The 144,179-nt window shown below is 47.3% G+C and overlaps 1 protein-coding gene across 1 annotated transcript; it reads left to right on the forward strand.

The window, feature by feature from the left end:
• Positions 1-1,010: 1,010 nt before the first annotated feature.
• On the forward strand, positions 1,011-65,596 carry WNT9A (Wnt family member 9A). Its single transcript, XM_033165895.1, has 4 exons — positions 1,011-1,192; positions 56,266-56,525; positions 57,927-58,189; positions 64,616-65,596. Exons 1-4 carry the CDS (start codon positions 1,092-1,094, stop codon positions 65,087-65,089), a joined length of 1,098 nt encoding a protein of 365 aa, XP_033021786.1. The 5' UTR covers positions 1,011-1,091; the 3' UTR covers positions 65,090-65,596.
• The last annotated feature ends 78,583 nt before the right edge of the window (positions 65,597-144,179 follow it).

Genomic DNA, 144,179 nt, shown 5'->3' on the forward strand with positions numbered 1-144,179 from the left:
ATATATATATAGAGAGAGAGAGAGAGAGAGAGAGAGAGATACCTTCAGTAAAATAAATTGATGCTGTAAATAAATAAACAAATCTGCCATTGTAAAAAAATGGCAGGCTTTTAAAAACAGCTCACATATTAAAAGCATCAAAATAAAAAATATAAAAAATCATTGCAGTAGCACCTTAAAGACCAACTAAGTTTGTTATTGGTATGAGCTTTTGTGTGCATGCACACTTCTTCAGATACCATGCACAGAAAAGCATGCACATGAAAGCTCGTACCAAGAACAAGCTTAGTTGGTCTCTAAGGTGCTACTGGAATGAATTTTTTGATTTTTTATTTTGTTTTGACTATGGCAGACCAACACGGCTACCTACCTGTAACTAAAAGCATCAAGATACAGACAAAGTCAACTTTAAAAAAACAAAAAACAAAAACACCTCCAAATGCTTGTTAATAGAGAATTGCAGAATTGGAAGGGGACCCCTTAGCGTCATCCAGTCCAACCCCCTGCAATCCACTAGTCATTGTTGGAGAATCCCTGGCAAGTGGCCACTCGACCTCTGCTGGAAAACCTCCAACAATGGCAAGTGCATCACCTTGCGAGGTAAGTCCGTCCCGCTGTCGAGCAGCTGTTACCATCGGAAAGTTATTCCAGATGAGTAAGGGGAACAGGGGGAGGGGGGGGAGAAGAGTTTTTAGCAGGCGGCGAAGCCAGCAGGGCAACAGGCGGGGAGTTCCAGAGAGCAGTTGCTGTTGCCGCAGCCGAAGATCGACTTTCCCCTTCCCGGATCCGCCTCTCCGTCCTCAGCTCTCCTCTCCGCCTCGCTCTCGCCGAGCGCAGCGATGTCTCCTTTGCGCCGGGGAGGGGAGGGGGTGGAGGGAGGGAGGCGGAGCGGAGGGGGCGGGACTCCCCGCCTGGCCCCGCCCCCTGCCTTCGCCTCCCTGCTCGGGGCCCCGCCCCCGGCTCGCAGCTGGGCTCGGGCCGCCGCCGGCCTCCCTTCGGCTGCCTATAAAGCGGCCGCCTCCAGCCGCCCGGCTGCTGATCCGGCTCCGCGGGGGAAGGAACGAGATGGTCAGCCCGAGCGCCGCAGCAAAATGCTGGATGGACACCGCCTGCTCCGCTGGCTCTTCTTCTCCTGCGCGCTCCTAGTGCTGCTGCTCGCCGGCGCCCCGGGACCGTCCCTTGCCTACTTCGGGTAAGTCGGCGGCGGGCGCGGCTGCCTCACCTCGGGGGCTTCTTTTTATTTGACTTCTCCAGAGGTAACTCGGCGGGGTCGGACTCTGCCGCCGGCGATCGCGTGGCGCTGCGACGCTTTGCTCGCGAGGAAGCGACGCCCCCGGGCCGCTGGTTGCTCCGGGATCGGTTGCCTTTGGATCGCCCTGCGCTTCACCCGCGCGCAAGCGACGCTGCGCTTAGCGCCGGCGTGCTTAGTCGGAAGTAAAGCGCCGCTGGGTGTTTGGGGGGGCGGGTAGGAGCAAGGGGAGCGGGATCTGGTTGCGGCGGCTCGGGCTGCAGCGCTGTGCGCGCTCACTCCCTCGCGAGTAAAGCGCCCTCGACCTGGGAGGGGCCTGCTTTAGAGCAAACCCGCTGTCCACTTTTTATTTGTTCTTAAAATGCTTCCCTGGAAACGGGGCTTGTCTTTTGCAAATTCACCTTCGTGCCTTTCTCTGCCCCCCACACCCCACTACAACCTGCTAGCAGCGTTCCCCCTCGCAGCCCGTGGCGTGCGCCCATCACCGTACCGTCGAGCTTGCCCCTTCCTCTGGGTGCCCACCCTTTCTCCAACATGCTGCTTGCAAACCCTGAGGTTTTGCAACTTTTGCATTTAAGCCACAGCCTCGACGCCCTTCCCTATTCTCTCTCTCTCCTCGCTCGCTTCCATTTTCATATAGGGCGCCCGCTGTGCCCCCTCCCCACCCCCACCCTTGCGTGACTTGGCAGCAATCTGGCTGCCTCCGTCTCCCTTAGGTGTGCCCCATAATCCCGCTTCACCTTCCAGCAGAGAGCGGCAGGTTGCTTGCTTGCTCGCTCGCTCGCTCGCTCCGGCGGCGTCCCTGCCCGCTGTACGACCCGCGAGCGCTTCTCTCCGGCGCGTAAAACGCACCACTCCAAAATACTGTATAAGAAAATCTCGTGCAGGCTGTTTAACCCAGCCTCTATGCAGTCTGTATTTTCTCCTTACTAAAACCCCTTTTCAGTATCCCCCCCCCTCTCTCCACCAAAGCCCACCACATCTCCCGGCAAAGTTTTTGCAGACCCCCCCTCCCTGCCCAGTATGAATGCTCAGGGGTGAGGGGTGCACTTTACACGCATCTCTTACCTAACCCACCTGTCCTCGCTCTAGCTTCTCCACATTATATAGGTTGTTCAGGATGTTCTGCAGTATCCAGGGCTGTTTGCTATGTAGACCAATCCTCCCCTTCTTTATTACCCCCCTCCCCAAATTATTTGGGGTCAGGTGCATCCAACAAGCGGCAAACGATTCCTTGTTCCACGCAGTTACTTGGAGAGTCGCCCTTCTAAGAATCTGGTTGCATTGAATTGGAGGGGAGGGACTGGAAGTGGGAGAGGAGTAATTTGGGGTTGCCACTTTCTCTGCAGAACCAAGTGACTCTTGGGTGTGTGAGTGTGTGTGTGAAACACAAATGCACAATTTGATTGGTCTCTCCCCCCCCCCACAACTACCTGTGTAGCCCCTTGTGATGCTCTTTCCAAAGAAGACACATAGAATCTTCTTAAATGTGCGTTAGGAAATGCCCAAAGATCGTATTGTGTGTTCCTCACCCCGCAATGAAAATCTTTGGTAGATTGCATAAGAACAAGATGCTGTTCCGGTGTCAAAGTGGTGGGTGTTTTGGGAGAAGTGGCAAAGCTTAAGGGGGCTGGGTCTTTGCTTCTAACTTTGGCAGTCTAGCAATGACCCCTCCCTTCCTCCCTTGCGCTGCTTGGGTGGGTGACTCATGTGAGCCTTGTCCTGGGCAAAGATGGTTGGCGATGTCAACCTGTTTAAACCGTGTGGATTTGCTTTAAGTTGGCATTAGGCTGGTCTTGAGGAATTGGCCTGAGTCTGAATGCTGCTGCTGGTGGCGAGTTGGCCTTTCTGCACAAGGCATGGCTCCTGGCTTGCTTGAACTGCATCCCCTTTGCACGTTAACTTCATGTCTGAAGTTCCAGGCTGTCAGCTGGGAACAGTTTGCTGAGCTCTCTTTCCCCGCTCCGCTTTGCACTTTGGAAGAATATCCATTGCTTGGCTTGCCTTGGATTTCCCTGGAAGCTGAGCAGGCTTGGAAGAGTGAGGTGAGAGGTTTTTTTTTTTTTTGCTATAAAACATTGTGCTGATCCGGATGCCCTCTATTTATTTTTCTTTTCCGTGGCGTTTAGTGGTGGGCAACAGCCTGGGTTCTGCAAGCTGACATCAGTTTTAAATGTTTGTGGTCACTCTTCCTTTCTGTGTCTTGTGAGTTGTTGTTTTTTTTGCTGGCCGTGCAATTTACAGATGACTCTGTTAGGAAATGGCAAGATGCATTTTATTTATGGGATGGATCATGCTGGTTGCTCCTTATAGCAGTAGTTGGCTTGTGGAGCTGTGTTTCCCTTTGAGGCTGAATTGGCTCACTGTAGAACAAACTTAGAAGGCAACAGTCTACTTTGCCAGATGCGTGCTCCTTTGGCAACCCTGCAGGCCAATTAAGGATGTAGCCCTCTGATTCCATGCCTACCTGCCGCGGTTTACAAGAACAGGCTCCTGCAAGGAAAAACCAAAGTATTTCCTTTACATGTTGATCACCTGGAGTTCACAGGTGGGAGGCATTTTGCATCAGAGTGGATGGTGGAACCTAACCACTTAGTCTGCGAGATCTTACGCAGGATGCCAGCTGTTAGAATGAGCTTTAGTCATCAGGGGTGTACAATGATGTTGCAGGGCTGGTGTGTGAGGTTTCTGCTGTAAGGGGCATCGGGGCTCCCGTGAGAGCGTTTGTCGAGATGCAATTGCAGGGTCTGCAATGTGCGTTTCTGGTGCCCTGGTGTGTGTGTGTGGGTGTGTGTCTGTGGCTCCTTCTCTCCCCCACCCATCCTGCCCTCAGCTATAGTGATTACCGCTGCCATGTGTTTCTAAGCTCTGGCATTCGGTGGGCAGGCAATCAAAGAGAACAGCGAGAATAAGCTGTTTCTTTTCTTCTTCCTGTATTTCATAAGACTCTGTGTCTGGGAAAATGCCCCCCCCTTTTTTATTTTAAAAAAAACCCTCACCGGCTTGTCTTGGATGTAGGTCCCCCACCCTTCTGAGCTGGTATGTCTGACTCCCTCCCTCCCCCCCCCACCCTCCCTCCTGTGTGTGTCTGCTCTGATTTCTGCAGCTTCCTTTCTGGAAATGCAGAATGGGTGGGGAAGCTGTCATAGGTCGAAAGGCTGTTCTTCTGATCTCGGATCCTTCCCACTGGAGAGTGGGGAAAAAAAGGAGTAAAACTATTGCGTGTTGGGTGTCCTGTTGTGGCTGCTCCTTCTACTCCCCCATCCGCCAAAGACTCGCTACATCTTACCCTGTTTTAATGGAAGTTTGGAAGAGAAGCACAATCTACTCCTCTTTGATCAAAAGCATCCCTGTGGCTCTGTGTTTTGCTGCCCCTACTTCTAATTAAGCCTGATGGCCACTGGAGCGACCTCTCTGATGCTGTGCAAAAAGTTGACCTGCCTTACCACTTGTTAAAACACTCTAGTTTGAGGGGGTGGGGTGGGGAGCAGATGGTTTTTAGTGCAGTTCTGGCTCCCGCCAGCAGAGGGGTCCATTAATCCATGAATTAAGTTAAAAAAAAAACCACACACACACACCCCCAACTACCCTCTGGTGTTAAGACTCGCAGGTGTATCCTGTTCTCTAAGAAAATAAAATATTTTCATGGGAAAGTTTCTTTTTTGCACTCTCCCTCCCTCCTCTCGTCTTGTTCATTTCTATTTATTTTGTTTCTCTCTGGGAGGATCCATTCTCTGTAGGCTGGGATCGGAGGCAAATAGCCAGCCTCTTCCCAACCCCCCCCCCCAAACCACCATAGCAAGATGAGGTTTCTGTTTTAGTGCAGAAAGAATTAAATAAAATGCAAGGAGATTGCTTTAACCTGCTTCGCTCTGTAACTTCCACCTCTTCAACCTGCTGAGGTCCTCTCCTTGAAAGCATGGCCATTGCTTGCCTCTTCTTTAACCTCGGTTGTTAATGGTTGTTTTGGATTCCCGACAAGTATCATACCTGGAGAAGAAGCGCTCCTAAGTGTGTGTGTGCAGGCAGGCAGGCACATAACAATCACTCATGGATCTCTTTCTGCACGGACAAGAGGAGTCTGGGTGCCACATATGGTGGAATAGGTAAATAGGTGTCTGCTTATCATACAATTGCAGAGGCTGGGTGCTTTAGCTGAGATTCCTGCATTGCAGGCAGTTGGACTAGATCACCCTTGGGGGCCCTTCCAACTCCACGGTTCCACGAAGGAACACCAAGGGTCATCCAGTCCAACCCCCTGTAGTGAAGGAATCGGTGCATGGGTGCAGAGCATGGCACTTGTCCACAGAATCCTTTCCACGTGCAAGACTGTTGAAAAGGCCACTTATGGTAATTCATGTGTGTGATGGCCACCTAATGAAAAGAGAAGACTCCCTAGAAAAGACCCTGATGTTGGGAAAGATGGAGGGCACAAGAAGAAGGGGACGACAGAGGATGAGATGGTTGGACAGTGTTCTCGAAGCGACTAGCATGAGTTTGGCCAAACTGCAGGAGGCAGTGGAGGATAGGGGTGCCTGGCGTGCTCTGGTCCATGGGGTCACGAAGAGTCGGACACGACTGAACAAGATGCCTTTCAGGGGAGGCCAGGGCATTGCAGGGATTCCTGCAGTGTGGCTGATGTGCATTGCAACCCCACAGGGAAAGAGCATCACTTAATATGCCAGGCATGGGCATTAATGGGTGTTCAGAGCATGCCTTGATAGAGAGACTGTTTTGCAGAAATGTTAACGCCTATTAAGGTCTCCACTGCAGGCAGAAGGCTTGACTTGCCCAGTGTTTGTAACACAGTTGATGGCTGGCAAACGGAGGAGGCTGATGGTTTCATGTCCTGCTTGTGGGGTTCCCAAATACCTCTGGTGGTTAGGCAGAAGCAGGATATTAGACTAAGCCCATCCTTCCCCAGCCTGGTGCCCTCTGGAAGTCTTGGAGTATAGCACCCATTGGCCTCAGCCAGCACCAGGCTGGGGATGGATGGACCCGATGAACTATTAGTGTGGTCTAGCTGGGCTCTGATAGTGTCCTCATGCATCTGTGGCTGGAGCAGAAACCTGTGGGGTCCTGATCACCTTGCGATCAAGCCTTCTACTCTTTGCTTTGCCTCCTGCTGGGTTTTGTTCTTGGTCACAACATGGTGTGACGGAATGTCGCGCAAGAATGTTGTGAGCTGGCTGCAGCGTCAACTGTATGGGATGAATGTGAGTAAATGCTATTGCAATGCATCCTGCATCTGGTTGGCCACTGTGAGAACAGGGTGCTGGACTAGATGGGCCACTGGCCTGATCCATCAAACCGGACTCTACTTATGTTCTTCAGGCCTGGCTTTGCCATGGGATGAAGGCTGTGCAGTTAAGGCCGAGGCTACTTGCTGGAACGAGGTTGATTTTTCAGGAAGCCTTTGGAATAAATAACGGAGGCAGTTCTGGGCTGATGGCACGGCATGGGAGACTGGGCAGAGTACTGAAGGCAGGAGGTTTTTGGGTGATGGAGCTGGAACTGGGAAAGCCCTTGGCATGATGACTGTGTAGAATTCCTTGGGCAGAGCAGATCCTCATCACAATTTGGGGCAAGTTACATCCTCTGTGCTTGGGAAAGGTGGCGGCTATGGCAAAGTGTGTTTTTTAACGCGGACGTTGCCTCTTGGAAGATGCTTTTGTAAAGAAACAAGCAAGCTGTGAGGATGCTTGCAGTTTCCACCAAATCTGTTCTGGCTACAGCTGCTTGGAACACATTGCACGGAAATGTCCCTTGGAACCTGGTGGTAATTGTGTAGGGGACAGTCTGGCCAAACATCTGTAACTGTTGCCTCTTACGACTTTCCCAGTGTAAGCAGCTGAGGAAATCACCCTTTTCTGTCAATTGCCTTGCAAATATTTGACTGGACTCAACAGTCCTAGCTGGTTAGGAAGATGGTTTCTGGATTAGCCCCAGGCAAGGTCACCGGGGCCTCCAGTGTTGGCAGCAGTTCGTCTCTACCTACCTGATCATGGTAGAAAAGGAGGATGGCTATCGTTACTGTGTCTTATGCGTCTCATTTCCAGAGGCAACTGGTGCCAGATAGAAAGGGAATTCTGGGCTAAGACAAACCTCACTCTGATGTAGAAGGCATCTGTTCCAGAGGGCACAGCAATCTGGTGCCGTTGCTGAAGCTGGATGATACGCTTTACTGCGGATAGGAGAGCAGCAGACCGCAGTTTCTGGCTGTGATAGTTTTGCAAGAACACCTGTAGATGTTTCAGCCCACTGCTGATGTCCCAGGAGGTGCAATGGTGGAGGATATCCATGTGCCAGGAGTCACAGGGCTGTATCTGACAGCATACGAATCCAAAGCACTCCTGCATGGCTAACTTAGGTTTATTAATTTCAGTGGGTCTATTCTGAGTAAAATTCACTTGGCCACAATCCACAAAATCCTGACAGAAGGGGAACTTGTTCTTTGTACTAGGGTCCAGATGCAGGAAATGTGAAGTGTTCTGGAGCATGTTCCAAAATCTGTTTTCCATGCATTTCCCTTTGCCATTTATTACATATTTATATCCGTGCCTTTTCTTCCAAGGATCTCAAGGCAGTTTGAAGTAGGGCCATAGCTGAATGGTAGAACATCTGCTTTGCATGCAAAAGTTCCCCGTTTCAGTTCCTGGAATCTCCAGGGAGGGCTGGGGAGAAGACCCCAGTGTGAAACCTGGGAAGAACCTCTCCTAGCTAGTGTAGACACAGGAGGTAGATCCTGTGGTCCTTCCAGGCTGGTTCAACAATGGCTTCCATCACTCTGGACCACTGCCCTTGCTGGCAAAGGATAATGGGAGTACAAGCAAGAGTGGAGGGTCTCTAGGTCCTCATCTCTGGTGGAAACAATACTGAGCTCATTGGACTGAGTTTGTAGAAGTCATCTTCCTAGGTTACAGGTAGGTGAGGGCTCTCCTTTGCTCTCCCTAGCCTCCCAACGGGGCGAGTGGGTGGGTAGATAGGTAGAGAGGTCTTCAGGAGGAGAGAGGCAACTTTGACCTTTCTTGAAGGAAGATGGTTGAGGTCTGGTCAATAAAAGATATTGTCGAATTGGAAAAGCTTCAGAACGGACAACCAGCACGATCCCCCCTCTAGGAGGAAAGGTTGCAGCATTAGGGACTTTTTTTTAGTTTCGAGGAAAAGGTGAGCCAGAGGTGACGTGACAGAAGTTCTTAAAACTGTGGCGAAAGTGGGTAGAGAAGCTAGTCTCCCTCTCTCATCGTGACCCTAGAACTTGTGGACCTCCCTTGAAGCTGAATGCTGGAAGATTCAGGACGGATAAAATGAATGATTTTCTTCACGCGATGCATAGTTCAGCTATGGAACTCCCTCCCACATGATGGCTTAAAAAAAAAAAAGGATTGGACTAATTCATTATGGATGGCTGCTAGCCAGGATGGCTGCGCTGTGCCTCCTTAATTGGAGGCAGCAGTGCTTCTGAAGACCAGTAGCCTGAAACCACAGGAGGGGACAGGGCTCTTGTGCTTTTGTGCTGGTTTCCTACAGGCATCTGGTTGGCCTCTGTGTGAACAGGATGCTGGACTAGATGGGTCCAGCAGGTTCTTCTTATCATCTTAAGAGGGATGGTCATGGAGCTTGCCCCAGAATCTCCTGATAAAGCTTACAGCGAGTGGAATAGGCCATGCTCCTCTGTGCTGTGCAATGTGTGTGTGGTTTTGACGGCCATAATGCAGGAGCTGACTGCAGCACCTGCCTCTGTCTATGGCTTGGCCTGCAGCAGCAGCAGCTGTTGCAACGTGCTTAATGCTCTTTTCCAGTGAGTCTTGTTGGCATGTCATCTTCCCTTAAGCCTGTGTCTGCCTGTATAGGTTGCGCCAGCTGAATCGTCCTACTTTAGACCCTGCTCTGGAAGCTAAGCACCCTTTTGTTTCTTCAACTGGACACCCTGCTAGCGAAACCCTGGGCTACTTGTGGAGCAGTCATGGGCAGAAGGTAGATCAGGACCTGCTGGTAGATCTTCAGGGGTCTCTCCTCTCATGTTAGTTAGATGGTGAAATGGACAAAGCTAACCAGGAGCGGACGTCTGTGTGAAAGGACTGTGTCCGGTTTTGCAGCTGAAAACAAATTTTCATACAAAGTGCTATGGCTGCCAGTTAATACTGCAGAGAGCCAAGCTTGACCTGATGCAGAAGTCTTCTGCTTGGACCTTTTGATATCTCTCTCTCTCTCTCTCTCTCTCTCTCTCCCCCCCCCCCCCGTTTAATTGAAAGCAGCTGGTTTGGATTGGTGTTGTGCTGCTCGGAGATGCGGCGTGTGTCTGTTAATAAAAAATCAACAACTCAGAAGTGCCACAAAGATCATCTGATGGTAGCTAGAAAAGAGCAGGGCTGTCTCGGTGGTGGCCCCCCTTTGTTTAATGCAGGCACCCCCAAACTTCGGCCCTCCAGATGTTTTGGACTACAATTCCCATCATCCCTGACCACTGGTCCTGTTAGCTAGGGATCATGGGAGTCAAAACATCTGGAGGACCGCAGTTTGGGGGTGCCTGGTTTAATGCAAGCCTAGTAGCATCTATTTTGACTGGCAGCAGCTCGGCATTCCAGGATCTTGGGTAGGGATGTCTGGTCGTCCGTCCCCCCACCTCTCTTGTCACTTTCTGCCTGGTTCTTTTTCAATTAGAGATGCCAGGGACTGAACCCTCTGCGTGCAAAACACCTGCTCTAAGAGATGGGCTAAAAGAAGAGGAGGCAACCCATGTAAGCAGAGGCTGATAAAACGAAAAGCCAGTCCTGGTTCTTGGTAGATTGTAGTAGGAGGGGAGGAATCAGAGATGTGCTGGATTTCACCTGTCCCAGGGCGGGTATATGTGATCTGCTTGGGTGTAGCCCCGTGGTAAAATCATTCCAGATCCTACAGTGCCACTGGGATATATTCTTTGCAGATCCATCTTCTGCAGCTACCAAGAAAAGGAATTCTTTGTGAAAGTAGCACGACTCCATTCTTAGCAGAGGAAGCCGACTTGCCACATCAGATTCTTGTCGGCACCAGTTCTCCAGGGTTTTGGGCAGGGATTTCTCTTTTCTCAGCCCGACCTGGAGATTGAGCCAGCTGCTCTTCTGCTGAGCCACGCAGCCCTTCTCCAGACTAGCAACACAGAAAGCTGCCTTATACCAAGGCAGACTTTTGGCCCGTCTTGCACTGACTGGCAGGGGCTTGTCAGGCGGGGGACATTCCCAGACATTTGCGGAGATGCCATTGGGTATCGGATCTCTGCAAAGCAGGTGCTTTCCCCGCTGAGCTTTCAAGCCCTTATTAACCGTGAGATTAAACGAGAGGTGCTTCAGTTTGTTGGGGCTACATCTGTACTCGCACAGAATTCCTTAGACAAGAGGGGCAGTAGGGGGCCAGTCGGCCAGGGATGTAGCTTCGTGGAAGGGTATCTGCTTCTTAGAGTTTAACTTTCCTCTTCTCCCAGGCCTTTGGCTAAGCCAATGCAATTCTGAGCTGCATCAATAGGAGTATAGCATCTAGATCAAGGGAAGTAATAGTACCACTGTATTCCGCTCTGGTCAGACCTCACCTGGAATACTGTGTCCAGTTCTGGGCACCACAGTTCAAGAAGGATACTGACAAGCTGGAACATGTCCAGAAGAGGGCAACCAAAATGGTCCAAGGCCTGGAAACAATGCCTTATGAGGAACGACTTAGGGAGCTGGGTATGTTTAGTCTGGAGAAGAGAAGGTTAAGGGGTGATATGATAGCCATGTTCAAATATATACCGTATATACTCGAGTATAAGTCGACCCAAATATAAGCCGAGGCACCTAATTTCCCTACAAAAATGTGGGAAAGCTTATTGACTCAAGTATAAGCCGGTTCACCTTTGCCACTGTGGTAGAGGAGGAACGAGCAGCCCAAAGCAGCCCTTTGGGCTGCTCCTTCCTCTTCCTCCTTTGCTGATGTGGAGCTCACCCCGTCGCAGGGTTTCGAACCGCCATTCTTCTGATCAGCAAGCCCTAGGGCTCTGTGGTTTAACCCACAGCGCAATGTTCCCTTGTGTTATACAGAGAAGGCTGGGATCCTGTCCTGTTTAAGCAGGAGCCAGGGAAAGTGAGCACCTGTGGGGTTTTAATATTTCCTTAACTGATAGTCTTTCTGCCTTCTGGGGTCTAAATTTTGCATTTATGTGAGCAGTTCAGGAATGGAACAAGCTGCCTGGGGAGAGTAAAGAACCACCGTTCTTGTACACTTCTTAAGGAATGGTTGACATGAGTATAAGCCGAGGGCAGCTTTTAAAGCACAAAAAGTGTGCTGAAAAACTAGGCTTATACTCAAGTATATACGGTAAAAGGATGTCATATAGAGGAGGGAGAAAGGTTGTTTTCTGCTGCTCCAGAGAAGCGGACGCGGGGCAATGGATTCAAACTACAAGAAAGAAGATTCCACCTAAACATTAGGAAGAACTTCCTGACAGTGAGAGCTGTTGGACAGTGGAATTTGCTGCCAAGGAGTGTGGTGGAGTCTCCTTCTTTGGAGGTCTTTAAGCGGAGGCTTGACAGCCATCTGTCAGGAATGCTTTGGTGGTGTTTCCTGCTTGGCAGGGGGTTGGACTGGATGGCCCTTGGGGTCTCTTCCAACTCTATGATTCTAAACAATCTATGTGTAGGGGCGGGGGCATTGTTCTTGTCTGTTACTATGTTATGTGTTTCTGTGTTTTCATATTGTAAAACACCCTGTGATCCTCGGATGGAGGGTGGTATAGAAAATAGTCAAAATACTCATAATAGCAGGTACGTGTGGAAGTGGGGCCTGCATTCAGGACAAGGGAGTACCCTGGCTTGAGAAAGAGGTGTAGCTCAGTGGCGGAGAATCTGCCTGAGTGCAGAAGGTTCCAGGTTCGATCCCCGGCATCTCCAGGTAAAGATCCTGCCTGAAACCCTGAAGAGCCACGGCCAGGGAGTGTAGGCAACGATGCATCGATAGCCTGACATGGTAAATGGCAGCTCTCTAATAGATTTAACGTGTCAGAAGCAAAGCGATCTGTCTGTGTGTATATATACATGCCCTGGAGATCTCTGCTGTTTTAAGGCAAACCTCCCTGCTTGTTTCACAGCATCCTGATAAACGAGACTTCCTTCTACTGCCTAGGAGCAGCTATTAATGTTGTGGATCCAGGGCACCAGCAGCCGTGTTAAACAGATGTCACTTGGGTAAAGCGGCCTTTCTTGAACCACCGCTGCTCCGTTTCACGGTCTGCCGAAGCAATTGAGACAGCTGGGGCTAATCTCCAGCAACCCCAAACTTTTTTTTCCTTTTTTATTTCGAGCAAAGAATTTTTGGCCTTTCCAAATGTGTGGCCTATCCAGGAATTGGAGCAGCGGGACAAATCTTTCATGGTTGCCTGTTAATGAGATGGTGTCAGCCCGAAGCTATGCTGCATGTCTGGCAACTCGACTGTGTTGGCAACTGGGTGAGAAGCAGGCAGTGTCAGGTGGTCCTTTGTTTTTTGTTTTTTCCCCGTGATGCTTTTGAATTATGGTGCTGGAGGAGACTCTTGAGAGTCCCATGGACTGCAAGAAGATCAAACCTATCCATTCTCAAAGAAATCAGCCCTGAGTGCTCACTGGAAGGACAGATCCTGAAGTTGAGGCCCCAGTACTTTGGCCACCTCATGAGAAGGGAAGACTCCCTAGAAAAGACCCTGATGTTGGGAAAGATGGAGGGCACAAGGAGAAGGGGACGACAGAGGATGAGATGGTTGGACAGTCTTCTCGAAGCTACCAACATGAGTTTGGCCAAACTGCGAGAGGCAGTGAAGGATAGGCGTGCCTGGCGTGCTCTGGTCCATGGGGTCACGAAGAGTCGGACACGACTGAACGACTGAACAACAACAACAGGTTGGCGGGCCTGGATGGATAGGGTCTTCTCTAGATGATGTGCCCACTGGGATTTTCAAGGTTCTTAACCGTAAACAGTTGTGTGTTTTAAAGGAGAGTGATTATGTAGGTTCTTGGTATGAGCTTTCGTGTGCATGCACACTTCTTCAGATACTTATTGAGTGTGCATGCACACGAAAGCTCATACCAAGAACTAACTTAGTTGGTCTCTAAGGTGCTACTGGAAGGAATTTTATTTTATTTTTTTTTGTTTTGACTATGGCAGACCAACACGGCTACCTACCTGTAACTGATTATGTAGGGTTAGGTAGGTATATCGTGAGCGGAACTTGTCAATTCCATTTTTATTTTATTTTTCCAGTGTGAATGATTGGTATGCTCTATTTCCCCATCAGCTTGTCGTTTATTATTATTACTTAAAGAAAAACCCTGTGCATTTATTTAGACACATTTGTATAGGTGCCGTCTTGTCCTCAAACTTGGGCAGCAAAATGCTGGCCTGGCCTTGTAGGGATGCCCCACTTACTGGGCCTGGATGGTACTGCGTCTGGCCTGTGTTTAGCTATATTCCACACACAAACACACCCTCCTCTGACCTGAATGGGGAGGGTGCGGTGTGTTTGTGTGTTAGATGCAGAGATATCATGTTTTGACACCAATGTGTAGGCCTAGCTTTAAGCATGTAAGGTCCACACAACCTGTAAATCTGCCATAGCTGGAAGAGGATATGAGAATTTGCTTTCATTTTTGGAAGTAAGCGCTGAATGGCTTTGACTTGCGTTCTTCCTCCCCTCGAACCCCTGGTATTGGTAGTTACTCCAAAGGTGTTCAACAAACGCAAGCTGAAATAGCTTCCCAATCTGCTTGATTTTTCGCCCCATAGGGCGCACCGGACCATAGGGCGCACTTCGTTTTTAGTGGAGGAAACAAAAAATTAATAATAATATTTTTCTGGTTTTCCTCCTCTAAAAGCCCTGCTTTTCTGAGGATCAGCTAAAAGTTGTGCAGCTTTTTTTTGCAAAGGGGGAAAAGCAAAGCTCATTTTGCCAAGGGGGGAAAGGAAAGAGGAAAAGCCCCGTTTTTATGGGGTTCAACTCAAGGAACCCCGTTTTTATGGGGTTCAACTAAAGGAAGCCCGGGACTCTTATCTCTCTCCCGATCTCTTGCTGATCAGCTGCTGAGCGGGGTCCTTTCAACACCCCTTTTTCTCTTTCTAAAATAAAAAGCACTATCTGCTTTTGGCCCCTGGGCAATTCAGCTCCAGGGCCCACCATTCGTTCCATAAGACGCACAGATATTTCCCCTTAATTTTTAGGAGGAAAAAAGTGTGTCTTATTGAGCAAAAAATATGGTAAATCAAAGCACGGAATTTTGCATCGGCGAGTCGGTCGTCCTGGTGGTTTAGCCAACTCTTGGCAAGATGCTTGAACCACAGTATCCGTAATACTCAGCAATTTGCCCGATTGTTATGCTTGGCTGGGTGCGTGGATTTCCTTTGTGAGCTTAGAGCTGCTATCTTTATTAGCAAAATCCGGCTCTTTAAAGAGTCCCCAACCCCATGTTGAATTCAAGTCTGGAGGACGGTGTGATTCAGTGGATAGTGGGATGGAACTGGGAGAGCTTTTCATCTGCCTCTGCCCTGCGTGCAAAAAAAGGGAGGAATCCCACATTTTGACACCAGCATCTTCCCGGATTCTAAATGCACAAGATGTAGCTGAGCTTTATTAGATACTCTAGCTTGGGTTGGCCCCTGACCGTAAGTGCCTCTTAATTCTAAAAGCAAAGCCTTGCAAATGGGTTGCCCTGCCCATAAGCAACACAAGACCATTAAGTCCTGCAGCTGCCTCCACTTTTACTACAGCTGCCTCCACCCAGCATGATGTCATGCCGTTACATCAGCATGGATTTTTTTTGGAAGCTAGTGGGGTTACTCCAGTTGCTGACATAACCCTTCCATGTCCACGGCAAAGCCATGCTGAGTGGTGCAATGGTCACAATACAGGCAGGAAGGACTGGGGCAGGGTGGCCTGTGTCGAGATTTGCGCTGTGTCTACATTGCTTTAGATCAGGGTTGGGGAAATGTTTTTATTATTATTATTATTTTAAATAAAATAAATTTTATTGAGATAATTCAACATTAATACATTTATACATACATATTGCAAACAAACATACATTCATACAATCGTTATTCATACATTGTTGTTGTTGTTCAGTCGTTCAGTCGTGTCCGACTCTTCGTGACCCCATGGACCAGAGCACGCCAGGCACCCCTATCCTCCACTGCCTCCCGCAGTTTGGCCAAACTCATGCCAGTCGCTTCGAGAACACTGTCCAACCATCTTATCCTCTGTCGTCCCCTTCTCCTTGTGCCCTCCATCTTTCCCACCATCAGGGCCTTTTCCAGGGAGTCTTCTCTTCTCATGAGGTGGCCAAAGTACTGGAGCCTCAACTTCAGGATCTGTCCTTCTAGTGAGCACTCGGGGCCGATTTCCTTGAGAATGGATAGGTTTGATCTTCTTGCAGTCCATGGGACTCTCAAGAGTCTCCTCCAGCAACATAATTCAAAAGCATCAAACCTTCGGCGATCAGCCTTCTTTAGGGTCCAGCTCTCACTTCCATATATTACTACTGGGAAAACCATAGCTTTAACTATACGGACCTTTGTCGGCAAGGTGATGTCTCTGCTTTTTAAGATGCTGTCTAGGTTTGTCATTTCTTTCCTCCTTTCCATTCCTATTATTTTTCCCCACACACTATTAAACTAACTTTCTGCTTTTTCCTTTACACATTGTTATCCATATTATTTGGTATTCCAGTATTTATAACAGAACGGGAAATGTCCATCTTGTTTGTTTGTTTGTTAAATTCATACACCACCACCCTTCACCCGAAGACCACAGGGAGGATAAAATGAAACCGCAAAAGGAAAACACAAAAAACAGTGGAACCTCGGTTTCTGAACGTCTCGGAAGCCGAAAACGCGGAAGTAAATGCTTCCACTTTTGCATGCGTTTCTCCTTTTTTCTCAATGAGATTTGCCGACCGTCCATTGCTCCTCAGTTGTTGAACGTTTCAGAAGTCAAACAGTCTTCCAGAATGGATTACGTTCGACAACCGAGGTACCACCGCACATATTTAAATAAAAAGCGAACCGTCCCCCCTTCCATAGACACTCTGGCAGTGGGTGGGGCTCGGAAGGAAGAAGGCTGCAGTTGTTTGGGGAGGTTTTGTGATGATGGAGGGCGGTGGTGGGGGGCATACCGGCAATGAAACGAAGTTGTGCCTGTGCAAAGAGGCAGACAGCAAGGCCAATGATTAACTTAGCCTTGTAGATGCCACAGTGGCAGCAATGAAACTGAAGGGGTAGAGGGAAAATATGCAGACCTCCATGGTACCCCCTTAACAGGAAACCATTTCTGTTTAATCATTACTTGGCACGTGCTTTATCTCTTACTTGGACATTTCCTGTGAGCAGGTAATTTAATTGGCGTTCAAGGCAGGAGGCTGAGTGTTCAGGGTGGGGTGGGGAGAAGTTAACTGCAATACATACATTTGCAGGGGGGAAGCTTCTGTTTGTATTTTGTCATAGGGACATAATAAGCTGCCTTATTCTGGTTCCCTATACGTTGGGCACTGACTGGCAGCAGTTGCAAAGGAGCAGGAGGAGCTGCCTTATACAGAGTCAGGCCACTGGGCCATCTAGTTCAGTAGTGTTTCAACGGCCTGGCAGTGACTGTCCAAGGTTTCGGACAAGAGCCTGTCTGGAGATGCTGGGAATTGAACCTGGTTCCTAGAGACTGGAGAGGAAGCCAGTTTAGTTTGCCTTTAAAGCTGAATATTTCAAATCCACCCTTTCCAAAATGATCTGAGAACCGAAACATGGCCATTCTTCAAAATCTGCATGCCAAGGAGGGGAGGGGGGAGCTGGAAGTTGCAGGTCTTTCAGCAGAGCAGATGTAGAAGCCCTGTAGTACCATAACTCTTCATCTACTGTAAAAAAATAAAGGTACAGTAAAGGACCCCTGACAGTTAAGTCCAGTGGCGAACGACTCTGGGGTTGCAGTGCTCATCTCGCTTTACTGGCCGAGGGAGCAGGCGTTTGTCCGCAGACGGTTTTTCCGCGTCACGTGGCCAGCATGACTAAGCCGCTTCTGGCAAAACCAGAGCCACGCATGGAAACGCCGTTTACCTTCCCGCCGGAGCAGTAGCTATTTATCTACTTGCACTTTGACGTACTTTCGAACTGCTAGGTTGGCAGGAGCAGGGACCGAGCAACGGGAGCTCACCCCGTGGCAGGGATTCGAACCGCCGACCTTCCGATCGGCAAGCCCTAGGCTCTGTGGTTTACACCACAGCGCCACCCGCGCCTACTGTAGCCTGATGGAATAGCAGCTGTGGATGATGTTTAAGAGAACAGCCTGATGGAGTTGGTCTTTAGCAGAGCCGATGGAAAGGGACTCTCTCTCCTTTATAAGCTGCTGGAAGGATCACTCTGCTTCCAGTCCTCCTCAGTTCAATGTCTGGGTCTTAAATTGCAGCCCAGGTGTCCACGTTGCCTGTACACATGAGCGAGGAAACCATGTGGATAAAGAAATACGCTGCTGCTCCATGTCAAGTTTGGCCTAGCAATGGGCTGGGTTGTCACAGCACCACCTGAACTGCTCTACTTCGAATAAGCTTCAGGAAATGACAGCATTCATTGACATCACAGAGAAGGGCATAGCAACCAAACTCCGGCAGATACGGCTGGTGAGGGTCTTTCTTTTAGGGGATGAATGACCCATCTGCAGTTTGTCTGTGGGATAGAGCAACAAGCAAGCCCTGTTGTTTTTAAATCTTGCCTGTTCTCCAGTGAACTCTCTTTTTTCCCTGTTTGCAGAAGCACAGTTGTAACCGATGGGAAGAAACACTGGACTCAACAGGCTGGCAAATGCCAAGGTTTTCTGGTCTCCGGATGGAAAAAGCAGACCAAAATCTCCTTATGGCTTTTGTTCCAAGGAGTTGAAATAACTTCATGTCTTGCATGTTGCATGTGGTTCTCAGCTTCTGTTTCTGATATTAAGTGGCTCATTTTTCCAGCAAGAGTTGAGGGTGGGGTAACTTCATGGCTCTGGTTTTTTAAAATGAAAATAAAAATAAAGAAAAACTTGGGGAGTGTGAAAGCATTTTAAGACTGAGTTACTCCCTCTGGCTTCAAATTTGGCAGCCGTCTGCAATATTAAGAGTACGCAATAGGTCCTCCACCATGTCGGTTCATGAACTTAAAGCAGATACGCTGCTGAGTTCTGAAGCAAAACTGGGAAACTCGCTATCTGAAAAATACCAAGTCACTGGAATTTCCTGATCAATAAAAACACGGAGTGCACATGCACACAGAAAGCTTGATGTCAATTCAATATTGAGTAAGTTTGATCTTAAAAATGCACACACCCTGTGATATTCCTTCTCCTACAAAAGAAGAAGAAGAAGAAGAGTTTGGATTTGATATCCCGCTTTTCACTACCCGAAGGAGTCTCAAAGCGGCTCACATTCTCCTTTCCCTTCCTCCCCCACAACAAACACTCTGTGAGGTGAGTGGGGCTGAGAGACTTCAAAGAAGTGTGACTAGCCCAAGGTCACCCAGCAGCTGCATGTGGAGGAGAGGAGACGCGAACCCGGTTCACCAGATTATGAGTCTACCACTCTTAACCACTACACCACACTTGCAACCCATGTGGAAGGCCTGGAATTCGATCTACAGCATTCCCAGGGAAGCCTGGAGGAAATGCCTGTATTGAGACACTTAGCCGTTGCTCTTAAGGCACGGGTAAATCCATCAATTTCAGTTTCTCTTTTTTTCCTATCCTAAATTTCAGTTATCCCCATCAGTTTGCTTCAACCTCCCCCCCAAAAAAACCACATGAAAATTCACCAGCATTTGTGTGAATTCTCCTAAAATACCCATCTTTGCAAAGTAATTCCCCTTCGAAGCTACTGGATTATATTCTTGCTGTGGCAGTTGTGACACCTTGGGATTTTAACAGGGATGAATGTAAAGTACTACACTTGGGCAAAAAAATGAAAGGCACAAATAGAGGATGGGTGACACCTGGCTTGAGAGCAGTACATGTGAAAAGGATCTAGGAGTCTTGGTAGACCATAAACTTGACATGAGTCAACAGTGTGATGCAGCAGCTAAAAAAGCCAATGCAATTCTGGGCTGCATCAATAGGAGTATAGTATCTAGATCAAGGGAAGTAATAGTACCACTATATTCTGCTCTGGTCAGACCTCACCTGGAATACTGTGTCCAGTTCTGGGCACCACAGTTCAAGAAGGATACTGACAAGTTGGAACGTGTCCAGAGGAGGGCAACCAAAATGGTCAAAGGCCTGGAAACGATGCCTTATGAGGAACGGCTTAGGGAGCTGGGTATGTTTAGCCTGGAGAAGAGAAGGTTAAGGGGTGATCTGATAGCCATCTTCAAATATATCAAAGGATGTCATATAGAGGAGGGAGAAAGGTTGTTTTCTGCTGCTCCAGAGAAGCGGACACGGAGCAATGGATTCAAACTACAAGAAAGAAGATTCCACCTAAACATGAGGAAGAACTTCCTGACAGTAAGAGCTGTTGGACAGTGAAATTTGCTGCCAAGGAGTGTGGTGGAGTCTCCTTCTTTGGAGGTCTTTAAGCGGAGGCTTGACAGCTATCTGTCAGGAATGCTTTGATGGTGTTTCCTGCTTGGCAGGGGGTTGGACTGGATGGCCCTTGTGGTCTCTTCCAACTCTAGGATTCTATGATCTATTGTCTTTAGCTTTCAGTGCGGATCTCGCATCGCAGTTCGTTGCTTGAGTCTTCAGGGATGAGCATGCTGTAAAATTCAGTGATTGCGACTGATGCAGCCGAGAAGCCCAGTGAAGGTAGACAGGGCTTGAGCATGAATGGCCATTAGAATAGTCTTGGGTTGTCCAGGGTATGGAGGGCAAAAGGAGTTAGCACCTTAGGACTGTATCATTACCTATTGGCCTGATCTGGGGTGGGTGTGAACAGGACGTAATAGAGAATGTAGGGCTGCTATTAAACCTTGGTCATTGGAGCCTTATTTACCTTGGTTACTTGCCCTTTGGGCTGCGTTATTCTCCGAAGGAGCAAACCATGAATGAAAATAGCTTCAGCCAGGGGTGTGTGTGTGTGTGTGTGTGTGTGGCACATTGCCACGCCACTATGTGTTGTGATCCGGCCAGGCTGCTGAGTCAAAGCAGGTCAGCGATTCTATGGGAGACCTACAATGGAGAACTGGGTATAAGCAGGTCTCCCTTGAACGTTCCTTTGAAGAGCCTCGCAGGATCAGACCAAAAGTCCACTGAGTGCGGGATCTTGTCCCTGGTGTCGGGAGCAAGTGATGTAGGCCTGATATGAATTTTTGAATTGGGGTATTATTATTTTTTTTTAAAAAAAGGCAAATGATGTTAAAGTTGCAAAGGGCAATTTGTTTTGGAAAGTTATTCAATGCCCTAGACAGTGATCCTGTTAGGAATGTTCTGTTTTGCTTGTATTTGAGCAAAGTTTAAGCTGTTGAACCTGCCTGATAACTGTATTTGCAGTTGTGTCCGTTCATTGTCACCTGGGACGCGGGTGGCGCTGTGGTCTAAACCACAGAGCCTAGGGCTTGCCGATCAGAAGGTCGGCGGTTCGAATCCCCGCGACGGGGTGAGCTCCCGTTGCTCAGTCCCTGCTCCTGCCAACCTAGCAGTTCGAAAGCACATCAGAGTGCAAGTAGATAAATAGGTACCGCTCCGGCGGGAAGGTAAACGGCGTTTCCATGCGCTGCTCTGGTTTGCCAGAAGCGGCTTAGTCATGCTGGCCACATGACGAGGAAAAACTGACCCGGAAGCTGTACGCCGGCTCCCTTGGCCAATAAAGCGAGATGAGCGCCGCAACCCCAGAGTCGTCGGTGACTGGACCTTACGGTCAGGGGCCCCTTTACCTTTTACCATTCATTGTCACTAATGAACTTGCAAAGCATAATTTTCTGCAGAAAAATAATGCCCCTCTCCTGCCTGTTTTTCAATTTCCCATTCCAAATCACTGAGCGACCAATTGCCTCTGTGAAGCCCACTTAGTGGGGTGTGAAGGCAATTTCTGCCTATTGTTTCGTATATCGAAATACAATGCTTTCTGAAGCAGAAAGTTCTGTTTGGCTATCACCCGCTTACTTGTCCAGCTGCCCTGGACAAGAGTGCTTGGTGGCACAGCTGGTGCATAGTTATGCCAAAGGTTCCTGCTTCCAGGTTCAGCTTCTGGCATCACCAGGTCGGGTTGGGAAAGGACTCCTGGAGGGCTGCTGCCAGTCAGTGTAGGTAATGCTGAGCTAGGTGGGCAAATTGTCTGACACACTCTTATATTCCTAAAAGCCACCCTTGTTGCATATTGCTGCATTGTTTTGATGGTGCCTTCCAGAAACCAGGAGCTGAAGGGTACAATTAGATCTGCTTTCACTGATGCCACATGGTGACCCGGAGTTTTAATGCTTGGGTGGTGGTGGCGGCGGGGGGGTTAGTATCTGTCCCCATTTTTTCCCAATGGAATCTAAAACTGCATAAACCTCAACTCTGATCTCCCCACCTCACCCTGATGGTTTACTTTTCTGGTGCAAAATGTTGCCTGCCCCTCCAAACCATTTCACCCCTTTCCTTGTAGGGAGCATGTTTTGACCTCTGAGCGTCTTGCTCTCTCTCCTCCTGAAACTTTCTCGAGCTTTGTAACACCCTTTCAGGAGCGAGACCTGTGGGCTGTGTGTGTAGCTGCCGCTGAGATGAGGGACTGTCGCAGTCAGGAGCTGGGTGTCTTGTATTGCTCCAACTGCATCAGGCATATGGGGGGGGGGATCATATCCTGAACTGTTTAGATGTGGTGGGCGAAATCTGAACGATTGACAGGTCCAAGGGTGGGGAAGCAGAAAATAAGCAGTTGCTTTATATGTCGGAAGGTTGGTATTATCCATCCGACCTGGCAGAAGAAGAAGAGGAGGAGTTTGGATTTGATATCCCGCTTTTCACTACCCGAAGGAGTCTCAAAGCGGCTAACATTCTCCTTTCCCTTCGTCCCCCACAACAAACACTCTGTGAGGTGAGCGGGGCTGAGAGACTTCAGAGAAGTGTGACTAGCCCAAGGTCACCCAGCAGCTGCATGTGGAGGAGCGGGGAAGCGAACCCGGTTCACCAGATTATGAGTCTACCGCTCTTAACCACTACACCACACTGGCAGAGGCTCTCTGATGTTATAGCAAGGGTCTCTTGTTCTGTATTGAAGTTCTCACCCTAGGCCACTAGGGTGTGTGTATATAGTTCACTCTGTCACAGTTTTCACTCAGGTCCGCACATGCAAATGAGGGATTGAAACGTGACGTTCAGGGATTGGGTAACTACTGAAAGTTGTTACTGTTGCTTGTAGCTGAGTTCTATATAAGCAAGCTGCTGAGCCCTTCAGCTCACTTCTGTTCCAGCCTGAGAATAAACAAAAGCTGCTTGGAGAATCACTGTGTCGTCTGCTATGTCCACCCACTATTTAATATCTCTCACCAATACCTGAGATGCTGGGGATTGAACCTGGAACGTGATGCATGCAAAGGCATGTGCATTACTACAGAGCCACAAGGCTTGCTTGTGTTTTCTAACTTGTAAGGCGAGGCCCATCTGAGCTGCTTGTCAGCTGCCACCAAGCTTTCTGTTTATGTATCCTTCTGCTTGTAAAAGGGAAGAAATTTGCCTAATGCAATGGAAACCTCCAGTTCCAGGAGGGGAGGACTTTAGTTTTTTAGGCCGCAGCTTGGAGGAGGACCTCGGCCATGCGCTGCTTCTCTCTCTCTCTCTCCTCTCCAGGAAGTTCAGCCAGAGAAAATATCAACAGTTCCATTAAAAAGTCTGCCGGTTTTGCTAGAGTAGTGAAATAAACATACCTGTAGGCAGAGCAGATTGAACCGCACAGGAAACATTAACTAGAGAGAACACACACAGAGCTCTCCTTGCTCTCTCCCCTGTATAATCTGCCCGCTAGAAAACATTGCTGCATGCAGATGGCAAGGAATAAATCAAAACAGCAGCCGGGGGGATTGTGCGGGATGTGGGGAGGGAGGGAGGGGGATCGGCGGGTGGGGTGGGGGGTAGCGGCGCAGGAAGACGAGAGACCCAGCTTGGATTGAATGCAGAAAATCTGGAGCGGCGTAGCCAACAAAAAGACTTGTGCCTCTGAACTCGAGAGGCGAAGCACGAAACTGGAGCTGTGGACACGGCCAGAGCCAAATTGAGCCACTTTTGTCTCTCTCTCTGCTTGTTGCAAAAGTGGGGAGTGCCTGCAGTTCAGGGGCAGAGCAGATGCTCTACAAGGCAGGGGGTCCAAGAGAGGTCAGTTACTGGCCCCTGCCATTGATTGAAAATATTTTGATGCGGCTGCGAAAGAGGGTTCTGCCTTGGGACTCTGGAAGAGTTGCCGCCCCTCTAGAGTTTTCTGCATGATGAGTATACGCAGGAGTGAAGGAAGCTGCCCATCTGGCTCAATACTGTCTACACTGACTGGCAGCAACACTCCATGGCTGCAGGTAGCGGTCTTGCCCAGATCTACCAAGAGATGCCCACTTTTGAACCCAAGGCCGCCTTTATTCAGATCAGATGTTCTGCCAATGAGCTCCGGCCCTTTCCTAGCTGAACACTCTTTATTGTGAAACCTTTGACAATGGGGTTCAGGGCCTGGGTCCAAGGAGTCACAGCATTGGTTTGAAATTGGCCAGATTTTGGGGGGGCGCAGGCATTTTTTGTAAGAACACTTCTGGAAATGTGGTAGCAAAGGAGTGAGGAGAGATCTTCTTGAGTCTAGCAAAAATTAAACCATCTTGGCTGTAACCAGTGAGTCTGATAAGCTTCAACTTTACCTTGAACTGTGTTGACTGGACAAATGTCTCTATGTGCACGAGTGTTTGTTCCCTTGATGGCTGCTCCTTTGACCCCTCTGGAGTCCAACCCATCAGGGGCCACATAAATTAGGACAAATGTTGACATGCTGCATCTGACGTGCCGGTTTGGGCGAAACTGAAATTGCAACAGGAGCGTAGGAAACTGTCTTGTACAGAGTCAGGCCATTGGTCCACCTAGCTTAAGTTGCCTACACTTGACTGGCAGCAGTTCTCCAAGGGGGGCATTCCCAGCTGAGTAGCGCTGAAGAATTTGCCTTGAGGGAATGATACAATAGAACCTGGTATTTTGCAGTTAGCCGTGTTGGTCTGCCACAGTCAAAACAAAATAAAAATTTTAAAAAATCCTTCCAGTAGCACCTTAGAGACCAACTAAGTTTGACTGGAAACTAAGTAGAGACTGGAAAGAAGTTGCTGAATTGCAACTCATTTTGTTGTTGTTGTTCAGCTGTTCAGTCGTGTCCGACTCTTCGTGACCCCATGGACCAGAGCACGCCAGGCACGCCTATCTTTCACTGCCTCCCGCAGCTTGGCCAAACTCATGCCAGTCGCTTCGAGAACACTGTCCAACCATCTCATCCTCTGTCGTTCCCTTCTCCTTGTGCCCTCCATCTTTCCCAACATCAGGGTCTTTTCCAGGGAGTCTTCTCATGAGGTACTAGAGCCTCAACTTCAGGATCTGTCCCTCCAGTAAGCTGCAACTCATTACCAAACTCAAAACCACAGAGAGACCTGGTCTGAACAAAGACACTGGTGTCTTATCTCATTATACATGAAATAAAAAATAAATAAAATGGACATAAATCTGATATCAGGAATCACAAGACAGATAAAGCAGTAGGAGAACACTTCAGTCTCCCAGGACATTCTATACAAGATCTCAATGTAGCTGTCTTACTACAGAGGAATTTCAGAAATAGACTGGAAAGAGAAGTTGCTGAATTGCAACTAATTACCAAACTCAAAACCACAGAGAGACCTGGTCTGAACAAAGACACTGGTTTCTTATCTCATTATACATGACAAAGCTATCTTTAGCCATCTCACCCCTTGCTTTTTCCTTTAGGACCAATTGCAGTCGTTAACAGTCGTCAACAGGTTTTCCACACCTATCAGCCAATCACCCATTCCCACCACCTTTCTGAGTAATACCCCTCCTCACTTTCTCACTATATATAAGGGTCTGGTGACTTCTATTTCAGTGTATCTGAAGAAGTGTGCATGCACACGAAAGCTCATACCAAGAACAAACTTAGTTGGTCTCTAAGGTGCTACTGGAAGGATTCTGGTATTTTGCATTAGCTGACAAGCTTTTGCAGAGATAGAGTCTGGCTGAAGGCAAAATCTCATGACACCTTTGATGCTGATTGGGTGCCATTTTGTTTCCTGTCTTAATCCAACCCAGGAGAGCCTGGACTCCACTGACTCCCAGGTCTTCCTGGAGAGATTCCTTGACTTGAAGCTGGGTTACCAATGGCGCTTGGATACATTTGATGATTTTGTGTCTTTAATATAGTACAGTGGCACCTCAGGTTACATACGCTTCAGGTTACAGACTCCGCTAGCCCAGAAATAACGCTTCAGGATAAGAACTTTGTTTCAGGATAAGAACAGAAATCGTGCTCTGGTGGCGCAACGGCAGCGGGAGGCCCCATTAGCTAAAGTGGTGCTTCAGGTTAAGAACAGATTCAGGTTAAGAACGGACCTCCGGAACGAATTAAGTTCTTAACCCGAGATACCACTGTACACTTTTCTTGGAACCGTGGGTTGACTTTTTTGTTTGCAGAAGCTTGGCATAAACAATGTACAGTGGTGCCCCGCTAGACAAAAATAATTCGTTCTGCGAGTATTTTCGTCTAGCGGTTTTTTCGTCTAGCGAAGCGGCAATGCAAACCACGGTTTTCGCTAGACGAATTGTTTCCCCCCCATCTTGCGAGGCAGCCCCATAGACAAATTCGTCTTGCGGGGCAGCCTTCCGCTAGACGAATGCCTTCGTCTAGCGAGTTTTTCGTCTAGCGAGGCATTCATCTAGCGGGGCACCACTGTAGCTCGGCATAAGAGCATCTGCTTTGCATGCAGAATTCCCGAGGTTCAATCCCGGACATCTCCAGGTAGAGCTAGGAATTTCACCATCAGAAATGCTGGAGAGCTGCTGCCTGTCCGTGTAGGCAATACTGAGCTAGATGGACCCAGTGGTCTGGCTCGGTTCTGCCCACTCGTAACATTTGTTCTTTGGCTGTGTGTTTGACTGTTGGAACTATCCACCAACAATGATGCTAATAATAATCTACCTCCGGGACTGTGCCATTTGCACACTCATCGGTCCTGTGTCTTTCTATGCAGTCCTGTGATAGCTGCCCTGTTCAAACCAGCCTCTCTTCTTCGGGGAAAAAAAAAACCCATCTGTTGATTCCTCGCCAAACCTTTTGGGTGTAGCAGTTTTCCCTGCCTCATAACTCCACTTTCCCCTTCTGGCATGTTGTAATCTGGCAAGAACTAATTCCATTGGAACATGCCGTGTGAATCCTGGGCAGTTCCTGTGGCCGGCCTCTCCAGTTTCATTAAATTAAAAAAAAAAAAATCCCAGGCCCTCCTGGGCAGGATAATTTTACCACCCTTCTCTCCCCCCCCCAAAAAAAATTACCCTCTGCTCTCAGGGATGGATGGAGATGAGTGAAAACTTGGCTGTCAACACAGAAATGTTTGGCAAGCAAGGCTTCTTGGTTGACTCCCATCGCTCGGCATGAAGGCTGGTGAATGGTGATGAGAGCAAAAAGATTCCAAGTTTCAACAGATTTAAAGGGGGGAGCCCCCAGAAACTTATCACAATACTGCAATTCACAGCTCCTTCACCCACCTTCAGTGGCTGCTGATCTTATTGAAATTTGCATTGGGGGTGGGGTGGGAAAACCTCATCCCTTAAATTTGAGCTAGAGTGGGGAACCTGCATCACTCCAGATGTTGGGGACTACAACTCCCATGATCCTCTCTGTCGAGCATGTTGGCTGGGGTTGATGTGCGTTGGAGTCCAGCGACCTCTGGAAGGCTACAGGCAAGTGTCAAAGACTTTCTTATTCAAGCAGGCATTTATTCAAGAAGGCATTTAAAGGCAGTGTTGGGCTTTCTGATTTATCCCGATCTTACTGTTTTATTCTCTGTGCTTCATTTTATTTGTGCAGCTTAGAAATGCTTATGAGATATAAATGTCTCAAACAGTGTTTTTATGGTGTTGTTTGGCTCTGTCCAAAGTTCTAGGATGAAGTCCCATTTTGGTGCCCGTGGACTTCACCTGTGTTAACGTGGCTGAATACTCAAAATATTCAAATAAATCTCTCTGCATCTCTGCTAGGGATTGATGAACCTGCCGCTGTTCAATTTCCCAGTTGCTCATTTTTCCAAAATTTTAAGTGCAGTTCACCACATTTCAACATCAAGTTTGTAATTATTTAAAAAACGAAAATGCCCTTAACAAAATTTGTCGGCGTTTTAGGGCACGTTTCTTGCAGTACGTAGTTTTGCAAACAGTTTACCCCTGAGTTTTGCATGTTGTTTTCACTATACATTTTTATTCAGAATCCATGCAATTTTTGTGCTTGCTTTTTTGGGGTTGGAGAGCTGCATCACCGTTCAGAAGAATGCAGATTTTGAAGAATAGCTGTCTCCTGCCTATAGGGACTTATAACAGGCATCTCTTGTGATCTCACTTATTGGTTTGCCTTTGGGTCTGCTGTGACTTTAGATGTCACGATGTCTACTTGATTGTATTGAAGCCACTGGTAGCTGCCAGCTTGGTGTTGGCCCAGGGTGGAAAGATGGTTCAAACATGAAAACTGAAAATTGGCTGTGCGTATTGCACTTCATGGAAAAACTCACCACCTGAGTTTTGCAGGATGCTGTGAAACCTGGAGGAATATGCAGCTGTCTGGTGGACTCTCATGGCATAGGTCAACCATTGCCCACAACTCAATATGGTCCCTGCTAAGTATGGTGGCGCTGTGGGTTAAACCACAGAGCCTAGGGCTTGCTGATCAGAAGGTTCGCGGTTCTAATCCCCGCGACAGGGTGAGCTCCCGTTGCTCGGTCCCTGCTCCTGCCCACCTAGCAGTTCGAAAGCACGAAGTGCAACTAGATAAATAGGTACCGCTCTGGTGGGAAGGTAAACGGCGTTTCCGTGCGCTGCTCTGGTTCGCCAGAAGCGGCTTAGTCATGCTGGCCACATGACCTGGAAGCTGTACACCAGCTCCCTTGGCCAGTAAAGCGAGATGAGCTCCGCAACCCCAGAGTTGTGCACGATAGGACCAAATGGTCAGGGGTCCCTTTACCATTAAGTATGAGTTTGTCTGGAAATGCCTCTAACTTTTACCCTGGCTGCTTGCGTTTTCCCTGCGTATCTTGGGAAATGTTTTCATCCTCTCCTAGCCTTGTTAGGGACTTCTGCCTTTCCAGCTCAGTCGGTAGAGCGTGAGACTCTTAATCTTAGGGACATGAGTTCGAGCCCCACATTGGGCAGAAGATTCCTGTGTTGCTGGGGGTTGGACTAGATGACCCTCATGGTCCCTTCAAACTCTACAATGCTGTGATTCTGTTTTACGCTCCTATTGTTTCAAACTCTGTACAGCTCTATTGCATTTATGTACACTTGCTGTACTCGTGCCCTTTGGTTGCTTCGTTCTTGGTTTTTTTCCTTACCCTTTTTCCTCCGGTGCCACCACATACCTGTTAAAATAAGCCCTTTAAATTTTTAAGAAGCAGGAACTTAGCTGCCCTCTGGTTCGGATATGGTTTTCGGGAAGCGCGAATTAGGTTTTCAAGTAAAGTGCAAACTGAATCAAATTTCTCCCTCACCCATAATCTCTGGACCAGAGTACTTAACAAGCCTTGGAAATGGGATAGGCTTTTGCTCCTGCGATCGTGGACCACACCCCCTCTCTCCCCCCCTTCTCATTCCCTTCCAGTTCACTGTACAATGCATGTTCCTTTATGGCTTGTATTTGGGTCAGTCTAAATCAGGATGGTAAGTTCTGCCTAAATCTTGGATCTATTTTTAGGTGGGCAGGAAACCCTCATGGCACCCTGTGGGGGAGCCCTTTACATAACTAGATTGCTGCCAATTACTGCAGTTTGAACACAGCCTAATCGGATTGAAGTGCTCTGCTACTTTTTAAAAATACTGCTGGGTTGAGGAGCAAAGGGAAATTAGTTCGGTCACCAAAACAGCCTGGTTCTTTCCCCCCCTCCATTTTTCCTTTGCTACATGTTTTTTTATCTGATCAGCATATGTGAGACCAGGAAACAGTTCTGCCTGCTCCTATAGCATGTGGCTTGTGAATTGGGACCATTGATAGGTCTCCTGTAACGCACATAGTATTTCATAGAATCATAGAATCCTAGAGTTGGAAGAGACCACAAGGGCCATCCAGTCCAACCCCCTGCCAAGCAGGAAACACCATCAAAGCATTCCTGACAGATGGCTGTCAAGCCTCCGCTTAAAGACCTCCAAAGAAGGAGACTCCACCACACTCCTTGGTAGCAAATTCCACTGCCGAACAGCTCTTACTGTCAGGAAGTTCTTCCTAATGTTTAGGTGGAATCTTCTTTCTTGTAGTTTGACTCCATTGCCCCATGTCCGCTTCTCTGGAGCAGCAGAAAACAACCTTTCTCCCTCCTCTATGTGACATCCTTTTATATATTTGAACATGGCTATCAGATCACCCCTTAACCTTCTCTTCTCCAGGCTAAACATACCCAGCTCCCTAAGCCATTCCTCATAAGGCATCGTTTCCAGGCATCACACTGTTGACTCATGTCAAGTTTGTGGTCTACCAAGACTCCTAGATCCTTTTCACATGTACTGCTCTCAAGCCAGGTGTCACCCATCCTGTATTTGTGCCTTTCATTTTTTTTGCCCAAGTGTAGTACTTTGCATTTCTCCTTGTTAAAATTCATCTTGTTTGCTCTGGCCCAGTTCTCTAATCTGTTAAGGTCATTTTGAAGTGTGATCATGTCCTCTGGGGTATTAGCCACCCCTCCCAATTTGGTGTCATCTGAACTTGATCAGGATGCCCTCAAGCCCATCATCCAAGTCATTGATGAAGATGTTGAATACGACTGGGCTCAAGACAGAACCCTGTGGCTGGGTTCCTCTTTTCACTCTCTCTCCATGTCCAGCGGGGAAGGCCAGTTGTCTTAGTGCTACAGTTGCTTGCCAGTCCTCAGGCTTCTTTAGGCAAAGACACAGATCCCGTGCCAATGAATCCGCCTGTTGATCGTGACGGCATGTGCTGCTCCCTTCGGCAGCCGGAATGGCAGGACTGCAAACTCGATCCCAAAGTTGGAGCGTTATGTCGCTGGACTGTCCTGATCTTGGGAGGTCATGAGAACAGGCGGGGGGTGAAATGGTTAACTTTTCACACCTCTGCCTTGGGTGTTACAAATCCCCGTTTAATCAAGAGGCCCGCCACCTTGCCCCGGCCAGTGTTCTGGTTTCCAGCATTTCTCAACACTTGCTGAGGAGTGGTTTTGACTTCTACAAGGCAAAGATCCCAGTCTGCTGCAGCTTGGATGACAAATTGCTCCTCCGAAGGTGCTATTTGCCTTGGGAGGAAACCCCCCGTTGGTAGCTGTGTGGGGTTCCCCACCCCAAAGCAAACTGCTTCAGTGGAGGGATTTCCCTTTGAACTGTAGCCAGTTTAATCCACCCCCCCCCAACTCCAATTCTGCCCTGCCACCAGCATGCTGTGGTCTCAATTTATCAGCGCCCTTTCAGTGGATGCGTTTTTAAAAGTACGTGTTAAATGCTAAGATGCATTTAATGTGTGTATTTTTTGCCAATTAAAGGTAAAGGGATCCCTGACCGTTAGGTCCAGTCGCGGACGACTCTGGGGTTGCGGTGCTCATCTCGCTTTATTGGCCGAGGGAGCCGGCGTACAGCTTCTGGGTCATGTGGCCGGCATGACTAAGCCGCTTCTGGCGAACCAGAGCAGCGCACGGAAACGCCGTTTACCTTCCCGCCGGAGTGGTACCCGTTTATCTACTTCTGATCTAATCAGTCATATCATATCCAAGTGCATCTGTTCATCATGAGGTCATCCACATGCATGCTAATGATTTGAAAAATAAAGAATAATGCTCAGAGAAAATAAAGCTAATGCAACTCTTTGGCCAGTTGCAGAAGCAAGATACACGCTCTGACTGCTGTCATCAAACTTAAGAAGTAACTGTGGAATTCACTGTAATTTGCTGATAAATAACTTGTTTACTATTACAGGATAATAAACGCCCTCCCATCAGAGGTCAAGGAGATAAAACAACTACCTGACATTCAGAAAATACCTGAAGGCCACCCTGTTTAGTGAAGTTTTTAATCTGTGATATTTTAATGTATTTTAATATTTGTGGGAAGCCGCCCAGAGTGGCTGGGGAGACCCAGCCAGATGGGTGGGGTACAAATAATATATTATTATTATTATTATTATTATTATTATTATTATTATTATTAATTATTGCACTTTGACGTGCTTTTGAACTGCTAGGTTGGCAGGAGCTGGGACTGAGCAACGGGAGCTCACCCCGTAGTGGGGATTCGAACCGCCGACCTTCTGATTGGCAAGCACTAGGCTCTGTAGCTTAACCCACAGCGCCACAAACATCCCTTGATCACCAGTCTACAAGCACTCAACTGGAGGGTATGTTCAGCCTGGCCCACTTAATGATGCAGTAGATGTCGGCCTTTCAGTGGGATGCCCTCCATTGATCCGGCTGTTGGCAATGGAGTCCATGCATGCCCTTGATCTGATGTGCAGCTGTTGCCAGCATCACAGGTGGAAACGAAGTGCTATCTCTGGCAAGGAAGGTGCAAAACACTCTCCCCACCGGCCTCCCTCCCTGGGTGCAAACAAAATCATAATCATGCCCAAAGTGCTCAGTGGTTTCTCTCGCTGAACACGAGCCCCTTTGAATTTGTCCCTGAGCCCTGACTTCAAGTACCGAATTCCAAATGCAGTGCACATCGGCCATTTTTATACAAAAAGTTATTGTGCATTGTGTTGTTCTGCTCAGTTACGCAGCTATACGTTTTAGCCAATATATATTTAACAGCTAACACAGAAGATTGACCCAGTGGCTTGTAATGATAACAGGGAGCAAGGCTCTCATTCACCTGTGGCTTATGCAAGAAATCCTGTTTACGATAACCAGTGCTGGGCCAGAATTTCACCCTATGGTTTTTGACTGTTCTCCCTTGATAAATATCATGGGGGGGGTGGTGGTGGTGCAGGGTTTTCATTGCACTTACTGCAGTGTTGAGGTGTCTTAAGTTGTTTGTTTTCATGCTGCAAAATCTCATCATCAGCTGCCTGCACTTTGCAGTTTTCCGGGGCAGGTCCAGATTTAGGTTTGAGGCCCTAAGCTACTGCAGGTAATGGGGCCCTTTATATGGCCAGCTGTCCTTTGTCGACAACAAATTGTGTATTAGACGAAATCAATCAGTAGGCATAATACTCATACTCTATTTTGCCTGATCATCAGTCTAGGTAAAGGTAAAGGGACCCCTGATTGTTAGGTCCAGTCGCAGACGACTCTGGGGTTGCAGCGCTCACCTCGCTTTATTGGCCTAGGGAGCCGGCGTACAGCTTCCGGGTCATGTGGCCAGCATGACTAAGCCGCTTCTGGCGAACCAGAGCAGTGCACGGAAACGCCATTTACCTTCCCGCCGGAGTGGTACCTATTTATCTACTTGCACTTTGTGCTTTCGAACTGCTAGGTTGGCAGGAGCAGGGACCGAGCAACGGGAGCTCACCCTGTCATTGGGATTTGAACCGCCGACCTTCTGATCGGCAAGCCCTAGGTTCTGTGGTTTAACCCACAGCGCCACCCACATCCCTTGATCATCAGTCTACAAGCACTCTTTAATACTGGATAACAGGTACAACAGCTTGACCTACATGCAACTGTCTGCAGCTGCATGCTACATCTTGCCGTGCAACCAGTCCATGCAGAATGTAGGCACCCTATATATAGAAAGGAGCAAAGCAGTGATATTTTAGGGAGCAGGCTAGCAGGTGGGGCCCATTACTTACACCATAGGAGCCTACACAACACAAAACACTGTTGCTGTATGTAGGCTTTATTTTATTGGTTTATCTTATATTTTGGAAATGAACATCCAGTTTTTCCCCTTAAATTTTTTTGGGGCCCCCAAGGGAGTGGGGCCCTAAGCTATAGCTTGTTTAGCTTATGTGTAAATCTGGCACTGTTCCCAGGTGCCCCTGCTTTGATTAAATCCCAAGGGAAGACTTCTTGAGCTAAATCATTTCCCACAGGCATCTAGGTGGTATGGGATAAATTTCTCATCCGGGTTCATGTACAGAGGCGACTCACACCAATTGGTCAGACTTTATTCAGTAATAATAATAATAATAATAATAATAATAATAATAATAATATAATTTTTTATTTATACCCCGCCCTTCCCAGCCAAAAACCGGGCTCAGGGCTGCTAACACTAATTAAAAATCACAGCAAAAACATAAAAAAATTAAAATACAGATTAAAATGCAAATTCAAAATTAAAACTGCAGTCTCATTTTCAAATAGCCCACCAATAAAAGAATGAAGCGTTACAGAACAGAGCCCATAATTCTCTGGGAGCGTTCCATTATTGAACACACTACATAGGAAAATATAGTCATCTTGGCTCTTTCATTCTCTCCCTAGTCACTTTCTGCCCCCCCTCCCCCATTGCCCCACCACCTCTCATCCAACCACAGTCCTTGGAAATGCTTTCTCAACCCATTTTTCTTTACAGTACATGTAGAGCCCTCCTTGTGCTGTATCTGGAGTCATTTTCACCTTGACAGTCAAAGCTAGGGTCCTTCTAAACTGGTTCTAAACTGGTCAGGCCATACTCTTTCCATACGTTTCACTGGCTTCACAGATAATGGGCAACAGAAATTCCATCTCGGTGGCCATGGTGAGAACAGGATGCCCGATTTGGATGGGCTATTGGCCTGATCTAGCAGCCAGGATCTTCAGTTCTTAACTTAACTGTTCCCAAGGGACTTTTTTAAATCTGGATGTGCAGGCAGCCAGGGAAGAAATATTGGGAAATAATATTTGGTAATATCTACTGGAAAGAAAAACATACGCCCCACTCTCATCCACCTCTCGCTGGATCGTGTTTAGCTTGCATTCTGCAGCAGAATTTCCTAGAAATCACTAAAATACCATGGTAACTCAGAGCAGAGCCTTCTGTGTGGCTGCCCCTGGTTTTGTGGAACAGCATCTCTACTGATGGAAGACACTTTGTACTTTCTGTAAACGAACTGAAGGGGGTTGGACCGGATGATCCTCAGGGTCCCTTCCAACTCCATGATTCTATAGCTCTCTTTGCCCTGGGTGTTTTTTTCCCCCTTGTGTTGGTTTGCAAAATCCTCCTTGTAGTTATTTTTGCTGCATGCGTGCAAATTGCCTTGACTCTTAAACGTGATGTGTCAGTTAATGGAACGCTAAAATTAGGATTGGTGGGATCAGGGAAGCTCGAACCCCCGTAGCCGGTGAATTTTTTTAAGCACCCAAAGAATGAGGCAGAAAAATGGAAGCTTCTTTTCACAGGGGGAGGGAAACTCTGGGGAAATAGAGAGGACTGATTTCTGCACAGCGCTAATGAGAATCAAATTCTGGCAGGTTTGCAGCTAAGTTGGCTTAGTTTTTCTGAGATAAAGGAAACCAGGAGAGGGGGAGGATGAAGTGATGATGGCAGAGGAGGCTGCATTCAGGGAACACTCCCGTGGGAGCCCTTCCTAGCCAAACCATATTTTCTGTGCATCTTATTATTTCTTAATTGCGTCCATACCCCAGCTTTCCTACAAGGTAGTGTGCAACATTCTCCATCTCCCCTCAACAACCCAGTGAGAGGTAGTTTAGGCAGAGAATGAGTGACTGGCCCCACTCAGGGAGTTCCCTAGCCAGCTGGGGATTTGAACCCTGGTCTCCCAGGTCCTAGTCTGACACTATAACCACTGCGCCATGCTGTTGCCCTGGAAGGAAGTGCATAGTTAGTGCAAAGTGGCTGTTGGCATGCAGTCCAGAAATCTACCAGCAAAAACATCTCGTACGAGCAATGCTCTTCCCTTCCCTTCACAATGCAGATTTGTCCTTGCTTAACAAATTCAGACTTTTTGAACCCAGTACTGTTTGTCCCAATGGGTTCTACAGCATCTCAGGACAGAGATGCATTTTCCTGTCCTACTGCCTGAAGGTGCCGGCGGTTTGAACCAGAGAATTTTTGGCATGCCAAACATGAGCTCACTCTGCAGTGGACTCTGCTTTGCCATGGAGTGAAAACGGTTCCTTTTCCTTTGTCGGTGCTGGCAAACCTCAAGGCTGGGGGCCAGGTGCGGCCCTCCACAGCTCTGTCCGGCCCTTGGAACTCTCCCCAAGCCACACCCCTCACTGGTCTTCCTTCTCACCTTCCTTGAGTGTTTTCCCCTGACGGGAATGTGTCTTTGAAACTCTGATGGATACTTCTTGCTTGGCTGGATGGAGAGAGGTGTGTGAATATGTGGAGAAGCTACTGTGCAAAGGTCAAAATTGCACCCGTTGCTCCGCCCACTTTTACCTCTAGCCCCACCCACTTTTGCCTCTAGCCCCACCCACTTTTGCCTCTAGCCCCACCCACTTTTGCCTCTAGCCCCACCCACCACTGGCATGTCGCCCCTGGAGGGTTGTCTAGAAGGGAATGTGGCCCTTCCCTGCTTTGTCATCAAGGATCATGTCTTGATCCCATGTCCTCCAAGTCTTGATGGACTTCCATTCCCATCAGCCCCAGCCAGTGTGGCCAGTTGTCAAGGATGATGGGAGCTGTAGTCCATCAACATCTGGGCTTCTGGAGCCTCAGCTCCCCCATGCATGGTGTCTTCCTTTAAGTGAGCAGAACTAGCCCAAGAAACAGCATTTGAATAAGCACCAAATGGTCCTGTTTCTCTTCTCCCCTACATTCTTGGCTTCTAATTTTCCAGCTCGGGTGCTGGTGGGGGAATCCCTCCCTTTTGCCCGTCTCGTCTGTCTGCAACGGCCTGTTTCCGACCCAGGCGCATAAGCGGCAAACCTCGACCGTGCTTATTGGGGCTGGTGGCAGCCTGCGGCACGGCGGCCTGTCCGTCACGGAACTGTTTTAAATTTAGGAGGTGAGACCGAACGAAAGGCTGGCCGTGGTAGGGAGACAATTGGGTGACTGATTAGGAAAGTCAGCTGTGTGTATATTGTTTGGCACTGGCAGGAGTGATCGGAGACGGACACGCACACATGGCCTGTGACGGGAGAGCTGTCCTCAAGGCAGGAGAGAACATCAGATGAGCCCGGCTCCTGCTCCAGGCCAGGATTCTGCTCTCACAGTGGCCAACCAGATGCCTCTTGGAAGAAGCTCATAAACAGGACCTGAGTGCAACAGCGGCTCCCTCCCCACTTGGAAGCCCCAGCATCCTGCTTCCAACAGGGGAGGGTACCAGTGGTTAGTAGTCACAGTTAGACTCATGCGCCGTGCATTTGTCCAATCCTCGTTCGGAGCCATCCGAGTCTGTGGCCATCCCTACCTCCTGGCTTCTCTCTGTGGCTCACCCCACTTCCAGATCCCAGCACTCTGCTGTGGTAATGGCTCCTCATGGCATGTTACAGAAGTGAGCCTGATTTACTTCCATAGGGGCTGCCAGATCACAGGGCACATTTACATGCAGATGTTTCGATATAGCAACATGCATCTACTCTGCTTAAATATGATTCAGAGCCTCTGCAGAATAGTGTATGTCAGTGTGTGTGTGTGTAGGTGTTTTTCAGGAAACTTGTAGTTCTGATACACTTGCTAATTTGAACTGTAGATTTCCAGTTGTTGGCATCCGTCTGTCTCCGGAGACAATGGAGGAGTGTGCCTTTGAGGGTGAAGTCAAACCATTGGAGACTTAACAGCGCCTGCTTTGATTGCAGAGACCGATATGGGAGAGACATGTTTTGTTGTAGCTGGGGCAGGTTGGTTGTGCTGATGCAGGTGCACCAGGGCGTTTCTTCTCTCTGTTGTTGTTTAGTTGTTTAGTCATGTCCGCCTCTTCGTGACCCCATGGACCAGAGCAGGCCAGGCACTCCCGTCTTCCACTGCCTCCCGCAGTTTGGTCAGACTCATGTTGGTAGCTTCGAGAACACTGTCCAACCATCTCATCCTCTGTCGTCCCCTTCTCCTTGTGCCCTCCATATTTCCCAACATCAGGGTCTTTTCCAGGGATTCTTCTCTTCTCATGAGGTGGCCAAAGTACTGGAGCCTCAACTTCAGGATCTGTCCTTCCAGTGAGCACTCAGGGCTGATTTCTTTGAGAATGGATAGGTTTGATCTTCTTGCAGTCCATGAGACTCTCAAGAGTCTCCTCCAGCACCATAATTCAGAAGCATCAATTCTTCGGCGATCAGCCTTCTTTATGGTCCAACTCTCATTTCCATACATCACTACTAGGAAAACCATAGCTTGAACTATACGGACCTTTGTCGGCAAGGCGATGTCTCTGCTTTATAAGATGCTGTCTAGGTTTGTCATTGCTTTTCTCCCAAGAAGCAGGCGTCTTTTAATTTCGTGACTGCTGTCACCATCTGTTAGGCTTAATTATTGCATGTATTGGCATCAACTGTTGATGTCAAGCACTAAAAAATTATCAGTTAGGGGAAAATGCATATCTTTAAAAACACATACTTGAAATAGGTACCTATAGCTTTTGTGGTACTCGGGATGATACGTTGTAGTTGGGGGCTGGGGGAAGAAAGGAAGCATTTTTCTTTCAGTAGGACGAATAGGTAGGTTGCTGAATCTCTAGAATCCAGCTTTTCTGCAGGCTTTATCTGTAATATGGTAACAGAGGCCCCATCTTTACAATACGTTTAAAACAGTACCGTGCCACTTTAAACAGTCACGGTTAGGGGACCCCCTCACAGAGCTACAATTCCTGGAGGGGTTTAATAGCCTATCCTCTTCCTGGAGAACTCTGGAAATTGTTGCTCTGTCCCACCACCCTTAAACTACAGCTCCCTGGGTTCTTTAGGCAAAACCATGTCTGGTTAAAGTGGCATGATAGTGTTTTAAGCAGATGGGGAACAAGAAGATAAACCGGCTTTGTGGGTTAGTTCTCTCCACCACCCTCTGCTCCTAGCATTGACCCTCTTAGTTGAAAAGCTTAATATCAAATGGGAGTTACCGTATTTTTCGCTCCATAGGGCGCACCTCGTTTTTAGAGGAGAAACAAGAAAAAAAAAACATTTTTCTGGTTTTCCTCTTCTAAAAGCCCTGTTTTTTTTGAGGATCAGCTAAAAGTTTTGCAGCTTTTTTTGCAAAGGGAAAACCCTGTTTTTCTGAGGATCAGCTAAAAGTTTTGTAGCTTTTTTTGCAAAGGGAAAAGCCCTGGGTTTTTTTTTTATGAGGATCAGCTAAAAGTTTTGCAGCTTTTTTGCAAAGGGAGAAAAGCAAAGCTCCTTTTGCAAAGGGGGAAAAGCAAAGAGGAAAAGCCCCATTTTTATAGGGTTCAACTCACATTTCTGCAGCTTCTAAATGAAAGGGAGCCTTTTCTTTCCAGACAGATAATCTAATCAGCCAGTCACATGTCGCTGGGGAAACAAACAACCTCCCTCTGCAGCACATTCAACAATGGAGGGCGGTGCTGAAAGGGAGTCGGGACTCTTATCTCTCTCCTGATCTCTTGCTGATCAGCTGCTGAGCGGGGTCCTTTCAACACCCCCTTTTCTCTTTGTAAAATAAAAAGCACAATCTGCTTTTGGCCCCTGGGCAATTTAGCTCCAGGGACCACCATTCGCTCCATAAGACGCACAGATATTTCCCCTTAATTTTCAGGAGGAAGAAAGTGCGTCTTAAGGAGCGAAAAATACGGGCCTTTAGGTTAAAGGGTTGTTGTTGTTGTTGTTGTTCGTAATTTATTACCTGCCCTTCATTCCAAGGTCTCAGGGCATGTTACGACAATTAAAACACAATGTTAAAAAAAGTTTGAAACAGGTTATAATTGCAGAAATAAGGTGGGTTGTAAAAAGCCCCGGTAAAGAGTAGGAGGGAAGGAATAAATCTTGGCAAGCGCAGTGCCAAAAATCCGAAGTAAAGTGGGGCGAGGGGAGATACCTGAGATGAAGAGTAAGAAATCCCAGCCGCCTCCGCTCTGTGTACATTCCATTGATACTGCAAGTCTTGTAACAAACGAGACATTGCGCATACTTTTGTAAATCAAGAAAATCTTTAATAAAAATACATTAAAAAGCAACAGCAGCAAAGGTGCTAGACACACCTCTGTGGGCAGGGAGTCCTGCAGCTCAGGTCCAGCCACAGATAATGCCCTCTCCCCCTGGCTGCATGTAGGGAAACTGGCCGCGTTTGGGCGTACTAACACAAAACCACACACTGCCCTTATCAGAAAGACCATGCACCAACGTATACCACACCTAACTGGGTGTAGTGAGAATCATATACAGACAGGCCCATTGATCCACGCAGACATGGCATGTTACCTACGTAAGCAAGAAATAAGCCCACACTACCCATATATGGGATTTCCATATCTTATGGCTGATGAAATGTAGTCCAAATATGATGAAATGTTCCTGTATGCTTTTGTATAAATAAGGCTCTTGCAGCCCAAATAATCATCAGACTCTTTCAACCCACACTGTTGTGAGACTGGTCATTTTCGCACAGGACGGGCTGGCTCCCGTCAGATGGTGCCACGTGTGTGTGACTTCGGACAGTCACGACGCCTTCGACAGGCTTCAGCGCTCACCTCGCCCGGCAAAAGGGTTTCAAGGCGCCTTATCATCCTTCGTGGATCTCCGGTGAGTTGCTCCCCCCCCCCATACCTTTAAAAATGGGGCTATCTCTCTCTGCACCACAGAAGAAATTTTTTGATGCATTGAAATTTCTCCTGGCTACTGACAGCCTTGTGGTGTTGGACGGAGACTTAAAACTTCTTATTAAAGCTTTGTCTACCCATTGCCCCTGGTATCGCCAAGACGGCTCCTGGGATTTAAAAGAATGGGACAAAATTGGACATTTCTTCTACACTCATTCCCAAGTAGACCTTTGCGTCCTCAACGCTTGGTGCAAAGTTTACAAGGCTATGTCTACCCTCGGCCCGGCCAATATTCTTTTGGCTGCTGCCCCCCCGACGATTTCTCCTTTACCAACTGCTCAAGTGTCCATATCTCCAGCCCTGCCCTCACCTCCTCTGCAGGCTGATGTGCTTCCCAAGGCCCCGGAGGTGTCCAATTCATCTGCTGCAGCACCCCTCCTGCCTTTTGATGTCTCTATGCCCGCAGCAATCCTCAATAATGCAGCCCAGGCTGCCCATCAGGCTGCTGTTGGCGCGCTTGCTGCAGGTGCTGCACCCCCCCCTGCTCCCGTCCTTTTGACACAACAGGACGTAGTCAATGGACTTACTGGGGAGGGCAATTTTCTAACCATTCAGCAACAACTGGGGCTTGATCCTTCCTATTGGGACGCCACCACTGCTGCAGCCCAGGAAGCACTGGTTCCTGTCCCTGATGAAACAACTGAAAAAGGTGGGCGTTGGGGTAGTGTCCGCCAAGGACCCTCAAAACCTTATGGGACATTTGTGGATCGTTTGTATAATACCCCTAAACGCCAAGTGCAGGATGAGGCAGCACAAGAAGTCATTGTCCGCCAGTTAGCGTTTGACAATGCCAATGAGGACTGCAAGCAAGTGTTGTGCCCTCTGTTGACTACCCCCAACATTGCAAAAGAAAAGATTCAGGAGGACTTAAATGTTACCATGATGCAAGCAGAGCTGACTGTTGCAAAGGAAAAGATTCAACGTACCTTGCCACTCACCTATTTGGGAATGGACTTAGTGGCAAAAGGCAGACGCCGTGCTCTGGCTCTTACTGGCATGGACTTACAAACAGTGTATTTGCCATTTTCCCAGGAAGAGGTTAACCATCTGATGATGGCTGCTACCCATGCCCAAATTACCTTTGCTGATTTTGTGGGTCACATCTCCAATAATCCACCTAAAGACCCTAGACTGTCTTTTCTGACTGGCCTTCGCTATGTATTGGATTCTTCCTTTTCCCCTCTCCCCCTACCATCTGCTCTTACTCTTTTCACAGGATGGTACCAAGATTCGGGGGGTGGTGGTGTGGGAGGAGGGGGGTGTCTGGCATAGCTTGTACACCACAGATCAGACCTCAGCACAATGCTCTGAGCTCACGGCGGTCATTCTGGCTTTCCAAACCTTTGTTTCTAAACCTTTCAACCTTGTGGTAGATTTTCAATATGTGTACAATTTGTTGACAATTTTGCCCTATATCACGCCTGCTATAAGATGATAATTTGTTTGCATTGTTTTCTGTTCTACAGAATTTGATTCAGCAGCGCAGTCATAAGTTTTATGTAGCTCACCTTTGGTCACATACACCATCCAGGGTATTTGGCTGAAGGTAATGCTCATGCTGATAAGGACTTGAGGCCTGATGTTTTCTCTCTGTTCACTGACTCTTTGTCTAGCCATTGGGTTTTTCACCAGAATGCAAAGGTTTTAGCGAAATCTTTTGCTATACCCATTTCTCAAGCTTGAGACATTGTGTCACAATGCACTGTGTGTTCTAAATCACCCACAGTAATACCTTTTGATGCAGTCAACCCTAGGGGCTCGCATCCCCTAGCGGTTTGGCAAATGGATGTTACCCACACCCCTGATTTGGCACCCTTTTCAAAGGTGCATCTCACTGTTGACACTGCCTATGGCTTTATTTGAGCGACCCCTCTGAAAGGGAAAAACACTCGCCACACTATACAGCATCTTCTGCATTGCTTTTCTGTTATGGGCAAAACCCCAGTCCCTGAAAACAGATAATGGTTCTGTTTATATCTCTCGTTCCTTTTCTGATTTTTGCTCTCTTAAGACCTTCCTTCACAAACAGTTGGGAGGCTGCTCGGCTGTGATCTCAGAAATGCCTAATATTGTTCACTAAGTGCTGTTTACTTTAAATCATCTGTTGTACCCTCATAATAGGAATCATACACCTGCGGAAGTTCATTTTCAGAAGGAAGAGGTGTTGCAATGCCCTTTTAGTGTCTTACAGGTTGCTTTCTGATCCTCAAGTGGAAAGGCCCAAACTCCCTGGTGTCCTGGAGACGTGATTTGCTAGCAGCAGCAGATACCACCATTTCTACAAAATTATGCTGAAGGCCGCCCCTGCCTTGCCCTGGACTGCGCTTTCTCTCTGCTGGACCACAGGCACCCCTGTGTGGGTGGATCAGTGGCCCTTGCCTAAGGAGAAGCTTGCAGTGGCGGACCAACTCATTGCAGAACTCATTGCAGAACAACTCATTGCAGAACAACTTGCCCTGGGGCACATTGAACCTACTATCATTCTCACCCTTATTGCCCCCCGCGAACATTGTGAAACATCACCCTCGCCGTACTGCCCTCTTGAAGAAAAACCGACGGCCGAAACCCTATCATAATATTTGGAGTAATAATATATTTGTTAGAGACATCACTCATTTTGCTGATATGTTAAGTTTTTCTGATTGTTGGCTATGTATGCATATTTCTCCTCAGTCGAGATGATCTGGCATTTTATTGCATGATATTCCCATTAATGAGTCTAATTTTGAGTCCTATTGTTTTTGGTTTAATCACAGTACAGTAGATTCTTGGGACACTATCCTTATTGTAATCACAGTTACAGGTGGGTAGCCGTGTTGGTCTGCCATAGTCAAAACAAAATCGAAAGTTCTTTCTAGTAGCACCTTAGAGACCAACTGAGTTTGTTCCTGGTATGAGCTTTCGTGTGCATGCACACTTCTTCAGATACTCTCTTATTGTAATCCTTATTGTTAATGGCTCCTTTTGCTTTCTTAGTGTCACCACCATGAGCGGTAGGCCTAAGGTAGCAATGAATTTACAGGGATCTCCACCGCCTCACCAACTGGACAGAGGCTTTGTTTAATTTCCCCCATTTTAGCTTTGAAATTGATTAATAATGAAATGTTAGAAATTAGGGAGATCGCTTTATATATTCGTTATGCTTTAAATATTATATTAGCTTCTAAGGAAGGAGTTTGCGTTTTAATACATTCTCATTGCTGTATGTATATTTCCAATCAAAACACCTAATATTTCAGCCACCATTAATTACATGGAAGAAATGATTGCCCTTAATCCACTGAATCCTCCCGATGGTTTTGACCCTTGGGAGTGGCTAACATCTTGGCTCCCCAATGGTGTCTGGTTGCGGAAATTGCTTATGATTATTGTATTGATTATTGTTTTATTAATTGTGATTTGCTGTTGTATTCAATACCTTCCCTCCCTGCTTACTCAATGCATGGCATGGTGGACCAGGCCTCGCCCCCCCTCACTAGAGAGGTCTACATAGCACGATTCTGATTGAAGCACTCTCATATAAAACCAAGTAAGAGGGGATGTAGGGAAACTGGCCGCGTTTGGGCGTACTAACACAAAACCACACACTGCCCTTATCAGAAAGACCATGCACCAACGTATACCACACCTAACTGGGTGTAGTGAGAATCATATACAGACAGGCCCATTGATCCACGCAGACATGGCATGTTACCTACGTAAGCAAGAAATAAGCCCACACTACCCATATATGGGATTTCCATATCTTATGGCTGATGAAATGTAGTCCAAATATGATGAAATGTTCCTGTATGCTTTTGTATAAATAAGGCTCTTGCAGCCCAAATAATCATCAGACTCTTTCAACCCACACTGTTGTGAGACTGGTCATTTTCGCACAGGACGGGCTGGCTCCCGTCAGCTGCACACACCTTGAGCTTCTGAATAACCAGCGAAGGAGAGATTTGTAAGGTATGTGGAGCCTGGGTTGTTTAGGGCTTCAAACACTAATGCGAGCACCTTGAATTGGGCTCGGAAACGAACAGGCAAACAGTGCAGCTGTTTTAAAAGGGGGGGGGAGCACATAACACCGGTCCTGAGAGATCTGCTGCATTGGCTCCCGGTACGTTTCCGAGCACAATTCAAAGTGTTGGTGCTGACCTTTAAAGCCCCAAATGGCCTCAGTCCTGTATACCTGAAGGAGAGTCTCCACCCCCATCATTCAGCCTGGACACTGAGATCCAGCGCCGAGGGCCTTCTGTCGGTTCCCTCACTGCGAGAAGCGAAGCTACAGGGAACCAGGCAGAGGGCCTTCTCGGTAGTGGCACCCGCCCTGTGGAACGCCCTCCCATCAGAGGTCAAGGGGATAAACAACTACCAGACATTTAGAAAATACCTGAAGGCAGCCCTGTTTAGGGAAGTTTTTAATCTGTGACTTTGTATTGTATTTTGATATTTGTTGGAAGCCGCCCAGAGTGGCTGGGGAGACCCAGCCAGATGAGCAGGGTATAAATAAATTATTATTATTATATGAGATCTAAATGGAAACCCAGCCAGTAATCTGGAAGGCTGCGTTTTGGACCAGTTGAAGTCATCTTCAAAGGCAGCCCCATTGCATCAATCCAGTCTGGAAGTTGCTACGGCATGGGGCATACAAGGGGCTGTCGCTGGCAAACCAACTGGAGAAGGAGAAAGGCAGGAATCCAGGCCTGCTCCTTGCAAGGAAGAGCAACCCCACCGACAGCAGCCTGGTTCCTCACCTCCCAGATGTGGGAACTTGGGGGCACATAATGCCTCTGTCTTTTCAGGATTCAGGTTTAGTTTACTGGCCCACATCCAATGGGGTGTGTGGGTTAAACAGTATCTATGTTGCTGCAAAGAATCTTGGGGCTGGTTTGCATGGATCTAGCAAGTCATTAGTCGTGGGAGGGAAGGAATATAAATCTTGGCAAGCGCAGTGCCAAAAAGCTGAAGTAAAGTGGGGCGAGGGGAGATACCTGAGATGAAGAGTAAAAAATCCCAGCTTTCTCTGCTCTGTGTACATTCCATTGATAGTGCAAGTCATTTTGAAGCCCAGAGAACTTTCTCCTCTCCCCACTGTCGCATGATCAGCCCATGGTAGGGTTGCGATGCTGGCTCCCAACTCCCATCATCCCCAGGCAGCATGGCCCAATGGTTAGGGGGTGTTGATATTTGTAGCTCGTGTTTCTATTGGCAACATGTCCATGGATGCAACGATGGCAGCCAGAATATTAGTGGCAAGAAATTGGAAAAATGAAGCAACACCTACGGTAGCAGAGTGGCAAGCCCTAATGATAGAATATCTACAGCTAGCAAAGATGACCGGGAGAGTAAGAGATCAGTCAAAACAGAATGGATATAAAAATGGATAATATTTAAAGAACACCTAAAAAAATTATTGTAAGAATAAGAGTCTCCTGGCAGAACTAGAGTGATTCTTGTAAATAAAAGGTGGAAATGATACTATGTTTGGACGTACCAAAAGAATTAGGTTAATTTGAGACTATGCATTATAAAGGAAAGAATGGATACGGTAAATGAAAATATTTGGAAGTCTTTTTTACCTAATGCACAGTAATGTTCTTTTTTGTGAGTTTGTATATATGATATGGCATTTATGTATATGAAATGTATAGTATTTTCTTGTTTTTTTCCTTTCCTTTCCTTTTCTTTATTTTCTCGCTTTGTATTAAATGTGGTTGCGATTTGATATTTTTTAACTCAAATCAATAAAGATTTATTAAATACTATAGTTGTAACTCGACAATACCTGGAGGGGTGCCAGGATCCCCAGCCCAGTTGTCATGTCAATTCTCTGTGTAATTCTGAGAAGATCCCTATGTTGGCCTGTTTGAACAAGTGGTGCATGATGGGACAGGTTGAAGAGAGGTCTTAAACCAAGACCACATTCATACCATACATTTAAAGCACTGTTTGTTGTTGTTGTTGTTCAGTCATGTCCGACTCTTCATGACCCCATGGACCAGAGCACGCCAGGCACTCCTGTCTTCCACTGCCTCCCATAGTTTGGCCAAACTCATGTTAGTAGCTTCGAGAACACTGTCCAACCATCTCATCCTCTGTTGTCCCCTTCTCCTTGTGCCCTCCATCTTTCCCAACATCAGGGTCTTTTCCAGGGAGTCTTCTCTTCTCATGAGGTGGCCAAAGTACTGGAGCCTCAACTTCAGGATCTGTCCTTCTAGTGAGCACTCAGGGCCGATTTCCTTGAGAATGGATAGGTTTGATCTTCTTGCAGTCCATGGGACTCTCAAGAGTCTCCTCCAGCACCAGAATTCAAAAGCATCAATCCTTTGGCGATCAGCCTTCTTTATCGTCCAGCTCTCACTTCCGTACATTACTACTGGGAAAACCAAAGCTTTAACTATACGGACCTTTGTCGGCAAGGTGATGTCTCTGCTTTTTAAGATGCTGTCTAGGTTTGTCATTGCCTTCCTCCCAAGAAGCAGGCGTCTTCTAATTTCGTGACTGCTGTCACCATCTGCAGTGATCATGGAGCCCAAGAAAGTGAAATCTCTCACTGCCTCCATTTCTTCCCCTTCTATTTGCCAGGAGGTGATGGGACCAGTGGCCATGATGACCTTAGTTTTTTTGATGTTGAGCTTCAAAAGCGCTGTTATACCACTTTAAACAGTCATGGCTTCTCCCAAAAATTCTGGGAGTTACTGTTTAAGGGATCTGTTTGGAGACCTACCCCCAGTCACCTCCCAGAGCTACAATTCCCAGAGTTCCCTAGGAAGATTGATGGTTAAATCACTCTGGGAATTGTAGCTCTGGGGAGGGGGAACAGGGCAAGCCTAATAATTCACAGCACCCTTAACAAACTTCAGCTCCCAGGAGACTTTGGGGGGGGGAGAGAGAGAGACTGTTTCAAGATCTGTTTAAAGAGCTTTAGATGTGTGGTGTGAATGTGGGCTAAATTGTTCTGGGTTTTCTTTAAAGCTTACCCTTTCGGAAGATTCCTCCAGAGTGGGAGGTTTGGGAAAGGAATGCAACATTTCTTCAGTATCTCATCGGACCTGTCAGCCCAGCTGGCTGTTAAATGGCTGTTTTTGCTCTTTGATGTCGTAGGGTGGGACTTGGCACATCAAAACTTGTGTGTAATTGGGGAAGCATTTATTTATTTATTTATTTTTGAAGATTTTCTTGATTTACATAAGTGTGTGCCATGTCCTTGCCGACAAAGGTCCGTATAGTTCAAGCTATGGTTTCCCCCAGTAGTAATGTATGGAAGTGAGAGCTGGACCATAAAGAAGACTGATCGCCGAAGAATTGATGCTTTTGAATTATGGTGCTGGAGGAGACTCTTGAGAGTCCCATGGACTGCAAGAAGATCAAACCTATCCATTCTGAAGGAAATTGGCCCTGAGTGCTCACTGGAAGGGCAGATCCTGAAGTTGAGGCTCCAATACTTTGGCCACCTCATGAGAAGAGAAGACTCCCTGGAAAAGACCCTGATGTTGGGAAAGATGGAGGGCACAAGGAGAAGGGGACGACAGAGGATGAGGTGGTTGGACAGTGTTCTTGAAACGACTTGCATGAGTTTGGCCAAACTGCGGGAGGCAGTGGAGGATAGGGGTGCCTGGCGTGCTCTGGTCCATGGGGTCACGAAGAGTTGGACATGACTAAACGACTAAACAACAACGTACAATGTCCCAGGAAGCATTCTTTTATCTGCAAGTGAAGGGGGTGGAATCGCCCTGCATTTTGAGTCCCCATCTTAAACTCAAAAAGACTTGTTCTGTCGAGGAGAGCAGACCCTGAATTTCATGTCCCAGCACAAAGGAGGTGGAGGAGGCAGGCCTTGGGCATCTCTGAGGTCCACTACTGCTGCTTCCCGGCACAGTGAGGAACAGCTTTTGTAGGGGGGCTGTGGCAGGCATAGCTGTCAACCCTCCCCACTGTTATAATAAGGGAATTTTCCGCAAAAAAGAGGGAAAGGTTGACAGGTTGTAGTGGCAGGACTGGTCCTACTGAGAACATGGAGAGAACCCTGCCCATCTACGGCAGCATCCAGTTCTCATGGTGGCCAAACCAGATACCTTTGTGAAGCTTGCGAGCGGGACCTGAGTGCAACAGCACTCTCCTGTGGGGTTAGCCTGCGGATGGGACGGCCGGTAATCCTGGAGTCCTGCTCCCACCGCGCTGTGAAAAGGGTCCGCTGGCTGGAATCTGAAGGTTAAGCTTGTGAGTTCGTAGTGTTGATGCCTCGGAAGTTTCTGCGCATGTCTGTGAGTTCCAAAAGGTTCCGGAAAGAAAAAGAACTAACCTAAACGATGGCCAAAACTGAACGGCCAAATAAAAGGTTTTAAAGTAAAAACGAAAATGAAATAAATACAACGGAGACTGCAGTCTGGTGAAGAAGCCTACTGCTACCCTGCGTGGTTGGTTTCAGTTTCTCTTTCTATCTGTGCTTGCCACGCAACGATGTTCTTACTCGGCTTGCCTCGCGCTTTCTCCACACCACAAACAGGGAGCGGCCACTATTTATTAAAGGGTCAACCAACGTCATAACAAGCATAACAACCAATTACAGTCCTGTTACCGGGCTGAGTTTAGGCGGGAAGAAGACTAACGACCATTACCTTATTTAAAGTTAGAGCCTTTTTTACCCGCGGAGGGATCCATGCAGTGAACTGCCCGTCGGATCCCTTTTTTACCCTTCCTTCCAAGGCGGAAGGATCTTACCAAGTAAGCATAAACAAGCATAAATAAACATAAATAACCACAGGTGCAAAAGCACCTGCGAAACATATTCCCACACTCTCCCCTCTTCTGATTCCTAGCAACTGGTCTACTGAGGCATACAGCTTCTGACAATGGAGGTAGAACATAGCCACTGTGGCTATGAGCCAGGGTTAGCCTTATCCTCTCTCCCCAACCATTCAGGTCCCCATTGCTGTTGGGGAAAGGCTGTAGGTCACGAGTAGAGCACCTGCTTTTTGCATGCAGAAGTTCTCAGGTTGAGCCCTGGCATTTCCTGGTGAACTGCTGCCAGTCGGTGTAGACATTACTGAGCTTGATGGGCCCAATGGTCTAAGGCAGCGTCCTATATTCCTGTTGGCGAATGATGCTTCTTGCCTGGCCTCTACCTCTTGAGCTTTCCTATCTTCGGTGATTTATCAAGTAAGCTTTCAGCAGCTCTCAGAGCCACAACAGGTCTTATTGCTCTCCCAGGAGGCATCACGCTCGGGTCTCTTGGAGGATTTGTCTTTGGATAAAACAGCAAAGTCCCAACGGGCAGCAAACCCTCGCTGTAGCCGGGTCTTCTCTCTCCAGTTTGTTGGCAGGGCTGGAATGCTGATTGGCTGGATTGCTTCAACCACGAATCTCTTGAATCATTAAAAAAAGATGCCCCTGGTGACAGATTTGGTTCCCTCTCTTAAATAGGTGCATGGCACAAATTTGTTGAATTCCATCATTCTCGCATATGCCAGCATGGTGCCTTCCAGGTTCTTTTGACTACAATTCCTGTTGGTCCTATCCAGCACGGTGAAGGCTGGCTTAATTCTGCAGATGCATTTAACCCCAAAGACTGCAATTGGATGATGCTCCGAATCTTCCAGTAGCTGTTTTGCTTGTCTATAATGTCCCCTTGAACTCTGATGATGCCTCTTGCTTCCTAGATGGAAGATCCGCAGGCATGTTTAAGTAAATTAGCATTGTTGCTCCTCCCCGTTTTGCTTCTGCCCCCTCCCACATCCGGCATGTGGCCCTTGGAACATTGCCTGGAAGGGAAGGTGGCCCTCTGGCTGGGAAAGGTTTCCTGACCCTTTGATAGAACAGCTCTTGTCCTGATGATAGGGGCGGAGGAAGCCGCTTGGCCGCCCGGGGCGGCCAACGTGGAGGCACCCCCCGGGGGGCGAGGCGTTGCTCTGCAGCGTGCATTTGTCCTGACGCAGAGGCGAGGGGTGGGCCAGCGAGGTGGCATCACGCTTGTGGGTGGTGTGAAGCCCCTCGCTGGCCCGCCCCTCCCCGCCCAGGGCCCATCAGCAGGAAGGGAGAGCGTGCGCTGGCTGAGCACGCCATGCCTAGCGAGGTTTTTGCTGGTTGGCGGGGCTTGGTTTGCTCCCTCTCGGCCGGCGCGCACTCTCCCTGCTGCTGGGCCCTGGGTGGAGTTGAGGGGCGGGCCAGCGAGGGGCGTCACATCACCCACCCACCCCTCGACTCCATTCAGGGCTCAGCAGCAGGAAGGGATAGCATCCACTGACCGGCTTGTGCTCTCTCGCACTGCTCGCGCTTTCCTTTTTTAAGCCTAATGGGAGCGGTCATTCCCTTATTTTATTTATTTTACTTTTTTGGCACTGGGGTGGGCCCTGGGCGGAGCCGTCATGCTTGTGGCTGGTGTGATGCCCCTCCTTGCTGGCCTGCTCATCGCCTCTGTGCGCAGCTCTGCTCAGGGCCCACCCCAGCGCCGAAAAAACCGAAAAATAAAAAATAAAGGAAAGCACGAGCCGGCTGAGAGAGAGAGAGAGAGAGAGCGCACAAGCCAGCCACTGCCGTGTGAGGTTTTGGGATCGGCTGGGAGTCGCCGATCGCGAGGGCGGGGCCCCGAGTGTCACCCCTTCCGGGGCAGTACCCGGGGCAGACCACCCCCTACGCCCCTCCCATTCTCTGCCCCTGCCTGATGAATCCCTCTGACCTCTGGCTGGCTGAATCCCCTTGAACACCAAAGCAAGCTGCGTGTCAGACGCACAATTCAGGGCACACCGCTGCTCCTGGCATTCCAGTTGGGGACTCCGATGAGCTTGTGCCAAAGCTGGCGAGAAGCTCTCCTTTGCTGGAGGGCTCAGCTGGGTCTCTTTTGACACAGTGACCGCACATGACCCCCCCGCCTTTCCCCCATCCTTTTTATAAATTGCATAAAAGGGTTTTAAGGGATTATATGGGTGCCATGCAGAGGCTGCTCCCAACTAATGTCCTAAGCCCTGGGCATGGATCTGGCTTGCAATTTCTCTCCTTGTGAAAGAAAATAGAAAATTCTTTCCAGTAGTACCTTAGAGACCAACTGAGTTTGTTCTTGGTATGAGCTTTCGTGTGCATGCACACTTCTTCAGATACCTTGTTTTTCTGTTTTTTTCAGTAACTCCAGTTGAGAGTGGTAAATGGTTTGCTTTTCCTTGTAGAACTCCTGCCAAGCTGGGTGAATCCTAATAGAGTTGTCCAGTACAGAGAGTTCCTCCTTTATTATCTTCTGTTTGGAGTACAGAACGCCGATCAGATGTTTGAGCAGCTTCTTGGAGAGAGTGCAGCATAGTTTCTTTGCATATTCAGTAGGATAAGTGGATTGTAGAGGGTTCTTAATTCTAAGACCCTTGGGTATAATGTCCAGGTTCTTGCATTTACTTAGAAAGAAGATGTCTGTCTGTATATGTGCCAGTTTCTTGGTGAGCTTGATGGACTTCCATTTCATGCGGCTCAATGTGGTGCCTTCCATAGTTCCAGTTACAGGTGGGTAGCCGTGTTGGTCTGCCATAGTCGAAACAAAATACAAAATTCTTTCCAGTAGCACCTTAGAGACCAACTGAGTTTGTTCTTGGTATGAGCTTTCGTGTGCATGAACACTTCTTCAGATACCTGAACTCTTTCTAAAAAGGGAAAGTACTTTGGCCACAAAATACCAAAATTCTATAGCAAAAAACTTACTGCTTACGTACACAAAACCTTTGTCCGCAACAACCAGCTCTGTCTCTCTTTTGAAGGGCGAGTAATCTTTGGTTTTGATGTTTCAGATGGTGGCTCAGCTGTGTTGCAGAGTTATTGGGGCTGTTTGAACTTTCTTAAGCACCACAGGATAGTTGGCATAGAACTACTTGCAATAAATTAGCCCAGAGATCAAAAAGGCGCAGATTAACCTAACGCAGGAAAACCTTTCCTAGGTTGCAATGCTTTGGGGGTTAGGAGAAATGACTACTGAAAGGGAGGTGGACACGATAGAGGTGTATTAAAATTAGGCATGAACGGAAGAAAGTGGATATTCTCCAATGGTGCCACCCATTGAAGCTGAATGTGAGAAGATTCCAGACAGTGCTTCTTCATGCTGCACAGAGTTAAACTATGGAACTCGCTTCCACAGGAGGTTGTGAGGGTCACCAACTTTGGATGGCTTTCAAGGAGGATTAGACAGATATGTGGAGGAGAAAGCTCTAGATCAGGGGTGGCCAACTCCCAAGAGATTGCGATCTACTTACAGAGTTAAAAACTGGCAGTGATCTACCCTCTTTTTTGGGGTTCAGGTCAAAGTTGTTCAGCTTTTTGGGGGAGGAAGAAGGCCCTTTTTAAGGCATTCAGATTTTCAGATTTTTTTAGGGAGAAGGAAAGCCCCAGTTTTTTGGGGATACAGGGCAAAAATATTGAGCTTTTTTTAGGGGAGCCAACGTTGTTGAGCTTCTTTGGGGGGGCAGTGATCTACCACAGACATCCAGTGATCTACCGATAGATCACAATCTACCTGTTGGACATGTCTGCAGTCTAGATGGCTACTAGCCACAATGGCTATGTTCTGTCTCTGTTGTCAGAGACATTCCGCTTCTGCATACTAGTTGCTTTTCTGGCTTCCCACTGGGGCATCTGGTCAGCCACTGTGAAAACAGGATGCGGGGCTAGACAGGTCTTTGGCCTGATCCACCCACCTCCTTTGTGAACACGCTGGGTCGCAGCCTCTTTACGGAACCAAAGACCTCGCTTGAGGGCCAGAATCCGGCATGACTTCAGGATTCTTGCTCAACATCCTTAGTTCCCGGCAGTTTTAGCCAATTGCTAATTCTGGCACCAGAAGTGACTGTGTGTTTGTGTGTGTGTGTTTTCTCTTTTTAGCGCTGGGGGAAAGTACCCAAACTACTTTACGGCACCTTTTTCTGACTCTCCAGCTTCCACCCTCCCTGACACCTGGTTAGAGGAAAGCCTGAGCCAGGATCTCGGGTGATCGGCCAGCAATCCTGGTCGCGGTTCCAACAGATGTTTCTGCTGCTTGTATTCACCTCTCCAACCCCCCCCCCCATAGCCAGTGCCAGCCTGGTCCCCATCCAGCATGTTGTCACCCGGCACTGGGAACACTGTCCTGGCTACACTTCACCGCACGTTTTTGTGAGAGAACAGCCGGGCCATGTGTTGCGAAGCAGCTCTGGGAGAAGGAACAGGGAGGGACCCCGTGTTCCTGGTGGGTTGGTTTGTTTGTTTTTGAAGGCTTCCTTCCCAAAAATTAGTTGGGCCCTTAAGCCGTGTCAGAATCTGGGTGGGCTGCAGGTACAGTGATATTGGGGAGGGGAGCTTGCAGGCTGCTCTCCAGAAAGGACTGGGTGGAATAGATGGTTGAAATATGGTTGCTGTTTTGCGTATGTGTGGCTCCTTAGCACTTCCTGCTTTAGAGAGCTTAAAAACCAGTGATTCCCAAACTTTTTTGGGCCACTGCCCCCTTGGTTCCATACACTCATCCCTCCCCCTGACCATCAGGTCCAGTCGTGTCCGACTCTGGGGTTGCGGCGCTCATCTCGCTCTATAGGCCAAGGGAGCCGGCGTTTGTCCGCAGACAGCTTCCGGGTCATGTGGCCAGCATGACAAAGCCGCTTCTGGCGAACCAAAGCAGCGCACGGAAACGCCGTTTACCTTCCCGCTGGAGCGGTCCCTATTTATCTACTTGCACTTTGATGTGCTTTCGAACTGCTAGGTGGGCAGGAGCTGGGACCGAGCAACGGGAGCTCACCCCGTGGCAGGGATTTGAACCCCCGACCTTCTGATCAGCAAGCCCTAGACTCTGTGGTTTAACCCACAGCGCCACCTGGGTCCCAGAGGTGGCCAATTCCCAAGAGACTGCGATCTACTCACAGAGTTAAAAACTGGCAGTGATCTACTTCCTTTTTTGGGGTTCAGGTCAAAATTAGGAATGAGGAAGGTCCATTTCTGGGGGGTTCGGGTCAAAGTTGTTGAGTTTTTTCAGGTTGAGCTTTCTTTAGGGGAGCCGCAGTTGTTCAGCTTCTTTGGGGGGAGCCGGTGATCTGCCAGTGATCTATTGCAGACGTCCAGTGATCTACCGGTAGATCACGATCTACCTGTTGGACATGCCTACTCTACCCTATAAAGAGCATTGTTCAGAATAGCAGCTTGCATGACCTACTAAGGAAGATAAATAAAATGCAAAACAGTAACAAGGAGTTGCTCATTTATTAAATCTAATTACAGCTACTTAATTTAATCAAGTTGACAAAATTGAACTTAAATCAGTGGCATCAGCTTTTCAAAGTCTGATGGTCATGTGCATTTCCAGTGCCCCCTTGCCTCTTAGTGCCTCCAGGTAATCCCACCACTCCCCCAGGGGATAATACTGTCTCCTTTGGGAACCACTGGCTTAAACCATTGCATTTACCCATGAGTGAGGCTTCGTCAGGCTTCTCCCCCCCCCTTGCTTCACTCCAGATGTTTTGCGCTACAGTTCCCATCAGCCCCAGTAAGTGCAGGCCACGTCCAGGGATGCTATGGCCAACTACCTCTGGAGTGGGGGGTGTCACTAGCTTGGGGAAGGCTGAAGCACACCTTTCATACTGGGCAATTGGGAAGAGATCGAGGCATGCAAGTTTGAACTCCAGCTTTTAATTTTGAACGAGGTTGGTTTTGCAACAGGGCGCGCCATGCAAAACCTTCATTATCCACTCTGAAGTTACGTTAAAGTTGCAACAAAACTCTTGTGTGGAGTGCTGCTATTCAATAGTCCAACAACTCGGGCCCATTCCCTAATCTTGACTCCTTTACACCAGGTTTTTGTTGTTGTTGTTCAGTCGTTCAGTCGTGTCCGACTCTTCGTGACCCCATGGACCACAGCACGCCAGGCACCCCTATCCTCCACTGCCTCCCGCAGTTTGGCCAAACTCATGTTAGTAGCTTCAAGAACACTGTCCACCCATCTCATCCTCTGTCTTCCCCTTCTCCCAGTGCCCTCCATCTTTCCCAACATCAGGGTCTTTTCCAGGGAGTCTTCTCTTCTCATGAGGTGGCCAAAGTACTGGAGCCTCAGCTTCAGGATCTGCCCTTCCAGTGAGCACTCAGGGCTGATTTCTTTAAGGATGGATAGGTTTGATCTTTTTGCAGTCCATGGGACTCTCAAGAGTCTCCTCCAGCACCATAATTCAAAAGCATCCATTCTTCGGCGATCAGTCTTCTTTATGGTCCAGCTCTCACTTCCATACATTACTACTGGGAAAACCATAGCTTTAACTATACGGACCTTTGTCGGCAAGGTGATGTCTCTGCTTTTTAAAACACCAGGTTTTACTTCCTGGCAGTTGCATTTCATAGCTGCTAAGGGTGCTTATTCCTCATTGGGTTTTAAAAAAAACAAAACAACCCATTTTTCCAAGGGTTCATTTTTACTCAAACCTCTGGGTTTCCATAAACCTGCTGCTGCCTTCCTCTTTATGCATGGATGGTGCTGTTGAGGCTGTTTAAGGAATAGCACACAAACCTTGGGCACTGGAAATAGCAGGAGGGATATTACACACCCACTGGCATTCACGGATATGGCCAGGGGTGTAGCAAAGGGGGGGGCGGGTCGCCCCGGGTTCCATAATGGAGGGGGTGACAAATTATGAAGAATTTTTTTTGAAAATGCCTGCTCCGAAGGTCTTATCTTACTATACTAGGGATTATATAGCTATATATGAAATTTCATGCATATTGGTTAATATCTTGACCCTCCTCCACCAAAATAGCTGTTCACTTGGCTGTTTTCCTATGTCATAAAGGCTGAAATTTCAGTTCAGAGAACACTTACTGTTTCCAAGCCTAACCCTGTGGAAAGCCATCTAATTAGACTTTGAGAGGTTTTTAGGAGGTAATTTAATTATTGTTTGATTTTATACCAATGTTATGTATCTGGTGTTAGCCACCACGAGCCCGACTTTGGCCGGGGAGGGCGGGATATAAATAAAAGGGTTTTTTTATTATTACTTGTTATTATTCCTTTGTAAGAAAATATGAAATAATGTAAAACCATTTTTTGCAGGGGGGGAATCAATGGGGTGGGGGTTGACAAGAAATTTTCCACACTAGGTACCACCTGACCTTCCCATGCCTGGGGGGGGGTGACAAACAATTTTTTTGCCCCCGGGTACCAATTTACCTTGCTAGGCCCCTGGATATGGCATACATGACATGATGCCAGATCGTTGCTTGAGGCCATGTTGTGTCTGAGCCTCAAGATTACTGACGCAGGTCTCCTTCTCCTCCTCCTCCCCAAAGGTTGACTGGGAATGAACCCCTGACCATCCTCCCTCTGACTTCAGAAATGGAGGAAGCTGCCGTCAAAGCCCATTACAAAATCTGTGACCGCCTGAAGCTGGAGAAGAAGCAGCGGAGGATGTGCCGGCGAGATCCCGGTGTGGCCGAGACCCTCGTGGAGGCCATCAGCATGAGCGCCCTCGAGTGCCAGTACCAGTTCCGCTTTGAGCGGTGGAACTGCACCCTCGAGGGGCGCTATCGGGCCAGCCTTCTGAAGAGAGGTGAGGGGTCGGAGGAGGGAGGGAGGGAGGGAGGGAGGCAGTGGATTGGAGTGGGGGAGCCTCTGGGCCGAGAGCCAGATGTGGCCCTCCAGGTGTCTCTGTCTGGCCCTCAGGGCTCTCACAGCTTGGGGGTTGGTGGTGGGATGACAATGAGTGGTTGGAGGGAGAAGAGGGAGCAGACTGGGAGGAGGAGGTGTCAGAAGCTGAAGAGGCAACAGGGCTTAGTGAGCTGGGAGAATCTGTGGTAGAGAGAAGTCCAGAATCAGAGGGAGAAGCTGAAGCAGGAGAGGCTAAGAGGCAGAGATGAGTCTGGTTGGTGAGGAATCACGGGTGTTTCCCTCTCCTGCTGCAAGAAGCTCCCCTCTCCCCATATCTCTCAGGGACCTAAAGGGTTGAGGAGATGTCACCTGACTCACCCTGTTGAGGAACATTGGGAGACGCTACTCTAAGCAAAAGCTGGTTCCCCTTATGTGCATGGAGAATACTCTTTTTTTCATGATTCTGGCTTTGTCTGCCATTTAGAGGGGGGCAGGAGCTAGACAGTGCATCAACGTCTCACCTTCAGTTATTAGCAAACTTATTACAGGTTGGTAGCCGTGTTGGTCTGCCATAGTCAAAACAAAATAAAAAATCCTTTCAGTAGCCCCTTGGAGACCAACTAAGTTTGTTCTTGGTATGAGCTTTCGTGTGCATGCACACCTCTTCAGATACACTGAAAGTGTATCTCGTACCGAGAACAAACTTAGTTGGTCTCTAAGGTGCTACTGGAAGGAAATTTTATTTATTTTATTTTTTTTAGAAAACCTATGTTAGTCAGCCTTTTCTAGCTTATGGAATTTCATTTTCAGCAAACACTGTCCTAATGCTTCCATGCACACTCTGTGGGCCGCAAGGGTGGTAATAATAATAATAATAGTAGTAGTAATAATAATAATAATAATAATAATAATAATTTATTACTTATACCCTGCCCTTGTGCCCGGCCCTCCCCAGCCACTATGGGCGGCTCCCAACAGAATATTTAAAACGCAATCAAACATTAAAAACTTCCCTAAGCAGGGCTGCCTATCTAAAAGCCAGATAGTCGTTTATTTCCTTGACATCTGATGGGAGGGCGTTCCACAGGGCGGGTGCCATCACCGAGAAGACCCTCTGCCTGGATCCCTGTAACTTCACTTTTTGCAGTGAGGGAACCGCCAGAAGGCCCTCGGAGCTGGACCTCAGTGTCCGGGCCGAACGATGGGGGTGGAGACGCTCCTTAGAAACATACAGCAAGGCTTTTAAAAGGTGTAAACCCACACCCAGTGTGTGTGTGTGTGTGTGTGTCTGTGTGTGTGTGTAGCTGTGTCGGCTTAACCAGTGCCATCCTCCTCTGGGTAACGACGCCGTTGTCCTTTGCAGGTTTCAAGGAGACGGCCTTTCTCTATGCCATCTCTTCGGCAGGACTCACGCACGCCATGGCCAAGGCTTGCAGCGCCGGGCGGATGGAGCGATGCACCTGCGACGAGGCCCCCGACCTGGAGAACCGGGAGGCCTGGCAGTGGGGCGGCTGCGGCGACAACCTCAAGTACAGCAACAAGTTTGTCAAGGAGTTCCTGGGGAAGAAGTCCAACAAGGACCTGCGAGCCAGGGTGGATTTCCACAACAACCTAGTTGGCATGAAGGTGAGGCTGTGCAAGTGATGGAGGCAGTTGTTGTTGTTGTTTATTTTGATTTATGTACTGCCCTATACCCGGAGGTCTGAGGGCAGTTCACAGAAAAGATCAACAGAAAAACTACCATATATATAATCAAAATGAAAACAACAACCCAATAACCCTCCCCCAAGAAAGAGCCACATTTTATTTATTTATTTTTAAATGATATTTATTAAAAAAAAATCCAAAAACCACAACATATACATACAAAAAAGAAAAAAGAACAAAACTACAAAACAAAACATTCTACAAAAAATAAAAACAAAGATAAACTATTATTAAAAATCTCAACTTTCTTCACATCTTTGAGTGGACTTCCTCCTGTTTCCCCTTATTGCGTCCCTTACAAAATATTTTACGTAACTTCCCAATTTAAATCAATCACATATTTTAAAAATAATCATAAACAAAAACATTTTCTAAATCTATTTCTAAATTCTATACTCTCCTAAAAATTCACATTATTTAGTTCAAATTATATATATGACAGCCTATCCTTTTCTTCAAATAAAAACCTAACTTTAAATCTTACAATACTTTTTTAAATACAATTTAAATTTTCCCCATTCTTTTTCCACCGCTTCGATTCTCTGGTCACGGATTCTCCCGGTCATTTCTGCCAGCTCCATATACTCCAACATCTTCATCTGCCATTGTTCAATAGTAGGTAGTTCTTCCAACTTCCAGCTTTTGGCTATCAAAACTCTTGCTGCTGTTGTGGCATACAATACTAAATTTCTATCACATTTCAAAATGTCTTTACCTAAAATGCCTAATAGAAAGAGCCACATTTTAAAAGGGCATAGCATGTCAATCAGATCAACCAAAGGCCTGGTTTTTTGCCTGACACCTAAAGGTGTATAATGAAGGCACCATGCAAACTTCCCCAGGGAGAGCATGCCACAGATGGGGAGCCACTGCAGAGAAGGCCCTGTTCTCATGCTGCCACCCTCTGGACCTCTCGAGGAGGAGGCACATGAAGAAGGGCCCCAGACGATGATCTCAGGGTCCAGGTAGGTTCAAATGGAAAGAGGCAGTGCTTGAGGAGAAGGCTGTCAATGGCTTCCAGCCACAATGGCTTCCAAGCTCAGAAGCAGCAATGCTACTGAATTCCAGTTCCTAGGAATCGCAGGTGCTCAAGTCCCGTGTGCGGGTATCTTGTTGGTCAACGTGGCTCTCCCCAATCTCTAGACAGAGTTGGCAGGTCAGGTTTTGCGTCTAAGTCCAATTCTCCCCTTGCCTTTGAGGTGTTGCTTTGGAGAGAACTTTGTAGTGTTCCCAAATGGGACTTTTTTGCGGGAAAAGAACAAGCACTGTGGGAATCTGGTGCAGCTCAAGTGGGGAGAATGGAACGGATCGCACTCCAGCAACTCGAGAATCTGATCGTTCACCTTATCTCCACCCCGGCCCTCCAAAAAAGTGGCGCCCTGTATCGGAAAGGCCTTGTTGCCACTTAGGCTTTCGTAACAAGTGCAGTAGAACCCCAAACTTAAAGGCTGCTATAAGCTGGTTGAAGTCACTGAGATTCTGTTTCAGTGCAAACAAAGAGAGCCTCCATTGGGTTGGGGGGGGATAAAGGGGAGGGGAACTGACCACAGTAAGCTGACACTAATAAGATTTGGGTTTGAGCAGTGTGTTAATCAGACCTGAGAAGATTCGCAGGAGTGTTGCTATGGGAACGGCTTTGGGGCGTGGGCATGGGTGTCTGGGCAGCTTTTCTGAGACAGAGAGCTGTCGGAAATGTTCTGTGCATGCACAGATCTAGAACCTGCAGGTTCTTGCAGAACGGAAAAGCTGGCATTTCGGGCAAGGATCTTGATTTGGGTTCTGTCCTATTTTCCCCCCTTCCTAGCACAGCCTTTCTTGGCCTGGTGTCCTCCTCCAGGTGTTCTGGACCACTGGCTGGGAATTGTGGGCCAAAGCATCTTGAGGGGTCCAGGTAGGGAAGGCTGGCCTCAAAGCTCAGAACTTGTGTGGATGGAGAGCATGTCCCATATGAGGGTAGGTTAGGTGAGTAGGTGCAGCTGCTGGGTTACCTTGGGCTAGTCACGCTTCTCTGAAGTCTTTCAGCCCCACTCACCTCACAGAATGTTTGTTGTGGGGGAGGAAGGGAAAGGAGAATGTGAGCCGCTTTGAGACTCCTTCGGGTAGTGATAAAGTGGGATATCAAATCCAAACTCCTCTTCTTCTTCTTCTTCTTCTTCTTCTTCTTCTTCTTCTTCTTCTTCTTCTTCTTCCTTCTTCTTCTTCTTCTTCTTCTTCTTCTTCTTCTTCTTCTTCTTCTTCTTCTTCTTCTTCATGTGGATTTGAACCCTGGTCTCCCAGGACCAGTTTTGATGCTCTTACCCCTATACCATGCTGGTTCCTCTCCACCTAGCTCCTTAACTGTGAAACTAGGAGCCATGTGACCCTATACCAGTAACCCCTGTCTCCCCACACTTTTCTCTGAGGATTTTGGCTCTTTGTTGTTATTAAAAAGGCAAGTTTGTAGCTCTTAAGCTTAGAGTGATGCTTCCAAGTGGGCTGGACATGTCTTGGTTAAATTACCAGATGGATGTATGTATGAATAGAGACTTCCCTTGGGTATTTTGCATAGCTCCCAGCCTATGACTAGCCAGAGAGACGGATAACAAGCGCTCAATAGAGTTTATTCTCCAAGATCGACCCTGAGTTTGAGCAGTGGTGATGTAGAGATGCTTGCTGTATGCACAGATTAAATTCTAATCTAGGGGTGCAAGAAACAGTCAAAGGAGATTTAAGACCTGTCCTAGGTTTTGCTGTCATTCCACACCCCCTCCCAGCACAATTCTCCACTCCAAATCTGTTTCCTTAGCCCTGCGGCCGCCATGCTATGGGCCCATGGTGGCTTGGTGAACCATGCCCTGTTGACCTCTTGGTCTGCTTAGTTAGTGGCCAGGTCCCATCCCACTTCAAAGGTTTATCTGTTAACTGACAAAACTTTCCCTGTTCAGAGAATCCTGGGCATTGTCTCTTGAGGGGACTGAGGAATTCTCTGGCTCTGTAACTTCACACACAACAATGACTCCCAGGTGATAATTAGGGAGTCTATGCCAATTTCTCTAAGCTTAAGTTTGGTTTCCCACATTCCCGTGCAATTTATTTTTTAAGTCCTGAAAATCCACCAGCCTTTGGGTGCAAATTTCTCCTAGGACGCCCGTCGTTGTACGTAACCTTTCCTAAAACGCACCCATTGGCAAAGCTGTTTTCTGGATTGGAATGCATTTTTTTTGGGGGGGGGTAAGTTTTCACTTTTTTATCTCGAACATATGCATTTCTATGGATGTTGTTGTTGTTCAGTCGTGTCCGACTCTTCGTGACCCCATGGACCAGAGCACGCCAGGCACCCCTATCCTCCACTGTCGCCCGCAGTTTGGTCAGACTCATGTTAGTAGCTTCGAGAACACTGTCCAACCATCTCATCCTCTGTTGTCCCCTTCTCCTTGTGCCCTCCACCTTTCCCAACATCAGGGTCTTTTCCAGGGAGTCTTCTCTTCTCATGAGGTGGCCAAAGTACTGGAGCCTCAACTTCAGGATCTGTCCTTCTAGAGAGCACTCAGGGCCGATTTCCTTGAGAATGGATCAGTTTGATCTTCTTGCAGTCCACGGGACTCTCAAGAGTCTCCTCCAGCACCATAATTCAAAAGCATCAATTCTTCGGCGATCAGCCTTCTTTATGGTCCAGCTCTCACTTCCATACATCACTACTGGCAAAACCATAGCTTTAACTATGGATGTTACTTGGCTGGAAAGCCAGCATTGCAAAATTCGGAGAAGTGTCCATTTCCAAGCGTGGCTGTTTTTTTTGTTTTCGGTTCTCGTATATTTTTCTGGTGGTGCAGATCTGGTAGGTTTGCCGTTGGAAGCTGAGCTGCATCAAATGGTCTTCCCCATCCTTTGTGACGGTTGAGAAAAACGCTCTAGAAATAGGGAGGCCTGAAAGTGTCTTCTCCATTGCCCTGGCTTGGTGGTCTCTCAGCAGTATGGAATGTTGTGTTTTCCATTACACACACACACACACACAATCTTGCTGCGCTTCAGATCGTAACGGCTCTCCTGAGGCTCAATAGACTGGTTTCCACCTCCCGACCCTTTGAGCTATTGGCAGGCGGGATTTCTTGCTGCTTTGGGCACAAGGGGAACCTTTTTCCTGACCCCGCGCTGGAGAATTTCTGAGTGACGCAAGTCTTCCAGGGCCATGCTTGCCACCCGGCCCACCCCTTTGCCGCCGCTTTAAAAATTTGCTTCCCGGTGAAGATTTCATTTCTCCTTTTCCCCCCACACCCACCTCAGCTGTGTCTCTTTGCCCCAGAAGAGCGCAAGAATCTCCCTCTCTGACCCCTCTTGTGCCCATTTCATGCCTCGCTCAAGCGCTTACGATATGACCTCAACGCTGGTGACAAGGCCAGCTTGTATGGCACGGTGTGTGTGTGTGTGTGTGTTTGTGTTTTGAGGTAATTAGCCAGAAGGACTTGGCCAAGCTCCTTCTTTCTTCTCTCTCGGTGAGGGGAGGAAAAAAACAAGCCTAAGAATTCTGCAGCTTATTTTTATTTATTTTTTTAAATGTAAGAATTCCCCCCCCCGGCCCCTCCTGACAGATCCATCCCAGTTCATTCAACTATTCTTGGGAATGGGATAGTGGAGAAAGAAGCAGGAGTGAGAAACCACAGACCTCCCTCTCTCTCCCACCCTCCAGGCCTCCCGTGCTCCAAGGTTGCTGGATGGTTTTCATGTATATTAAAACGAGCGGCTGTATAATTCTAGCAATGCGCCCCCCCTTCTCTTCTTTCTCCCCCCGAAAAAAAATCTCCCCTCGATTGCAATTCTCCCTTTTGTGTCCCATTAATGAAAAGTCAGAGTGTTAGCACACTTGATTTTGTTCCACCAGGCCAGAGTTAAGTGATGTTTTAATTAAATCTGCCTCTCTGCCCCCCCCCCCCGGCCTCTTGCCCATGTTTCTCAGCAAAGTATCATTAAGCATAACTTTCTGACTACCTCTCTGGAGCGTTGCTAAGTTCCTTAATCCCCCAAAGGACTGACCCCTTCTTTCTTTCTTTCTTTCTCGTTCCCTTCCACTCCACCTCTCCCCCCCCCCCCGGTGAGGTATGTCTGTTCAAGCGTGTCTTACAAATCTGAGGGGCACCATGAAAGGGGAGGCTGTTACCCTGGGCAGGATAATATCCATGTTTGCCCTTCCCAGTCTTTCTGGCTTCATCAGAAGAGGAGGAGGAGAGCCTTCTGGATCAGGCCAATGGCCCATCTAGTCCAGCTTCCTGTTCTTACAGGGGCTGACCAGATGCCCGTTACGGGAAACCCACGAGCAGAATTCGAACACAAGAGCCCTCTCCCCTCCTGCGGTTTCCAGCAACTGGTACCCAGAAGAAGCATTGCTGCCCCTGACCGTGTAGGGGAGAGCACAGCCATCCTGGCTAGTAGCCCCTGTGACAGCCCTCTCCTCTATGAATTAGTTGAGTTGTCTTTTAATTTCATCCGAAGTGTGGGTGCTTCCACAAAAATACTGATTTCTTACAAAGGAGGAGCAGGTTTTCTAACTAAGAGAATGGAAATCGTATGAATTATACCAGTTAAATGAATAGTCAAGGCATTGGGGGGCGGGATAACTTTTCAACCCCTGTTTTGAGTTTCCCAGAGACATCTGGTTGGTGACCAGTGCCGGATTTACATATAAGCTAAACAAGATATAGCTTAGGGCCCCACTCTCTTGGCCCCCCCCCAAAAAAAAAATTAAAGGGGGAAAAACTGGATGTACATTTCCAAAATACAAGATAAAAAACAAATAAAATAAAACCTACATGCAGCAACAGTGTTTTGTGTTGTGTCGGCTCCTAGGATGTAAGTAATGGGCCCCCCCTGCTAGCCTGCTCCCTAAAATATCACTGGTTTGCTCCTTTCTATATATAGGGTGCCTACATTCTGCATGTGCAAATGGCTTTAGATACCTATTAGGTCCATAAATTACCATATAGCATATATTCAACACAAAAAAACAGTGACGGTTTGTTGTTGGCAAAGGACAGCTCTACATATAAAGGGCCCCATTACCTTCAGTAGCTTAGGGCCTCATCCAACCTAAATCCGGCCCTGTTGGTGGCGATCCTAGACGTAATGGCTCATTGGCATGATCTAGCCAAGGCTATGCTTCTCTTCTTATGTGTAGAGTTCTGGGAACCTCTTGTCAATGTTAACAGAGAACGCTTGTCTTTGTAGCTCTTAGAAACACTCTTTTTAAAAAAGGAAAGAGGGCACATTGTTCATTTGCCTGGAAGCCTGAACTCAGTCGATCCCAACAGCACCGTTTTGCTGCCTGCTCGCTTGTGCCTTGCCCGTCGTTAACGCTCTGTTCCTTACCTGCAGGTGATCAAAGCTGGCGTCGAGACCACCTGCAAGTGCCATGGCGTTTCCGGTTCCTGCACCGTCCGGACTTGCTGGCGTCAGCTCTCCCCGTTCCACGAGATTGGCAAGCAGCTGAAGCAGAGGTACGAGATGGCCCTCAAAGTGGGCAGCACGACCAACGAGGCCACGGGCGAGGGTGACATCTCCCCGCCCAAGAAGTCCATCCCGGGCCACGGCGACCAAATCCCACGGACTACGGACCTCGTCTACATCGACGACTCGCCCAGCTTCTGCCTGGTGAGCCGCTACTCGCCCGGCACGTCGGGCAGGAAGTGTTACAAGGACAAGAACTGCGAGAGCATCTGCTGCGGGCGGGGGCACAACACCCAGAGCCGCGTGGTGACCAGGCCCTGCCAGTGCCAGGTCCGCTGGTGCTGCTACGTGGAGTGCAAACAGTGTACGCAGAGGGAGGAGGTCTACACGTGCAAGGACTGATGCGGCAAGCGAGAGGGGTCTTGCACGCCAGCGGATCGCCTTTGCTGATGATGGGAGAGGGCCCACCCAGGGAGGTGAAACAGGGTTTGAAAGGGTGTTTTTTCACGGTTGACTTGAGAAGCGATTGCCGAGATGATGTAAGCACTTTGTAGGGTACAGGTGACCCCCCCAACTCTTGCCTTCTTGTTTCCTCGACCTTCTGGCCCCCTTCTCTGCAAACCCAGCTGATGCTTCTGGAGGTCCAAGTGCATGGAGACAAGTGCCTATTGCATGGAGTCCGTATCGATTGTTTGTGCGCCGTTGCGAAAAATGCAACAAAATAATTTGTGGTGGCTGAGATGGGATTCCTAGCTGTTTCCCCTTGTCACTGCCCTTCACGAAACCTTGGCTGAACAAGGCATTCTCTTTTGGGTAGAGAACCTTCTGGCCTGTAATCTGGATTGTCCTGTTTGTTCCATGGCTGGCCTGACTGTCTTCAGATCCATGGTGAGGAATGAAAAAAAGCACACACACACACACAATTTTATGAAGCTTTCGATACCAAAATTGTATCCAGGGAATGGGTGGTGACGTTGGACTTCAGCACCTCCCCAAGGAGGAGAGTCAAAGTTTAAAAAAGTTACATATTGGGAATCTCCTAAAATAGGATGTTTCAATGTGACCTGCTTGATGGAAGGCGGTTGTGGTTCCCCAACGTGGAAGGTTTGGTTTGACCATCTCCACTTAGAAGCAGACACTGTGAGATTTCCTTCCAAATGTCAAGACGTCTCATTGCATTGCCGCACTTCATTCCCCCTCTTACTTCTTGTCACCTTCACAATCTACTTTTGCAAATGATGAAAACCACTAGAGGCCTCCTTAAACCTTCCCAGGGACACACCAGCACTCTGTAACTCCTTATTATTATTGTTGTTGCTGTTTTTTATTTTGTACCTCTTATTGCTCCAAAACTCGCCCTGTGGCGGCTGCCTTAAATTCCAATACGTATTGAAATTCTGACTTCTGGACATGCAGTTTTGGCAAGTTGCCTTCCTGATTTTATGGAGAAACCCTGTTGCCTTTTAGGCTGCAATGCTGCTTTGACCTTTCCTCGTAAGCTGTTCTTGACCGGATCGCACAACCCCGACTTACTCTTACATCTCTTCGGATCTCATTCCAGTTACACTCAACGGCGGTAGTGGTTTATACCGGCACAGATCTCTGTAAAGATCTTTGTAACATTTCCCTCCTTAAGCCGCTAGATTGAGGCATCGTGCATTTTCGAAATCAAATACAACAGCAGTTCTGACAGCGGTGCAAATATTGGGTTCTGAGTGACTGACTGGCAACCATCAAGAGGGGAAGGGAAGCCTGACAAGAACCAACAGCAGTGACCAAAAGCAAAGGGTATTCTGGGCTACTTGTGATTCCTCTATTGCTTTTTAGAATTGGAACGTTACAAATATGCTGACTTTGGCTGCGACGATTTCCCTCCTTCAACAATACTACTTGGATCAGAAGCGGCTAGCTAACTTCTTGGCAAAGTGCCCACTGTAGGCAGTGATAATTGGCATTAGGCATTTCTGATTCTCCAGTAGTAGCATTTTTTTTTTAAAAAAAAAAAGAACTTTTTTTTTTAAAACCTCTTGACCTGGTTTTCAGTGGGGAGCTGGATAAGAAAAAAAAACGTTCTGCATGGTTTCCGTTTGTGTGCCTGGGGCTGTCCAATCTTCGAAGGAAGCCCTCTCTATCTTCCCCCCCCCCTTTACTGCCGCTTCTCTAAAAATAACAATAAAAATTAGTAGCCACTCGCCTCGTATCTAAGCTATATTATTGTGCATCTACTGGGAGGGGATGGATTTGACTGGCTTTGTGTACCGTCAGATTGGAAAACTGATGGAGGGTGGCCAAGAGGCTTCCTTTTGCTGGTCCAGGATTCTGCAAAAATTGGATGATGGTTGTTCTCGTCCATCTTTTTTGAAGGCCAGATGAGACCAGTTGCAACAGATGTTGAACCTCAAAGACGCACATTCCCCTCCCTCTCTGCCCTGGTGGCTCTCCATGCAACAGACTCCTCAATCTGAACTGTCCTTGGGTGTCACACCAGATGGACCAGTCCTGAAGTTCTGTGCAAATTGGTTTGAGAAAAGGCTGAATAGAAACCTATTATTCAATGTGGATATATATAAATATATATATATATATATATAAATGCGCCTAAATATAAATATGGAACATTTATTTATTAAGTCTTTCAGAAGTACCTTCTTATGGTTTCAATGTGGTATTCTGTCCAGTCCTCTCTTGAGCATGTTTGATCTCTCTCCCCCTTGTTTTGCATGCACACATAACTTTGTCCAAATCATTACTTCTCTGACAAAATTGGGCGTGATGCATGCCGCATGCCACATTCTTCAGATTTTCTTCTTCTTGTGTGTGGGATCTGGACCGTGCAGCTCAGTCCTAGCTCACTGGAAGAACGGATCACAAACAGTCAAGGAGGAAAGTTTAGGCCAGTGAACACATTTCCCCCCCCAGTAAACTGACCCGAATTTACACCCCCTGGGTTTGATGTGCAACTTGGAACATAATTTTCCTTTGGATTTTTGCCCATCTCTAAATTGGAAAAAAAAATGTATTTCCAGATGCAAAAATGGGATAGAACCAAACAGATATAGGGATTGATTCTTAAGAATTTGATATGAGGTAGAGCAGGCATAGGCAAACTCAGCCCTCCACATGTTTTGGGACTACAACTCCCATGATCCCTAGCTAACAGGACCAGTGGTCAGGGATGATGGGAGTTGTAGTCCCCAAGCATCTGGAGGGCCGAGTTTGCCTATGCCTGGGCTATAGATACTGACTCATCCATGCCTGATCTCGCTATGGTACCTTAACTATTACAGCTGAGCTCCATTGTAAGCTGGGGGCAGGGCCAGATTGAGCTATTTTGCTGCCCCAGGTGAAACCTGTTTTGAGTGTGTTGAGTTGGGGAGCGACACAAATTATGCTTTTCTCTCTAGGGAGTGTTTCCTAACTTGCAATACATTCTTTGGCAAGAATGAGTGTATAATCTGGTTACAGTTAGGTAGCCGTGTTGGTCTGCCATAGCCAAAACAAAATAAAATAAAAATTTCCTTTCAGTAGCACCTTAGAGACCAACAGAGTTTGTTCTTGGTATGAGCTTTCGTGTGCATGCACACTTCTTCAGATACACTGAAACAGAAGTCACCAGACAGAGAAACCAGTAGGAGAACACTTCAGTCTCCCAGGACATTCTATAAAAGATCTCAAAGTAGCTGTCTTAATACAAAGGAATTTCAGAAATAGACTAGAAAGAGAAGTGGCTGAATTGCAACTAATCACCAAACTTAAAACCATGGAGAAACCTGGTCTGAACAAAGACATTGGATTCTTATCTCATTATACATGACAAAGCTATCTTTAGCCATCTCACCCCTTGCCTTTCCCTGCAAGACTAATTGCAGCCGTTATGAGTCGTCAACAGGTTTTCCACACCTATCAGCTGATCACCCATTCCCACCACCCTTCTGAGTAATACCCCTCCCCACTCCCTCACTATATTTAAGGATCTGGTGACTTCTGTTTCAGTGTATCTGAAGAAGTGTGCATGCACACAAAAGCTCATACCAAGAACAAACTTAGTTGGTCTCTAAGGTGCTACTGGAAGGAATTTTTTGTTTTATTTTGTTTTGTATAATCTGGGAAACTTTTTGCCAAAGACACTATGACCCCAAAGATCTGTGCTGAAGAGGAAGTGAGGGGATTTCTTTCCCCCATATCCGAGTCAACATCTTTGCCTGTTGCCCTGTGCAGCCCCCATGATTGGGGTAGCCTTGTGCCCCCCTGGGCCTGTCCCCCTTATCAGCTGTAAATGACCTTGCTTTCTGGATTTTTGTCCAGGTTGGCTGACGAAAGGGAGACATCCTTACACACCCACCCACCCAGTTTCTTGCTTTCGCAGAGCTGCTGCCAGTCAGTGTAGGCAATACTGAGCTAGTTTCACTCAGTGGATTGCTGCTGGGGATAAACCTGGCTGTAGGGAATCGAACCCTTGTAATGGACGCCACTGCTGTATTTTGCCATTGAGATCTGGCTAAATGTTGTGTTCACCAGAAAGCAAAAGTGTGAATGGGCTTTTTCTTTCTTCGACATCGTGCCCTTATGGGTAGGATGGCGCTGTAGCTGACTGTAGGAACCTAGCTTTGCTGCAAATATTGATATGCCAGTTTGAATTGGAGTTGGGGGAACCTGCAAAATACCCGCATTCTGTTGCAAAAACGTTCTCAAAACATGGGGGAAAACAATCACTGGTCCTGTGCAATTTAAAAGGAGCAGATCTCTGGGCTCACTTAGGACTTCCTGTAGAAATCTGCCTAGGATCACAGCCCTAAATTATTATATATTGCATCTCAATATATTGGGTCAACCTCCAACTGTGTGGAGGTTAGTGTACCATTAAAGACAATCCTGTTAATTGCTACTCCTCAGTAAACCCTGCTGAGATATTTACACAAGTAAATGTGCATTGGATTGCAGCTTCAGATTAGTAATTTTACCCCCAGTAAAGGGGAAGGAGGGATTCTGCATTTTCTGCCTCTGACACCAAAATGTCTTAGGCTCATTTAAAGGCATGGTCCCCAACCCCAAATCCTGGATGGATTCCCCTTGTGGGTGAAAACGTGTCAACCTTCTGAACTGAGAGCATTGCAATAGTAAAAGGCCAATTTTTTTAGAAATTCAGACAGGCAGAGTAGTGACATTGCAGGTGTACGTTCTGGGAATGTGGCCCCCATTTTTTTTGTACATGCCCGCCTTGTTGAAACATTGTCCCAGTTCACACATCACAGTAAACCACAGCCAGCGATTTTGCATGAACACAACTATTCTTGCATACAGAGGGAAAGGGTCACGATTCCTTGCCTAGTGTTAGGTCTAAACCAGGGATCACGGTGTATCTCACTCAAACAAACCATAATTGGCTACAGATCATGGTTTGCTTGGGGAGCAAAATAAATCCTATTCCTTGGTTTGAATGAATGCGAGCCAGCAACCATGGTTTGTTATTCCCCAGCTCTTGCTGGGAGGTGCAGAATGAACACAATTGGCCTTATGCACAGTAAACCATGGCTTACCCTGATGTGCGAACATTGTCTTATGTGCAGCAGTGCAAAGAAAGGAGAAGGACAGCATCTCTTGCAGTCTTTCCCCAGCCACCTTTGCTCAGGAGTTGTCCCGCTGAATTCTATAGGACTTCCTCCTTGACTAAGCATGTGTAGGATTGTGGCCTTTGAGCTGAGAGAGGCAAAGGAGTGAACTACTGAGTGGGAGAAACTCCTCTTTGTATAATAATTCGCGCACTGAAGCCGGGGTGTTTCTGTAAGTATTTAAAAATGTATTTATGTTAATGCAAATATTATTGCTTTCATGTTATATAGTATATATATATCTATATTGTAAATAGTAAGGTTTATTCTCCTGTGGTTTTTTAAAATTATATATATATATAAATAGTATTGAGGCACATGCATTGAATTGTATAGGCAGGTGTAATACACTTATTATTATTATTATTATTATTATTATTATTCCCCTTTTGAAATTGGACTAGCTTTTATGGGGTTTCATCAACCCAAGGTCATATTACAAGCTGTCCTCCCCAGTAAGCTAGATGCTTGTGTGCAGTGTTTTCCTTGCCTTAAATCCTGGGAAACTAACGTGGTGTCTTGCATATTTTGTAGGATTCAGACTCCCCTCCACCCCTGACCATTGGCCATACAGACTGAGGGTGGTGAGGGTTACGAGTCTCTACACAATATGAGGACAATAGGTTGGCTTCCCCTGCTATCATTGTTGGTGGAGAGACAGTTGACCAGGATCCAACCCCTTACCCTTTGGAGAAGCCTCCAGAGGCTGGCTTGTGTCCAGTGAGACTTTTGATTTCGACTTAACCCCCGTGCTGGATCCCAAAACAGCTCTCAACTCTCCTTGGTTTCTGGAAAAAACAACAACACCTTTTTGTGTCATGAAGATTGCGAGGGAGTTTCTGTTGAAACAAAATAGAAAATTTGTTTCCAGTAGCACCTTAGAGACCAACTGAGTTTGTTCTTGGTATGAGCTTTCGTGTGCATGCACACTTCTTCAGATACACTGAAACAGAAGTCACCAGATCCTTAAATATAGTGAGGGAGTGGGGAGGAGTATTACTCAGAAGGGTGGTGGGAATGGGTGATCAGCTGATAGGTGATCCCACCACCCTTCTGAGTAACCACCCACCACCCTTCTGAGTAATACCCCTCCCCACTCCCTCACTATATTTAAGGACCTGGTGACTTCTGTTTCAGTGTATCTGAAGAAGTGTGCATGCACACGAAAGCTCATACCAAGAACAAACTCAGTTGGTCTCTAAGGTGCTACTGGAAAGAATTTTCTATTTTGTTTCGACTATGGCAGACCAACACGGCTACCCACCTGTAACTGGAGTTTCTGTTGTTTGTGGAACTGCAAGTTGAAAGCCCGCCGGGTTCAGCATAACTAGCCAGCCGTGTTGGTTCTTTAGATGCTCCCTGTGAAACAGAACAAGGGGAGAGAGAGAGAGCCCTCAATCCAGCCTTCGCCCACCTCCCGGTGTTTTTAGACTGCAGCTCACATCAGCCACTGCTGGGCGCTGCAGTCCAACAACATCTGGAGGGCACCAGGTGAGTGAAGAGAGACCTTAAATTCCATTAAGGTTTAATGAAAGTGTCCTCTACTAGCTGAAGACCAGCAGATCCCATTGTATCCATTTTGCTTCTCTTTGTTGCTTAATCTCTTGCGGCTGTTTCATACGTTAACATTTTTAGCAAATGCTCCTGATATACACGCAACGATATTTTATAGTAATATATATGCAATATGGGTGCACACTGCAGAGGATGTTTCTCTCAGCCATGGTGCCTTGTAGCAAGTGCCCTTGTGACCACCCGTCTTCTGCATATTTATGGCAGTTTTGTGGAAAGCCAGGAGAGTCGGTGTTAGGGCGTTGTTGTTGGTTTTTGCAAGACTAAATGAAACAAACCCAGGAGGATGTGTTTTGTTGAACCTACTGAAGTTGCAAAGAACCTGTGGCCATCCATGCAGTCCCCAATCGACTTAAATGGGCATGTTGAGACTGTTGGCCACCTATTGAATTGTACTGGGTCATGATCATGGTGTTAATGGAGATGGGCTTTTCATCATCTGCCAAACACCCACTGGGTCCAAGAAACATCTGCTCTTAATGGGTTTTTTGTTCCATGACCTAGCAGTGGGCTGTTCCTGTTTGTAGCCCAAAAGTAGGTCGTTGACCCAAAGCTGAAAATGATCTTGTGTTGTTTTAGCACATTGGTTATGCCTTAAGGTGGACACTTCCCTGGTCTCCTAGAACACGTTTTGCTGCTTCAGTCTAAGGCAAACTGGTTCTATTGTGACAATCATAAGGGTTGGCTCCTTTATAAAACATGGAGCAACAGTACACTTTGACTGTCAGTCTTTGTCCAGGCAAAGTGTAAATCTGACTCCACATGAAACCTAATCAAGGAAGGGGAGAGAATGAAGGAGAACCTGCCACAGCTGTGCTAGCCCAGGGCAAGCTAGGGGCATTCATGGAACATAGGCAAGTCATAACATTGGTCCATCTAGCTCAACATGGTCTATCCTAACTCTTGGCCCCTTTCTAGGGTTTCAGGTGAGGCGGACGTTCTCAGCTCCTCTTGGAGATGCTGTGAATTGAACCTGGGACGTTCTGCACACAAAGCAGACTTGGTTGAGCACAGCACCAGTGGATTGTGCCTGAGTTGGACTGCTGTGGTGGCCATCTTGATTTCCTATTCCTCTCTCCCAATCTTAATGGAAGCTACCTTGAGCCCTATCAGGGAAAAAGGCGGGCTATAAATAAATTAACAATAATAATATTTTTTTAAAAATTGGTTCTCCTTGCCCAATCAACCTTGTCTTACCGACATTCTTTCTTTAGTGGGGTGCATCCATTATTTATATAAATTACTATTCAATAATATAGTTACAAAACTACTTTTCCCAACCTGATGTAATTGAGATTTTGTGGTAGGTTTTCCAGTGTTACATTCAAACCCACAAAATGTCACACTAGGTTCTGTCTTCTATGACTGCCTGAGGCAGCCCTTGACTTGCGGACCTCTAGGTGGTATTGAGGCTCCGATTCCCATCAACCCTAGCAAGCTTTGCCCATTGTTAGGCATGATAGGAGCTGTAGTTCAACATCTAGAGGTCACCAACTTGGGGAAGGCTAGGCCGAAGGTGGAGGATTCAGTGGTGTGCGTAGAAAGTTGTCAACATCCTATCAGATGGTAAAAAACAGCCATGTGGTTGTCCCATCTTCCGCTAACTTAAGCACAACTGATCGCATCCTGGGTGATGTCCTTGAGACAGACCCAGGATATGATAAGTTGATGTCAGATGCCGTAATAAAAAGGTTATGAACAGAGGCCATTAGGGTCTTACTTCCAAGCTTGGACATGTGAGTACAATGCTTCCCTTTTGAAGCTGAAAGTACAGCCAAAATGGCACCCCCATGTCAACTGGTTTTCTCTCCCTGCCAAAAATTGTTAGGATCTCTTTCCCTTGCATGTCACAATTTGGAGTGGAGATTGTAGGGGTGGGGAGTCTTAAAATGATGTCGAAAAGGCTGTAGCTCTGTGGTAGAGTGTCTGCTTTGCATGCATAAGCTCCCAGGTTCAATTTCCGGCATCTCAGGGTAGGTTTGGGAAAGATCTCTGCCTGAAATGCTGTAGAGCTGTTGCCGGTCCGTGTAGACAGTACTTTACTAGATGGACCAAAGATTTGAGTCTGTGTAAGAGAGCTTCCTGTCTACCTAAGCCAATGCAACAGGGGAGGTGGAGAACTCTGCAGGAGATGTGTTCAGCAGCACTTTCCTTAAATTTTAAGGTTCATAGTTTCAGCCTCTATTTATTGGTTTGGAGAAAGACATGGAGAGGTGATCTCCCTGAATATGAAACAAACAAACAAACAAAACCAGCCTTTGGGTATGAATGATTAAATTTTAAAATTGCCATCTGAATTGGATCAGCATCCTCCGTTTCTGTTTTGTGTGTATAAATTTTTAGTCAAAAAAAGTATTGTTTAGCTCATTAATGGTCTCTGATTCCATTTTTCATCTAGGAAGCATGAAAGGGGACTTCTTGTGCAAACCGAGTTCCTTTTGGGAAGGGTTGTGAGGAGCAAATTCTAACATATGAAGGATTTGTAGTATGTATTATATTTTCCAGGGGGTGGGTTTGGGGTTGGTTAATGTCTTATGGGAGCCTAAATTATTTTTCTCTACCTCATATGTACAGCTTTGTTTAGGTATAAATCTGATTCTTGAGTGACTGTGGAGAATGTATTTAAATTATTTAACATCTTTGTATAACAAATGAGAACAAATGAAACAATAAATGTATTTTAAATTATATCATGGAGCATGTCTTGATATCTTGCTGAGGTGGAATGATGGCAATAGATTATCCATGCCCTGGGGGAGAGGGAATGTGGGTACCATGGGTCTTCCAGGACTTCTAGAAGTCTCCAAAAACAGAGTGCTTTCCACCAGTAGTGCAACTGTCTATGTAGTATGATGTTGTGTCCCACTCTTAATCATAGAGGAGGTGTGGGGAACCTTTGGCCTTCCAGATGTTGCTGAACTGCAACTTCCAACAGCCCCAGCAAGCATAGCCAATGGCAAAGGGTGATGGGAGTTGTAGTTCAGCAACAACTGGAAGGCCAAAGGTTCCCCTCACCGCCCAGTAATAGAAGGTTGGTGTACAGTACAATCCAGATAACATGGGTTAGGAGCTTTCTAGAGCCAATTCAGGACAACAACCATACGAGAAATATGCAAAATAACCAAACAAGTACTAGAAACCACCCCAGAACTGGCTCTACTAAACATCTTCCAAGACAATAATGCCCACTTACAACACAAGGAACTCATAATCCATCTACTCTCAGCAACTAGAAACATCATAACCAGACACTGGAAAGACCTGTCAGGAGTCAACATGGACCAATGGTACCAAGTAGTATGGGAAACAGCCCTACTAGAAAAATTAACCAGCAACCTAAAACTAGCACGGGGACAAACAGAAGAAGACACCTTCACCCCCGTATGGTCCCCCTTCATCGCACACACAGCCCAACAAGACAATGACAAAAATCTACCGACAGCATACAAATCAATATGGCTAACCTGATCCAAAACACCCACCCACCCCACTCACACAGGAAACCAAAGATCACCACAGCCAACCACAAATGAACAATCAAACCCTACGCCAATCGCGACCTCTCACCGCCAAAGAAACACAAGCAAACAACAAAGAACCAACACAAGCGACGCTGATACCAAAGCCTACATATATTAAGGAAAATAGAAACATCATCTCCCCACCCCACCCATCCCACCCACTTCCTTCCCCCCTCTCTCCCCAATGTCTCAACAACTAATATTGATCTGTAAAAATGTTTTATGGAAAAATACGAGAGACATTACACACACTTTGTAAACCAAGAAAATATTTAATAATAATAAAAAAACTAAACTTTGCGGGACGCAATCACACAGTCCATGGCTATGCTATGGAATTTGCTCCTATGGCAGGTACTGATAGCCACCAACTCTGGTGTCTTGGAAAGGCAGATTAGATAAATATATGGAGGAAAAGGTCATGTTTTGCCTCTGAATACCAGCTGCAAACTCAAGTGGGGAGCACTGTTGCACTCATGCCCTGCTTGCAGGCTTCCCATAGGTATCTGGTTTGCTCCTGTGACAACAGGATGCTGGACTAGATGGGCCATTGGCCTGATCCAACTGCCAGGCTCCACTTAGGTTCTTAGAATCATAGAATTGTAGGGTTGGAAGGGTCCTAGAGGGTCCTCTCTAGTCTAACCCCCTGCAATGCAGGAATCCCTGACAGATGGCCATGCAAGCTCTTTTTTAAAACCTCCACAGGAGGAGATGCAACCCTCTTCTTAGGTAGACTCTTCCACAGTCGGCCAGCTTCTGCTGTCAGAATGTTCTTTCAGATGTTTAGTCCGAACCGCCTTGCTTGTCATTTGAATCAATTGGGTTGAGTCCTTCCCTGTGGAGCAGCATAGAATCATAGAATCATAGAATCCAGAGGAGGGCAACCAAAATGGTCAAAGGCCTGGAAACGATGCCTGATGAGGAACGGCTTAGGGAGCTGGGTATGTTTAGCCTGGAGAAGAGTAGGTTAAGGGGTGACATGATAGCCATGTTCAAATATATAAAAGGATGTCATATAGAGGAGGGTGAAAGGTTGTTTTCTGCTGCTCCAGAGAAGCGGACACGGGGCAATGGATTCAAACTACAAGAAAGAAGATTCCACCTAAACATTAGGAAGAACTTCCTGACAGTGAGAGCTGTTCGGCAGTGGAATTTGCTACCAAGGAGTGTGGTGGAGTCTCATTCTTTGGAGGTCTTTAAGCAGAGGCTTGACAGGCATCTGTCAGGAATGCTTTGATGGTGTTTCCTGCTTGGCAGGGGGTTGGACTGGATGGCCCTTGTGGTCTCTTCCAACTCTATGATTCTATGAAAGCGAGATATGTCAAGCCTTTGCTTGTTATAATTGTGATGATTATGGCGTACAGCTGATGAAAACCCCAAAGTTGAGATTGTTAATTTGGGGTTCTCATCAGCTGTACGCCATAATAACCACAATTATAACAAATAAAGGCTTGACATATCTCACTTTGCATGTCATGAGTCTATCTCATATATTAGTTTCACCTTTTAAGTTGAATTACTGAAGGAAATGAACCTTTCCACGACATTCTAATTTTTCGAGTTTCACCCGTATAAGGCAGACACTACCTGCTTTCGGAAATGCACAATGAGACTTAGTTGGGTGAAATATCCATTTATGCATTGAAAGTGAAGGCCATTTTGGTGCCTTGTTTTGACCCCAAATCGAGACTTCATTGCTGCAGTGTACTTGCCCTAAGCATTAATCCAGGCCTGCTGCTGTCTTGCCTTTATCCAGGCTGATATTGCAATGCCTTTGTTTACTTTGGCTCTTTGACTAAGACGACAGACGCACAACACCCATCTCTCCCTTAATGTGGCTTTTGCCATATGGGCCTCACACTGCCGAGATGTTAAAACACCCTATTTATTTCACAAACCACAAATGTGCTTGTTTGAAACAAAACAAAAGTCCTTCCAGTGCAGGCTGGGAACAGGATCACTCAACCCTCTAATGAATTTCAGTTCCTCGTGGTGGTTGGTCTGTGTATCTGGCTACCGCCTTAGAGCAGTGATGGGGAACCTCTGGCTGACTCCGACTCCCATCAGCCTTAACCAGCATGTCGGAGAAAGATGGACACTGCAGTTGAGAAACATGTGGAGGACTGCAGCTTCACCATCCCTGATCCAGAGGGCTGTGTAGAATGCCTATGGCCTTTCTTAACCAGGTGCTGCTAGATGCTTTGGACTACATCTCCACCAGCAATGTTCAGGGATGATGGGAGTTGTAGTCCCGTAATACCTGGAGGAGTTCCACAGCCCTGGTGCAACCATTGAGGAGATGGTTGAGCATCTTCCACAGGCCCCATACATTGGTTGGCTGTGGATTGGCCCTAGAGCAGCCTTTCTCAACCTTGGGTCCCTAGATGATGTTGGACCACAACTTCATCCCTAGCTAGAAGAACCAGTAGTCAGGGATGAAGGGAGTTCTCCAAAGAGTTCTAGGTTCTTCTCATTTAATCACTACCCCAACAACCCCTTGAGGTGGGTTGGGCCTGAGAGGCAGTGACTGCCCCAATGTCACTCAGTGAGCTTAGGAAAGACTCGCCGCGTGGTATTCTGGGGAGCTACTGCCAGTCAGTGTAGACAAGCACTGAGCTAGATGACCCAATGGTCTGGCTCATTATGAGGCAGCTTCCTATGATTCCTATCCCATAACTGTATACTTGAACCTTGGTCTCCTAGGTCCTAGTCCAACACTAATCAGGACACGAACACGGCTCTCATGCTCTCATTCTTTCACTTCTCTGCAGCGGTTGTGTTACCAGACTTTCCGTAGACTGGAGAATAAATGACTGAAGTAGGGAGCCTCCTGCAATTGCAGAGGCTCCCTACTTCACGTCAAAAGTGCAAGTAGATAAATAGGTACCGCTGGCCACATGACCCAGCTCCCTCGGCCAATAAAGTGAGATGAGCGCCGCAACCCCAGAGTCGGACACGACTGGACCTAATGGTCAGGGGTCCCTTTACCTTTATCTAATCGAGTGGCCTCTAGATCCCATGGGGCTGCAACTATCATCAGCCCTGATCACTGGCCAAGGTGACTCCAGCTCACAGGAGATGGAGCCTAACAGACTGAGCTCACCACTTTGGCAGCTCTTAAAGGTAAAGATAAAGGACCCCTGACCGTTAGGTCCAGTCGCGGACGACTCTGGGGTTGCGGCACTCATCTCGCTTTACTGGCCAAGGGAGCCAATGTTTCTCCGCAGACAGTTTTTCTGGGTCATGTGGCCAGCGTGACTAAGCCGCTTCTGGTGAAACCAGAGCAGTGCACGGAAACGCTGTTTACCTTCCCGCTGGAGCAGTACCTATTTATCTACTTGCACTTTGACATGCTTTAGAACTGCTAGGTTGGCAGGAGCAGGGACTGAGCAATGGGAGCTCACACCGTCACAGGGATTCGAACTGCCGACCTTCAGATCGGCAGGCCCAAGAGGCTCAGTGGTTTAGACCACAGCGCCACCTGCCTCTCTTGGCAACTCCTACTGTAGCCAATATTGAGCTATGGACCATTGGTCTGAAGTGACCTTTGCTCCCAGATGGGGCTGTTCTGGAGGACAGCAGCTTGCCACACCTGGATCGAAAGCTCCCAACTGTTTGGTTGGTTTGTCTCCTTGCAGAGAAAGCCTTTCTCCTAGGCCGCTACCCAATATCCTTTTCGAATGGAGATGCCAAGACTCGAACCTAGAAGCTTTGACATGTGAGACAAATCCTCTACGATGGGCCCTTCTGACGGCATCAAAGGTTATAGCTGCAGACATCTCCCTGTTTCTACAACCCCCGTTAATTGGTTTGCATACTTCCTGCAAAAAAAGAAAAAGCTCTCGGACCCAAACAAGGAGGCATTGATGGGGCTGCCATCTTTCCACCGGCTTCGCGACCACCGTGGGGAAGGCAAATTCAACTTGGGCGTACCTGTCATATGTCAGCCGACGTTATGCCCAACTTCTCACTGGCATGGAGCAAAAGGATATGCAGTTTCTTCCCCCCCCTCTCTCTTCCCCCCCCAACCTCACCCTTCCCTCCTCGGTGGGGTTGTTTACGCTCCACACGGCGGGTGGGTCTGCTTTGCTTTGGGCTCCCCCCCCCGCTCCCAGCGATGCCACCCAGCTCCATGCAAACGTTATCCTTTTTCCAGCCCCTCTCTCGAAAAGGCTCGAGGGGGGTGTACTCTGCGAGGTAGCGCAGGGTAATAAAAGGAGCTGTCGCCTCAGTGCTGGGCAAACAAGTTATGTCACACTGTTTAGTAAACCCGTTTCCCCTTCGCGCTGTGGAAAGAACCTGTCCTCTTTTTTTCAAACTCCTGGAAAGTATAACGTCTGCTGTTCCCTCCTTGCCCCCCCCCCACAATCCGCTTGCCCCTTCCACATTTCAACGTGTTAGGCTTATTCCATTTGTTGGGAAGAATCCAACTTTGATTTTGTTTTGGTTTTCCTTACAGGGTTTCGACTGTCACTCGAGAGATTTGGGGAGCGCCACTCCCCATCTCTGCCACACCCTGCCAGCTCCCTTCTTAATTCTCCAGATAAATCTGAGGGGAGCAGTTAGCGTGGGTTTTTATTTTCGTTGGCGACTGTCGAGACTGGGACCGCTCGCTCTTTTCCATATAGAGAAGAAGACCTATTAATCAATACTACACAGCTGACACTTCAAACGGTGGCCGGACCGGGGTGGGGGTGAGGGGATATGACTTGATTGATCAATGCAGGAAATCGTGGCCCGCAAAGAATGCGTAATGGGACCTGGCTTCAAAGGACAGCTTTGGGCCAGGATTTCAAGCCTTGTGAAGATCACGCCTGTCCGTGTGTTCAGAACTCAGCCAGCCCGGCCATTAGGGAACTGGGGCGCACAGTCTTCAACACAAGCTGCTTAAACCCCGTTGACATCAATAGGATTTAAGGAGCCTAGATGCAGGCGGGATTTGCAGCTGTGCTTCCAAATTTAAAGGGTGCTTGGGCCAGGTGTTTGCAAAGTCTTCAAGTGGTGAACTGGGAACAGGAACTGAAGTGTGCCACCATCTTGCTCTGGTAGCCACACCAGTTGAGGGAATGGTTGTGGCTCTGCAGAACAGAGACTGGTTTGAAAGGTCCCCAATTCAATCCCCGTATCTGTAGTTATGACCCAGAAAGGTGTTCCAAACCACAGAGAGCCACTGTTGGTCAGTGTGGACAATGCTGAGGTAAGTAGACTAGTGGTTGGAGTCTATGTAAGGCAGCTTTGTAGGATCTTATATTCCTTCCCACAGCATTCTGAATTTAAGAGAGGTACAGTTTCAGTTTGGGGGTGCAGCAAAGCTTTGTCTGAGTACTCAGAACTGGCCTTTTGTATTCTGTTGATACAAAATACAGTTGTTGGAGGAAAGCGCAAAATATGGTCTGAAGCTCAACATCAAAAAAACTAAGATCATGGCCACTGGTCCCATCACCTCCTGGCAAATAGAAGGGGAAGAAATGGAGGCAGGGAGAGATTTCACTTTCTTGGTTTCCATGATCACTGCAGATGGTGACAGCAGTCGCGAAATTAGAAGACGCCTGCTTCTTGGGAGGAAAGCAATGACAAACCTAGACAGCATCTTAAAAAGCAAAGACATCACCTTGCCAACAAAGGTCCGTATAGTTCAAGCTATGATTTTCCCAGTAGTAATGTACGGAAGTGAGAGCTGGACCATCAAGAAGGCTGATCGCCGAAGAATGGATGCTTTTGAATTATGGTGCTGGAGGAGACTCTTGAGAGTCCCATGGACTGCAAGAAGATCAAACCTATCCATTCTCAAGGAAATCGGCCCTGAGTGCTCACTAGAAGGACAGATCCTGAAGTTGAGGCTCCAGTACTTTGGCCATCTCATGAGAAGAGAAGACTCCCTAGAAAAAGACCCTGATGTTGGGAAAGATGGAGGGCACAAGGAGAAGGGGACGACAGAGGATGAGATGGTTGGACAGTGTTCTTGAAGCTACTAACATGAGTTTGGCCAAACTGCGAGAGGCAGTGAAGGATAGGTGTGCCTGGCATGCTCTGGTCCATGGGGTCACGAAGAGTCGGACATGACTGAACGACTGAACAACAACAAAATTCTGTTGATGTTGTTGGCATACGTCTGTATCAGGAGACACTCCCCCTTTCTAGGAAACTTACAGGAAAACTCTGTGCTTCGGCTCCTCTCATGTGCCTATCTAGCAAACATGCATTGCTGGTTTGACTGCACCCTAAATATCCGACACTCCTGGAAGGGCTGGGAATGTCGCCTGCCTGAAACCCTGAAGAATCGCTGCCATATTGTATAGACAATATAGAGCTAGATGAACTGTGGTCTGAGTGAGTGTAAGGCAACTTCCTATGATGTTTATACACCCCTGTCTCCAAGTGGCAAGACACACCAGGGGTTCCTAGGCTCAGTTTCCTTTGAATGGAAGTCAACGTGGTGTCTTTAGGATATATGGTTGTACGTATACACACACACATACACTCACACACTGATCATAGGATGGAGGATCTCTGAGTATCACTACCCCAGCAGATCTTGCTTTACCTTTAGGTTTCCAGGGAAGCCCCAAGTCACAGGTTGGAGTCCATCACAGAGCAGACATGTCTCAGTATCTCCAGCTTCCAGCATCAGCCCAGAGACGACTATGAGAGACACCCCCACTGCGCCCTGTCAGGGGGAGGGCGTAGCCATACATATAATCTCCTCACCTGTCTGGGCAAGTTCCTCTTTGCTCTTTCACTTCATTCTAGCAATGCAGAACATCTGCATGTCTGAGCTCCATAGCTCAGACACCATTTTAAGATAGATTAATGTCTCAGTAAGTGGATTACCATTTTGAGTCTGCCTGAACAAAGCTGCTGCTATCTGTCATTCTTCAACAAGTGTTCTGAGTAAATGTTATGTTTACCTTTTACAAGACTGTTTGTGTGATTATTGTTTTAAGCTGGGAGAGAAGGGCAAAATACCATGAGAACCCAAATAAATAAATAAATTCCTTCCAGTAGCACCTTGGAGACCAACTAAGTTTGTTACTGGTATGAGCTTTCATATCTGAAGAAGTGTGCATGCACACGAAAGCTCATACCAAGAACAAACTTAGTTGATCTCCAAGGTGCTACTGGAAGATTTTTTTTTATTTTGTTTGGACTATAGCAGACCAACATGGCTACCTACCTGTAACTAGAATCATGAGAACCTTTTTAGCATCCTGAATTACTTAAACTGAAAGTCTTAACCTAGCCTATCTAAGCTTCCCTTTTTAAGCTGCAAAAGGATGACACTGCTGAACTCAAAAACGTGAGGGAGGGAGGATAATATCCAATAAATATATCCTCTTTTTTTTCTTTAAGAGAGGATATATTTATTAGATCTTAGAAAGAAAAAGAGAAAGAAGGTTCTTTTTATCATATGTGGTGGTCTTGTAGTAAGGTTAAAGCTTAAAGGGAAATGATATATAATGAATTGGAAAGGATGTTCAAAATGTTTGTAAAAAACACACACACCCCAGAAGCTTTTCTTTTGGAAATTATAGGGACAGAACTACCTAAACTGTATAGAAACTTATTCATGTGTGCAACTACAGTGGCAAGAATGTTAATTGCCCCCAAATGGAAAGAAGCAGAAGTCCCAGCAAAGGAAGAATGGATACAGAAACTTTTGGAATATGCAGAAATGGCGAAACTTACAGGAAGAATAAGAAATGAAGATAACAAACTTTTTTAAAAAAATAAAAGAATGGAAATCATTGGCAGGATTATTGTAATAACCTGCAGTTTCATAGCAGTATGAATTGGAATTAGATAATTAAACGAGCAAATTAAAAGAATTTGGATAGGCAGAAGATATTAAAAATAAAGGAACCACAGGCAGAGGGGAAAGGAAGGCGAGCTTTGAAATGTTAAAATGATTGTAAAATTAATGAAATGTATAAACCTGAAAAGTATAAATAAAAGAATTTTTTTTTAAAAAAATCCCCCATTAACATCTATACCATGGGTAGGCAAACTAAGGCCCGGGGGCTGGATGCAGCCCAATCGTCTTCTAAATCTGGTCTGCGGACAGTACAGGAATCAGTGTGTTTTTACATGAGTAGAATGTGTCCTTTTATTTAACATGCATCTCTGGGTTATTTGTGGGGCCTGCCTGGTGTTTTTACATGAGTAGAATGTGTCCTTTTATTTAAAATGCATCTCTGGGTTATTTGTGGGGCCTGCCTGGTGTTTTTACATCAGTAGAATGTGTGCTTTTACTCAAAATGCAACTCTGGGTTATTTGTGGGGCATAGGAATTCGTTCATTTCCCCCTCCCCCCCTAAAAAATATAGTCCGGCCCCCCACAAGGTCGGAGGGACGGTGCACCGGCCCCCCGCTGAAAAAGCTTGCTGACCCCTGAGCTATACGCATCCCTGATGGAGAGGCCGGGGATTGAACCCAGGACCTGCTGCATGCAAAGCAGATGTCCTACCACTGAGCCACGCCCCTCTCTGTCTATGTGAGAAGGAGGTGAAGGGGCCTTGAACGCATCCCACCGGAGCAGCTTCTTCTGATTGCCCTCCTGCGTTTTCTTCTGCAAGGGTTACCTCTCTTGCGTCCACACATTTTTGCCGCATTTCTCCCTTCTTAGCCTTGAATCATCTCTGGATCCTCAGCCAGCATCCACCACGGAGCCAAGTCCCCACTCCGCTCTTTGCCACGCCCAGACTCCTCCTTCCTGTTTCGTTTGAAAACCCCTCTGTAGCTAAGATTTCTCTTGGCACGGCTTCAGGAAGTCAACGTCTTCTTTGGAAACAACAACTCAGAGGGGAAACCAGGTGATGCAAAGCTCCCCATGAATAAAGCAGCCATGGTGGCCTCTGGAGAAACTCAACCCGGTTCCAAACGTCCCGTCGAAATCCAGAGACCGAGCCTCTGCCGGATCCCTTCCCTCTGCATCCCCACCGGCTCTGCTCCTCTTTCCCTCGCCTCGGCCTTGCAGCCTGTGTGCCTTGGATACGGTAGCACCCCTCACTCTTATGGGCGACGGGAGACGGGGACATATATTCGCCGCACGTGTTAAAAGAGCAGATAAACCTCGGGAAGCCGCCCCGCTTCCAAAAGTGAGTCATCCCGAGAACCGATCTGGACAAACAGCTGTGCTAACATTGACTAAGTTGCTTATTAAAAATATTGGCAGACGAAGAAGAATCACTCGCTATTTGATCATCCCCCCCCTTCTCTGTCTTTCTTTCTTTTTTGAAATTAGCAAAACAATCCGGGGAGATTTCAGAATAATATTTTCGGGTCAAGATAAGGCCTGTTGCTCTTCGCCGAAAAACCGCCCGCCTTTCCTCTCTCCGAGAAGTGCTTAGGGCAGGGGAAACTGATCTTTGCCAGCCGTCGCACCCTTCCCAAAGGATGGCAACTTAATCTGCTCCCTCCTGTATCCCTCCCTCAGTTTTCATAGAACAGGAACAGGCCAGAGACCTGTTGTTCCAAGACTCAGTGAAGGGAAGTGAGCCTGATTTGCTATTTGTCTGTTAATAGTGGATTAATTAAAGGGAGGGAGCTCTGCTTGATGCCTGTGCTAGGAAATGTCAGTGCTGGAGACCAGATGCGGCCCCCCAGGGCTTTTTGTCTGGCCCTCACATCTCTTCGCAAGTCATATCCCATGCTGGCAGTTAGGGTTGCCACCAAAGGTTGGACAAAATACAGGATAGGTTGGGGGTGGGGATTGGGGGGCACACACACTTTCATGACACCAACCCCCCCTTCGTGGAGTTGGGTTCCTCACATTAAGCCTTCCACCTCCCTTACCACCTTACCAGCCCTGTTCCTCCGCTCAACTCACGTCTTTGGCGACCCCTTGTAGCCGAGTAAGATTGTCTTCCGTAAGCACGGTTTTAACACTGAATCCGTAAGTGACTGTGGAGGCCATTTCTTGATCCACACGTCCTTCCACAGTGGCGACATTGGTTTCCGGGTGGGAGTTGATCACAGTGAGGGTTTGCCAAGCGTGCCTTCCTCTTAGCGCATTTCTCCCTTGCGTACTGAGTTCGAGAGTTGTCAAAGCCATCGACTCACATAGATGGGCAGGTGCCAGGGTAGATGGCTGGCTCCCACGGGTGAAGCGAGCCACAGCTCCAGCCTCTTGCTCATGCTGACGCCAAAAGAGACTCAAGCGTGGAGGGGGAGGCAAGAGGGAGGAGGAGAAATCACATTGGGGTCATGGAGGGGGCCAGGCGGCGGTGGACTTGCACCATGGTAGACTGGTGGCGACGGCTGAGCACCAGCGAGAGGAAAGGAAAGAGGGGAACGTGGGAGGGGGGGGGAGAGAGAAGAAGAAGAGGAGTTTGGATTTGATATCCCGCTTTATCACTACCCAAAGGAGTCTCAAAGCGGCTCACATTCTCCTTTCCCTTCCTCCCCCACAACAAACACTCTGTGAGGTGAGTGGGGCTGAGAGACTTCAGAGAAGTGTGACTAGCCCAAGGTCACCCAGCAGCTGCATGTGGAGGAGCAGAGACGCGAATCCGGTTCACCAGATTACGAGTCTACTGCTCTTAACCACTACACCACACTGGCTCTCAGCACAACCAGACACCTTCATCTGCCCCAACTGCAACAAAGCAGGGTGGATAAAAATAGTGGTGGGATTATTTGGGTGGGGGCACTAAGAGGCAAGAAGAAGAAGAGTTTGGATTTGATATCCCGCTTTATCACTACCCGAAGGAGTCTCAAAGTGGCTAACATTCTCCTTTCCCTTCCTCCCCCACAACAAATGCTCTGTGAGGTGAGTGGGGCTGAGAGACTTCAGAGAAGTGTGACTAGCCCAAGGTCACCCAGCAGCTGCATGTGGAGGAGCGGAGACGCGTACCCGGTTCACCAGATTACAAGTCCACCACTCTTAACCACTACACCACACTGGCTCTCACCTTCCCCCTTTGCTCTCTTGTTGCTCATGCCAGGCTGGGCTCCTTGTCAGCTGCACCAATAGAGAACCACCACCATTTTGGACTGGCCAAGCTTGAATCTGGGGGGGGAAAGGAGTCCCATTTGAAGTGCAACCAGGTAAGGGACACTTTTGTCCCAAAACCGTCCCATCCCAGTTTTCTAGCGACGGGTGGCAACCTTACTGGCAATGCTTCTCACCCTCATTGAGGGCTTTTGCTTGGCTGGAGTGCCTCCTTGGACTCTGAAGGTGCCTCTTCCTTGCGTGAATGGAGGACAGAGAGCTGAGTGCGAATGTCTGTGGAAACCAGCCTGCAGTCCAAAGGCAAACATGATCTTCATTGCCCTGCTTCCGGCCCCACCGACCACTAACCTGTGGCCTCGGGAAAGTTGCCCAGAAGGGAAGTTTTTAATTTGTGACTTTGTATTGTATTTTGGTATTTGTTGGAGGCCGCCCAGAGTGGCTGGGGAGACCCAGCCAGATGGGCGGGGTATAAATAAATTATTATTATTATTATTATGGCCCTTGATTTTCCGCCTCTGCCCCTAGTTAATTGGAACGTATCCATTTGCACTGTACAGTTGATGGAAGCTTTCATTGGAGACTCTGTTCAGCCTTCCAGAAATGTCCCTGGAAAACATAGTTTCACAGCAAAATCCAAACCAAAGCTGATTGTCTCTCTGGCCTGGTTTTAATGCTCGCCTTCCTTTCCTTTCTTTTGCCCTGTGTAAATTCTGCACAATGTCTGATCAGATCTTTGCCCCCACTTATATTATTTTAAATGTAATTTCCCAACATGCTGTGGAATGTGGGATTATTCCTCGCAACGCAGCACTAAAAGAACCTTCTAGAGTACTCAGTTCCCCAAATCAGTGGCGTTGTGTTTTCTTTAAAGGCCCTGTTGCTTTTCCTAATGAAAAAGGGGGATTTAAGAACGAGATCTCGAGGCCCCACAAAGGAAAACAACACCATCATAATTCAAAAAATCCCTTTCCCAATGCATTAAAACCCTTTAGTATTTGACAGAGCCGGCAATTTAGTAGCTTAATCCATTTGGCAAATGTGAGACAGTGCAGGCTTCAATAGTCCCCAGCCTGGAGGTTTTGTCTGGGAGAGTGTTTGCTAACTGAATTCAATAAGGGCAGGAAAACGCTCTGCTTGTTTTAATCAGGAGGCAAAAGAGGACCTTCTCACAATGTCCAGCATTTGCCTTGGCTTTGGGAAAGCGAGAGAGCATAGAGGTCTGAGTTACCGGAGGGCCGTTGTCCCCGAAACACGGCCGTGCCATCTGGTGGGAATTCTCCTCTGTCCGCTGGCTGCCCCCCCTCCCGATTTCAACTAGCGAAATGCTAATCCCCTGACATTTCACCCAGCAAACAATATTCCTGGTCGCGATACAATGGAGACTTAAGCAGGAAGGAAGGCACCCAGACACTGGCGCATGCAACAGAGGGGAGGATGCAAAGAACAGGCCCATCTGCACATCCTTATGCAAGATCCGAGGGACCTGTGGCCCTCCAGATCTTGTGGGGCTCCAGATCCCATCTTGGCATAGCCAATGGCCAGGGGCAGGGCCCATTAGCCTCGGTGAGGCCATCCAGGAACAGTTGGGAGGGGCGGCAGATCTGAAAACATAGATGTGTTCCGGATCACACATTGCTTCGAAAAGTGGGAATTTGGTAGTTACTGTCATGGACTGGCAGGGTTCAAAGAAGTGGTGGGTGGCACCAGCTGGGGAACTCCTGAAGGGAAGAAGGCTTAGAACTGGGGGGATTGGTGGGGGGATGATGTTGAGCAGTCAGAGGGAGAAGACTGGGAAGAGGTGGTGTCAGAAGCTACAGAGGCAACAGGGCTTAGTGAGCGGGGAGAGGCTGGGGCAGAGAGCAGTCTAGAATTAGAAGCAGAAGCAGAGGCTGGAGAGAAGGGGGGCCGAGAGGCAGAGATGAGTCTGGCTGGTGAGGAAGCCAGACTGTCTCTCCCTCCTGCTGCGAGCAGCTGACCTCCCCTCTGGTCTCCCAGAACATGAAGAGGTATGAAGAGAGTGGAGTAAAGGCAGGCAAGACGACGGAGACTCAGATGGGTTGGGAAGGAACCAGGGGAGGAGGGGACTTGGGCAGCTGTCCCCACAACAGCCTTGTTGGGGCAAGATCTACTGGGGAGAGTTGCTGCGCTCTCTCAGCCCGGTTTTCCTGAGCTGTCATGTTTCTTTGAATAAAGAGTTAACTTCGCTGAAGCTGTGTGAGTTATTGCTGGCGTGCTACAGGCACCTGCTCCCGACAGTTTCTCATGAAAATCAAATCTACCCCCATCCCTAGTTGGGGAGGGGAGGTCTAGCACCTGGGAACTAGCTGTGATTCCTGCAGTGCAGCAGGTTGGAGGAGATGACCCTTCGCATCCCTTCCAGTTCTATGATTCTGTGATAAGAAGGCGCAGAATTCTGCAGACAATTGTGTGTGCACCATTCAGGACGTGAAATAAACACAACCTCTCCTTCCCACGACGGGCTGTGTGTGCACGCACACACATGCATGCGCTTGAATTTTTTGGCACACCCCCACAGTTCAGATGTTACAGCCAGTTTTGCTTTATATGCATATTGGACGGGATACTAAATTGCAGAATCACTCACCAGGCCTTGTATCTCGACTCCCTTGATTTAACGTCAGATCTCTCCACATAACATAACTCGTCTCTCCTTTAGAATTTGTTGAACAACCTTTGAGAGATCAGAGGATAGCCTGGACGCAGTCTGGAGGAGAGAACCAAGTATGATATACACAAGAAAATGTCTGGGCACGGTGCCATTGGAATATCATCAGATACGAACCAATCCTAAGGGCATGTTGCAAATGAAAGGTAAGAATCTGTCCTCCCCCCCGCCACCCCTTTTTGAAAGTATGTGGAATGGGATGAAAAAAGTAAACTAAATTTGATCGGTGTTTGATTGTCTAGCAAATTTACTATGGAAAATTGCGGGGTCTCTGATGAATACTTGGAGGGTTTGAACGCCGGCCTGTGCCAATAAAACCTAAATGTATCTTTCAGAAGAAAAGATAACAAGAAGCTCAGCTGAGATGCGAGGAACAATATGAAGGGTAAACATTGCATTTTTTAAAATAAATAAATCAATCTTGTTCTTTTTTCTTTTTAAATGGAAAATAAGGATCCAATTAGCGGGAGGGATTGCATAGATTATACAAAGGAGATAAAAAACGGGGAAATGTAATTGGAAACACTGAGGCTCAGTATCAAACTATCCAAAGCATTTTATCTAAGCTGAAATGCTTTTCTCGGAGAACGAGAAGGGTCGATGCTCCCGCGGGGGTTAGCAGCGGAGAGCAGGCAATGGCAAAGTTGCTGGATTTACGCGAGGCTCTCGCATGATAGCATTGGTAGCACCGAGGGAAGGAGACTGCTGCTGGATCTGACCAAAGGTCCATCTAGTCTGGCAATTGGACCTGAGAGCCATAGCACTGTCATTCCCTACAGCTGATATTCAGAGGCAGTGGAGACAGAACTTTGCCCTTGTGGCTAGTAGCTAGGTAAAGAGGTAAAGGGACCCCTGACCATATGGTCCAGTCGTGTCCGACTCTGGCGTTGCGGTGCTCATCTCGCGTTACTGGCCGAGGAAGCCGGCGTACAGCTTCCGGGTCATGTGGCCAGCATGACTAAGCCGCTTCTGTGAACCAGAGCAGCGCATGGAAACGCCGTTTACCTTCCCGCCGGAGCGGTACCTATTTATCTACTTGCACTTTGACGTGCTTTCGAACTGCTAGTTTGGCAGGAGCAGGGACCGAGCAACGGGAGCTCACCCTGTTGCGGGGATTCGAACAACCGACCTTCCGATCGACAAGTCCTAGGCTCTGTGGTTTAACCCGTGTCCTCGTGGCTAGAGCTACTGGTGGTCTTATCTTCTGTGAAATTATCTACCCTCTTTCAAAGAGATCCATTTTGGCCATCTCGCTACTTCTTGTAGGAGCAAGTTCCAGAGTTAAGTTCTGTGCTGTGTGAATTAATGTTTTCTTTTGTGGCAGCAAATGGCACACAACGTACGCCCCAAATATCTGAAGAGAAGAAGAAGAAGAAGAAGAGTTTGGATTTGATATCCTGCTTTATCACTGCCCTAGGGAGTCTCAAAGCGGCTAACATTCTCCTTCCCCCCCCCCCACAACAAACACTCTGGGAGGTGAGTGGGGCTGAGAGACTTCAGAGAAGTGTGACTAGCCCAAGGTCACCCAGCAGCTGCATGTGGAGGAGCGGGGAAGCGAACCCGGTTCCCCAGATTATGAGTCTACCGCTCTTAACCACTACACCACACTGGCTGCCTCCTTCCCTACAGACCCTCCCGGGTGCCAAGACCAGCAGAAGAGGCTGTCCTGGTAGTTTAACCTTCCCTCAGAAATCCGGGTGGTGGTGGACCAGAAGAGAGCATTCACTGTGGAAGTCCCTAAATTGTGGAAATAGTTCTCCACAGAGAACGCTTCCTCATTGTACAGGTTTCAGTGAATTCTAAGAATGCAACTGACCTTGGACACCTGAGATGTTTGATTACAGGGCCTCATTATTACTGTGACTCTGCTTAACTGTTTTTTAACAAATAATAATAATAATAATAATAATAATAATAATAATTCTGAAGTGCTCCACAAGCAAAAGATGAGTCTACAGTGTGATGCAGCAGCAGCAAAAAAACAAACAAACCCTAATGCTATTCTAGCCTTCATCAGCGGAGGTATAGTGTCTAGATCAGAAGTAATAGGCCCTCTCTATTCTGCTTTTCTACTCCCTAGAAAAGACCCTGATGTTGGGAAAGATGGAGGGCACAAGGAGAAGGGGACGACAGAGGATGAGATGGTTGGACAGTGTTCTCGAAGCGACTGGCATGAGTTTGGCCAAACTGCGGGAGGCAGTGAAAGATAGGCGTGCCTGGCGTGCTCTGGTCCATGGGGTCACGAAGAGTCGGACACGACTGAACGACTGAACAACAACAAATTCTGCTTTGGTCAGACCACACCCGGAGTCCTGAGTCCAGTTCTGGGCACCACAATTTAAGAAGGATATTGACAAGCCGGAAGGTGAGCAGAGGATAGCAACCTAGATGATCAAGGGTCTGGAAACCAAGCAAGGTTGAAGGAGTTGGGTATGTTTAGTCTAGGAAAGAGGAGAGGATATATGTCAGCCATTTTGCTGGGAGGAACGCAGAGAGGAGGAAAGCCAGGGTGCAACTTAAGCAGCACAACCAGATGCCTTCATCTGCTCCAGCTGCAACAAAACATGTCTCTCCCACATTGGTCTCGACAGCCGCAGCAGGCGCTGCAACCTTCCAACAGTTTGACTTCACCCCAAAAGGTGCATGTTATGTACTGAGTTGAATAGGATCCAAAATGCACCAGTCTGATTGGTCCTAGAACAATAGGATTGAGATTGCAGCAGTCTGACTGGTCCCAGAACAATAGGATTGAGATTGCAGCAGTCTGATTGGTCCGCAGGAGCCACCCAATCCAGCTCCAGGTGGAAGTGAATCCGCACTCCGATTGGCATACAGGAGTATCCCGGAATTAGCCAATCACGTGGGGCCCATTGTGTAAATAGTGTATATAAAGCAAACGTTTTGGGGGAACTGTATTCCTCACTACTATGAGCTGAATAAAGAGCATGAAAGTCACACTGGACTCCGAGTATCTTTCAGTGCACTTTTCCCTTCTCTCCCGAGACAGATGGATGCCAGGCAAAGGGCTGTCTCGTGGAAGATGGAGGAAGCTTGTTTTCTCCTGTCCTGGAAGGTAGCACCCGAAGTTACAAGAAAAGAGAATCCGACTAAACATTAGGAAGGGCTTTCTGACAATAAGAGCTGTTTGACAGTGGAACAGACTCCCTTGGGAGGTTATGGACTCCTTGGAGGTTTTTAAGCAGAGGTTGGATGGCCATCTGTTGCAGGGCCTGTAATCCTCATAGAACTCTAACCCAATGGTTGCCATTAATTTGATTCTGAATTGATTTTAGAATGTATTTTAATTAATTGACTGTGATTTTATGTACACTGCACTATTTTTACCTGTTGTTAGCCACTCTGTGCCCGGCTTTGGCCAGGGAGGGCGGGATACAAAAATAAAAATAAAAATTATTTATTTATTATTATTATTTAGCTGAGATTTGAAAGCCTTGCCAGGCCATGATCATTCACGCCTGCTCAGCCCTCCAACCATGCCTGCTTCCAGTGTGGTGTAGTGGTTAAGAGCGGTAGACTTGTAATCTGGGGAACCGGGTTCGCGTCCCCCCTCCTCCACATGCAGCTGCTGGGTGACCTTGGGCTAGTCACACTTCTCTGAAGTCTCTCAGCCCCACTCACCTCACAGAGTGTTTGTTGTGGGGGAGGAAGGGGAAGGAGAATGTGAACCGCTTTGAGACTCCTTCGGGTAGTGATAAAGTGGGATATCAAATCCAAACTCCTCTTCTTCTTCTCTCCCCCCCTCCCTCGTTCCCCTCTTTCCTTCCCTCTCGCTGGTGCTCAGCCATCGCCACCAGTCTACCATGGTGCAGGCCCACCACCGCTTGGCCCCCTCCATGACCCCAGTGACTCCTCCTCCTCCTCCTCCTCCTCTTCTTCTTCTTCTTCTTCTCCTTCTCCTTCTTCTTCCAGCCTCCCAACTTCACGTTTGTGCCAGCCTTGGTGTGATGCCATGTAGTCATCTCAGCCTTGCCTGGGTAACGGCTGCAATCCTGACCCCACTTACCCAGGAGGAAGCCTCATTGAATTCAGCAGGCCTTCTGATTACACATCTTAGGCTTACGCTGTTAAGTCACAACAACCTCTTTCTCTCCTCCCCCCCCCCCAACCGAAGCACAGAGCAGTAAAGAACTCTAATTAAAGATTATCCAATATTGCTTGCAAGGCGAGGGTTCTCTGGAAAGAAGAAGGGGGGAAAGGTCCAGGAACGAACCAGCCAGCAGCGCAAACACTTGTGATGGCCTGGCAAAGTGCCCTGCATACCAAGCAATCCTGTCTGACTAGCCCAAATCCTCTGAGGATGGGAAACCCTAGTTCCATTCAGATTCGGAACAACTGCAGCGAGATGAATCAGCTCGGTGATATCACTCCTGCCTTGATGCTAAGGCACACCAGTTGCATTTCGAGCCCCCAAGAACGCTCAGGGGCAGCCCAAGACCGGGGGGGTGGGGGGTGGGAGAGAGAGAGAGAGAGAAGGAAATAAAATGAAATAGACTTTCCACTTGCGCGTCTGGTCTATTGTTCTCCTGTCCCTTGAACTGCGTGCCAAGCTTGCCTCCTACTCCATTCCTTCGGCACGTCTGTAATGGCAGACTTCTCCCCGAAGAGCTTTCCAGCCCATTCGCCCTTTGCGGAGAATGCCTCTGTTAAAGACCATGGAATATTTTGCACCTCCTGGAGCAGGTGGGAGAGGGAGGGAGGCTTCATATCTCCCGACATGACGTGACTTTTTCCAAAGAGGTCCGTACATATGGCAATTAGAAAGATGCGAAATTCTTAAAGAATTGGGTTTTAAAAAAACAAAAAACAAAAACCCAATCGCTTTGAGACAAACTGATTTCAGTTTTGAAAAGGTTCGCTATTTTTGTCTACGCATGTGCACAGTTTCAATTTCCGCCCTGCCTTTTCCCTCATGAAAAGTCTGTCTGTTTCCTGCTGGGGATTCTGGGACACTGGGTGGTGAAGGATGTGCTGCATATGTGGTGGACATGCGGCAAGGTTAAGGTATTTTGGGAATCGATATACAACGAACTAAAGAAGATGTTTAAATACACCTTTCCCCAAAAGCCCGAGGCTTTTTTGCTGGGCTTGATGGGAGAAGAAATAGCTAAGAAGGACCAAAGATTGTTCATGTAGGCGACAACCGCTGCAAGAATACTTCTTGCCCCAAAGTGGAAATTACAGGAATTACCAACGATTGACGAGTGGCAGACGAAGATGGTGGAATATGATGAACTTGCAAAACTGACCGGCAGGGTCAGAAACCAGGACGACTCAAGGTTTCAAAGAGATTGGAGTAAATTTGTGGATTATTTAAGATCGAACCGAGGAAGTTTAAAAACACTAGTAGGATTGGAATAAACCTTTGACATAGCTCAATAGATTGAAGTGGTAAAAACTGCGCGATGAGAATGGACTAGAAAACCTGCTGATGAGAGGGAGGGGAGTCGTAGCTCGGCAGAGCATAGAGTATGTGTGTAGTTGTTTAATTGGATGTAATTTGATTTAATTGGAAAATAATAAAAATTATTACAAAAAAAGAAGAAGGATGTGTTGCCTGAGGTAAATTCTGGGGCCTTCGGAGAGGCAGAGGAGGAGGAGAGCTTTTTCAGTGTTCACCAAATGCTCAACAAGCCTTGAGCCACTTCTAGGTGAACAGGAGAGTTATTACCCTTCTCTGCTTTAGATTTCCTAGATGGCATAGGCCCAGACTACCTAAAGGACAGTCTTCTTCCAGATGGACTTCTTCTTCCAGCTTAGATTGGCTTCAGAGGCCTTTGTCTGATGAGTCTGCCTGCCTCTGGAAGTTAGCCTGGCTGGCACCATGACTGGCACCAGTGGGGAGACCACTGCCGGTAGCTTGTGTCCAGGCACAGTTTGCTTGCGTACCCTGAGGTTCTCATTGGTAGCAGAGATTGCCTAGAAGTGGAGGCCAGAAGTACCAAGAAAGGCTGGCTGGCTGGAGGCAGGGCGATTTCACTGTATATAATTGCAATAAATAAAATAATAAAGTGACAAAGAAGTAGTAGAAGAAGAGTTTGGATTTGATATCCCTGTTGTTGTTGTTCAGTCGGTCAGTCGTGTCCGACTCTTCGTGACCCCATGGACCAGAGCACGCCAGGCACCCCTATCCTCCACTGCCTCTCGCAGTTTGGCCAAACTCATGTTGGTAGCTTCGAGAACACTGTCCAACCATCTCATCCTCTGTCGTCCCCTTCTCCTTGTGCCCTCCATCTTTCCCAACATCAGGGTCTTTTCCAGGGAGTCTTCTCTTCTCATGAGGTGGCCAAAGTACTGGAGCCTCAACTTCAGGATCTGTCCTTCTAGTGAGCACTCAGGGCTGATTTCTTTGAGAATGGATAGGATAGATATCCCTAAGGAGTCTCAAAGCAGCTCACATTCTCCTTTCCCTTCCTGCCCCACAACAAACACTCTGTGAGGAGAGTGGGGCTGAGAGACTTCAGAGAAGGGTGACTAGCCCAAGGTCACCCAGCAGCTGCATGTGGAGGAGCGGGGACGCGAACCCGGTTCACCAGATTACGAGTCCACCGCTCTTAACCACTACACCACACTGGCTGATAAATTTCGGGAGCAAACCCATTTCCTTTCCCACCCCGTCTTCTTAAGCAGATACTATATGTGGCCCTGACCATTCTGCATGCCCGCACTTTCCTCTCCCCCGCCCTATCGAGGGAGGTCCAAAAATTGCATCAAAGGGAGCGTTCCAACTCTTTCAAATTGTAGGCGATGGCTTTGGGATGATATCAAGCGAGTTGCTGCAACTGCCCCACCAATTTCTCACCCGGCCTCAGGCTGTTTTATTAAAACCTGATGGGACAAATTTATCCCCAGCTTCTCTTTCCTAGTTCTTTCCCACTCCACTAGTCTTGGCCAAGAGTGCAGAAACCTGCTCCAACCCATTGACAGCCCTCATTACCTAATTATCCTAAAGCATACCCAGATCTTAGGAAGGAAAGAAAGAAAGAAAGAAAGAAAGAAAGAAAGAAAGAAAGAGCCTTGGCATAGAGGAGAAATGGAAGGCAACCTAATTGGCATCTTCCAAAACAATATGTGAACCGAAACACGCCCGTTATTCAAAACCTGCACTTCTCTGAATTTTGCAATGCCATTCTCCAGCTAATATACAAAAACGCATAGGCTACAAAGTGTGCATTAAAATGCAAATATTCATGAAAACAACGTACCAAAAATGCATCTTATTAGGGGAAATTGCTTTGCAAAAGGCAGGCAAAATTGCATGCAATGCACATTAAGAAATTCGCACTTAACTCCTGATGAATTTTCATTAGGGTTCCCCCCCCCCGCCCTTAAAATAAAAATCAAACTCACGGTTAGATGCTTTCAAAAGCCAATTCGGCTAAAATATTTCTGGAGTCTAGTCACGCAGTGCATGGCTACATGGTAGAATTCGCTCCCACAAGAGATACTGACGGCTACCAAATTTCAAGACTTTAAAAGGCAGGTTAGACAAATGTTTGGAGGATAAGTCCATGTTCTGCTGCTGAATGCCAGGTGGAACCACAAGTGGGGAGAGTAGCTGTTGTTCTTATGTCCTATTTGTCAGCTTCCTATAGGTATATGGTTGGCCACTGTGAGAACAGGATGCTGGACTGGAAGGGCCATTGGCCCTGATCCAACAGCCAGGCTCCAGTTATGTTCTTAGATTCCTAGAATTGTAGGGTAGGAAGGGTCCCAGAGAGTCCTCTAGACCAAACCCCTGCAATGCAGGAATCTCAACTGAAGCATCCACGACAGATGGCCATCCAACCTCTGCTTAGAAACCGCCAAGGAAGGAGAGTCCACCACCTCCCAAGAGAGTCCCTTGCACTGTCGAACAGCTCTTGCTGGCAAAAAGTTCCCCTTAATGTTCACTTGGAGAGCCAGTGTGGTGTAGTGGTTAAGAGCGATAGACTTGTAATCTGGTGAACCAGGTTCGCGCCTCTGCTCCTCCACATGCAGCTGCTGGGTGACCTTGGGCTAGTCACACTTCTCTGAAGTCTCTCATCCCCACTCACCTCACAGAGTGTTTGTTGTGGGGGAGGAAGGGAAAGGAGAATGTGAGCCGCTTTGAGACTCCTTTGGGTAGTGATAAAGTGGGGTATCAAATCCAAACTCCTCCTCTTCTTCTCTCCCTCCCTCCCTCACCCCCCTCTTTCCTCCCCTCTCGCTGGTGCTCAGCCGTCACCACCAGTTTAGGGTCCCCTGCCGCTTGGCCCCCTCCATGACCCCAACATGATTTCTCCTTCTCCCTCTTGCCTCCCCCTCCACGCTTTAGTCTCTTCTGGCGTCAGCATGGGCAAGAGGTTGGAGCTGTGGCTCCCTTCGCCTGTGGGAGCCAGCCACCTACCCTGGCACCTGCCCATCTATGTGAGTCAATGGCTTTGACGACTCTCGAACTCAGGACGCAAGGGAGAAACATGCTAAGAGGAAGGCACGCTTGGCAAACCCTCACTGTGATCACCAACTCCCGCCCAGAAACCAATGTCCCCACCGTGGAAGGACGTGTGGATCCAGAATTGGCCTCCACAGTCACTTACGGATTCACTGTTATAACCGTGTTTATGGAAGACAATCTTACTCGGCTACGAGGGGTCGCCGAAGAAGAAGAAGACATTAGCTGCTTTGAGACTCCTTTGGGTAGTGATAAAGCGGGATATCAAATCCAAACTCTGCTTCTTCTTCTTCTTCCTTTCTTGTAATTTGAATCCATCACAAAATATCCAAAGCTCAGCTCCACATCCTGCGCAAATCATGCAATTTAAGAATATTTGCATCTCCACAGTTGGCATCCCTTATTCTGCTAGCCCTGGGAAGAGACAATGCCAAGTAATGAGAACACAGATTGCATTGAACTGGGGTCAAGTGTGCACGAACAACGAATACACTTTGTGAAAACAACATAGAAAAATGTATTGCACCAGGGGGAAATCGCTTTACAAAAAAACGCACATTATTTAGCTTTTGCATTTATATCCCAACTTTTTCTTCAAGGAGCTCAAGTTCTCCTTTAATCTCCACAACCCTGTGAAGCAGCTTCGGCTGACAGAAGCAGTGACTTGCCCAAGGCCAAATGGGGATTTGAACCCTGGTCTCCCAAGTCCTGTTGTCTTTGTCCATGGAGTTTTCTTGGCAGGGATACTGGAGTGGCTTGCCAGTTCCTCCTCCAGGAAAAGACCCTGATGTTGGGAAAGATGGAGGGCACAAGGAGAAGGGGACGACAGAGGATGAGATGGTTGGACAGTGTTCTCGAAGCTACTAACATGAGTTTGGCCAAACTGCGGGAGGCAGTGAAGGATAGGCGTGCCTGGCGTGCTCTGGTCCATGGGGTCACGAAGAGTCGGACACGACTGAACGACTGAACAGCAACTCCCAAGTCCTGGTCCAACACTCTAACAACTACGCCACCCTGTAAAAAAAAATGTGTATATTGGGGAAAAACTCGCGATATGATGTTGGCGAACTTTCACAAGGACTTTAAAAATAAACGAATGGAATGAGAAGAAGCGACAGACCAGCTGCTATTGTTGTTGCATATTGCATTACGTTTATAAGCAATAAAACACATTAAAAAAATGGATGGCTGAAAAACTGGTGTGACAACGTGAAGGACCTAATTTAAGATCTGAAAAACGAGAAACTGGGTGAAATCGAAACGGGCATTTTCGCCCCTTCCTACTTGGGCGCGGAAGTTTCTTCGTCCACCACTTTCACTAAAGGGGCTTCTGTGACTAAAGGGGCTTCGCCTGCCACCGCCCTCGACGTCTTGGGGTTAAAGGGGATAATCCTTCACATTATCCAGCCTATTAACTACCGCGCCTATAAAAACACCCGAGCCTGTCACAGTTACCGCTGGCAGGGTTCCCTTCTGCCCATCAAGTGGACGGGAGATCATTTGTAACGGGATATCCCCGGGGCTGTGTGCTGTTGACACTGAGGAAGAAAGAATTTGGGCTCCGAGTGCCACTCAGGTTACTGATGATTTGGAAAATCCGCCCACTCGTACGGGTGTTGACAGCGTTGTATACAAACTCTCTCTCGCTGCTCGGGATATGGAAACAGCAGCCGGATGAAGGCTATAAGGAACTTGATAGACAAGGCCCCCGGTGAGGTCAAAGGAGTCATCTCTTTTTAAAGCGATGATGCTGTTAGATGGGGTGGGGTCTCTGCACTGCACATGCTCCAGTGGCCCCTATTTTCCAGGAAGTGTCCCTACTATTTAAGAACATGAGAAGAACCCGCTGGATCAGACCAATGGCCCATCTAGTCCAGCATCTGCGGGGATTCTTTATCTGGAGCTTCCCACGCGCAGGACAAGGTCAACTGCACGTGGGATACCAGTTGCTGGGGGATCTGTGGCCAGCGCCTCACTTGCGCCCTTGCACGGAGCACCGGCCAAGCCTGCGGACGGGGCGGCCGGTAATTCCGGAGCCCAGCTCACACCGCGCCGTGAAGAGGAGTGTCCGCCAGGCTGAATCTGAAGGATGAGTGAGTTGTTCGGATGAATGAGTGCCTCGTAAAAGAATCTGCAAGCACTTGCGACCTCTTAAGTTGTTCCCAAAAGCAAGGAGTTTAAAGTAAAGGTGGCCAAAACAGCGGCCAAATGATAAGCTAATAAACAAAAATTAAGCTAAAATGAAATAAAGACAGACGACCATGGTTTCTCTTAATGTGGCTTTGGCTGACTTGTGCGGGCGGTTTCTTCTCTCTATACCTTGCCACGCAACCTTCTATCTGAGCTTATCCATACCACCTGTACTCTTCTTTAGTTCTGCAATGATTCTACCCAATTAAACCCAATTATCCCAAACAATCCCGAATAATCCCACCGTAATTCTTCCGCTATACTACCCCAATAAACCCCAATTATCCCACCGAAGATCTTCCGCAATGCTACCCAAAGTTCCCCAAATCACCCCAAGTTCTATCTCAGTTCTATCTTTCCACCTATCTATCTGCCCAACACGGGCCTTTTATTGACAAGAACAGACAACGTCATGATCAACACTTTTACCAATCAGAACACTGTTGCTGCCCTTGAAAAGGGCGGGAAGCAGATTAACTGACCACTAAACAGTTTAAACTTGGAGCCAAAAAAGTCCCAGCGGAGCGATCCCAGCGGCAAGTCGCCCACTGGATCCTCCTTTCACTTTTGGGAAGCCAGTGTGGTGTAGTGGTTAAGAGCAGTAGACTCGTAATCTGGGGAACCGGGTTCGCGTCTCCGCTCCTCCACATGCAGCTGCCGGGTGACCTTGGGCTAGTCACACTTCTCTGAAGTCTCTCAGCCCCATTAACCTCACAGAGTGTTTGTTGTGGGGGAGGAAGGGAAAGGAGAATGTTAGCCGCTTTGAGACTCCTTTGGGTAGTGATAAAGCGGGATATCAAATTTAAAAAAAAACTCTTCTTCTTTTGGTATTAACGTGGAAGTATACATCAAATAGTACATAAATAATAAGAAATAAACATAAATAACCGTAGGTGCAAGCGCACCCATGAAGTGTATTCCCACAAGCATCCTCTTTGCACAGTGGCCAACCAGATAACCCAATGAGAAACCAGTAAGCAGGATGTGAGCACCAGAGCAACTTTCCCCTCCTGTGATTTCCAGCAACTGGGATTCAGAAGCGTTGCTACCTCCAGCAATGGGGAATCCATGGCAGACCTCTGCTTGCAAACCACCTAGGAAGGAGAGTCCACCACCCTTCCACTGCTGAACAGCTTCTACACCTGGATGAGAGATCGATCACCAGTTCTGTGAGAACGCCACGCACCCAAAAATTAACTAAAAGGATAGTTTTGCACCCAGCCGATCCAAAGGCTGCACCATGCAAAATAGGATTTTTCAACCTTCACGATGCATGTCATTTATTTAGCCCGGCTATAACACAGCGGGTGGCGCTGTGGGTTAAACCACTGAGCCTAGGGCTTGCTGATCAGAAGGTCGGCGGTTCGAATCCCCGCGACAGGGTGAGCTCCGGTGGCTCAGTCCCTGCTCCTGCCAACCTAGCAGTTCGACAGCACGTCAAAGTGCAAGTAGATAAATAGGTACCACTCCAGCGGGAAGGTAAACGGCGTTTCCATGCGCTGCTCTGGTTCGCCAGAAGTGGCTTAGTCATGCTGGCCACATGACCCGGAAGCTGTACGCCGGCTCCCTTGGCCAGTAATGCGAGATGAGCGCCACAACCCCAGAGTCGGACACGACTGGACCAAATGGTCAGGGGTCCCTTTACCTATACCTTATAACAACTAAAACACATCTACTTGCAATTTAACAGCCCCTTGGGAGTATAATCCCAAACCTCTAATCCAGGCTTCCTCACCCTTGGCCCTCCAGATTTTTTGAGACTACAATTCCCATCATCCCTGACCACTGGTCCTGCTAGCTAGGGATCATGGGAGTTGTAGGCCAAAAACATCTGGAGGGCCGAAGTTGAGGAAGTCTGCTCTAATCATTTCCCCTCTCCACATGCCTTTGGAGTACGTACTTATCCATTGAAAGTGAGCGGTGTTTGGATGGCGGGGTCTAAATATTCATAATTTACACAATAATGCACACAGTTTGAGGTCCATTTTGTCGTATGTATAATGACCTCCAAAGTCGGACATTTCTATTAGGCTACAGTTAAGGAAAATAGATAAGATTAAACAAAGATAGAAGTTTGATAAGGATATTAGATTCAGAATAAGATTAAGATAGATTGATGATTATATAATGTTAAGAATTTACTAACTTTGTTATACAATGAAAACAGAAGGAGGGGATGTGAGGAAGTCAATTAACAATGTTAAGGAAGAGAATGATTATAGTGTTATAGTTTCGTTTGTTGTTGATTTGATTTTTGTTTGTTGTTGATTTTTTTATTTTTGTATTGTGTTGTTTTTATTTTAAGTACTGTTGTATTTTGTATAATTTTTGTTATTATGTTAGTGTTTTTTGTTATATATTGTTGAAAACTTAATAAAAATGTATTTAAAAAAAACAAGTTCAACGTGTCTGATATATAGTGAGTTGCGGATTAAGTTTAGAGATTATGAATACAGACTTGAATAGGTCTACTTGTATTAAGTTCCGGCTGCAATCCTGTGCACATTTTCCCTGCGAGAAAGCCTCACTGAACTCAGCAGGTCTTACACCTGAGTAAACAACGCACAGGCTTGCTCTGTCAGATGCCATTTTAAACCAGCTGGACTTAAAAAGGGTCACTTTACGGCACCACCGTATCCGTATGACTTCAGAAGTGAACCCACTGAGTCCAATACGATTTACTGTCAGGCAATTGTATGCACTCAAGATTGCAGCCTTAGGCATGTAGATATAAGAAACTGCTTTTTTTAAAAAAAAACACTCTCAAAAGCCCAAAATATAATTAAGACAACACCTGATTGCATTGTTGTTGTTAAAACAAAGTCAATCCATGCGGTCAACAAGGACTGCTTCCAGTTTGGCCAGCATAAGAATCCCCTGCCAGGCTATAGTTCCTTGGCTGCAGTGATCCACATCTGTAAAATGGGCCTAATGGGCGCAAAGGAGAACTAAGCATTCTCTCGCTGCCCTGGGGCAAGGCGCTTCTCTCCATCCTTCAGTGTCCCCCAGCACAGAATTTCTATTCTTGCCCGTCTGGCAGAATGCGCTCAAATAATAGATATACAATTCCACTGGTACAATGCAAATTAAATAGTTGGGACTCTCTCTCTCTCTCTCTCTCTCTCTCTCATGCCTCCCTTCCACTGCCCACCCTTGCAAGAAGCTCCGCTATGAGTAACTCCATCTGGGCCATTAAACCCAAAACCTCTCTCTGGTGTCCATCCGGGAGGAAGTTGAACATCTCCGCTGCACATTTCCCAAAGAGCAGATCATCGCCAGCATGCCCAGAGCTGATGTTTCCTCACTCAACAAGAGGCAGGTCAAATGTCCAGGGATGCGTCCGAAACAAATTCCGTGCAGCCCTCAGACTCTGTGCCTAAAGAAAGCGAGGAAATACCCAGCAGGCCTCGGGCTTGACGTGGTGCATTTTCTGGCCACAGCTGTCTCTGTCCGTAGCAAAGTGCAAAAGCTCCTTCCAGATGATAACCTGCTGTGGGGTGGGATGACCGGCGACAGGGGGCACCCTTGGGCTGCCTGCAATCTCGGAGGAATCTGCTTTCCGTGAGGTGAACGCATGAAGGGTACAGAGTCAGGCCACGTACCCATCTCAAGCAGCTTTGTCTGCACTGACCAGGGGTGTGCATTTGCAGAATCACGGAGGCGGAGGGGGCCTTGATGGGCACCTAGTCTAACCCGCTTCTGAGAAATTCACTGCTGCAAAGACCCTGGTGGACGACCGTTGAGGCTCTCCTTAAAAACATCTGAAGCGAAGGTAGAATTGGGCCATAAAGTAAAGGTAAAGGGACCCCTGACAGTTAGGTCCAGTTGTGGACGACTCTGGGGTTGCAGTGCTCATCTCGCTTTGCTGGCTGAGTGAGCTGGCGTACAGCTTCTGGGTCATGTGGCCAGCATGACTAAGCCACTTCTGGAGAACCAGAGCAGCGCATGGAAGCGCCGTTTACCTTCCCGCCAGAGCGGCACCTATTTATCTAGTTGCACTTCGTGCTTTTGAACTGCTAGGTTGGCAGAAGCGGGAACCGAGCAACGGGAGCTCACCCCGCCACGGAGATTCGAACCGCCGACCTTCTGATCGGCAAGCCCTAGGCTCTGTGGTTTAACCCAGAGCGCCACCCGCATCCCTAGAATTGAGCCATAGGGCACCCCTTTTGGTCTACTTTTCATCTGTCCCAAAAAGATTGTGCAGATGAATGAATGGGTATGCCTGAACTCCCATTCAAGACACCCATTTGCGTATCGAGGACCTCAATCCACCCCCCATTGACTTGACACAGGAGACAGATTTTTGGTTTGGGTTTTTGGCAAATAATTTAGGGCCACAACTTTATTTAAATACAAATTTGGTGAGTGGTTGCGTAGGCATTGGTTCAGACTACTGTCACACCGGGACAGAGGCTGGCCTAAAACCAGCGATTGGGAGAATGCGACTGAGGAGAGTTAAGGACCGGGGGGAAGCAACGCGTCCCTCTTCCTCAATGGTCCCGGGGACTCGGCTTATGGCCCTAACCCCTACCGGGGGCTTCGGACAAAGCATAAGAGTCGCCGGATTCCTTTAACGGAATTCCCAGCATCAACCTGATTCTGGATGGGCAGTGCCCAATCCAGCAATCCACACAGGAACCAATGCCTAACCGCCAACCTTACAAGTTGTGACAAGTTGCTACTGCAGTAGGCAAAACCAAAAGGCACAGCCAATCGGCCAGATGGACAAATTCCTACTGGGCCCCTGCAAAGCAGACGACCCCATGACAGGCAGAGCAAAGTCAAAGCAGAGGCCTAAGAAAAAAGGGGGGGCGGGACGGGTGATCAGCAGCCGAAGCCAAGAGAAGGAACACCCTGCGTGCGGAGGCTTAAATAGGACGCTAAGCTGTCCATCACAAATTGCAACATTAACTTTTGCCCAGCAACTCCTAACTGACCATTAGCTACTAAGGCCGGCTACCGGCCCCACCCCCACAGGAAGGGAATGTGTCTTGCCAGGTCCCGATCGCAACACGTGCTCTTACTCATGGTAGAACCCGATTTGTTTTGTTTCGTGCCATTGGGTGCTGGCAGGGGGTGTCTTTTGCCTCTCTGGCAGTGGGAGCTGCAGCAGGGATAAGTTCTGTGGCTCTTTCGGAAGGCCACCAATTCATTTACCCACAATGCCTTGGTTGTTGTATCATTCCAGGGTCTTGTAGGGAAAACTATCGCCACCATCACCGTCGAGGAGGCCCACATGGTTCTCTGCCTCCTCCTTTAATTATTGCAATGACCCTGTCAGGTAGATTAAGCTGGGAGAAGGCAGTGACTGGCCCAAGGCCACTCAGTGAGCTTCATGGCTGAGGGGGGATTCGAACTCTGGTCTCACGGGTCCTAGTCTAACACTCAGCCCATTCCACCTCACTGACTGTCATAAAATGGCAGCCAGTTCTGAGAGCATCCTCTATTTCAAGGGTTTTCTGGTTTAAAGGTAAAGAATCATACGAGAGGAGACTCTGAAGCAGGGGTAGGCAACCTAAGTCCCATGGGCCGGATGCGGCCCAATCGCCTTCTCAATCCGGCCTGCCGACGGTCTGGGAATCAGCGTGTTTTTACATGAGTAGAATGTGTCCTTTTATTTAAGATGCATCTCTGGATTATTTGTGGGGCCTGGTTGGTGTTTTAACATGAGTAGAATGTGTGCTTTTATTTAAAATGCATCTCTGGTTTATTTGTGGGGCATAGGAATTCGTTCATTCCCCCCCCCCCCAAAAAAAAATATAGTCCGGCCCACCAGGAGAACGTTGGCCGCTTTGAGACTCCTTTGGGTAGTGAAAAGCAGGATATCAAATCCAAACTCCTCCTCCTCCTCTTCTTCTTCTTCTTCTTCTTCTTCTTCTTCTTCTTCTTCTTCTTCTTCTTCAGTTTCAGGTTACTGGTTAGTTTTTCTAGTCGGGCTGTTTCCCATACTACTTGGTCCCATTGGTCCATGTTTACTCCTGACAGGTCTTTCCAGTGTCTGGTTATGATGTTTCTGGCTGCTGAGAGTAGATGGATTCCACCAGGCTCTTCTGATGTTCTTATGTTCAATGCACGAACTACAGGGATCCATGCAGCATATCGAGGGAGACCAGTTCCATACTCTTGTCCAGAAGCCATCCTGAGAGGCATGTCCCTGCAGAAAAATCCTCTGCCCATTTCCCTTTCACCGGTCCGCCCCAAAGTCTCGGGAGCCCGGGCGAACTTGCCCTGAAGGCGACAGGACACGTGCCAAGTGCAAACAAATATGATTATTGCAGCTGGCTTAAGGGAGCTATTTGTTCTCAGAGCTCGGCTTTTGCAAACAAACGCAGGCCGAAAGCGTTTGGTTTCTGCTCTGCCGTCCTCTGCGGAGAGAGGGGCGTGGATCGTCCCCGGGATGCTGAGCATCAAGGAGAAAGGGACGCTGGCTCTTCCAGTAACCACAGAATAAACAAAAGAGGGAAAAGAAGGATTGAATTCTTACCGCAAGATGATGTTGGGGTTGCGATTCGATACGAGGGAGATTTTTCTTCTTCGTTTTTTTTTTTAAAAAAAACACACCAAAAAAGCTCAAACGAAATGGAAGGGTTCGCCATGCCAAGAAACTGCTATGCCAAGGGAAGGCGTTTTCTCAGGCTGGCAGCGCAAGCGTAAAGAATTGGTCGGAGTGATTGTGGAATTGGCGGCCTTTGGCCAACGTCTGCATAACACACAGATATGTAAGAAAACCAAAGAGGGAGATCCCCTCCCCAGGGCATTTTTTCAGCTGCGTTTTCTGTCATTGCAACACACATTGCAATGAGTCAGACCATGGCTCCGTCTAGCTCAGTACTGTATCCACTGGGTCCTCGGTCCATTATACCTGAAGGAGCGTCTCCACCCCCATCGTTCTACCCGGACACTGAGGTCCAGCTATCCAGATCCTACACATTCCCATAAGCCCCAGTGGCCAGGGATGATGGGAGTTGTAGTCCAACAACCGCTAACCACATTGTCAACCAGTGACATGCATGTGTCCACAGTGTGATGCAGCAGCAAAAGAAGCCAATGTTCTTCTGGGCTGCATCAATAGAAGTCTAGCGTCCAGATCAAGGGAAGTCATAGTATTGCTCTATTCTGCCTTAGTCAGGACACACCTGGAATATTGTGTCCAATTCTGGGCACCAGAATTTAAGAAGGATATTGACAACTGGAAGGTGTGCAGAGGAGGGCGGCCAAGATGGTCATGGGTCTGGAAACCAAGCCTTATGAGGAACGGTTGAAGGAGCTGGGTATGTTTAGCCTGGAGAAGCGAAGACTAGATGTGATAGGATGTTGTTGTTGTTTAGTCGTGTCCAGCTCTTCGTGACCCCATGGACCAGAGCACACTAGGCACTCCTGTCTTCCACTGCCTCCCGCAGTTTGGTCAAACTCATGTTGGTAGCTTCGAGAACACTGTGCAACCATCTCGTCCTCTGTCGTCCCCTTCTCCTTGTGCCCTCCATCTTTCCCAACATCAGGGTCTTTTCCAGGGAGTCTTATCTTCTCATGAGGTGGCCAAAGTATAGGAGCCTCAGCTTCAGGATCTGTCCTTCCAGGGAGCACTCCTGTATGTGATAGGATAAAAGGTAAAGGGAAAGGGACCCCTGACTATTAGGCCCAGTCGTGTCTGACTCTGGGGTTGTGGCGCTCATCTCGTGTTACTGGCTGAAGGAGCCGGCGTACAGCTTCCGGGTCATGTGGCCAGCATGACAAAGGCGCTTCTGGCGAACCAGAGCAGCGCATGGAAACACCGTTTACCTTCCCGCCGGAGCGGTACCTATTTATCTACTTGTACTCTGACGTGCTTTCCAACTGCTAGGTTGGCAGGAGCTGGGACCGAGCAACGGGAGCTCACCCCGTCGCGGGGATTCGAACCGCCGACCTTCTGATCAGCAAGCCCTAGGCTCTGTGGTTCAACCCACAGCGCCACCCGCGTCCCTATGTGATAGGATAGCGACCTTCAAAATCTGAAGGAGTTCCCAAGTGGAAGATTGAGCAATCTTGTTTTCTGGTGCTCCAGAGGGAAGGACCTGAACCAACTGATTGAAATGACAAGAATTTTGTTGTTGTTCAGTCGTTCAGTCGTGTCTGACTCTTCGTGACCCCATGGACCAGAGCACGCCAGGCACGCCTATCCTTCACTGCCTCTCGCAGTTTGGCCAAACTCATGTTAGTAGCTTCGAGAACACTGTCCACCCATCTCATCCTCTGCCGTCCCCTTCTCCTTGTGCCCTCCATCTTTCCCAACATCAGGGTCTTTTCTAGGGAGTCTTCTCTTCTCATGAGGTGGCCAAAGTACTGGAGCCTCAACTTCAGGATGTGTCCTTCTACTGAGCACTCAGGGCTGATTTCTTTAAGAATGGATTGGTTTGATCTTTTTGCAGTCCATGGGACTCTCAAGAGTCTCCTCCAGCACCGTAATTCAAAAGCATCCATTCTCCGGCGATCAGCCTTCTTGATGGTCCAGCTCTCACTTCCATACATTACTACTGGGAAAACCATAGCTTTAACTATACGGACCTTTGTCGGCAAGGTGATGTCTCTGCTTTTTAAGATGCTGTCTAGGTTTGTCATTGCTTTTCTCCCAAGAAGCAGGCATCTTCTAATTTCGTGACTGCTGTCACCATCTGCAGTGATCATGGAACCCAAGAAAGTAAAATCTCTCACTGCCTCCATTTCTTCCCCTTCTATTTGCCAGGAGGTGATGGGACCAGTGGCCATGATCTTAGTTTTTTGATGTTAGTTTTAGGATGTCTTTAAAAGAGGATTAAACAAATTCACGGAGGAGGAGAGGCTTATCGATGGCTGCTATACATGATGACTATGCTCTGTCTCCACAGTTGGAGGCAGCAATGCTTCTGAGTACCAGTTGCTGGAATTTGCAAGAGGGGAGAATGTGCTCCTGTACTCCAGTTCTGCTTGCCAGTTTCCCACAGGCACCTGGTTGGCCACTGTGAGAACAGGATGCTGGGCTAGATGGTCCCCTGGCCTGATCCAGCAGGCTCTTCCTATCTTCAGAAGCCCCTACACCAGAGAAGGCCCTCCTGTGTTGCATCTATCAAATAACTCAAGAGAATGTAACTAGCAACACACACAAACACACTCCTTATCCTCTTTGACCTCTCCTTGACACACCTGAGAAGACAAGAAAAGCAAAGGGTGAATATTCTCATTTTTAGAGCAAAAGGGGAGCTGATGAACCCTCCTCACACAATCGCCGAGCAACCTATAACTAAAAGATAGCTATCGCAGACCCTCCAAGTGTCCCTATTTTCCAGGGATGCCCTAGATTTAGAGAAGCTGTCCTGGTTTTTAATTTGACCCCGGAATGTCCTGCTTTTCCTCAGGATGTCCCTCTTTTCATTGGAGAAACGTTGGAGAGTATGGAGTTATTCGACTCCCAAGCTGTCTGAAGGCAATCCTATATAGGGAAGGTTTTTTAAAAAAATATTTAGTATTTTATTATGTTTTTATATACAGTCGTACCTCGGCTCCTGAACGCCTTGGGAGTCGAACGTTCTGACTCCTGAATGATCGAAAACCGGAAGTGAGTGTTCTGGTTTTTGAATGTTCATTCGGAAGCCGAACGTCCGATGGAGAGGAGCTTCCTGCAGCCAATCAGAAGCTGCGCTTGGGTTTCTGAACGTTTTGGAAGACAAATGGACTTCCGGAATGGATTCTGTTTGACTTCCGAGGTATGGCTGTATGTTGGAAGCTGCCCAGAGCGGCTGGGGCAACCCAGTAAGATGTGTGGTGAAGAAGAAGAAGAAGAAGAAGAAGAAGAAGAAGAAGAAGAAGAAGAAGAAGAGGAGGAGGAGTTTGGATTGATATCCTGCTTTATCACTACCCGAAGGAGTCTCAAAGCGGCTCACATTCTCCTTTCCCTTCCTCCCCCACAACAAACACTCTGTGAGGTGAGCGGGGCAGAGAGACTTCAGAGAAGTGTGACTAGCCCAAGGTCACCCAGCAGCTGCATGTGGAGGAGCGGGGACGCGAACCCGGTTCACCAGATTACGAGTCTACCACTCTTAACCACTGCACCACACTGGCTCCTGTGCTCCATTATACTGTGTGGGGTATAAATAGTAAAATTATCATTATGGAATGGGATGTCCCTATTTTCATTGAAGAAATGTTGGAGGGTATGCTCTCGCCGGTGTCCTCAGAGACTCCCACCCTCAAAGACGCTTCTGGCCAGGCCTTGTGTGTGATGTTCTTACAACCTAGATGCTCAGGGATCCTTTTGCTTCTGACGGAGCCTGATATCGGGAGCTCATCCTGAAACTCTGCAAAAGGCACAGGTGAAGTGCTTTGACCCACTGGAGATTAATTTCACCAGCAACTGTTATGGGGGGGGGGAGCCAAACTTGCAAACGTGGATAGATCAGGCACATGGTGCAAATCTGTAAAATATTGGTTCATTTGGGACAAGTTATTCTGCATTCCCCCCCCCCCCGAGAAACGAACAAAAGCAGATTGTGGAAATTCCGCTGAGCCTCCACCTGAAACGGGTCTTTGCTTGCACAGTCCCAAAATGACCCCCACAGCTTTAAGGGCTATAAACTTTTTTTTTAAAGGCAGAAACAATGAGAGGCGAACTTCTCAAGATGCTGAATCGGGTTCCTGGTGCCAGATTCCCCGATGTGACTTCGGAATGCCTCCCCTCATAAGGCACCAGCGTGGAATTCTGCCTTTCCCTTCAGACAGACAGCTGCATTCTTTGGAGCCATGGCCAACCCCTACCCAGTAAACAAAAACAAAATTTGCTTCTGGATGGGAGTCGTCACATGAAACAAGAAGCTAATTTCCCCCCGCTCTGGTGTTTGCCATCTGCATTAGCCTTGGTCTCAGGGGAAAGTGAATGGAGCCATTATTCCTAGGGTAGTCTTGGCCGTATAATTCCGACGGTGGTGAAACTGTAGACCGCGAGAGGAAAAACATAATACTTGTGTGACCGGCTTGCCATCGGCCGCCTGAGCTGGTGTCTACCTTGTTTTGCGAAGCGAGGAGTCGGGCGGGCAGCTTAAGGGGTGATAGACTTCAGTGTCCAAAACGCACGGAAGGCAGGGAGTAATTAAAGTGCTACGCGGGGTGGATAGCTGAGCTAGGAGGCAGCGCGAGGCTCTCTATTGAATTCTCAAGGCTTCTCAGTGACAGGGCCACGAACCGTGGAAAAATCAGTGTGGGACCTCCTGGAAAGGCATTCATGATCCCTCTTGGAACGTCTCGACCCCCTCTGCCTTTGCCGTATTTCCTTCAGCTTAGGAATGCAGGAAATCTGGAAGCAGAGTAGGTGGGTGACGCCACGCTTTCTCCCCAGCCTTACCAGAAGAAAACCACCCCACTGGCCTCCGCGATAAGTTCTACACAGGTTTTGGTCTCCATGCGGGCGGCTAATGTGCAGAAGGGGAGAAAGTGCATTTTATCATATGTGGTGGGATTGTAAGATTGTTTTTAAAAAAATTGGGAAATGATATATAACGAATTGAAAAAGATGCTTAAAACAACCTTTGTGGAAAAAAACAGAAGCCTTTTTGTTAGGTATTTTAGAACAAGAAATGCCGAAGAAAAAAATCGGACATTATTTATGTACGCTACTAAAGCAGCAAGAAATCTAATAGCACAAAACTGAAAGATTGGAGAAATACCATCTAAAGAACTATGTACTGAGCTGAATAGGATCCAGAATGCAGCAGTCTGATTGGTCCTAGAACAATGGGATTCAGAATGCAGTAGTCTGATTGGTCCTAGAACAATAGGATTCAGAATGCAGCAGTCTGATTGGTCCTAGAACAATAGGATCCAGAATGCAGCAGTCTGATTGGTCCGCAGGAGCCACCCAATCCAGCTCCAGGTGGAAGTGAATCCGCAACCTGATCGGCCAACAGGAGTATCCCAGAATTAGCCAATCACGTGGGGCCCATTGTGTAAATAATGTATTTATAGCAGACGTTTTGGGGAAACATTCATTCCTCGCTACTATGAGCTGAATAAAGAGCATGAAATTCACACTTGACTCCGAGTATATTTCAAGAACAATGGCAAGAAAAATTGACGAACCATGCAGAATTGGAAAAGTTACGGACAAACTGCGTGAAAAGGACAATAGTGACTTTGGAAAAGAAGGGGAACCTTTTACAACATACTTGCAGAAGCAGAAAACAACAACATGGACTCGTTGGCAGGATTTAAATAAACATTTACATCTTTATTTACAGAGAACAAGAAACCTAATTAGTGATAACAGAACATTATGTATAAACAGCAGAATGCAACATTTGGAATAATAAACCAGAAATGGAAGTTGGGGGAAGTCAACGGGGGTGGGACGGGACGGGACTAGAAAATGGATGCTAAATGATGCTATTGAATCAAAATAAAAAATAAAAAAATCCTTCCAGTGGCACCTTAGAGACCAACTAAGTTTGTTCTTGGTATGAGCTTTCGTGTGCATGCACTGAAGAAGTGTGCATGCACACGAAAGCTCATACCAAGAACAAACTTAGTTGGTCTCTAAGGTGCTACTGGAAGGATTTTTTTTATTTTATTTTTTGTTTTGACTATGGCAGACCAACACGGCTACCTACCTGTAACTGGATGATATTGAATGTTTGTTGCGAGAAAAGAAAATCAATAGAAATTATTTTTAAAAAGGAAAGGAAGTACATTGCTCAGTGTTGCAACCCTGGAGAGCCCTACTCCAATGGCCCATCTGGCCCGGCTTCCTGATCTTACAGTGACCAACCAAATGCCTGCGGTAAACCCACAAGCAGGATCTAAGCACAAAAGCACCATCGCCTTCTGTGGTTTCCAGCAACTGGTGTTCCAAAAGCATCACTGCCTCTAGTAGCCACTGATAAACTTATCCTCCAATAATTTGCCCAGTCCTCTTTTTAAACCACCCAAGCTGGTGGCCATCGTTGCCTCCTGTGGGAAGGTGAGAAGCGGACACGGGGCAATGGATTCAAACTACAAGAAAGAAGATTCCACCTAAACATTAGGAAGAACTTCCTGACAGTGAGAGCTGTTCGACAGTGGAATTTGCTGCCAAGGAGTGTGGTGGAGTCTCCTTCTTTGGAGGTCTTTATGCAGAGGCTTGACAGCCATCTGTCAGGAATGCTTTGATGGTGTTTCCTGCTTGGCAGGGGGTTGGACTGGATGGCCCTGGTGGTCTCTTCCAACTCTAGGATTCTATGATCCTTTGGCGACTTCTGAATGGAATTTCTGTTCTCATTACCTGACATGTTACGGCGCATGGAGATGGGGTCGGTGGGAAGGATGCAGAATAAAATTTCCGCCCGGCACTATTTTCCATTGTCAAGTCACCACGTTGGCCCCTCCAGTGACCGCCGTCTTCCGAACGCCTGCCAAAAGCTGCTGGACGCTGAAGTTCTCTTGCACGTCTATCCAACGCCTTGAGGTTGCCCATGGCAGGAGCAAAAGGGCATTGAGTGCAGGAGGAATGCCCTCTCCATCAGCCAACTGCCTTCCCCACACCCGGTGTTGAAAGCTACGGAGGCATTTCTAGTGCAAATTCAGCAGCCCTGTTCCCTGGTGGCATGGGTCATAGTCAAAACATGGATTCCGGGCCAGTCAAAACATCACCAGGTTACTAATCCCGGTCTAACACCCTCCCCAACATCAACGCCACGTTCCCATCAAATCCGCTGGCATCCAGTTCTGCTCAGAAGCCAAGAGGCTATTGCACTCCCTGGTATTGAGAATTCTCCGTGGACTTATATGTAATATCCTTCTTCCGCGGGTTCCCTTTCCCCCACCATCCACCACCGTTTCTGGTGAGGATTTTGTTCTCTGTTTTTCAGGGTGTCCTGTTCACACAGCTGCTTATGCAAAAGCATCCAGGGCAGGTTTATATATTTACCATTTGTTTGTTTGTCGGAAATGTTTCTTTCTTCAGGACATGAAATTTGTGCGCCGCTCGATGGTTAAAAGCAAAACCTAAAAGCGGTTTGGAAAAAATATATATAAGGCAATAGAATAAAATGACAGGGCACAGTGCCACCCAAAAGACCAGGTGCAGAGAGGGGACTTCGGAGCAGCAGTTTGAGAGCGTTGACCAACTTTTCCTTCAGTGGTAAGACCTTGAAAGGAGGGTCGGTCAAAAAAACACCCCAGAGGGTTCAGGAATCCTTGATTCCATTCTCTGTAGGCAGACCACCCGAAGAAATTTCGTATTTGTAAGAACTCAATCATCAACTCCGACAAAGTCTGCACTTTGGAACTCCCTGCCTATTGATTTCAGGCAGGCACATTCACTGTACAGTGGTACCCCGCAAGACGAATGCCTCGCACAACAAAAAACTCGCAAAACGAAAGGGTTTTGCGAGTTTTTAGTTGACTCGCGAGACGAATTCGTCCATGGCTGTTTTTCGCAAGACGAATTCGTCTGGCGAGGTACCACTGTAAGCCGGCACCAGACCGCACCGCGCCGTGTTTTAAAGCTGCAGCGGGCGAACAGCAGCTCTGCTGTTCGCTCACTGCAGCCTTAAAAAACGGCGCGGCTCCGGTGCCGGTGCCGGTCGGAAGGGGCGCCGTCCGATCGTGATCGGCTGAGCCCCTTCCGACCAACACCGGAGCTGCGCGACGCCGCGTTTTAAGGCTGCAGCGAGCAAACAGCAGTCTTGCGGAACGAATTAATTTCGTCTTGCGAGGCACCACTGTACTCTTTTGGGCGCCGGCTGAGAACATATTTGTTTAGGGAAGCCTACCCAGATATTTAGAGTTTTAATCTGGAAATTTTAACTTTTTGAAAGTTTTAAATTATTGCTGTTATTCCCCCCCCCCTTTGGTGATCATTTCACCGCTTTGTCTTTTTGGTAAACCGCTCTGAGGGCTTTCTTTAAACAATTAAGCGGTGTATTAAATTTTACAAAACAAACAAACAAATCCCAATTTGTCCTCCGCTTCAGCTAAGCCAGAAGTCAGCAAACGTTTTCAGCAGGGGGCTGGCCCACTCTCCCTCAGAATCTGTGGGGGGCTGCACTACATTTTTTTTGGGGGGGGGGAATGAATGATTTTCGCTCGCCCGCAAAGAGGCCTGAAGATGCTTCACTTTAACTGTCCCAGTTGTCATCCCAATAGCCGCAGTTGGGCTTCTCCAGCCAGCCAGGCTCTGTGTCGGGGTAGGAGGCTGTGTTGGTCGGGGAAGACAGAAGCAGGAGCCCCGGCGGAGGAGCCGAGGACGGAGGTAGGGGGACCGGGGTGACGCTGGAGCATTTACCCACCACCTGCTACTGCTGCTGCTTCCCGAGAGGCACCGCGGAGAAGAAGACAGAGCCGCCCACCAACCCGCAAGCGGCGGCCACGCCACTGCAATGACCCGCCTGAATGCCATGGGAAGAATGAAGGAGGGAGGGAGGCAGTGACGAAGAAAGCGTGCGAGGAAGCGGCATGGAAAAGGGCCGTGGAGAAGGGAGGAAGGGCGGACTGAGGGAGAGGGAGGAGGAGCAGGACGAAAACGTAACAGCAGCCGGCAGCCCGCATCACATGCCCCCTTCACAGCGCCGCCCTGCTGAGGTGGGCAGGCAGGCGAGCCGACTCCTGCCATCAGCGGTGCCCGGCGTGGGACAAGATTGCTCCGTCCCTGAGGAGAAAAGCACCACCTTGTGTGGGAGAGGGAAATAATGTGCAAGCTGGCGATCCACGCAATGATTCTCGTACCATCTGCGGGCCGGATCTGGAAGGCAATGGGGCCTGATCCGGCCCGCGGGCCTTAGTTTGCCGACCCATGAGCTAAGGAGTTGGGTAGCATCCTGGTCAACCCAACCCTGACCTGGGAATAACCTGACCATAACAACCGTCTCACTACAAGCCATCCAATGAATGGAACCGAGCCAGCCAGCAAAGACCAGGTCAGGGGTTTGTCTAGCCACATGGGTGGGACCACTAATGTATTGGGACAGCCCCTTGGTTGCCATGGACACCATGAAGTCCTGAGCGGGAGCACTTGAGGCCTAGTTGACATGGATGCTGAAGTCATCCAACAACATTGTGGAGGGATCCAAAACCACCTGTTCAAGACGAGCTCCACAGGCTTGGCATAGTGGGGTAGAAAGGAGATTTCAACTAAACATGAGGATGATAATAATAACATAATAATAATTTATTAGATTTTTCCATTTTGTTGTTCTGTATGGGACAATGACAATAAAGATTCCTATCATATTGTATTGTATTGTATTGTATTGTATTGTATTGTATTGTATTGTATTGTATTGTATTGTATTGTATTGTATTGTATTGTATTGTATTGTATCGATCGTATCGTATCGTATCGTATCGTATCGTATCGTATCGTATCGTATCGTAACTTTCTGACAGTAAGAGCTGTTCGACAGGGGAACTCTCGGAAGGTGGCAGGCTCTTTTCGATGGAGGTTTTCAAACAGAGCTTGGATGACCACCTGTCTAGAAGTCCTTAAACTGTGATTCCACCATGGGGGGGGGAATGTCCCTTGGGAAAACTTCCAACTTTTCCAATTCTATGACGCCATCTCAAGGAGGAAGGCACTCCTAACATCTGGCCATTTCGCTTGCTCTGTTCAGTACCCTTTCCAGCTCTATGATGTCCGTTTTGAGATGGGGGCGGTGGTCCCAAGCATCCAGAATATCCCAGGAGGTGTTTGCAGCACAAATTTAAATCTACACCCAATCTGGAAGAGGCATCACTCAGTGGGTGGAGCTGCCGGGTCAATCTTTCTGCTGACTGCGACGAGGATGATGAAACCCTGCAGACGGCGAGGAGAGAAGGAGCAGCCATTATGCAGACAAGCTGGCAGCTCCGTGGAGCACTTGGCATGGAACGATAGTTTAATAACCACCTCGTAATTTTTTTTATTTTTCAGCTGGCTTCCTGCATCCATCCAGCAAATTCCCTCCCTGTTCAGGATGCTGATCCTTTGCAAAACGGCTGGCATTTCTGAAGGCTTACCAGGATAATGAGCTGGCTTGGAGAGTTTGTGATTTCACCGCTCGCTGATGACAAGGGATCTAGACTGGGAACGACACACGCCAAAGATTTGCTGGGTTTGTGACTCATTATGATACACCAAGACCAAAACACCAACACGGCTTGCAAATATAAAGAACGATTTTACTTGATTAAACACACTAAAGTGCAACGTGCATGTCAAAGCCTGGAGATAAAGGTAAAGGTAAAGGGACCCCTGACCATTAGGTCCAGTCGTGTCCGACTCTGGGGTTGCGGCGCTCATCTCGCGTTAATGGCCGAGGGAGCCGGCGTACAGCTTCCGGGTCATGTGGCCAGCATGACAAAGCCGCTTCTGGCGAACCAGAGCAGCGCATGGAAACGCCGTTTACCTTCCCGCCGGAGCGATACCTATATATCTACTTGCACTGTGTGCTTTTGAACTGCTAGGTGGGCAGGAGCTGGGACCGAGCAACAGGAGCTCACCCCGTGGCAGGGATTCGAACCACCGACCTTCTGATCGGCAAGCCCTAGGGTCTGTGGTTTAACCCACAGCGCCACCCACGTCCATAGACAAACAGTTAACTAATGGCGCAACTCTGCCAATAATGTATATAATAGTAATAATGTCATAGCGCAGTGCAAACACGCAGATTTTCCTGCAGATAGTTCTCTATTAGAAGCTCAAAGTCGTGTAAATGGGAATGGTCACAGGAAAGGATTCTTCATATAGCCATATGTAGAGGCAGGGGTCATGTGTGAGTAGCGGACGCAGACGGACACCTCCTCACCATCCCTCGGCGAAAGTAGTACAGTAGATCAGAAGTCTTAAACCTCCGCTGCCTCATGAGAAAAACTCCAAGGCTTGGCTCTTGACTGCTGGAGAAAATAGCGCCACTTAGCGAGTGACCCCGCAAAGCACTTCCTGCAGCAGCCAGGAAGGTTCAATGTCAAGAATTCCCATCTGGGTTGCGACCTCTGTTGACCCTACTTAGCACGTGAAATCAGATAGGATCACAGAACAAGGTGGGACGGTGTGTGTTCAGCATATTGCCGGGATGCCAGAGCCAGCGGATGACCTGGTTAAAGATCTTAAATGTCTCTGGAGATGCCTTTCCGTCCCCTCCTCCTCCTCCTGCAATGCTGAGTTCCATATATCTTGCACAGGATCTAATTTTTTTAAAAAAGAAAATGCTATTGCACATTTGTTTGCTGACAAAAAAAAAATGCCCATTACTATGAGATGGGCACCTTTGCGGTAAAATCATTTTTTTCCTTTCAGCAAGCCTACCCAGGTGTGTAGTTTTAACATGTGATTATATTAGGGTTAATTGTAAATTATTATTATTATTAATAATTTTTTTAAATGCTTTATTAAATATTCAAACCATACACATCAAATTTAAAATCAGTACATACATACAATATTTATTATTATTATTATTATTAAATGCTTTATTAAATATTCAAACCATAAACATCAAATTTAAAATCAATACATACAATAATTTTTATTTTATTATTATTATTATTATTATTATTATTATTATTATACCAATATTACACAAAGCTACTTACAATATATAAACAAATAGGCACATACATTACAACTAGCGTAGAAGAAAAATAAAGAACAAAGATCTAAAACACAATCCTGCTTTTAAAAGGCAGAATTAAAGCATCACACCCACTCAAAGCAGTTGCAGATAATTAACAGCCAAAAGCCTGGAGAAAAAAGCTTTCATGTGACCGGGTGGGAGATTTGAATCCAAGTCTTCCCAAGCAAGATACTACTTTCTCAGCCTCTCTGCCCCTCTTTATTCGGTCAAGCTTTTGATTTACCTAGGGCAGGGTTCAGCAGACTTTTTCAACAGGGGGCCGGCCCACTGTCCCTCAGACCTTGTGGGGGGCCAGACTATAATTTGGGGGGAAAATATGAACGAATTCCTATGCCCCACAAATAACCCAGAGATGCATTTTAAATAAAAGCACACATTCCACTCCTGTAAAAACACCAGGCAGGCCCCACAAATAACCCAGAGATGCATTTTAAATAAAAGCACACATTCCACTCATGTAAAAACACCAGGCAGGCCCCACAAATAACCCAGAGATGCATTTTAAATAAAAGCACACATTCCACTCCTGTAAAAACACCAGGCAGGCCCCACAAATAACCCAGAGATGCATTTTAAATAAAAGGACACATTCTACTCAGGTAAAAACACCAGGCAGCCCCATAAATAACCCAGAGATGCATTTTAAATAAAAGGACACATTCTACTCATGTAAAAACAAGCTGATTCCCGGACCGTCCGCGGGCCGGATTGAGAAGGCGATTGGGCTGCATCCTGCCCCCGGGCCTTAGGTTGCCTACCCCTGCCATAACAGCTGACAATATTTTTTTGTGGCAACAGGCAATGGGACCTTCAGGTACCCTGGAATAAAGCCCACACAGGGGTTTAAAGGTAACAGCCAGAATTTGAAGTGTGAGCCCACCTTCCTTCATGCCACCTTGGTTGCCTTAGGAACAGGTCTCACCTTAGCACAGCTATGGGGGGGTGACATCTGGAGTGCCTACAGATTGTGTGTCCCCCCTCCCCTCTTTCCCTTCATGGCAACACAAAACACCTCCCCCCCCCAACTCTTTTTGGGCCCACTTACAGGCTAGCAACATGGGACCCTCACAAACGGGTGGTCTTTGACCATCTCCTCCCCCCCTCTATCCCAGGTGCATTTTTTGATTAAAAATAAACATAGAGAACCGTAAGGAATATCTATAAAGGTGAGGAGGGAGATCAGCGAAGAAACCTGCCTTTATGGCCAGGGATTACAGAATCGGGACAACAGGGAATTTGGGGCAGGAGGTGTTTGCAGTCGGAGAGGGAATCGCGGCCAGCGCTTGCCAAGGGGATAGAGACTCCCTCGGGCAAAATGGAAATGGAAAGGGAAAATATTGCATTGGTTTGGTTTCTGCAAACATCCCCCCCCCCCATTTTTTTATTATTAAACTGAAGTTCATGTGAGGGGCATTTTGCAGAAACAAAAACAATTGTTCTCTCTCTCTCCCCCCAGCTGAGAAAATGGCAATGTTGATGGCGATAATTATACCGTTGATATACATCTCCGTGACACAAAGAGATCCCCCCAAAAAGGAGGAGTGTTACTATTTTGAAAATATTGAGCTGGTTAAAATGACAGAGGCAATTGTGAATAGAACAAGCCAACAGTTCAATTAGGAATGGGAGTGTTATAAAAATTATCTAGAAAAAAAACATTGTTCTCAAATGAAACCTTTATTAAGCTTTGATTATTATTTTTTTTGCAAATGATTTATCGTAATTAAATAAGCCAATACCAAGAAAGGGAAAACATTTAAAGAAGGCAGCTAAGGAAAGGAAAGAATGACTCAAACTGAGGTGTTGGACGGAAGTCAACCCAAAAGATTAGAATATTAAGGTTTGATAACTTAGAACAATAATTATGGGGAATGGGTGGAGGGAAAGATGTATTTCTATGTATCTGTTTTTCTTTAGGTTTAGTTTGAATTATGGATGGAAAATGTCTATGGATGTATGCAAAGCAAAATTTAATTTAAAAAAATCTAAAAAATATATACATTTCCATGACACTTTACCTGCTACTTCACAAGTGGGGAGAGCGTTGTTGTGCTTTCAGCCAAATTTCTGACTCTGTATCAGACATCTTATTTATTTCTATTAATTTCTACAAGAAAATTAGAATATCATGGAAAAGTCCATTTATGTAAGCAATTGTTTTCATTAGCTACTGGAGTTTAATATATGAGATAGACTCACGACATGTAAAACGAGATATGTCAAGCCTTTGCTTGTTATAATTGTGATGATTGTGGCGTACAGCTGATGAAAACCCCAAAGTTGAGATTGTGAATTTGGGGTTCTCATCAGCTGTACACCATAATCATCACAATTATAACAAATAAAGGCTTGACATATCTCACTTTGCATGTCATGAGTCTATCTCATATATTAGTTTCACCTTTTAAGTTGAATTACTGAAAGAAATGAACCTTGCCACGATATTCTTATTTTTCGAGTTTCATCTGTACAGGATTGCCTTCAGACAGCTCGGGGGTCGGATAACTCCATACCCTCCAACATTTCTCCAGTGAAAATAGGGGCATCCTAAGGAAAAGCGGGACATTCCGGGATCAAATCAGAAACTGGGACGGCTTCTCTAAATCAGGGTTGTCCCTGGGAAATAAGGACACTTGGAGGGTCTGATCATAACACTCGAACTTGTGGACAAGCGGGAAGATTCAGGAAACAGAAACAGAAATCCTTCTTCATGCAGCGCGGAGATAAATTATGGAACTTCCTGCCACAGGTGGTGTCCACCAACCCAGATGGCTTCAAAACAGGATTAGGCAAATTTGAGGATGACATGACTACCAATGGCTACTAGCCAGGATGGTTCTGCTGTGCCCCTACGGTTGGAGACAGCTATGCTTCTGAATGCCAGATGCTGGGATTTTCAGGAGGGGAGAGGGCTCCTGTGTTCGAATCCTGCTTGCCAGGTTTGATGGCCCATTGGCCTGATCCAGCAGACTCTCCTGATGTTCTCATGTGTTTGCATCTAAGCCCAAGGCTTGGGCTGGCTGGCCTTGAACCTGTCTTCGCTAACAAACAGTTAACATTCAATCCATTCCTGTTGCAGGGTTTGGATGGTGGGGAGGTTGTGGGGGGGGGGGTGGAAGAGAGAGAGAGAGAGAGAGAGAGAGAGAGAGAGAGAGAAAGAGGAACCGAGCAACCGGGACTGCAAGCCAAGATCGGGAGCCACAGCCAGTTCCAAAAAAAAAATCCACCGGCCGTCTAGGATTTCAGAGTCTTGTCCGCAAGGATCCACAATTAAAATTTCTACTGCTAAAGTTTCACGGGGGAAACAAAAGCTCTGATATTCCCTCCCTCCCCCCCCCACAACCTCACTGTGTGACCCCCCCTCCTTCTCCAGCCACTCAGTTAAATGCAAGCAATGGGAAGCCGCCTGTTTCTTGGCAGACGCATCTGCCCTGTTTTGTGTTGCTCAGTTCCATCCTATAGCAACCTCCTCCCTCTCTGCTGTTCTGCATCCCCACCCTAGAGTTCGGTTAGCAGCGTAATTGCTGCCATCATCTCGCTCTGCCTCTCTGCCTTGGCGGATGCCACTGGGACAATTCGGGGTGGGGATTGCGGCTGCTTCCTCTAGTTAGAAACACGCGGATTTATTTAGCTGACCCCCCCCCCCCCGCAGCTCCTCCGATTATAGTCCAGCTCAACCTGCAGGTCAACTTCCATCAGCTTCCACCAGCCAAGTTAAGAACAGTCGAAGAGCCTGCCATCCATTCCAGCGTCCTGCTCTCCCAGGGGCCAGCCACATGTCTGTGGGAAACTCGCAAGCAGGATTCGAACTCCCCTCCTGTGGTTTCAACCAGTTCAGAAGCATTCAGTTGAACTTGGCGCTGTACATTCTTTTCTGATGGGGACTTGCTTTTGCTTCTCCTAGTTAGAGTCACCAGGGGCGTAGCAAGGGGGGGCGTAGGGGGCGAACCGCCCCATGTTCCATAATGGAGGAGGTGACAAATTATCAAGGAACAATTACTGCCCTACTAGGGTGCTTCATAAAAAAACTTTTATTTTTTGAAAATGCCTGCTCCAAAGGTCTTATCTTACTATACTAAGGATTATATAGCTATATATGAAATTTCATGCATAGCGGTTAATATCTTGACCCTCCTCCACCAAAATAGCTGTTCACTTGGCTGTTTTCCTACGTCGTGAAGGCTGAAATTTCAGTTCAGTGGAGCACTTACTGTTCCCAACCCTAACCCTGTGGAAAGCCATCTCATTAGACTTTAATTTGATTTTGAGATGTTTTTAGGAGGTAATTTAATTATTGTTTGATTTTATACCAACGTTATGTATCTGATGTCAGCCACCCTGAGCCCGACTTCGGCCGGGGAGGGCGGGATATAAATAAAAGTTTATTATTATTATTACTACTTGTTATTATTCCTTTGTAAGAAAATATGAAATAATGTAATACCATTTTTTCGGTGGGGGGAATTAATGGGGGGGGGGTTGACAAGAAATTTTTCGCACTGGGTACCACCTGACCTTCCTACGCCTCTGGGGGGGTTGACAAAATTTATTTGCCCCCGGGTACCAATTTACCTTGCTCTGCCCCTGCGAGCCACATTGATTTCTTTAGTTGCCCTTCTCTGCCCTTCTGTGATGGTATGGTCGAACTCAGCATTTGGCAATTGGTGCCCTGCATATTTTTATTTTTATTATAGATTTGCAAAGCACAAACAGAAAAAGAAGGAAGGAAGGAAGGAAGGAAGGAAGGAAGGAAGGAAGGAAGGAAGAAAGAAAGAAAGAAAGCTAATTCATTGACTTTCCACCCATTCTTCCATGGTTTCCTTAAGTTAACGCTTAGTGCTGCCTATTCTATTTTAACCAAACCAATCTTACATCTATATTCCCCTCCATGGATTTATAAACAGCTGAGGTTACTCCAAACCGACTAGTGTCTTAATATTTTTACAATCTTTTTTAAAAGATAATCCACAAATGGTTTTTGGTATTCTTTAAACCACAAATGGTTTCTGGTATTCCCAGTAGTAATGTATGGAAGTGAGGGCTGGACCATAAAGAAGACTGATCCGCCGAAGAATTGATGCTTTTGAATTATGGTGCTGGAGGAGACTCTTGAGAGTCCCATGGACTGCAAGAAGATCAAACCTATCCATCCTTAAAGAAATCAGCCCTGAGTGCTCACTGGAAGGACAGATCCTGAAGCTGAGGCTCCAGTATTTTGGCCACCTCATGAGAAGAGAAGACTCCCTGGAAAAGACCCTGATGTTGGGAAAGATGGAGGGCACAAGGAGAAGGGGACGACAGAGGATGAGATGGTTGGACAGTGTTCTCGAAGCGACTGGCATGAGTTTGGCCAAACTGCGGGAGGCAGTGGAGGATAGGGGTGCCTGGTGTGCTCTGGTCCATGGGGTCACAAAGAGTCGGGACACGACTGAACTACTGAACAACAACAATTCTTTAAACCCTGTCTCTTTTGGTCTCTAATTTTGTTTGTTAGATTTGCTAATTCCGCATACTCCATCAATTTCATTTGCCATTCCTCCTTTGCGGGCACATCAGTTTCTTGCCATCTTTGGGTGTATAATATTCTTGCAGTGGTAGCTGCATGAAGAATAAGTTCTGGTGATGGCTGAGTCAGCTGTTCTTACTCAGCAAATGAAAAAAGTGGACACCAGACCTTGAAAGCTTCTGCTGTCATAAATCTGTTGGGATGATCCCAGACCTGTTTTCGTTTTTAAACTGAGAATTTGTCCTGATTTGTTTGCAGGGAGGTTACACTGTGTTGCATCAAAGATCTTTCCAGTGCGTCATTCTTTTTGTTGCAAAATGTCCGATCTTTTGGAGAAGTAGGTTTTGTTGCGTGAGAGCCCCCAAGCAATTGTAACAGTGCAACATGTTTATTTATTTCATGGAATTTATATACTGCTTGGGTTTTTTTTTTTAAAAAAAAACAACAACCCACAACCCCAAACCTCAAAGTGGTTTACAAAAAAGAACAAAACAATATAATTATTAGTATAAATAAATAAATAAACATTCAAAAAATTAAAACCAGCATTAAACTAGAAACACACCAGCATTCTAGATATCTGGGTAGGTTTATTTGAACAGAAAAGCTTTTAGCGGATGCAGTGAAGGCACATGCCTGATATCAATAGGCAGGGAGTTCCAAAGTGGCACACTCAAAGACTGAGTTCTTGCAACTGTGGAATGGGAATTACAGGTAATAGTGCCAGTTTCGGATATGAATTTTCTGTTACGTGATTGACTCTCACTTGAAAACAGCAGCATTTTGGAAGCAAGCGGAGTGCCTCTCCTCATATGAGCCAACCTGGACTCAGCAATCATAATCTAAGGCCCCTCTTCATGTACCTCGTCCATGAGAGGTCCAGAGAGTGGCAACGCAAAAACAGGGCCTTTTCTGTGTTGGCTCCCCGCTTGTGGAATGCTTTCCGATTCTTTTCCCAGACCCTTCAGAGATCTATGGCACTTTAAACTGTTGAGGGTGGGCATTGCTTTTGTTTATTATGGCATATTCTTTGGGTTTTTATACTGCAAACCACCCTGTGATCCTCGAATGAAGGGCGGGATAGAAATTTAATAATAATCATAGAATCATAGAATCATAGAGTTGGAAGAGACCCCAAGGGCCATCCAGTCCAACCCCCTGCCAAGCAGGAAACACCATCAAAGCATTCCTGACAGATGGCTGTCAAGCCTCCGCTTAAAGACCTCCAAAGAAGGAGACTCCACCACACTCCTTGGTAGCAAATTCCACTGCCGAACAGCTCTCACTGTCAGGAAGTTCTTCCTAATGTTTAGGTGGAATCTTCTTTCTTGTAGTTTGAATCCATTGCTCCGTGTCCGCTTCTCTGGAGCAGCAGAAAACAACCTTTCTCCCTCCTCTATATGACATCCTTTTATATATTTGAACATGGCTATCATATCACCCCTTAACCTTCTCTTCTCCAGGCTAAACATACCCAGCTCCCTAAGCCGTTCCTCATAAGGCATCGTTTCCAGGCCTTTGACCATTTTGGTTGCCCTCTTCTGGACACGTTCCAGCTTGTCAGTATCCTTCTTGAACTGTGGTGCCCAGAACTGGACACAGTATTCCAGGTGAGGTCTGACCAGAGCAGAATATAGTGGTACTATTACTTCCCTTGATCTAGATGCTATGCTCCTATTGATGCAGCCCAGAATTGCATTGGCTTTTTTAGCTGCTGCATCACACTGTTGACTCATGTCAAGTTTGTGGTCTACCAAGACTCCTAGATCCTTTTCACATGTACCTTTTCCAATAATAATAATAATAATAATAATAATAATAATAATAATAATAATTTGGTAACACTGTTGCATCACAAGTGGGGCAAAAAGTAAAGCAGAACGCCTGTGGGATATAAAGTTACAGGATTCCACCGGGAAGTTTCAGGGCCACACGCTGACGGGAAGAGAAGCAGGATGTTCTCCCCGAAACCTTCATAGGCTCAAATGGTATTGAAAGCAGGTCTGTTCATCACTGCCACGATACCATCACAGGACATCTGGAGGGGGAAAGCTAGCAAGAGCACAAAGGAAAATATGAAAGCGAGTGGTAAACCAGCGGAGGGCGAAGGTCTAACCCACGGGGAGATGGGGAGGGAAGTAGTCATAGAGCGGATATTAATTTTTAGTGTGGCGGAGGTGATGAATTCTCAGCTCTCTGGGACGTGCCAATGCCCTACTATGTGTGTGTGGGGGGGGGGGGAAGCATGAGGCAGCTCTCTCTGCACAGGACAGTTGCCTGAAGTGCTGGCAGTAAAGGAAATGGCTGCTTAGATCCCTCAGGTAAAGCCAGAACGAACTTGAAGGTTCAATGGAGTATGCCATAAATGCATGAATTGGAGACCACATAACTGAGACCGCATAATACTGGTCCCGAAAGACCTACATTGGCTCCCAGTACGTTTCCAAGCACAATTCAAAGTGTCGGTGCTGACTTTTAAAGCCCTAAAAATGCCTCGGCCTTGTATACCTGAAGGAGCATCTCCACCCCCATCGCTCAGCCCGGGCACTGAGGTCCAGCTCCGTGGGCCTTCTGGCAGTTCCCTCACTGTGAGATGTGAAGCTACAAGGGATCCAGGCATAGGGCCTTCTCGGTAGTGGCGCCTGTCCTGTGGAACGCCCTCCCATCCCATGTCAAAGAGATAAACAACTACCTGACTTTCAGAAGACATCTGAAGGCAGCCCTGTTTAGGGAAGTTTTTAATGTTTGATGTTTTGTCATGTTTTTAATATTCTGTTGGGAGCCACCCAGAGTGGCTGGGGAAACCCAGCCCGATGGGTGGGGTATAAATAAATTATTATTATTATTATTATTTATTATGGATCCCAAGAGAGAATCTGGTTCCCCCTCACCCTACGATGACTAGCCAAGTACAGCACCTCTTCCTCAGATGCTGCTGCCATTGTGTGATCTTGGATTCTCAGGGCTTTCCAATATGGGGCCTACCACGCAGAGGACAATTTGGGGAGCAACCTGAAAACTCCTGCTTTCGTGAATGGGTTTCTAAGAAATGCTACAACAGAGGCTCTTCTCTCTAAGAAAGAAGGCTCTGTTTGGAGTGTGGGATGTAAACACAGAGTAGTCAAAACACAACATTGCTAGAGTGGACATGAAGGTAACTCAGTCCTCCAGGCATAACTTCCTGTTACCTGGACTGAGTTAACTTCCTGACCAGAAGTAGGTGTGGTCTCGCCTGGGAACAAGATCCCTAGACCAGTGTTTTTCAACCTTTTTTGGGCAAAGGCACACTTGTTTCATGAAAAAAATCACGAGGCACACCACCATTAGAAAATGTTAAAAAATTTAACTCTGTGCCTATATTGACTATATATAAAGTAATTCTCTTGAATAGGAATCAAATAAACAATTTTTTCCCACGGCACACCAGGCAACATCTCGCGGCACACTAGTGTGCCGCGGAACAGTGGTTGAAAAACACTGCCCTAGAACAGTCACCATTTTGCCTCGTCTCTTGAAGAAGCAGGATGCTCTCTTGGCTTGCAGCTGAGAGGAGCACGGGTGAAGCCTGTTCCCCTATGGAATCAGCTTCACTCCATGTAAATACATTTATCTAAGCCTGTCTGCCTCTCTGTACTATATCTCAGGATGCCTGTAAGTAAACTCTTTTATATCTCATAAACAGTACTGTGTTGTGTCTTTACTTTTAAGAGGGAAGAAGGGGAATATACCAGGAATATATATTTCTTATAGAGGCTTTAGCAAGCCTATGCAACCGTTTTCTGCTGTGCTTTAGAAAGGGAATGGAACTCTGCTAAGTTTGAAGCTTGTTAACTCAAGCTGGGATGAGATATATAAGTTAATATATACTCATCCACACTCCTAAGCATTCCCACATGAGGCTTGCAAGGGTACATGTCCGACCGCAGGTAGAAATCACCAAAGGCACAACTAGAGCGTTCAAGAATGACATCAGGGGTCCAAGAATGCACAAAAGCTATGAACAAGTGATCATGCCTCTCCTGCCAGCTTCTGAAGGCGAGGCGCATTGGAAAAGCCAGATGCAAATGTTAAATCGAATCAATATCGTCCAGTTCCTCACATAATTGCTCGGCTGGTGCCTGCAGTTGTGCGCTGGAGTGATCATTCCCAGGTTGCTAATGCTAGGAGGAGCGAGAATGTGTTTGCGTGCTTCTGGCAGGAGTTCAAGGCGTCAGGCAACTGGTTCTATCGAATGCACTGACTTAACTACCCTCAAGCTCCAGCCAATGCCACCCAGGCCACCCAGCAGGGAACTTGCATGGGCAGTCAATAGCGCTGTAGAGCGGAATAGCGTAGCCGGCACCCATGGGGGCTGCTGGGGTCATTTGCTGCACAGCGGTCTCTCTTCACGCCTGCAGAAGTCTTTGAAAAAGGAGGTTGTGAAAGAGGAGGGAATATTGGCCTTCTTTTCACCTCCTGCGAGGAAAACACACGCACGCACAGGGCCTCATTGGCAAGGTCATTCATACTGTGGTGCCTCCAGACACACACACACATACACACACACACACACACTAGAGGGAGAGAGAGGGGGTTTGCATTCATTGGGCATCGCCCCAAACCGCTTGGTGTTGCCTTTGCGATGCCGATGAATGAAGCCCAAACCCAGCAAGAGGCTTAAGAGAATGTTGCCTTTCATGGAAGCCACCTTAGAAATGGCTGGGTGTTGCTTTATGCTGGACAACCCTCCTTACCTCATTCTCTCTTCCCATCTTTCACTGCTCTGCTGGTCTAGCTGCAGACCCATAAATAGAGGGCAGCATGACCGGTTGTCCTGCACAGGGTGCCAAACAGAGAGGGTCCCTTCCCGCCTCCTTCCCAAAGCCTAGTAAGCGCTTGATTCGGGAAGGTGGCACGAAGGCTATGACAGGGCCCTAGAGTCCTCCTGCCTCCTTCCCAAAGCCTAGTTAGTGTTTCCCCCGGGTTTGGAAGGAGACAGGAGGGCTCTAGGACAAGGATAGGCAAATTCGGCCCTCCAGATGTTTTGGGACTACAACTCCCATCATCCCTAGCTAACAGGACCAGTGGTCAGGGATGATGGGAGTTATAGTCCCAAAACATCTGGAGGGCCAAGTTTGCCTATGCCGGCTCTAGGACAATGCCAGAGCCTTGTACCTCCTTCCCAAAGCCTGGCAGCTTGCTTAACGGATTTGGGAAGGCAACATGAGGGCAGGGAGAGGGGTGTCATCATATTTTGGTCTTGCGTGGGTGCCATGTTACCAAAGTCCACCCCTGCACACTCCCACACACCTGGATATTCTCCAGTGCTGAAGACCTCTTGGGAGACTTTGGAGTCATTTTCAAACCACCACCCTGTTTCCCTTTCCAAATTTATTTGCTATAGGCAAGATATCGACAACCTGCACCATTCATTTAAAACACCGTCATACCACCTCAAACAGTCGTGGCTTCCCCCCAAAGAATCCTGGGAACTGTAGCTTGTGAAGGGTGCTGAGAATTGTGGCTTCACAGAGCTACAGTTCCCAGAGTTCCTTGGTGAGAGGGACTGATTGCTATGCCACTCTGGAAAATGCAGCTCTGTGAGGGGAATAAAAGAGGTCTTTGCTATCTTGTTCCACATCCAGGGCCTTCACTTGTTCTCTTTCTCCTCCATGGAAATCTTTCTCAATGTCTTGCCTCCAAGCAGCATCTGCAGTGGTTCCTCCTTAGCCAGAATCAGCTTTGCAGCATTGCACTGTTCTCCAGTGGGAACTGCCCCCAGCACCCGCCTCTTGCCATCAGTTGCGAGGAAGGAACCACGAGAGTTGTCTAGTCCAAACCCCTGCAATGCAAGAATCTTTTGCCCAATGTGGGGCTCGAACCCACCACCCTGAGATGAAGAGTCTCATGCTCTGCTGAAAAGCAAATGATGGTCATGCTTTGTTCTGAGAAAAGCCACATTTCAGCTCTGTAAATTGGACATGGATGAACTTCAGCTGGAACATCAGATAAGGCAAGAAGAGGCGAGGAACTTTCAAGGTCCACACAGTGACCATTGGAAGTCCAGTAGAAGACCAATGTAGGTTTCATTAAGCTCTGCCTGCCTGTTTTAGTAGAGTCACAGAATTGTCCTTGGAAGGAGCGATTCTTGCCTTTCATACTCTTTTGCCTTAAATACTTGTCTCCGCAACCATAACTCATATACTCTCCATGTGTTGCCTTTGCGGAGTCCTCAGAAACCTTAATTGGTCTAAAAAATGCTAGGGCCAGACTTCTATCTGGATATGTTTCATGGAACACATCAGTCCAATTTTCTACACCAGTGGTACCCAACGTGGCATCCTCCTGAAGCTAGTGGACTACAACTCCCATCATTCCCAGCATCTCTTTTCTTCTTACAGCTGAAGATATTTGTGCAACAGTGAGCGACAGGAAGGGGGCAGGTCCAAGAGGAACCTCCCCAAACCTGGCAGAGGCTTGTTGTTGTTGTTCAGTCGTTCAGTCGTGTCCGACTCTTCGTGACCCCATGGACCAGAGCACACCAGGCACCCCTATCCTTCACTGCCTCTCGCAGTTTGGCCAAACTCATGCTAGTCGCTTTGAGAACACTGTCCAACCATCTCATCCTCTGTTGTCCCCTTCTGCTTGTGCCCTCCATCTTTCCCAACATCAGGGTCTTTTCCAGGGAGTCTTCTCTTCTCATGAGGTGGCCAAAGTACTGGAGCCTCAACTTCAGGATCTGTCCTTCCAGTGAGCATTCAGGGCTGATTTCTTTGAGAATGGATAGGTTTGATCTTCTTGCAGTCCATGGGACTCTCAAGAGTCTCCTCCAGCACCATAATTCAAAAGCATCAATTCTTCGGCAATCAGCCTTCTTTATGGTCCAGCTCTCACTTCCGTACATTACTACTGGGAAAACCATAGCTTTAACTATACGGACCTTTGTCGGCAAGCTGATGTCTCTGCTTTTTAAGATGCTGTCTAGGTTTGTCATTGCTTTCCTCCCAAGAAGCAGGCGTCTTTTAATTTCGTGACTGCTGTCACCATCTGCAGTGATCATGGAACCCAAGAAAGTGAAATCTCTCACTGCCTCCATTTCTTCCCCTTCTATTTGCCAGGAGGTGATGGGACCAGTGGCCAGAGGCTTGGCACACCCTCTATTGACCAGAGGCTTGGCACACCCTCTATTGAATGCACACCCTCTTAGACCAACATGCTGAACAACCAGCCTCAAACATTGACCATGGTCTATGAGCAGTGCTTGGAATGTGAAGGGTCATTAGGTTGCTGAATCTACCGGACTGTCCAGTAACCACAGCTGTGTGGCTCAGATCCTGATCTTGCCAACGAAGCTGAGGAGCTGTCCAGTAGGTCAGGAGCCAGGGTTTTCAAGGCAGCAGGGGAGCTGTCCAGCTAAGGAGTGACAGAGGGATGAGCAGGGCGAGGTCTTGCACCAGCAACTGCTAGGTACCACCTAGCAACCAGCTAAGCATTCACTTTGGTGATAGAATATCAGACTGGGACCTGGAACACCAGGGTTCAAATCCCCACTTGCCCATGAAGCTCACTGGGCAAACTTTTTTTTTAATAAAAAAAATTATTTTCCAATTTTCAGTTTTATATCAATCATCCATTCATTTATTCAAACATTGATTAAAACCAAGTTATATTCACTTCCCTCCACCCTTTTGTGGTTTCTCCACAATTTTTTCCATTAGTTACTCTCTAATTTTTCTATAAGTTATCCTTTTAACTTCTTGATTTTAAGTTAATCCTGCTAATGTGGTTAAATGTTTACAATAATTTTTCATACAGTCCACATATTTCCCCCATTCTTTATTTCTGCATAATCCATTCGTTTTATCTGCCGCTCCTCCTTGGTTGGGGCTAAGTTTTCTTTCCATCCCAGTACAAAAAGCATTCTGGCAGCCGTGGCAGCCGTGGTTGTGTACATAAACACCCCCCCCCCCAGTCTTTAGGAATCTCCTGTTCTATTATCCCTAAAAGAAAGGTTTCTGGGGCTGTGTGTGTGTGTGTGTGTGTGTGTGTGTGTGTGTGTTTTGGGGGGTAAAAGTTACTTTCAACATTTTTCCTGATTCATTTTAAATCATCTCCCAGAAGTCTTTTGCAATCTTACAAGACCACTTTGCTGGGCAATCTTGAGCTACTCAGTGCCTCTCGGCCTAACCTGTGGGATGTGATCCATGAGAAGCAGTCAAGTATAACGTTCCTTGAAATTACAGGTGGGTAGCCGTCTTGGTCTGCCATAGTCAAAACAAAATAAAAAATTCTTTCCAGTAGCACCTTAGAGACCAACTTAGTTCTTGGTATGAGCTTTCGTGTGCATGCACACTTCCTTGAAATGCTAGAGAAGACATGCGAGGGAATGTTTGGTCCAGCCAGTCGAAACATCCTATTCCTCCTGGCTGGAGCAGCCTTCCTTTTGCATGTGATAGAAGGTGGGTGTGACCTAACCTGTCCAGGTAACAAAAGGACGAGTCACGCAGCACCCTCCCTTTCGACTTCCTTCTTCATTTGACCAGCTTTTAGCTAGGACTGCTCTGCTAGCTCTCAGCTAGCAGAGGCACTGGGATTATTCCCCCATATGGGGTAGATCCACGTGTACATATTTGTAACTAAGTCTGCCTTCAGGAATCCAACTGTGAACTGATGTGAGTAAAATTCTTTTATTGACTTTGAATAAGATCGTGGCGTCTTTATTCTTTTAAGAGGAATTCAAGGGAACTTACCAGGAACGTACAAGTCAATCTGAAGACAGACTGAATTGTATAATAGTGAGAGGCTCACACGAGCCTGCAACCAGCTATCTGCTGTGCATGTAAGAAAGGGGAATGTAACTCTGCTAAGTAAATGAACTTGCTAGCGCAATATAGGAAGGATATTAATAAACACTATATCCTCTCCTGCCGCCCTGAACATTCCAAAATAACCTACCTTTCAGGGTTGTTGTGGGGATTGAATGAGGAGGGGTAGAATCACATTCCACCACCTTGGAGGAAAGGGGTAGGACGCAAATGCAATAAACAGCCCAGAGTGGCTGGGGTATAAATAATAAATTATTATTATTATTATTATTATTATTATTATTATTATTAACATGCATGCATACATGCAAGCAAGCAGCTTTCTAGTTGCACCCAGGAACACAAGCCAGACCTTCATCCAGAGCATCATTTGAATCTGTCTTCCTCTTCCTCTTCCTGAGTAGAGCTCAGGCATGGGAGGTCACCTTCATTGGAGGTGGGATGGCCATCTGTCAAGGATTCTCGGGGTGGTATTCCTGCATTGCAAGGGGTTGGACTAGATGACCCCTGGGGGTAGCCTTCCAACTCTGCAATTCTACGATTCTCCATTCTACCTTCCCAGTTTGCGCTCACATACTGGAGGGAAATGGATATCCTTGGAGCAGGATGCAGACCTCATCCAAATGGACGGCCGCGCTCTCAAATGTCATCCCAGGAACCCGTTTTCTGATCCTCAGCCCGATCAACTGGGCTGAGGACAGGCTATGGAAAATTCTGCAGACTCACCGCAGTCCATGCCAAGCTCTGAAAACAATTCAGACTTGCGAATGCTAATGTGAGACCCAGGCAACACGAGGAAGAATGTCGATGCAGAACGCCCCCCCCCCCACCCATGGAAACAGCCAACTTCCATCCAGATCGAATTAATTGCAGAGCCCAACTTTGGTCTTCCACCTCCTGGACCTATCTGTAAGTTCTTCCTTTGGTAGCCGCCGAAAGTCAGATCCTTTTGCTGATGTGATACGACTGATCCCTCTCTAATGAGGAAGTAGGGTAGCCGAGATGAAAGGCCAGACCCCCGCTGGGTAAAGATACGAACTAATAAACCGAGCTCAAAGAATATGGAGAGCCTCATATTTTTCTTTTCTTTTCCCAGAGAGGATTTGGGCTTTGGGGTGTTTTTGATCAAGCTCCTTGCCAGGAACTTGTTATTAAAAGGTTTCAGGAAATAAAGCACTACCCCAGCCTGCCGCCTCCCGGCCCCGAGAATTACCCCCTACCACTCCACTTGCCTGCTAGTTTAGTTCATTCATAATTGTATTAACAATTTTGGCCAGGGTAAAAGAACCAGAGCAAGCAGCGTGGCAGCGGAGAGAAAAAAAAGTGGGCTATGAAAAGGCGGACAGTACGCCATACATTATTAGAGTCTAAGGCAGTGATGGCCTAACTTGGCCCTCCAACTGTTTTTTTTTTTTTGTAAATAGTTTTTTTTATTGATTTTAACTAAATACAAACCAAGAATTGTTACAATAAATTTTACAAATAAGAATTGTAAAAAAATAAAAATTATATCACACAAAACATTTAAATTTCAATTCTATGCACTTCCCTTCTTTCATATTATGTCTTCCTTATATCCTACATCTATATTTCGCACGTCAAATTCCTTTCCACACATTTAGATTTTTCCCTCTACACCATTCTCTTAATTTTACCAATCCCACTTCCAAATTATATATCTTCCCATGTTACATATTTTCACCTTCTGACATTTATTTATGATACCTTCTTCATTCTTACACGCCGTGAGTTATATGTCATTATTCACGTCTTGCATACCTTATCCAAGTATTCTGTAAATTTTCCCCATTCTTTTCTAAACGTTTCGTCCCCCTGCTGTCTGACTCTCATTGTCATTTTTGCAATTTCCATGTATTCTGTGATTTTCTGTTTCCACTGCTGCACAGTTGGTATTGTTTTTTGTTTCCAGACCTGTGCCAGCAGTAGTCTCGCCCCTGTTGTGGCATATAGAAAGAACATTTGATCAGAATTCTTAATCTCTGGCCCTACCATTCCTAGGAGGAATGCCTCTGGTAATTTTTTAAAAGTATATTTAAATATTTTTTAAAGTTCGTTATAAATATTTTCCCAATACTGCTTTACTAGGTCACATGTCCACCACATATGGAAAAACTCCCCGTCCTTCACCCTCGGCCCTCCAACTGTTTTGGGACTACAATTCCCATCATCCCTGGCCACTGGTCCTGTTAGCTAGGGATGATGGGAGTTGTAGTCCCAAAACAGCTGGAGGGCCAAGTTTGGCCATCAGTGGTCTAAGGGATTCAAGGTGTTACCTTTTTTATTTAAAAAAGTTACTAGTCCTCATGGTGGCTTATAGTGTGTGTGTGTGTGTGTGTGTGTGTGTGTGTGTGTGTATTCTGTGCACTCCTGTCTTTACATCATCTACATTTGTTTGGTCATGTCCAAAGAATAGAAGATGGCGGTATCCCCAAGGTTGTGCTCCACAAGGAGCTGGCTTCAGGCACCAGGCCCACTGGCAGACCAACTCTGTGTTACAAAGATGTCTGCAAACTTGACACAAAGGCTGGCAACATCAACCTCACCCTGTGGGAATCCGTTGCAGATGACTGCAGTGCCTGGAGACAGGCAGACAGGTCATTCATCCAGAGCAGTGACCAAAGGAGGAATGACCACTGGAAGGGAGTGACCATGGTGCATCTGCAGCAGAACAACTGGACACCTTCATCTGCCCAAGCTGCAACTAAACATATCTCTCCTGCATTGGTCTCCACAACCACAGCAGGCGCTGTGCAACCTGCCGACAGTTTGACTTTTCACCCCCAAAGGCACCCTTTCTGAAGGACCACCTAATGATTTTTCTGCCTGTTGTTTAATGGAAATATGCTGTGCTAGATGCAAAAGTCACCACTGCAGACCGCCCGAATGAAGCTTATGGACCACTGCTGGTCAAGGGACCACGCTTTGGGAACCCTGCACTAGAGATCATGATACCGAGGGCTTGATTTCCACCACGGCATGTTGGCAAGGGTACAAGGGAAGATTTCACTGGCAACTTCTAGGAACGTAAGGATCGATTAGAGCAGGACCCATCTAGCCCATCATCCTGCTCTCACAGTGGCCAACCAAATGCCCCAACGGGAAGCCTGCAAGCAAGACCTCAGTACAATGGCACTCTCTCCAGCTGCAACCCCCTGCCACAGATACTCTGAGGCCTGCTGCCTCCCTACAGCAGAAGTAGAACACAGCCATTGTGGCTAGGAGCCACTTGACAGCCTGGTCCACCATGAATTCGCCTTATCCTCTTTCAATGGCTGGTAGTCAACACTACCTCTTGTTCCACAGTGAACTTCCAACATTCAGCTTCAGTCTACAACTTTGTGACCCATATACTCTTTTTTTAAAAAATATATAATTTTTATTATTTTTACACTAAAACTACAATACTATACAATACTACTTTTAAACAAACATTTTCATACATTTTCCATTTGGCTATCAAGCCATGACTTCCCTCAATCCCTTCACAAGGCTTTCTAAATTATATCTTAGTATTATATTTCTTTAATCAACCATTGCTTACAATATCAAAAAGAATTCCTTCTACTATTACTATCCTACTTACAATAAGAATTCTACACATTAACTACAAAACTTCTTGAAGTCCTATTAGCGTATTCAATTGTAAATTGTCTTTTAAATAGTTCGTAAATTTTAACCAGTCTTTGATGAATTTCTGGTCCCGCTGCTCCCGGATTCTTCCCGTCATTTTGTCCATTTCTGCATACTCAGTCAGTTTCACTGTCCATTCTTCTTTCGTCGGTAGTTCTTCTTGTTTCCATTTTTGTGCTAGAAGAATTCTAGCTGCAGCCACTGCGTATTGGAATTGTGACCCATATACTCAGTCTCAGCGTCTCACCAACTGTTTTCATATATAGTAGCAGCAATTCCTTTGGGAAAAGCTGTCGTTATTGTGGAATATTTGGTTTGGAAGCAGCTTCTACCTTGAACCCATTCCCCACCCCTTAAAAAAAACCACCCTGAATATTACAGGGAAAAGTCACTTCACAGTGATTTTCCATCTAAGATGTGAGCCTGCGAGCCGGCCCTGAACGCTTCCTCACCTCAGTGGGGTTAAGAAGATTATAAATGGTGGCTGGTTCATCTCGTGGCTGTTTCCCAGCATGCCTAGGTGAGGTCTGGGGAGGCTGCAGTATATTGGCTGCCCACCAGAGGCCTCTGGTTGCTCTCTGGACTCTCAGTCAGGGTTATGGCTCTGGGGCACCAAGAGCAAGATGGAAACCTAGATATATAAATTTTAGAGCCGGGCATCATCAGCAATATATTGTCTTCACCCACAGTCAAATATAGCCAGTTCTTTACTATGCTGGATATTAATTCTCTAGATATCTCTCTCTTTTTTTTTAATTGCATCCATGGTGATTTCTCTTCCTTCATTTGGGAACTTTCCTGCTTGGAACTACAGTTATGTTGATTTGGTTAATTGGTTCAATCTGGTTATTTGGCTTCTGTAACAACAACAACCTGCTTGGTTAAGGGGTGATATGATAGCCATGTTCAAATATATAAAAAGATGTCATCTAGAGGAGGGTGAAAGGATGTTTTCTGCTGCTCCAGAGAAGCGGACACGGGGCAATGGATTCAAACTACAAGAAAGAAGATTCCACCTAAACATTAGGAAGAACTTCCTGACAGTGAGAGCTGTTGGACAGTGGAATTTGCTGCCAAGGAGTGTGGTGGAGTCTCCTTCTTTGGAGGTCTTTAAGCAGAGGCTTGACAGCCATCTGTCAGGAATGCTTTGATGGTGTTTCATGCTTGGCAGGGGGTTGGACTGGATGGCCCTTGTGGTCTCTTCCAACTCTATGATTCTATGATTCTATGAGAAACCTAGACAGCATCTTAAAAAGCAGAGACATCACCTTGCCGACAAAGGTCCGTGTAGTTAAAGCTATGGTTTTCCCAGTGGTAATGTATGGAAGTGAGAGCTGGACCATAAAGAAGGCTGATCGCCGAAGAATTGATGCTTTTGAATTATGGTGCTGGAGGAGACTCTTGAGAGTCCCATGGACTGCAAAAAGATCAAACTTATCCATCCTTAAAGAAATCAGCTCTGAGTGCTCACTGGAAGGGCAGATCCTGAAGCTGAGGCTCCAATACTTTGACCACCTCATGAGAAGAGAAGACTCCCTGGAAAAGACCTTGATGTTGGGAAAGATGGAGGGCACAAGGAGAAGGGGACGACAGAGGATGAGATGGTTGGACAGTGTTCTCGAAGCGACTGGCATGAGTTTGGCCAAACTGCGGGAGGCAGTGGAGGATAGGGGTGCCTGGCGTGCTCTGGTCCATGGGGTCACGAAGAGTCAGACACGATTGAACGACTGAACAACAACATCAACATCAACATCATCAACAACAACAACAACAATAACAATTTATTTCTTGTACCCTGCCCATCTGACTGGGTTGTCCCAGCCACTCTGGGCAGCTTCCAACATAATAGAAAAGAATGCAATGAAACTCCAAACATTAAAAGCTTCCAGTTACAGGACAGAGGGGCCCTAGAAGCAATTTTAGTCCAATTTTTGGCTCTATTAGGACCAATTTGAGTCGCACAACTTGCTGTTTAATCAACCACCACTTTTCTCCCCCCCCCCCTTGCTACTTGGGAGGGACTCTGCCATCAGGCACACACAATTTCTTTCCTGGGGGGGCTCCTGCAGACATTTGGGTGTGGGGCAAGTTCCGTAGCACCAAGAGACCCCCTTTGGCTTCTGCACATTGTTTCCAAAACAAGCCCTGACTTTAATATTCTGTTTATTAACTTGTGATTAAATGTGGGGATTTTGTTCTGATCCGGGGCTTAGAATGTAAGGCAAGGCTCAAGCCGGGAGCCTGCTCCGAATGCCTCCGCTTGGGCCCTGAATATGTGAAGGATTCATTAAGCAGAAGAAGAAAACTCTCCCTCTGGCTGCATGGACAGCCCAGACACTCCATGCTCCCTCCTGCCCGCAATATTTGGAATTGGGGGAGATGCTGCTGGGCGTGGGTGACCTCCTAGCAAGGTTGCTTCCAGACTGACCTGCTGTGGGACAGCCTTAGGAGCCCCCATTCCAGTCCAGATCCTGCTCGCCAGGTCCCCACGGGCTTGGATGACCTTCTTGTAGATCAGCCCAGCAGGAGGAGGGTCCTTGCTGCTTGCTAGATCAGCAGGATTGCACACAAATGATCCCACTTCCAGTTCCTTGCATTGCACCTGAAGTTGGGAAAGACCCCTGTCTTAAGACTCCGGAGAGCTGCTGGAAGTCAATGTAGACGACGTGACTGAGCCAGCAGTAAATCACACCGAGCAAGTGGAGTTAACTCTTTATTAGCAAAACCAGGATCTGTGCATCTCGCTTTCAGGCCGAGGGCAGTCCTAACAGCTGCAAGAAGATTGACAGGTGCTTGGAAGATTCTGTGTGTGATTGTGCCTGGGAACTCCCTCAATATTCTAGAACCCAAGGACAGCAATGCTGTTCATAGAAACCCACAACGGCAGCAGGCAGAGCATAAAGAACGGGTTCTATGGCATTTCAAATGCCCAGATTAGTTCTATTGCACCTGACTTTTACCCAGATAGTGAAGTGTGTGCATGAACGTGCACACTTTCTCTCTTTAGCACAGAAACATAGAATTATAGAGCCGGGAGGGACCCCGAGGATCATCTAGTCCAACCCCCTGCGATGCAGGAATATGCAGCTGTCCCATATGGGAATCGAACCTGCAACCTTGCCCTTATCAGCACTATGCTCTGACCAACTGAGCTGTCTCTTGGTGGGGTGGGGTGCTGGCCTGATATCCTGGATTTCTAAGTGTAGGGAGTTTTGTAGCTGAAAATGCACTGAAATGCTCGGAACAGAATTATTTGTCTGGATATGCATGCCTGGGCCCTGCTCTGTCTTCTAACTTGCTATTCTTTTGATATTAATTATCTGGCATTGCTATTGATTTTTGTCTGCCAATTTGATGTTCCTGTTTGCACTGTACTTTTCCATGTATAAGACGCCACTGGCGTAGCAAGCCCAGTGCGGATTTTTTTTTTGGCACCCTGTATGGACTGCGCATGTGCGGCAATCCATATGGAGTGTGCACATGCAGAAGTCGCACATGCGCAGCCCGTAAGGTGCTGTACACCTGGAGGGAGGCGGGGGCCATCTTGTCACCCCTCCCAGAGTGGCACCCCTATTTTTGGGGACCCTGAATTCAGAAAATCTGAAAGCAGCCCTGTTTAGGGAAGCTTTTAATGTTTAACAGATTATTGTATTTTAACATTCTGTTGGAAGCTGCCCAGAGTGGCTGGGGAAACCCAGCCAGATGGGTGGGGTATAAATAAATTATTATTATTATTATTATTATTATTATTATTATTATTATTATTATTATTATGATGCTTTTGCTAAAAAATAGGAAGAGGGTTATCGAAAGGGCCCCGACCTCTAAACACTAGAAAACTAGCTTGTGCACTCCTTTGGCTCCCACAGTTTCAGCTGGAGTGGCCCGCACACGTTGAAGCGTATCCTTACGTCAATGAGGTCTAGAAACATGTTTCTCATTCCCGAAAGCAAAGATCCTCGGGGAACAGAACTCTGCATCCAGCTTCACATCCTGTTCTTCCGTAGAGGGAAAAAGCAGCATGAAGGAAATCTTGCTCACATCACGTCGCTCCTGTTATTTTCTCTCCATTTCTTCTCACGCAGCACACGATCGGCTTCCAAGGTGTTCACAAGAGGCCATAAAAATGAAAAATTAGAGTTCTCTTCACGGTCCCAACACAACCCTAATAAATTTGATTGTCTGTGTTCCAGTGGTGGGTCCGTTGGCCTTCTCTCCGAACAGCCTACGTACGTTAACAGGCTGGATTTCTGGATCTGAGAGCTTTGCACAGAAGTTATGCAACGTTCCCCGGGCAGTGCTTAAAGCTGGAAGAATGAGGTGATGATAAATGTCGGGAATGACAGGACGGGGAGTGAAATGGCGCTTTGGTGTGGGAGCCATCGGAAAGTCCACAGGCTAATTACATTTAGGACACAATCCTCTCCTGAAGAACTGCACAGCCGAAAGGGGCTCTGGGACTCATCAGTAGCCACAGATCTCGCGCTACACCGCAGGAGGAGGCCAGCGGGTAGGCCATTGACACGACACAGATTTCAGCAGAAGTCCTCCAATACGCCAGCAGTACACTCCTTTGGTGGGACCAAAAATATGAGCCCCGATTGCGGGCTGTGGAGGTACTTGATGTGGGTGCATCAAGCATTTTTGGCCTGGGTTTCTGTACTTTCTCCTTGTGTGACTTTCCTCGTTCCCCTCCCAGACTACGACTGCCAGGCCACCCCTCGCCCTGAGATTCCAGGGCTTGAAACTGTGACTTAGGGGTGGTGGCCCCTGTTGATGTCATGGGAAAGGTGCCTGGGGAGGGCCCTAGAGACGGAGGCTAATGTCAGGAACTGTCGTTAAATAAATTGGAGTTCTTGTTATTAAATATACCAAGAAAACAGTGCACCAAGAACTCTGGCCAGTAAATTTCAACGGTGGGAATAAATCCTACTCACAGGTCAAAAATCAAACAAAAGTATATATTCTGAAAAGAATTACAAACTTAAGCAAAGAATGCAAACTTTTAACAAAAAAACAAAACAAAAAAAAATTCTTTCCAGTAGCACCTTAAAGGTAAAGGTAAAGGGACCCCTGACCATCAGGTCCAGTCGTGTCCGACTCTGGGGTTGTGGCGCTCATCTCGCTCTATAGGCCAAGGGAGCTGGCGTTTGTCCGCAGACAGCTTCCGGGTCATGTGGCCAGCATGACAAAGCCGCTTCTGGCGAACCAGAGCAGCGCACGGAAACGCCGTTTACCTTCCCGCTGGAGCGGTCCCTATTTATCTACTTGCACTTTGATGTGCTTTCGAACTGCTAGGTGGGCAGGAGCTGGGACCAAGCAACGGGAGCTCACCCCATGGCAGGGATTCGAACCGCCAACCTTCTGATCGGCAAGCCCTAGACTCTGTGGTTTAACCCACAGCGCCACCTGGGTCCCTGAGTAGCACCTTAGAGACCAACTAAGTTTGTTCTTGGTATGAGCTTTTGTGTGCATGCACACTTCTTCAAACAATACAGCCTCAAACTCACAATGACAGACACGTGTGGCACAATAATTCGTTACAGTGTAAGAATACAAAAGTTTTTAAGTAACAACAAATTCATATTAGTCCGTATTCAGAATGGCTGTTTCATGTATTGAGCCAAAGTTAAGAGTTGATTCTGGGTCAAGAACCAAGACTGGGCCCTGTTTTGATGTGGACACCTTCGTCAGCTGGTAATATCAAACAATACATAAACTTTTGTGTTCTTATAATGTCAGGAACTGGCATCAGCCACAGGCCAGCAATAAAACAATAAAACACGCGACGTCAGTGAAGTTAGCTCTTTATTGAAGGAAACAAAACAACACAGTCCTCGTGGTCGCAGAAGCCCTATTTTAGTGGTACCTTGGTTCTCAAACACCTTGGTACTCAAACGACAAAAACTCGGAAGTAAGTGTTCTGGTTTTTGAACATTTTTTCAGAAGCCAAACATCCGATGTGGCTGTCAGCTATTGTTTCCAGGGTGCCTGAACCAATCAGAAGCTGCGCCTTGGTTTTTGAACGTTTCGGAAGTCAAACAGACTTCCAGAACGGATTAAGTTTGGTGCTTTTGTTTTTGCCATTTATTTTGCGTTTTTGAGTTTTCCCCCGGTTAATTTGTTTTTGTGACTGGGTGGAACCCAGTTCAGCTACTGATCGATTGATTGTGTGACTGCGGAAATGGATAAAAGGCCCCACCCACCCCCCATCCAAACAAGGAATTTCAGCAGTGCAGGTAAGAAAAAATAATAATTTTATTTTTTTTATCATCTACAATACTGTCTCATTTATTTTCTAGCACAGTCCATTTTGGGGATAACCAGTTGCTGGGATAACCAGTCGTCTGAGAGCCTGCTCCGGCTGGTTATGAAGGTTCACTGGTTATGAGGGTTCTTGAAGGTCGTGAGGAGTTTCGGGAGTTGCAGAACGTCCGGAGAGGATAGGATAGGCAGCAAGAAGCAAAGCAAAAGGTGTGGCCGAAGAAGCAGAAAGGAGGCGAAATAAATGAGACTGTAGTCAGTGGTTTCAAGTGCACTCAATGCGAGCGAGCTCTCTGTCGCTCTGTCGCTCTGTCGCTCTGCTCATACTCATCGTCGAGCTAACAGAGGCAGGGCTATTTATTGGCAAGTTATACAGCGTCATCAAGCAAGCATCAACCAATAACAGCATTGCAATAACGAGTGTTTCCGGGCGGGAAACCAGCCTTGCAACCGTTACCAGGAGGCTTCCTGGCGTGCTTTCGGGGAGGTGCGGAGGGATCCAGGCTCCAATCTCCGGCCGGATCTTCTTTCCTTCCGCGCTACTGCTGATTAACAAAGCGGCTATCGCGCGGGAAAACCCTAAAACATATTCCCACAGTCCATTGATTATTGCTTTCATTTTATGGATCAATGGTCTCGTTAGATAGTAGAATTCATGTTAAACTGCTGCTTTAGGGGCTGTTTTTAAAAGTCTGGAACGGATGAATCCCTTTTGCATTACTTTCTCTGAGAAAGCCAGCCTTGGTTTTGGAACACTTTGGTTTTGGAACGGACTTCTGGAATGGATTAAGTTTGAGAACCAAGGTACCACTGTAAATCTTGCCCTAAGGAGGTACTTGCAAGGACTGACGGCCCTCACCTTCCCACCACTCTCTAAGGCTCCTCTTCGGATCCTTCCTCAGCAGCCTAAGGTTTCATCATCTTGTCTCTCATTGCTCCACCCTCTTCATACCTCTTCTGGTCCTGGGAGACCACAATGGAAGGGAGCTGGTTGCAGCAGGAGGGGAGACTCCCTGGACTCTTCATCAGCCTGCCTGACCTCTTGGCCCTACTTCTCTCCTGCCTCTGGTTCTGAATTGCCCTCTGCCACAGCCTCTACCTGCTCAGCAAACCCTGTTACCTCTTCTGCTTCTGACACCTCCTCCTCCTAGTCTGCTCCCTCTTCTCCCTCCGACCACTCACTGTCGTCCCACCGCCACTCCCCTGGCTCTGAGACTTCTTCCACCGGGGGCACCGTCCCACCAACCTTGCTCTGCCCTCACCTGTCTGCTTCCGCGGCTGGTTCTCCCCTCCTGTGGGTCTCCCTGCCTTATGCCCCAGGTTCTCAAAGAGTCACTTAGCATCACAGGTAGCAACTATACGTCTCAGACACTGGTGAGCTGTAGGTACAGGATTTCTCTGCTCGGGAAGAAGTGAAATGCGCAAAAAAATAAGGTCCGTTGCATAACGAATGATGATTTTGCAGCTTGCCGAAGTACATCCCAGGTCTTTCAGAGGCAAAGGGGGTGGGGAGATGAAGTGAAAAACAAAAATTATTGCTGACATCCACTCGAAATATGTGAGATACCAAACTAATTGTGGCCAGATGTTGCATGGGAGAGAGAAAGAATATGGGAGAGAGAGAGCAAGCGAGAGAGAGACAGACAGAGAGAGAGAGAGAGACATAGAGAGAGAGAAAAGAAGAAGAAGAAGAAGAAGAGTTTGGATTTGATATCCCGCT

The sequence above is a fragment of the Lacerta agilis genome, chromosome 12 (assembly GCF_009819535.1).
Source record: "Lacerta agilis isolate rLacAgi1 chromosome 12, rLacAgi1.pri, whole genome shotgun sequence".
Taxonomy (NCBI): domain Eukaryota; kingdom Metazoa; phylum Chordata; class Lepidosauria; order Squamata; family Lacertidae; genus Lacerta; species Lacerta agilis.

Coding starts and splice junctions, on each gene's coding strand:
- WNT9A (XM_033165895.1), top strand. CDS start 1,092: ATGCTGGATGGACACCGCCTGCTCCGCTGGCTCTTCTTCTCCTGCGCG. Junction 1,193..56,265: donor CCGTCCCTTGCCTACTTCGG/GTAAGTCGGCGG, acceptor TCCTCCCCAAAG/GTTGACTGGGAATGAACCCC. Junction 58,190..64,615: donor ACAACCTAGTTGGCATGAAG/GTGAGGCTGTGC, acceptor CCTTACCTGCAG/GTGATCAAAGCTGGCGTCGA.